At 36.8% G+C, this 144,179-nt stretch overlaps 1 protein-coding gene across 12 annotated transcripts; it reads right to left on the reverse strand.

Moving 5' to 3' along the window:
- Nucleotides 1-22,634: 22,634 nt before the first annotated feature.
- UBE3A (ubiquitin protein ligase E3A) lies at nt 22,635-114,492 on the reverse strand. Of its 12 annotated transcripts, none has more exons than XM_067029464.1 (14): nt 113,800-114,428; nt 87,041-87,104; nt 84,086-84,205; nt 82,535-82,605; nt 80,941-80,985; nt 55,940-56,048; nt 48,788-50,034; nt 40,109-40,253; nt 36,602-36,807; nt 35,819-35,983; nt 34,590-34,745; nt 34,421-34,494; nt 25,632-25,775; nt 22,635-24,592 (listed from the first exon to the last, which is right to left on the reverse strand). In XM_067029464.1, exons 6-14 carry the CDS (start codon nt 55,986-55,988, stop codon nt 24,472-24,474), a joined length of 2,307 nt encoding a protein of 768 aa, XP_066885565.1. In that variant the 5' UTR covers nt 55,989-56,048; nt 80,941-80,985; nt 82,535-82,605; nt 84,086-84,205; nt 87,041-87,104; nt 113,800-114,428; the 3' UTR covers nt 22,635-24,471. The 12 variants fall into 12 exon arrangements, with proteins under 12 accessions (XP_066885565.1, XP_058912139.1, XP_066885562.1 ...); XM_059056156.2 differs by having other exon boundaries at nt 55,940-56,244; nt 113,800-114,427; XM_067029461.1 differs by having other exon boundaries at nt 55,940-56,244; nt 82,522-82,605; nt 113,800-114,427.
- Between the last annotated feature and the right edge of the window lie 29,687 nt (nt 114,493-144,179).

Genomic DNA, 144,179 nt, shown 5'->3' on the forward strand with positions numbered 1-144,179 from the left:
TAGGTGTGTGCCAGGAGAAAAGCAGACAATCCACTTTCATAGCCTTAGCCAGGGGAACGGGGTAGGCTATTTAGGTCTGCTCACTGCCCTGGACATAGTGATTGTTCTAGGGATAGGCACATGACACAAGGTAGAGCATTCAGTGTCTTCGCTGGGACTTTTTTCTGCCCAAAAAAACCATCAGGGAAGAAACTCTCTTTCCCCTGGGGTAAATCTTGAGCTGCTGGCCTTCCTACTCACCACGTGGGAAAAAACCCAGAGGGATAAACTTCTGAAGACCTCATGAAAGCCCTGCATGCAGCTGTGCCAAAGGCCAAGCTATACCTCAACATTTTTCTTTAAATTGAGGCATAATTGACATATCATAAACTACACATATTTAATACTGAACACATCCATCATGCCACTATTTTCACAACTTCTTTTCTTCCACCAAGTTTCCTCTTTCTTCTCCTCCCCAGGAAACCACTGCCACTTTCTGTCACTATATATTAGTGAAGAATTTTATATAATTGGAATCTCACAGTATGTACTTTTTGGTTTGGCTTTTTTCACTCAGCATTTTTATTTTGAGATTCATCCATGTTGTTATGAGAATCAGCAGTTCATTCCTTCTTATGTATAGATACACCACAATTTATTTATTCATTCACCTGTTAATGGACATTTGGATTTTTTCAATTTGGAGTTATACAAGTTAAGTTGCTATGTACATGTACAATTCTTTTTAAGGACATCTGATATCATTTTTCTTAGGTAAATACCTAAGAGTGTGAATGACTGGATTATGTATATGGTAGGTGTATGTGTAAATTTTTTAAGAATCTAGCAAACTGTTTTCTGAAATTATATCATTTTACATTTCCATCAGCAGTGTATGAGAACTAGTTTCTCTACAACCTTGCCAATACTTGATATGGTCAGTCTTTTTATTTTTAGTATTCCAATAAGTGTGTAGTGGTATTCAATTGTGCGTTAATGTGCTTTTCCTGAGTGATTAATAATTTTGAGTATTTTAAATGTGCTTATTTGCCATTCATATATCTTTGGTGAAATGTTTTTCATCTTTTGCCAATTTTTTAATTGGGTTGTTTTCTTATGGTAGAGATTTAATAGTTTTGAAATATGTTCTTCATAGAAGTCCTTTATTAGATATGTGATACACAAATATTCTTCTAGTAAACTAGAAGAAACTAGTGTCTTTTCACTCTCTTGCTGTCTTCAAAGGGCAGAAGTTTTTAATTTTTATTAATTCCAACTTATCAACTTTTTTCTTTTGTGCAATGGAGTTTTGTTTAAGTCTTTGCTTAGCCCCAGGTCATAAATATTTCTTCTAGGAATTTTATGTTTTATATTTAGATCAGTGATCCATTTTTTTCATAATTTTTGTATATGGTACAAGGTACAGATAAAAGTTCTTCTTCTTTCTCCTTCTCCTTCTCCTCCTCTTTCTTCTTCTTCTTCTTTCTTTTGGCATGTAGATATCCAATAGTCCCAGTACAATTTGTTGAAAAGATTAACCTTTCTTCACTGAAGTATCTTTTTTTTTTTTTTTTTTGCTGTACGTGGGCCTCTTAATGTTGTGGCCCCTCCTGTTGAGGAGCACAGGCTCTGGCCGCACAGGCTCAGCGGCCATGGCTCACAGGGCTACCCGCTCCGTGGCATGTGAGATCTTCCCGGACTGGGGCACGAACCCATGTCCCCTGCATCAGCAGGCGGACTCTCAAGAACTGCGCCACCAGGGAAGTCCTGAAGTATACCTTTGATTCCTTGTTTAAAATCAACTGTCCATATTTGTTTGGGTCTATATCTAGATTATCTATTCCATTTTGTTATGTTTATGTCAAAAGCACATTCTTGATTACTGTAGCTTTATAAGTAGTCTCAAAGCCAGTTTTAGTCCACTGACGTTTTTCTTCTTTTTAGTTATTTTGGCTCTTCTAAGTCCATTGTATTTCCATACGAATTTTAGAAACACCTTATTGATATCTATGAAAAACTTCTTACAATTTTGTTTGGGATTTCATTGAATCTCTAGATCAGTTTGGGGAGAAGTGAAACTAAAAATATTGAGTCTTCCAACCCATAAACAAGGCATATCTCCCCATGTATTTAGCTGTTCTTAAATTTCTTTCAGTGATGATTTTAGTTTTTATTATACATACATGTTTTCACACCTTTTGTTCAGATTTACCACTAAGCATTCCAGATTTTTGATGGTATTGTAAATGGTAGCTTGTATTTCAACTTGTGATTGTTCACTGCTGGTATATAAAATATAATTTTTTATTATATTGATCTTTTATCCTGAAACCTTGCTGAACTCATTTGTTAGATCTAATAGCAATTTTGTAGATTCCATCAGATTACCTACAGAGATGATCATATCATCTGTGTATAATGACATTCTTATTTCTTCTTTTCTTACCTAAATGACTTATTTTGATTTCCTTATTTGACTGGCCAGAACCTCTAGTACAAATGTTAAATCAAAATTGAGAGACTGGACTTACTTGCTTTATTCTCAATCTCAGGGGGAAATAATTCAATCTTTCACTAGTAAGTATGATGTTAGCTGTTGATTTTTATAGATAACCTTTATCAGGTTGAGGAGGTTCCATTCTATTCCTAGCTTACAGAGGATTGAAAGTGGATTTTGTTAAAATGCTTTCTCTGTGCTTATTGAAATGAATATGTGGGTTCCTTTATAGTTTATTAATATGGTGAATAACATTGATTGACATTCAAATGGTAAACTAAACTTGCTTTCCTGAGATAAACTTCACTTGGTCTTGACACATTTCCTTTTAAATATATTATTGGGTACGATTTGATGGACTTTTGCTAAGAATTTTTGTATCTATATTCATGAGGGTTATAGTTCTATAATTTTCTCTCCTTTAAAAACTGTCTGGATTTTTTATAAGGGTAACACTGAAACAAAAATTTGAAAAATATTCTACCATCTTCAATTTTCTGGAAGATTTTGTGTAGAATCTGTATGATTCCTTAAATGTTGAGTAGAATTCAGGAAGGAAGACATCTGGGTCTGAAGTTTTCTTTGTGGATAAGTTTCCAACTACATATTCAATTACTTTAATAGACATAGGGCTCTTCACGTTTATCTATTTCTTCTTGGGTGAGTTTGATCATTTAATCTAAGTTGCCAAATTCATTGACAAAATGTTCACAATATTCACTTGTTCTCCTTTCAGCATCAGTAGAATCTGAAGTGAGGTCAACACTTTGTCTTTAAAATGGCAATTTTGTGTCTTCTCCATTTTTTTTGACCTGACCAATCTGGCTTGAAGTTTGTCAATTTTATTGATTTTTATATTGATTTTACTCTATTGTTTTGTTTTACATTTCACTGATTTCTGCTTTGCTCTTTATTATTTCCTTTCTTCTGCTTATTTTGGGTTTAACTTGTTTGTTGAGTTGGAAGCTGATGTCATTCATTTGAGATCTTTCTTCTTGTCTAATATAGATGCTAGTGCTATAAATTTTGCCCTAATTATTACTTTGGTGAAATTCAACAATTTTTTTATTGGAGTATAATTGCTTTAAAATGTTGTGTTAGTTTCTGCTGTAGAACAAATTGAATCAGCTGTATGTATACATATGTCCCCTCCCTCTTGGACCTCCCTTCTGCCCCCTACCCCATCGCACTCATCTAGGTCATCAGAGCACCAAACTGATTTCTCTGCACTATACAACATGTTCTCACTAGCTATCTGTTTTACACACGGTAGTGTGTATATGTCAATCCTAATCTCCCCATTCATCCCACCATCCCCTTCCTCCCCTGTGTCCACATGTCTTGTCTCTACATCTGCATCTCTATTCCTGCCCTGGAAATAGGTTCATCTGTACTATTTTTCTATATTGCACATATATGTGCTAATATACTATATTTGTATTACTCTTTCTGACATACTTCACTCTGTATGACAGACTCTAGGTCCATCCACATCTCTACAAATGACGCAGTTTCCTTTTTATGGCTAATATTCCATTGTATATATGTACCACATCTTTATCCATTCATCTGTCAATGGACATTTAGGTTGTTTCCATGTCCTCTCTATTGTAAATTGTGCTTCAATGAATATCGGGGTACATGTGTCTTTTTGAATTATGGTTTTCTCAAGGTATGTGCCCAGTAGTGGCATTGCTGGGTCATATGGTAGTTCTGTTTTTAGTTTTTTGAGGAACTTCCATAATGTTCCCCACAGTGGCTGTATCAATTGACATTCCTACCAACAGTGTGGGAGGATTCCCTTTTCTCCACACCCCCTCCAGCACTTATTTTTTGTAGATTTTTTTGACGATGGGCCATTCTGACCGGTGTGAGGTGATACCTCATTGTAGTTCTGATTAGCACTTCTCTAATAATTAGTGTTGCTGAGCATTGTTTCATGTGCCTCTTGGCCAGCTCTATGTCTTCTTAGGAGAAATGTCTATTTAGGTCTTCTGCTCATTGTTTGATTGGGTTGTTCGTTTTTTTTGATATTGAGTTTTGTGAGCTGTTTGTATATTTTGGATATTAACCCATTGTCAGCCACATCATTTGCAAAGCACTGAGCTGAGCTCCCTGTGCTATATAGCAGCTTCCCGCTAGCTATCTATTTTACACATGGTAGTGTATATATGGTCAATGCATTCATTGTCCACACCTCATTGTGGTTCTGATTTGCATTTCTCTAATAATTAGTGATGTTGAGCATCTTTTCATCTGTTTGTTGGCCATCTGTATGTCTTCTTTGGAGAAATGTCTATTTAGGTTTTCCATCCATTTTGATAGAAAGCCCAGAGTTAAACCCACACACCTACAGTCAGCTTATCTTTGACAAAGGAGGTAAGAATATACAATGGAGAAGAGACAGCCTCTTCAATAAGTGGTGCTGGGAAAACTGGACAGCTACATGTAAAAGAATGAAATTAGAACTCTTCCTAACACCATACACCAAAATAAACTCAAAATGGATTAAAGATCTAAATGTAAGCCAGACACTATAAAACTCTTAGAAGAAACATAGGCAGAACACTCTTTGACATAAATCGCAGCAAGATCTTTTTTGACTCACCTCCTAGAGTAATGAAAATAAAAACAAAAATAAATAAATGGGACCTAATTAAACTTAAAAGCTTTTGCACAGCAAAGGAAACCAAAAGCAAGACAAAAAGAGAACTCTCAGAATGGGAGAAAAATATTTGCAAACAGAAGATTAATCTCCAAAATATACAAGCAGCTCATGCAGCTCAATATCAAAAAACAGATACATTTTTACATGTTGTGTTTTCATTCTTCTCTAGTTCAAAATATTTCTTAATTTCACTTTGGATTTTTGTGTATTTGGTAACTAATTTCAAATATCCATGATTTTCCAGAGATTTTTCTGTTATTGATTTCTAATTTAATTCCATTGTGGCCTGGAAACATGCTTTGTATGCCTTCAGAATGAATTTTTATTACTGTGGTAAAAAGTCACATACATAAAATGAACTTTAAAAATTTTGGGGGGCACACTGCGTGGCTTGTGGGATCTTAGCTCCCCAACCAGGGATTGAACCGGCACCCTTGGCAGTGAGAGTGCAGAGTCTTTACCACTGAACCGCCAGGGAATTACCAAAATGGACCATTTTAAAGTGTACAATTCACAATGCAGTGGCATTTAATACATTTACAACTTTTTACAACTATTACTTTTATCTAGTTCCCAAATATTTTTATTAATGTAAAAGGAAACCCCATACTTATTAAGCAGTCAATCTTCATTTCTCTTTCTCACAGCCCCTGACAACCAGTAATCTGCTTTCTGTCTCCATAGAGTTACCAATTCATATAAATGGGATCATATAAAATGTGGCCTTTTGCATATGGCTTCTTTCAGTTAGTATAATGTTTTTGAGGTTCTTCCATGTTGTAGCACGTATCAGTACTTCATTCCTTTTTATGATTGAATACTATTACATTGTATGGATATACCACATATTGTTTAACCACTCATTAATTGATTTGGATTTTTCCCACATTTTTACTATTATGAATAGTGGTGCTATGAACATTAGTGTACAAGTTTTTGTTTAAAACTTCAATTAGATTGGGCATATACCTTTTAGAGGAATTGTTGGGTCATATGGTAATTCTATATTTAGTTTATTTTGGAACTACCAAACTGTTTTCCACAGTAGTTGCATCATTTTATATTCCCACTCATAATGGATGAGGGTTGTAATTTCTCCACATTCTCACGAACGTTTGTTAACTTCTTTTTTAAAATTATAACCATCTTGTGGGTGTGAAGTGTTATCTCATGGTTTCTATTTGTATTTCCCTAATGAATAATGATGGTGAGCATTTATTCAGGCATTTGGTGGCCACTGTACACATTAATTGGAGAAATGTCTATTTATGTACTTTTCCCATTATTTAACTGAGTTGTGTTTATTGTAGTATTGTTAACAGTTCTTTAGATATTCTGAATAGACATTTTTATATTTGTTCATGTATCTACTCTTACCAGAGATTTTTATATCTTTATATGGCTTTGAATTATTTGCATCCTTTCATTTCAACCTGATGGACTGCCTTTAGCATTTCTTATAGAGCAGGTGTCATGATAATTAACTCTTTCAGCTTTTATTTGCAAATGTCTTAATTTGTCCTTCAGTTTTTTGATGGACAGTTTTGCTGGATATAGAAATCTTGGTTGACAGGTTTTTGTTTTTTGTTTTCCCCTTCAACCTTTTAAATATATAATTCCACTGCTTTCTGGCCACCAAAATTTGTTGAAATAAGTCAACTGATAATTTTATTGAAGATCCCTTGTTTTTGTCTTTTGACAGATTATAATGTGTCTTGGCATAAGTCTCTTTGAACTTATCCTACAGAGTTTGTTAGGAGTCTTAGATTTATGGAGTCATGTCGTTCAACAGATTTGGGTAGTTTTCAGCCTTATTTCTTTAAATCTTCCTCTCTTTTCCATAGGGGACTCCCATAATGCCTATATTAATTTATTTTATGATGGCTCACAAGTATTTAAGGCTCTGTTCACTTTTCTTTAATCTTTCTTCTTTCTGCTTGACAGACTTGACTCATTTCAATTGTCCTGCCTTCAAGTTTGCTAATTTTTCTTTTGCCATATTAAATCTGCTGTTGAACCCCTCTGGTAAATTTTTCAATTCAGATATTGTATTTTTCAGATCCAGAATTTCTTTTTGGTCTCTCTTTGTAATTCTCTCTGTAGGTATTCTCACTTTGTTCATATATAATTTCCTGATATCCTTTAGTTTGTGTGTGTGTGTTTTCCTTTAGCTATGTGAGCATATTTAAGACAGTTCCTTTAATGAGTTTACCTACTAAGTCCAATGTCTGTGCTTCTTCAGAGGCGGCTTCTGCCAATTTCTTTTCTTTTTTTTAATTGGCCATGTTTCTTTGTATGCCTTGTAAGTTCTCTTTGTTGAAAATTTGCATTTGTAAAAACAGCCAGCTTTCCCAGTCTTTGTAGACTGTTTCTGTGCCAGAGCATCCTTCACTGATTAGTTGGGCATGTTCTGAACCTAGGGATCAGCTGAGATAAAAGCTTAAGGTCTTCTTAGAGCATGCACCTTGCTCATGCCTGTTTATGACTTTGTCAATTCTCATGTCTTAATATCTCAAAGAGTCTCACCTCGGCTTCTCCCTAGGACTTTAAATGGTCTGTTGTATGTCTCCATCCATAATCTCTTGCTCTGGATGTCTGCACAGCTGCATTATCATTGCAACTTTCACGACCAGTGGCTGCCACTTTTCCCCATCTGAGATTTCAGTTAGTTGAGACAGACAGCAGTGCTTCAGGAAGCCCCCAGGCAGGTTAGAAAGCTGCAAAGAGGTCTGTTCTGCTCCCTCTGGTTTAAAGGAGGGAATTTGGAACTGAACTTTTACCTTATCAAAGCAAGACCACACCACACGAGGGAGTCAGTGGCGCACGTGGGAGTAAAACAGCAATGAAACTTTCTACCGTTTTGAATGTGATTTTTTCCTTGATTGAGCATTTGCATGTTTGCTATAGACTTTTTTGTCTGCTTTTCAGTGCTCGTACAAAGTTATTTTAGCCAGTTTCTGGTTCTTTTCTTACATTTCCATGGGAGAAAAACAGTTTAGAGCTTCCTTGTTCACCATTTTGCTGAAATCACTATTCTGAATTCAACTTTAAATATACTGATACTTATTTTATGGCCCAGAATATGATCTATCTTGGTGAGCATACCATTCACTTGAAAATTATGTGTATTCCGCTGCTATTGTGTGGAGTGTTCTAGAAATGTCACTTAAGTCAAGGTGGTTAATATTAGTGTTCTATTCTTCTATAACCTTGCTGATTTTCTGTTCATTTATTTTATCAATAATAGAAAGAGATGTATTAAAATTTCTGACTTTAATTGTGGATTTATCTGTTGTTTTTTTTAACATCTTTATTGGAACATAATTGCTTTACAATGGTGTGTTAGTTTCTGCTGTATATCAAAGTGAATCAGCTATATGTACACATATATCCCCATATCCCCTCTCTCTGGTGTCTCCTTCCCACCCCTCTAGGTGGTCACAAAGCATGGAGCTGATCTGTTTTTATTTGTATTTCTATCAATTTTTACTTCAAGCATTTTGAAGGCCTGTTAGGTACATAAATACTTCAGATTGTTATGTCCTCTTATTAAATTAACTCCTTTATGATTATGAAGTAAAACTTTATTATCCCTTCCTGTATATATATATATATATATATATATATATATATATATATATATATATCTTTTTAAAAAATCCAATCTGATATTCTCTGCAGTTTTTACTGCAGTTTTTATGATTTACACTTAATATGATTATTGTTATGGCTAATATTAAGTCTATCATCTTGTTATCTGGTTTGTATTTTTTCTCATCAGTTTTTTTCTTTCCCTTTTCTGCCTTCTTTTGGATTGAGTATTGTATTCATTTCCTAGAGCTACTGTAAAAAAGTAGTACAAGCCAGGTTACTTAAAATAATAGAAATGTTTTGTCTCACAGTTTTGGAGGCTAGTCATCTGAAATCAAGGTGTCAGCAGGGTCATGTTCTCTCTGAAACCTGTAGGAGAGAATCCTTCTTGCCTCTTCTACCTTCTGATATTTTTCAGCAATGCTTGGTATTCTTTAGCTTTTAGATCCATTTCTTCAATCTCTGCCTCCATCATCACATGGCCATCTTCTCCTGTGTGTGCTGTTCTCATCCTCTAATAAGGACACCAGTCATATTGAATTAGGTCTCATCCTAATGATCTCACCTTCAGTTGATTACATCTGCAAAGATCTTATTTCCTAATAAGGTCACATTCACAGATATCAGGGGTTAGGACTTCAACATACCTTTTTGGGGGACACAATTCAACCCATAACAAGTGTTTTATATGACTCTATTTTATCTCCTTTGTTGGCTTACTAATTACAATTTTGTTTTATTAATTTAGTGGTTGCCTTAGGGTTTATTATATACCTCTTTATTACAGTCTACCTACAAGTGATATTATACCTAACACAGTGTATAGTTTAAAAGCCTTATAATACTTGATAATACTTTTAAAATTAAAAGTTATATACTTTTATAAAACATGTAAAATTAAAGGTAGTAGCATTTCAGGTACAGAAGTGTTCTCAGCTTCAATCATTGTTTACAGCTGGCATCTGTTCCAATTGGTTGGTGCCACACTGTTAAATATTTGAAGATTATCCCTGGATGGGCTCTGCTGACTATAAAACAAACTAACACTTCTAATTTGTAGGGGTTCAAGCTAGGGGAAACAACCCTGATGGAGAAGGGAAAGACAGTCAATAAAAAAGTAACTGGGTTAATTCAGCTCCTTCACCAGTTGCAATAAAACAACCAAACCACCCAAATGATTGTGATGGTTGTCCTGGTATTTAAAGTTAGTGATGAAAGAGGGACCTTCTTGTACAGTGTGCAATGGGTCAGCATCATTCTCCCACAGCCACTTATCCCTACAAAGGAGTTCTGATACTTTGCTAAGAAGTAAAATTTTCTTATGTCAGTTAAAATCCCGTTAGCTGAAAACTTCCAGGATGATTTGATGAAATGGCTCAGCCATGTGATTTAAAATCTGGGTTTTGTCCCACCACAGAACCAGCCATGGGCCAGCATCATCTCAAGGCTGGGTGTGTGTGTTGGTAGGAAGGCATGACAGCACCTGGTATTACTAGCAACTGGAACAACATGCTTCCTTGTTCAGGCAGCTTGTTGCTTCTTAAAACCCACGAAAGAGAAGCATGCCCTTTTCCTCAAGCCATAGTAAACATTCTATCATAGTGGTTTTGGTCAGACCCAATCCAAGCCAATCACTGTGGTGAGGCAGGTGGCATTATTCTGATTGGCTTAGATGGATCTATCTACCCCTGTGGCTGGGCCTGCCCTCCAAACTGCATGATAGCCATTCAGTTGGAGAAACATGGCCTGGATATTTGGGAGGCAACCTGAATTCATGAAAACTCATTTAGATTTACATAATATTTTCTAATTTAGAAATCACTTTTATAGAATTTAATTTTACTAATAAAAATACCACTTTTACCCTAAACCTAAGTAAAGGATAAGGTCCAGGTAGGTGTGTGAGCTATCAAAGCTTTGTGATTTTACACGGCAGGGTTTGGCAAAGCAGTAACTCTTAAGGGGAACAAACACAGAGGAAGTCTAAGATTTAGAGAAGGTTTGGTATGCTGAAGGAAGGCTCAGCACTGTTTCAGGAATACAATGTTTACATAAAAGAGGTTGGGGTCTGCTGCTCTTGAGGAGAGTTGAGGATAGACTGGGAAACAGGAGTAAAAGGGATAGGAGGAAGAGGAAGAGGACAGATGATTTACATACTACATGGGCAACAATCAATGGACCCCTAAGGAAAGGAAGATAATAGTTGTTAAAAGGTCGTTTGTTAAAAAAAAAAAAAAAGAAACCATAACAAGTAACATTCTGAGTTGCAAAGTGGCTGGGTCACTAACACACTAAATTCCTGGTAGAACAAACGCAGCAGTTTATTTGAAGGTGCTTAGGTAAATAGATCTATGGTTTGAGGAATACGGAGGCAGGATTAGGAATTTGGGACTTCTGCAGGCTGGCACCAGCACCTTCTAGCAGGCTCTGTGAGCCACCCTGTTGTCGCCCTCTCTGAGTCTATCTAGAGAAGGTCTACAATTAGGGCCACATTTCTTGAGCTCAGGATCCAGGGATAGTCTGTCAACAGCTGATGCGCCCTCAGCAAAGGTATCTTCATTTATTATCTTCTCTTCTTCCTCCTCCTCTACCTCCCTCCCCCCACCGCCCCCACTTTTTAACTTTTGGGAGGTCTCATCTTTGAATAAAATTCTTATATAACACAATTAAAGAAAGGGCCCAAATTTAACCAATTGACCAACTCTATCCTTGAGATATTCATCCAATAAAACTATGAAAAGTATCTTTCTTCAACCACCTACATAAAAGTTCTATTAGATTATACCTCTAAATCTCATATCTCTGTTGTTAATCTTATTAAAAACTTCCCCATTACCACCTGCCAGGAGATATTGCCAATTCAGGTCCTATCACTCAGAGACGGTAGATGGCATTTAAGTCTCCTTCCCCTTGGAATGGGGATAGTTCTCAGGTAGAAGCTGGGCCTGTTCTAAACAGGTCAGTGAAGAAGCCTCCCAGGACCTGTGTCCTTGGGAGAAGAACTTGCACTTGATGATCCACAGTTCTTAACAACAAACACTGGAGCCTGGAATAGAACTCTCTGGTCATAGTGCCCACATGTCACTAAGCTCCTTCACAGGTCTGCTGACAGAACACTGGCTGCCAGGTCTCCAAGTGGTGGGCAGAGAAATGTCAGATCCCCAGACCCAACTGGGCATCTCCTGGAAAAGCCACCAACAGAGTGACCATCAGAGCTTGTTACCACCAAAAATCAGGGACATAGGTGCTATTCCATATTAGGAGAGAACATAAAGCTTATGGAAACAGAGAAGTCCTACTCATTTCTGTCCTTCAACTGGAAAGAAGAGAATTTGCTGAAAAAGAAACTCAATTTTCTGGACTCCATGAAGAAATACGAAGTTAATGCCTGACTAATAGAGCAGAAAGCCTTTTATAAATGATGCCACTTGAAGCTCTGAAAGTCAGAGCTGGCACATGCTTGGTTGCTAGGCAACAAGGACCTGGTCAAACAGCTCACCTGCAAGAATATGTTGTGTAACTACACCACAACCTTGGTGGATGAGAGTGAGGCAGCAGTGAAGGCAATAATCCAGAACAGGAGAGAGGGGGAGAAGAACTAGATGCTCTTTCAGACTTAGGCTGGACAAGGACAGATTCTACCCACCCACAGCTTCCAGAGCAACCTTAAAGGCAAACTTTAAAGATAAGAATGGGAGGGCAACTGTAAATAAGGGGGTCTCCCTCCAGAGGGGAGGGCAAACCAGCTCTGGTTTTATCTTTAGAGTCTTTGGATAATCCAGAGCAGGGAGAAAAACAAAGAAAGCTTCCTGTGGACAGCAGGCCACCATTCAGGGGAGAAGTGATCCTTAGAGACTCCCCTAGCAGGCCCTTGAGCACTGTGCAGAGTCATTTCCAAGATCCAGCCATTGACAGGAAATCGAAAGGCAAGCTTCTTAAATACATAGTCTATGGCAACAGGAGTGGGGAGCACCCCAAGAAGAAAAGGTCAAGACCCCAGAACAGCCCACATGGCCCAGAGGATGTGCAAATGGACTGGGCACTGCTAACCCAGATCCAAGTCAGCCTAAGGCAGGAGTTTCTCATGAGTGAAAGAGCCAAGTATCTGGAGGACAGAATCCAAAGTCTACCATAGCCCACATGTTTTTTCTTTAAAGGTTACTCTTCTAACAGCCCCCGGGAGAAAGGAAGTAAAGGAGTACTGCATGCTCCAGGAATCAGCACACAGGGTGCAGGAAGAGGGCAGAAAATCATTCCTGAAGAGATTGGAAAACAGACTGGAAGCAATCCCATCACCAAGAAGAACACCTTTTTTCCTAAGGCACCCTTCCCCTTTTCCACCCCTTTATCATTCAGCAACTACTTCTTAATACTTACCAAGAAAAATCTTACCCCTGACCTCAAGACTGCTCCGGAACTCAGGGAGAAAATGCTTTTCCTCTTCTATAAAAACATGACAACCAAGGCAGGATTTAACAGTAAGAAAGTGGACCTGGGTCACGACTCGCCCTGCAGCCCTTCAAATGGAGACACGGAGACAAGCAGCGAGCACGAGCAGCAGAGGCAGAGCAGGCTGGGCTGGGCCCGCATCTGGAGCTTCTCACGCAAGCCTTCACATCCACATCAAGGAGGAATATCTAAGAGGAACATGATTCTGGGAAACTTTTTGCCAGTAATGCTCTTACTGTAAAAAGAGAGAGTAAAAGACAATAATTTGGGGAATGTTAGCAAATTTGTTTCTTCAGTGGCTTGGGGAGGGAACAGGAATAGGAACCTGGCTCTAATTTTTGATCTTTTTCAATAAAATCAAACCAATGAAAACTAGTCGACTTGAAAACTAGGAGAGAGCTCTCTCTTTTACTCTCCCTCTGCACCACATCCTCAGCAGGCAAGCCCTATGGGGAGCTTCCTTACATTTAGTTAAGCAAAGAAATGCTGACTGAAGCAAGCAAGTGGCCTGATGATGTGATAAGAGCACCAAACGGGAGGCAGAGGTTCTACTTTCTAGCTTCATATAAATTCATATAAATGTAATGACCAGAGTAATCTTGGGCAAAGTGCTTCAAAGCTTGAGACCTAAGTTTCCTCATCTATAAAATAAGGGTTGGAGAAGATGATTTTTTAGAAGGTCATTTTTACTCTTACACCTCTACAATACAATTACTTTAACTTGTCACAAAAGTAGATGTTGGATGACTGCCCTTGAGCAAAATAAAACATCTTCAGTCTTTTTTCCTTCCAGTGGTCAGTCCAGTGGTTGGGTAACATGTCAGACTTTTTTCTGAGGTAATATAAGGAAGTTAGTCTTCGTTATCAATTAGATGGTCATGAGGTAAACATAGAGAAGTGGCAATTTTACATTAAAATGAATAATGGTAGGGCTCTCTTTAAATGTTATTTCTCTGTATTTCCTAAATACTTAAGTCCCATGATGACAGCAACCTAAGTAAGTGGAATTCATGTTATAAAGCACATGGCTAAATAATTGCAAGCTAATGTCACCTGAAATCAGATCTGCAGGCAGAGGCTGCTCCTGTCCACTGCAGTGGTCTGCACTGTCCCAAATGACTGCATAAACTTCACGTGGATTCAGTGTGAATTTTAATAATTTCCTCTATGGGTTACTTGCATAGAAGTATTGAAAGCACACAGGTGGTTGTGATGAGAAACAAAAAGTCACCCTTATATAAATAATGGGATTGCAAGCATGATTTTAGAGTGGGGAGTGGGTGGGGACCTGCAATAGAGAGAAAGCAGCTCATAAAACTAAAGTTACTTAGGAAAACATGATTGTTTACTCACCATCTTAGGAATATATGGAAAACTGGTTTCCCTCTTATTGCTTTCCAAAACCAACTACATTTAAAAAAGCAGTATAAGGTTGTGCTATCCCTGAACAGTGGAACATGTGAGGAGCACCTGAATGCCAGAAAAGCTCCATCCAGGATCCCCTCTTCACATGCAGGAACAGCTCTTACACTACTTTTACTGGTAGCTTCTGTGGAGATCTGGAAGTCCAGTTGACAAATCAAGCCCTTTGGTTTTACAAGCATAATTTCATTCATACAAGCAAAATTTCATTCACTCAACAAATACGTTCTGAACATTGGGGTGAAGAAAACAGACACATTCCTTCTCTCATGGAGTAGAAGTAAGCAAAATAATACACTGTGAAAGGCACTTTGGAATTATGAATATTTTAGGGACTATAATTTAAATTTGAAAAATATTTCAGTCCTTTTAACAATACATATTGAAGGCAAATGGCATTTTCTTTGGGTCTGGGTACAGGATGCAAGCACATGGGAGCAATTCTGAAATGCATTTTTAGGTAATAGGCTAACTTCCATTTGACAGGCCCATGTATACACTGTAGTTGTGGTGAGCTGGAATTCTCCTGCTCAATCTCAGCTTGAAGCATTGGAGGTTATTTTCCTGCCCTTGGTGATTATCTCCAGAGCAAGGCTACCTTCTTAGTTGTCTCAAGAAACCGATTTGATCTCACTACTGTGAACTTTTTGACCCACTGGTAAGCGGGCTGAACCCAGCAGTGTTAGGCAGTGATCAGTCCTGAAAGGTGGACATTTGCTGTAATTTATTATTTTCAAGTTAATATATATCACATTTCAAAAGTTTTGAAATATTTTCACATAGCTGATATTATTTCCTGGGATGACCTTCTTAAAAACTGCAGTAGAATTGAGGTGGGGGAGGGTATCAGCCAGAAGTGTGCGAGGGACAGAAGGGAAGAGGATGGGAAGGAGTTTTCTGAGGCAACCTGGTTGCTCTGTAGCTCTACAAAGCTTGTTTACCTTCTGCTCTAGGCACTGGGGGCACAGCCATGATTAAGACAAGGTCCCTGCCCTCATCAGGCTTGGTTTCTACTGGAGCACAGATAAAAATGAGCAAATAAGTGAACTGCTTTTCATTTTCCTTTCCTTGTGTAACCCTCAAATGCTAGCATTTTCCAGGGATTCTGTCCATGTTCTTTCTTCCTCCCTTTATTCCCTTTCCCTGGTGATTACCTAAGGGTTCATCTATACTGAAGAACCATACATTTTAATCTTGTGTAGGCTTTTCTTTAAACCCTTATTTTTTTTTTAACTGCCTCTGAACAGCTCCACTTGTGTATCTCTCAGACACTTCAACTGAAACATGACCCAAGAGTATTAATGTTCCCTCCAAAACCTGCTTCTCTTCCCTGTAGACCCCACACCACCACTACCAGCCCATTAACCCAAACCAGAAATGTGGGAGTTATCTTTGGCTACTCTCTCCCAGGAATATCTAATCAGTCACCCAGTCCCAGTTCCTAATATATCTTAGACTGTCCCCTCCCTTCTATCCTCAGGCTCTTATATATCATTCTAGAATTATGGCAATGGTCTCCTAACTACAAAGACCGCGTGGCACTTATGCTCCTCCAGTCCATGTTATAAAATAATACATATAAAATGCAAAATGAATTCTTTGTATTACAGTATCTGAAAAATAAAAGTACAAAGTCCTTGGTACAGTCTACAAGGGTTTTCATGATCTGACCTGTCTTCCTTTCCAATCCTGTCTTGATCCCTTTGAGCCCTACACTCAGGCATACTGAACACCCTCCGCTTGTCTGCCTAGTATACACCCACCCATCCATTAAGTTTCAGCTAATCCTCCACCTCCTAACTGAAAATTTTTTGGATCTGAATTCTCTGTCTGAACTGTATTTCTACATACTTCTATTACGCTTAGTGGTTTATATGTATGTCTGGCCCACTAGATTCTGTCTCCCCATAAAAGATTCTTTGATTGAACAAAGCGGCTCTGAAATCAATCTGAAACCTCAGGAAACCTGTAACATGATTAGCATTCAACTGGTACTTGCCAGGTAAGTATTAGTGAACAGAAAAAACTTCAAACTTCATTTGGAATAGGACTAGAGGTAGGTTTGAAATCTCCCTTAGAGATCTTTCCTTAGCACCATCCTAAGTGTGCTTAAGTCCTTTCTATAGGTCTGGTTTACTAAATAATGAGGAACATGTGTCAGAAAGGAAGAAAGTAAGGGGGATGGTGCAGCAGAACACAACTTTTTTCTTTTTGCAAGTCTGCTCTGTGGCTCTGGACTTGTTTTTCTAGGAATGAAATCTCAGGTCATGTAGTTTTTCTGGTCATTTTCAGGTAATAAACAAAGCATCTACTTTTCTGCGTATGAAGTCCACACTAGTGAAACATCAAAAGGCCACCCTCTCTCCTAAATGAAAACATAACTCTTGCTAAGGCCTTCTTCTGGGTGGGAAACCTGAAGATAGGCTCTTCCTCACTTTACCTTCGTTCTCACTCAAAAGCTATTTCTGGCCCTTCTGGAAGGGAGGGAATTAGAGAAAAGAATCCTGCCTTATCCAGTTGGTGCAATTATAATAGGATACTGAGCCTTCAGGCAGGGGTGGCGGGGGGGTTAATGTCTTTCTTTCATGAAGGAGACTCTACAGGGAACGCCAACTGAGAACCTCTGGCTTGGCTGGTAGCCTCCAATTTCTTCTCCTTGCACAGCTTCTACATTTGATGGTACTCAGATGTTGGATGCCTCGCTCCAGAGCATGAAGCCCACTTGTGCAGGGTAATTTTCAAGACGGCTCGTGACCAGTCTCTTACAACGACCCCATGTGGCCTATAGGAAACATACACTTCAGCCTCATCATTGGTAAATGTGCCCTTTATTCGGCAATATTCTAAACAAAATACAAACAAACCAAACCCAGCAGCATATTAGAAGGTTTGTGTACCATGGACCTGTAGGATAACCCCACGAATGCAGGGTTGGTACAACATACCAAAATCCATCAATGTGATAAAGGACAAAACCCACATGACCATCTTAGAAGCAGAAGAAGCATCTGACAAAATCTAACATCCTTTCTTGAGAAAACTCAACAAACCAGAAAGGGAAGGAAAATTTCCTCAACCTGTAGCAGCTATGAAAAACCTACTGTTAGCATCACACTCAATGGTGAAAGATTAAATGCTTTCCTCATAAAATCAGGAGTAATATAAAGATATCTGTTCTTGCCACTTCTATTCAATATTGTACTAGAGGTGCTAGCCAGGGCACTTAGAAAAGAAAAAGAAATAAAAAGAACCCAGAGTGAAAGGGAAGAAGTCAAACTATTTCTATTTGGCAGATGCATAATCTTGTATATAGAAAATCCAAAAGAACAAAAAGAATACTTAGGAAAATATTTAACCAAAGAAACCAAGACTTGTACACTGAAATCTATGAAACATCAATGAAAACATTAAAGACCTAAATAAATGCAAAGACATCCATGTTCATGAATACCTTTATATTGTCAAATTAGCAATATTCCCCATATTTATTTACAGATTCAACACAATCCCTATCAAAATCCTAGCTGCCTGTTTTGTAGAAACTGATAAGCTGACCCTAAAATTCACATGGAACTGCAAGGCACCCAGAAGAGCCAAAATGACCTTGAAAAAGAACAAAGATGATTCACACATCCCAAATTCAAAACATACTACAAAACTACAGTAAACAAGACAATGTAGTACTGGCATAAGGAATGACATATAGGTCAATGGAATGAAATTGAGAGTCCAGAAATAAAGTCTTATATTTACGGTCAATTATTTCTCCATAAGGGTGCCAACACTATTCACAGGGAAGTAAGTCTTTCAACAACTGGTGCCTGGACAATTGGATATCCACATGCCAAAAAATGAAGCTGGACTCCTACAAGGCACCATATGCAAAAATGTATTAAAGATCTAAATATAGGAGCTAAAACTACAAGACACATATGATTTTTTAAGATATGACACAAAAAGCACAAGCAACAAAAGAAAAAATAGATAATTTGGACATCACCAAAACTGAAGTCTTTTGTACTTCAAAGAACACCATCAATAAAGTGAAAATACCATCCAAAGGATGGGATAAAATATTTGCAAATAACTTATCTGGTAAGGGACTTGCATCAGAATTAAACAACTCAATAATAAAAAGACAAGTCAATCAAAAAATGGGGAAATGTTCTGAATAAACATGTCTCTAAAGATGATAAAACGGCCAAAAGCACGTGAAAAGATGCTAAATATCATTAGTCATTAGGAAAATGCAAATCAAAATTGAGATACTGCTTCACTCCCACTAGGATGGCTGGAATCAAAGTCAGATAATAAGTGTTGGCCAGGATGTGGAGGAATAAGAACTCACATGTTGCTGGTGGGAATATAAAATAGTGCAGCCACGTTGGAAAACAGTTGGCAGTTCCTCGAAAGGATTGGGCATATGACCCAGGAATTCACTCCTGTGTACATAGCCAAAAGAAATGAAAGCTTATGTCCACATAAAAACTTGTACACAATGTTCATGGTTGTAGTACTTATAATAGCCAAACAGTGAAAACTACACAAATATCTACCAAATGAACAAAAATATGGTATAGCAATACAATATTATTGAGCTATAAAAAGAAATGAAGTACTGATACATGCTGCAACATAGATGCACCTTGAAAACATTGTTCTAGGTGAAAAAAGCTAGACACAAAAGGCCACATGTTGTATGATTCTATTGATATGGAATGTCCAAAATTGGCAAATCTATAGACAAAAAGTAGATTAGATTAGTGGTTAGCCCTTGGAGGGCGGGGAGACAGTCACTTTTAATGGGTACAAGATTTTTTTTCTTTTTTGGCAGTGATGAATATGCTCTGGAATTATATAATGTGCTTGCACAATTTTGTGAATATTCTAAGAGCCACTAATTATATACCTTAAAGGGATGAATTTTATTATGTGAACTATCTTAATGTAAAAAAGATGAGGGAAAACACCCCTCCTCCATTTTGAGGTAGATGAGAGTCAACTCCTGCAAAAGAAATCACAAGCTTCTCCAGCCTCTCAATGGATTCCTTCTTCTGTCTTGCAACAGGTTCCCTAGCATCTGTATCTCAACCACTGAGTCTTGGATATGATAACCCAAGCTGAAGGAAGGGCAGGGCCAGGACTGAGACCCAGTTATCCAACTCTGAATGTTGTGCCCTCAATCTGTGCACTATTTACTAGACACATGCTCATCACATTTTCTATGGTTTCCTGGAGACTGGAAGATAGGATAATTATTCCAGATCCTGTTCAGCTGAACGTAAGAATCCCAATATAAGGGTCAATTTGTAGCAATGGTTATAAGGTTCTGGCAAAACAGGTATTCATCATGGTGAGTGCTTCATTTAGTATAAAAAACACAGTATTTAGCAAAGAATAGCTCCTTGATGTGAGGGTTTGGCAACTGCAAGATGGTGTAAGACACCCGCTTCCCATCTCCATTGGGAGAGTGTAGCCACACAGGCTGGCTGCACAGAGGGCTCCTGGTTGCCAGAGCACATCCATAAAGCAGGAAAATCTTGCCTTCAAGGACTTGTTCTTTCCATCCTTCCCCTCTTAGTAATCTACCTTTTCACAGATTGAAATGACAGAGCCGGTTATTCTGGGGAGCCACTTCCTCCAAAAGCAAGTTCTTTAGCCACTAAATATTCAAATATTTAAAAATAAAAACCTTTTTGGGGGAGGAGGGAAAGGAGATAGGAGACTGAAGCCATCTTTAATGGAAAAAAGAGAAGCTTCATTGAACATTCTACAGCACGCTGAGCCATTTTCAATCATTCATCAGGTAGCGATTGACAAGCTAGTGGAAAAATAGAGCTAATCCCTTAACAAAGTTATTATGCAACTACTACATGGCAGAGGCACAAAGATAAACAATCTTCCCCATGAATCTGCCCACATCATGTAATGATTATGGGAAAAAAAGAAAAATCCCAGTGATTCCTCACTGTTCGATGTACCCAACCATGCATGTACTACCATGGAAGTTTGGGTTGCTGTTAGGTTACAGAGGCACTCTGGGGGTTGATGAAGTCTTTAAGGGTGAGGGGCTTTTAAAATTTTGGCCTTCAAGGTTACTTGAGAAATATGAAATAATTAAGCACAGCATGTTAAGATGTGGGTGAGGACGCAGGGAGACATGCCTGTAACTGATGGTAAAATTGGAAAAGGAGGTGGGGCTGAGCCTATGGAGGGTTTTGAATGCAGGCTTGTAGATTTATTCAAAGGGGAACAAGTTTTGAAGCTAAGGATATTTAAATTAGCAAAATTGTGTTTTGGCAGTACAAAAAAGAATCCAAGAGGACGTTAGTCAGGCAGATGAGTTAGGAAGCTACTAACAGCATACAGGTGAGTCAGAGGATCAGGGGCTGAAAGGAAGTATGTTGAAGGATGGAAGGGGAAAGAAATGATACAAGCTGTGATAACTGAGGGATGAGGGATTCTGAGTTGAAAATGCTTTTAAGGAAGAAACAATAAATGGTAGGTAAGGTACAGACCTAAGAGTTTCATTTTTAAGTGCATTGATTTTGAGGTACCAGAAAGATATTCTGGGGATAGAGACTGAGCAGAAGACATGGATTTGAGGAAGAATTTTTTTGAGTGGTGGAGTAATACCAGACAGAATTGGGCAGGTACAGACCAGAACTTTACAATTATAGTAGTATCCATCCAACTGAAAAAAGGACAGTAGCAGCTGAACCAAGTTCAGCATGCTGCCAAGGTTAGATTTCTCACTGGCAAGTAGGAGGCTATGAGTATCTTTCAGGAGAGCATTTTTAGTGGCACAGCAATAGTTTACCAGCATTTCTCACAGGGACAAATCTGCACCAAAATCTTCCTACAGTGGTTAACAAAAGTCAACAACTGGATTTGAAGAGGGGAAAAGAAAACGTCTTGGGACTCTGCACTAGTAACACTCTCTAGCCTCCCCAGGAAATTATACGTTAACATTGTGGGTAAAAGAAGACAAGAGAGGGAAGCAGAGGAAGCTGTGCTTTGAACTCTCTGATAGCTCAGGGAAGGGGTAGGGGAGGGTAAAGATGGTCCTTAGAAGCCAGTGGAAGGTCAAAAAAGAAATTTAACGTAAATAGGTAAGGGGAGCATGACTACAGATAGAGCAGCCATGGGAAGACACTACTTCCAATGACAGTTTGCATGAAATTCTTGAGAAAACCCCTTAAAGGGGCCTGAAATCCCAGCAGTCATGGTATTCTGGGAACAGGGAGTCGTGTTACCAGGTTACAATCATGTCTTTTCTAATAAGATGGACCTGTGCCAATGGGGAAATGAATACCATCAGTAAGTTCTGTTTGAAGCCTCATTTCGTGTATCTCCCTGCTTAGGTACGTATCCCAAAATAAAGCCAGGGAAGTTGTCATTGGATTCTATCACACAACTAAACACAGCCCAGGAAAGTATATAGGGGAAGAAATCGAACTCAATTTGCTGAAGCTGCCAGACTCCAGAAAAGTTTGGCTACAGGCTGTGTTTTTATTGTATGTTTGAAATATTCAGTAACAATGATATGTAAGGGAAAGTTTGTATTTTATTTGGAAAACCAATTACTTTAGTTTATGGTTCTTTATTTCCTCCAGAGCTTCCTGCTGATCCAGGCAAAAGAGTACTTTATAACACTTCTGGGGTAGATACCTACTATAGTCAAAATTTCTATTTTTTTTCTTCTTCCTAAAGATTTTGTTCCATGACAGTTTTGTAGACAGTACTGAAAAGAAGGCAATGATAAAAAGAAGTGGTAACATGCCCAGGATAATTAGTTACTAAGCAAGTGAGAGCAATTAGTCTAGACAACCAATGAATTTTTCTCTTAAAGTATTTTCAAGGGTAGGTTTATTTTCAACTGTTTGTTAAAAGTCTATTTGATGTGAATTCTATGTCTGATAACCTAAACTCAATTACTATTCAAAAACTTCACACAGATATTATTACAACTGTAGAACTTCAATACTGTAGTGATAATAAAACTTGAGAAGCAAAGAACACAAATTTCTTCATGAATTTATTATACAAAACGCCCCCAGAGTATTTGATTTCTCTTATTCTCACTTTCATTATACACAAGAAGCACAGGAATGAGAGGCCTTTTAAGATGACTGTAGTAGCATGAGGGTCCCTTGCATCAAGGTAGTGTACATACCTTAACAGTGTTCTAAAGGCTGGCCCAGAAAAACCCCATGTTACTTTATCACAATATGGAAAGCAATGTCTTCTTTTTCCACTAAATTATGGTGAAAAATGTCACTTTTATTTAGCATTATGGTACATAACAGTTAAGTCTCAATTACTAAAAGAATTAAAATAATTCTTAAAGACATCCTCTTTCCCCCTCCAATGATTTGAAAGCTGTATTCTTCCTGCCAATTTCAAACAAATCATCAAATTGATCTGTCATAGTCAGTTAAAACAATCATCGAGGCACAAGCTCAGCACATTAGCTGTAACTTGTAGTAAAAGGATATATCAATATGTCTCTTCTCAGTTAAAAATACATAATCCTTTTATTTTATATTGCAATAAAAGAAATTAACAACACAGACACAGAAGACTAGAAAGGGGAAGAAACTACTTACTTCTGAATGTCCAATAATTTAAACCAACTTGTACTTTTCCACAGTACATGAAAGTATTATTTAACACTTACTTTTTGAAATTAACTTTAATCTTTGGGGATAGACAATGTAAATAGGACTTAAGAGTAATAGTTCCATTCACTTCCAGGTCTCTGCTTACTGTATGATTAGGTAAAACAAGGCACAGTAGCCATCCTTTCCATTATGTTCCAACACTGATCATGTGCCTTGATAAAATGGCTGATTAGATAAGATGATGGCAACATGAAGGGAAGACTTTGGATTGTCTATTTAAAATGCGGGTAATAAGCAATTAATAAAAAATTTATTTTAAGTGCACTTTCACATGCTTTATGTTTATAATAAACAACAAACTTCCTACCTTTCTTGCAAAGGGTTTGACTACCATTTCTTTTGGCCAAATGCACTTTTCCCCAGTAAACTTAAAACAACAACAACAACAACAACAACAGTGACGACAACAACAAATCCCTGTCCTTCCATATACTAAGAAAGAGGATTGGCTACTGAAACAGTTCATTGCAAGACACATGAAGACGACATACTGTGGCATGAGTTGTTTTTAATTTGTTGTGCTGTTACTAAAGTAAAGTTCTGAGGGCTGCAGTTAAACATTCCAAGTTCTCCCTTCCATCTTTATTGATTTTAAGATTTTGCACAGAAAACTCTTTGGGGACTAGAACAGCAGCAACTGCATCACACTGTTTTCAAGACTTCAAGTTTCAAAAGCAAATTGTTTAAAAAAAAAATACAGCTCCTGATTTGAGTTAGATACAGGGACAAAAAATAGCACATACTTGAAGGTTACATGGTCTACAAATGGTGGCAATATTTTCCTTGGGAGAGTAGTTTGTTGGTATATATTTTTTAAATATGCAAAAAGGCTCAACCTCAAGCAGTAATAAACACAAGCAAAAGTGATTTAACCCTTAAAATAAATATTCAGAAAAACCTCTCTGTACATACAAGTGAAAGAAAAAGTAACACTTTCACGCAAAAAAAATAATAAAATAATAATAATAATAAAGGATTTGTTCATATAAGTAGCTGAAATCTGCTGTTCCAGCCCACATATTCCCAATAAAGAAGGGAGGCACAGACATAGGTGACTACTGTGGTTCACTATTTTACAGCCTTTTTGTACTGGGTCACTATCACCACCAATTTTATCCCTCTTGTTATATTTATTAAAATTTTAAATTTTTTTCTCCCACCCCCCCTTTTTTTGTTTTTTACAGCATGCCAAATCCTTTGGCATAAGTGATGGCCTTCAACAATCTCTCTTTAAGTTTTTCTTTGCTTGAATATTCCGGAAGTAAAAGGACATTAAAGCAAGTATGAGATGTAGGTAACCTATATAGAGAGAAAGGGGAAAAATAGGAAAATAAGTCATGGGAAATATGCTCAGTATTAAATGATCCTACTTTAGATGGTATATATGTTGAGATGGTTTGCAATGCAGACTATACATTAATACAAGTCATGGATAAACTTTCTGCTCTTGTCATACAACTACCAAACAGCAGTTTGTCTCTATCTCATAAATTACTCAATGCTAATAATGATGATGGTTGATGATAACATATTGCACCCACAAAATTATTACTACATACCAGATATTGTTTTAGGTACTTAACCCTGAGAGCTCATTTAACTAAATTTTCTCACAATAAACCTACAGACTAGGTGTCAGTTTCCCCACTGTAGAGTTGAAGTCACTGAGAAGTTAAGTAACTTACTCAAAGGTGGAGGTAATATATTCAAACCTCATTTCCAAAATTTCAAAGTCTGGGCTCTTTAATGCTTATCAGAAATATTCCTGTATGGCTATGTAATTGATTTAATAACCAATAAATTTACATTAATACCAAATAATACAGACAATACCAAATAATATCAAATAATGTAGAAAACTAATAGAAATGTTTCTATACATTCAAGCTATTAAATATACTACTGCTCACATACGGTTGCTATGCACCAAATGTTAACTTACACGATGGAGAGGAAACACAATTAATGTAAGGACTATGAAATTGGTGATTCTAGCATAATCTAAGGCTGAACAGACAACTTCCTGAGCCTCAACTTTACCATTCTAAATAGATGACATAATATGGCTTTCAATTAAAAAATTCTCAACCCAAAACTAAACGAATCACACAAATTTGTAAAATTTCAAATCAAGTGAACTCCATAATAATTTTTAACCTGGCCAGTGTTTAAAAATTTTCTCAAACATTAACAGCAAAATATTCTCTGAACTAATGTTTCATGTGATTTGGAGATTTCTCTATAAAATTGCAAAAGTGCTCAGAAGCTTCTGGATAGATCACACATGTGTAATGTGGAATGCAAGGTTTTCAGTATACAGTCACAATTTAATAATTACCTTTCTGTGTCTGGGCCATTTTTGGCTATAATCATCTTTAATTTTCCTAGTCCGCCCACAGGTGCCCTGTCTGTGCCCGTTGTAAACTGCAAGAAGAGTCTTTTCTGCTCATCTGTAAATGAATGAACGATTTCCCAGAACTCCCTAATGAGAAAAGAGAAAATACTGATTTTAGTTTGGCATTCATTATAACGAGCACTAATGTAAGTTTATGATTTGCATTAAAACCATAAGAGGAGATAACCTGGAAGTTAATATAAAGTACCCTGACGATTCTATTCTCATCATCTAGGACCTAGGAATTCCACTACACAAATTTATCTTAAGGAAACAGTTTTTAAAAATATAAAAGCTTTCGTTCATCACTACATTATCTACAACAGTAACAGCTGGTAAACCTAAGAGTCCAACAAAAGGAAATAATTATGTAAACTGCAAATGTATAATCAGTAACAGACAAAAGACAAAATGTGTGTACTGTGGGGCTTCCCTGGTGGCACAGTGGTTGGGATTCACCTGCCAACGCAGGGGACGCGGGTTCGTGCCCTGGTCTGGGAGGATCCCACATGCCGCGGAGTGGCTGGGCCTGTGAGCCATGGCCGCTGAGCCTGCGCATCCGGAGCCTGTGCCCCACAATGGGAGAGGCCACAGCGGTGAGAGGCCCGTGTACCGCGAAAAAAAAAAAAAAAATGTGTGTACTGTGAAAACTTAACTCCGATGTCACTGGGTGTGTTTGCGTGCATTTATTTGCCCCTCCTTTTTTATTTTCTTCGTCTACCTGTGTTCATGTGTGTATACATTTTATTTACCCCTCCTTTATTTTCTTTGTGCATACCTTACACAACTTTGGGGGAGAAGGTGATACAGATTAGAGACAAAAGAAAAGGAAAAGAAAAACATAAAAACAACCCACACACCTAAAAGTACTAATAAAAAAGTATACAATTATTATATAATCAATATCAATAGTGTGTGCTGTAGAAGGGGACATGGGGGATTATTCTGATATATCTGTCATCTGCAGTTATTTTAAGAGAATAATTTAACCCCTGGCATTCCTAAAACCTATGTGATAAAAGTCATGTTATAATGATCCTTGTTAAACTTACTCTAAAAACAAAATTTAAGCACATTAAGAGCAATCCTGGCATGCTTGGTTGAATAATAATCCATAAATTTAACATACAAACTACTTCTCAGATAAAACTTTTTAAGATTTTAGAAAACAATTAAAAACATTTTTAATTGGTGAAAGAATGCATTTTTTAAATTTAATTTTTATTTTATATTGGAGTATAGTTGATTTACAATGTTGTGTTAGTTTCAGGTGTACAGCAAAGTGATTTATTTATACATATACATATATCTACTCTTTTTCAGATTCTTTTCCCATATAGGTTATTACAAAATACTGAGTTCCCTGTGTTATAGAGTAGGTCCTTGTTGATTACCTATTTTACATACAGTAGTGTGTATATGTTAATCCCAAACTTCTAATTTATCCCTCCTCCCACCTGTCCCCTTTGGTAACCATTAAGTTGGTTTTAGAAGTCTTTGAATCTGTTTCTGTTTTGTAAATAAGTGCACTTGTATCATTTTTTTTAGATTCCACATATAAATGATATCATATGGTATTTGTCTTTATCTGATTTACTTCACTTAGTATGATCATCTACAGGTCTATCCATGTTGCTGCAAATGGCATTATTTCATCCTTTCTTATGGCTAAGTAACATCCACTGTACATATGTACCACATCTTCTTTATCCATTCCTTTGCTGATGAACATTTAGGTTGCTTCCATGTCTTGGCTATTGTAAATAGTGCTGCAATGAACACTGGGGTGCATGTATCCTTTCGAATTATCCTTTTTTCCAGATATATGCCCAGGAGTGGGATTACTGGATCATATGGTACCTCTGTTTTTAATTTTTAAGGAACTTCCATACTATTCTCCATAGTGGCTGTATCAATTTACATTCCTACCAACCGTGTGGGAGGATTCCCTTTTCTCCACACGCTCTCCAGCACTTACTTTTTGTAGATTTTTTGATGATGGCCATCTGATCGGTGTGAGGTGATACCTCATTGCAGTTTCTATTTGCATTTCTCTAATAATTAGTGGATGTTGAGCATTTTTTCATGTGCTTTTTGGTCATCTGTATGTCTTCTTCAAAGAAATGTCTATTTAGATCTAGATCTTCTGCCCATTTTCTGATTAGCTTGTTTTTTGATATTCAGCTGCATGAGCTGTTTGCATATTTTGGAGATTAATCCCTTGTTGGTCACTTCGTTTGCAAATATATTCTTCCATTCTGTGGGTTGTCTTTTTGTTTTGTTTATGGTTTCATTCGCTGTGCAAAAGCTTTTAAGTTTCATTAGGTCCCATTTGTTTATTTTTGTTTTTATTTTCATTATTTCAGAAAGATATTGCTGCAATTTATGTCACAGAGTGTTCTGCCTATGTTTTCCTCTAAGAGTTTTATAGTATAGTCTTACATTTAGGTCTTTAATCCATTTTGAATTTACTTTTGTGTATAGTGTTAGAGAATGTTCTAATTTCGTTCTTTTCCATATAGCTGTCCAGTTTTCCCAGCACCACTTACTGAAGAGACTGTCTTTTCTCCACTGTATATTCTTGCATCCTCTGTCATAGATTAATTGACCATAGGTGTATGAGTTTGTATCTGAGCTTTCTATCCTGTTCCATTGATCTATATTTCTATTTTTGTGCCAATACCAAACTGTTTTGATTACTGTAGCTTTGTAGTATAGTCTGAAGTCAGGGAACCTGATTCCTCCAGCTCCATTTTTCTTTCTCAGGATTGCTTTGGCTATTTGGGGTCTTTTCTGTTTCCGTACAAATTTTAAAAATTTTGTTCTAGAAAATGCCATTGATAATTTGATAGGAATTGGATTATCTGTAGGTTACCTTGGGTAGTATACTCATTCTGATAATATTGAATCTTTCAATCCAAGAACATGGTATATCTTTCCATCTGTTTGTGTCATCTTCGATTTCTTTCATCAGCATCTTACAGTTTTTGGAGCACAGGTCTTTTTTCTCCTTAGGTAGGTTTATTCCTAGGTATTTTATTATTTTTGATGCGATGGTAAATGGGATTGTTTCCTTAATTTCCCTTTCTGATCTTTTATTGTTAGTATACAGAAATGCAAGAGATTTCTGTATATTAATTTTATATTCTGCAACTTTACTGAATTCACTGATAAGCTCTAGTTTTCTGAAGAATGCATTTTAATATTTATTTGAAAGTTCTTTCCAGAAACTTGGCAGAGAATGTCACACTTCCTACATCCATAATTATAATCCTAGTTTTTGATATTCTAGTATTCCAGTATACAATTTCTATTACCAAAATGCTAGTATTTTTGTTGGTGCAATGCCATTATTTCTAGCAGCTTAGCAGCTTTATTAGAATTCTTGGCTCTCTCCACTTCCCTTCCCTGACACTCTAATATCCTCCCCACCCTTCAGTTCTTGCAAACCCCCCATTCACCTAGAGAAAAGAATTTTTAAAAAATTACACAACAGGAAATTGGACATGCAACGTACAGGCACATCTCTCAGGAAGGAGAGAAGTCATACCACAATTTAGGTCATTCCTTTTGGGTGGCTGGCAAGAAAAAGCAAGTCTGCTGTAACCCAGAGAGCCCTTTGTCAGGGCAAAAAAGCTTCCTCACCCTTCAGGAGTGTTCTAAAGCCAAACTGAATCAGCCACACCTGAAGAGGCAGAACAACGGGTGCCCTTGAGTAGAAGAGACAAACCCTGAAGGAAGTAGCAGACCAGCAGTGGTCACTGTGACAAGTTTAGCTGTTTCTTTGGTTCTTTCTAAAAAATTAGAACTTAAAATATTAGGGGGCTTCCCTGGTGGCGCAGTGGTTGAGAGTCCGCCTGCCAATGCAGGGGACACCGGTTTGTGCCCCCGTCCCAGAAGATCCCACATGCCGCGGAGTGGCTTGGCCCGTGAGCCATGGCCGCTGAGCCTGCGCGTCCAGAGCCTGTGCTCCACAACGGGAGAGGCCACAACGGTGAAAGGCCCGCGTACCGCAAAAAAAAAAAAAAAAAAAAAAATTAGGGTTACTATCAGTTTATATAATGAAAACACTGAGCAAAATTCTTCTTTTCCTATAAGTGTTATGTTCTACATTAAAACTGTGAACTAAGAATGCAACTATTTAGAAAACTGAAAATGAAAAAAAGAAGCTTTTGTGTTTCTACATTACAGTGGTAGCTGTATGGACTGCATCCCACTCACATCTTCTAAAACCTATCCAGTACATAAAGGAGACAACTTCCAATAAAAACACCCATAATCTATGCCTAAGTTAACTAGTAAAACAGAGTGGAAAACTCAAACTGACATGTAAACTGGAGTTTATACACACCTGAGTCCACACTAGCAGAGTCCAGCAGGAGCTATATGGAAGAATGGGGTGTGCAGAATAACATGGGCTAGGGTTCACCCCAAAAGAGCAGAGCCCCATCCCAAGAGTGACCTACTAAGGGGCAGGTAAGAGCACTGGCAACAGGAAAGTATCTTGGACCAAATATGGCAGTCTTAGGAAGACATCATGCCTGAAAGGGATAGGGGGCACCCTGGAAAGCAGAGGTGTCCCTTGAAAGTATCTTCTGGTTGTAAAGGGATGAAAGCAGCTGACAAAAATTGGCCCTAGTCAGGTAGAAGGCACCGGGCCACATAAACACACATGGAACTCAGTGAGAGATGGACAAATCTGAAATAGAAATTAGAAGCCTCTAAAATACTCAAGAAATATGCAAAATAAATTTGGAAATAAAGCTAATTTATGTGGTGACTAAAGGAGAAACAATATGACTAAAATTTCTATGCACATAGGTCAGAAACAGAAAAGCAAAAATAAAAAGTATTTTTTAAAAAACTAAAGAAATACAAAGTAGTTAACTGCATAAACATAATAGTTTTCATTTGCAAAAATGAAAGCAAAGTCAAAAGACAAATGACAAACTAGGAAAAAATATCTGCCAATTTATTCAAGTGCTAATGTCCCTAATACAAATATAAAGTTTCTAAAACTCAAAATGACTGAGCAGCAAAATGAGCAGAACCATAAAAATTACTAATAGCTCTTAAGTATAAGAAAAGATGTCCAACCTCCCTCATTCATAATAAGAAAACCAGAAATTATAACTACACTGAACTGCCATTTCTCAACTGACAGACAGGTAAACAGATGAGTTTAACAACACACTGGGGTTTGGGAAAATTGTAAGAAATGATATACTCATATATTACTGGTGCAAAATGTCACAATTTCTGTGAAGGAGAATTTGGCAGTATTTAGCAAAATTACATATGTATCTACCATTTGGTTCAACAATCCCACTTTTAGCACCAATTCCCAATTTAATGATGTCTCTACAAATGTATGGAATAATCCGTATGTAAGATGATTCACTGTGACATTCTCCTAACAGGGTTGGAAATAACCAACATGTCTGTCTACACAATATGACAGTATTCAGTCATACTTTTTTTTTTTTACTGCTGAAGTAAAAAATGTAATAGGACCCAGGGTCTCCTAACAAAACAGCCAGAATGTCCAGCATACAATCCAAAATCACCCGTCAAACCAAGAACCAGGAAAATCACATGAAAGAAAGAGAATCAACCAATGTCAACACTGGGATGAATAAGACACTGGAATTAACTGACAAAGATTTTAATGAGGTCATCATAAAAATGATTCTACAAGCAATTACAAGTTCTAGTATTTCAAAACTGAAACATCAGAAACTCTCAGCAAAAGTTAGAAGTTATAATAAAAAAGAGCCAAATGGAAATTACAGAAAAATCAGAGTAAGAGAAAAATACGAGATGGGCTCAATAGTAGAGTCAAGATGACCAAGGATAAAAATCTGAACAGGGCTTCCCTGGTGGCGCAGTGGTGAGAGTCCGCCTGCCGATGCAGGGGTTGTGGGTTTGTGCCCCAGTCTGGGAGGACCCCGCATGCCGCGGAGCGGCTGGGCCGGTGAGCCATGGCCACTGGGCCTGTGCGTCTGGAGCCTGCATTCTGCAATGGGAGAGGCCACAGCAGTGAGAGGCCCGCGTACCGCAAAAAAATAAATAAATTTTAAAAATCTGAACAAAAGAGAAAATAGACTGAAAAAAGATAAATAGAGCCTCAGGTACATGTGGAACAATGACAAATGACTGAACGCTGGTATCATTAGAGGCATAGAAAGAAAGGAAAAAGAGGGATTTCTCTGGTAGTCCAGTGGGTAAGACTCTGTACTCTCAATGCAGGGGGCCTGGGTTTGATCCCTGATCATAGAACTAGATCCCGCATGCATGTCGCAACTTAGAGTTCACAAGCCGCAACTAAAGATTCCACATCCACAATGAAGATCCCGTATGCCACAACTACAAGTTGGTGCAGCCAAAATAAATAAATAAAGGAATTTTTTTTTTTTTTTTTTAAAAAGGAAAAACAGAGTGGTACTGAAAAAGTATTTCAAGAAATCATGGCTGAAAACATCCCATGTTTGGAAAAAGACACAAACCCAGACTTAAGAAGCTAAGAAACCCCAAATAGCACAGATAAAACTGTTCTTCAGAAATAAAGGGGAAGTCACCCTCAGGCAAAGGAAAACTGAAAGAATTTGTCATTAGCAGATCTGCCTTTGAAGACTAACTAAAGGAAGTGATAAAAGATGGACTCTGAGGCAAACAGAAGAAAGAATAGAAAAGCAGAAATACAGGTACATACAACAGACTACCATCCTCCTCATGAATTTTATAAATCATATGTGATGAATGCTACAAAATTATAACAGCATTAATATTCAAGACGATATTTAAAAGTGGGGTTTCCATACTTCACAGGAAGAGATTTTGATAGCAATTATCACATATGTATAATGTAATACCAACAGCAACCATGAAGAACACTATACTAAGCAACACACAAAAAAAGAACAACTAAAATCATGAAAAAATCCTTAAAAATGTTCAAGTAATTAAGTACCCCACAGAAGGCAAAAAGGTATCAACAAGGAACCATAAAGAAGAAAGAAACAGAAAACAAATAAAATGGCAGACTTGAGCCCTAACATATCAAAAATTACCTTGAAAACAAATGGCTTAAATGTACCAATTAAAGGCAAAGATTGACAGACATGACTCAGTGCTTTTTAAGAAACTCACTTCAAATTCAGCAACATAGATAGGTTGAAAGTAGAAAGACATAAAAAGATATATCATGTAAACAAAAAGCAAAGCAATACAAAACCAGGAATGGTTACAGTCATATCAGATTCAGAGCAAAGAAAATCAGAAGACATAAAGAGAGACCATACATAATGATGGGGGGTGGGGGTGGGGTGGGGAGTCAAATTAGAAGTATGGGATATTAACAGATACAAACTACTATACATAAAATAGATAAGCAACAAGCATTTACTGTACAGCACAGGGAATTATACCCAATCTTATAATAACCTATAATGAAATATAATCTGCAAAAGAAAAATCACTATGTTGTATACCTGAAACTAACACAACATTGCAATACTGCAAATCAACTATACTTCAAAAAAATTTTTTGAAGCATTCACATATGATCTTAAGATATGTATCAAGTAGAAATTATGCTATAAAAGGTAGAAATAAAATTAAGACCTTACCTTAAAAAGTGATTTCTCCATAAGGAGGAGCACAAGATATCTTCAACTATTCTCAGGGAAACATTAAGATGCTATACAGTCATAACTATCTGTGATCAATAATATCACTAACAGAGATACTGCTGTGATAATACAAGTGAGGTTATCCTTTCTATCTCAACCCTTTTATGGGTCAGTCACCTTTGAACTTGAAGTAAATAGCAGAACCGTGGTTGCTAAAAGTAAAAAAGCTCACAATTGCTGCTAGAAATGAGCAAGGGTGTGCTAAATATAGGAAATATCAGTAACCTCCCACAAACCAGAATGAAGAATAAAATAACAAAAGAAAATAACAGAACATAAAATATTATTTATTTCTAGATACAATTGATATTCATTATGGTTTTCACACACTTGAGTCTTAAGTGTAATAACCTTCAGAGTCAACCTCCAGTAATGCCTTCCCACCTCACTCCACCAGTGACTGCAAAAAGGGCATCTTTGTCCCCTTAAACCCACTTTAGCAGGAAGAAGAAAGCTATGTCTTTCAGGACTGGACAGTAGTAAAGAAAAGAAGACAATAGCATTTGCTTGGAAGCAATTAAGACTGGGAATCTCTGCTGCTTTCTGTGAGAATTTGGAGTCTTTAGATGTACAATAACAATTCTAGTATGTACCTTGCCATGCTGTAAGGATTAAATCAAAGAATGTACCATTTCACACCAAAGATGCTTCATATAGGGTAGGTAAGTAACATTTCACAGAGTTCAAAAGAAAGAAGAAATACTCGGAAGTGATAGTTCTATTTTCCTCATCATGTAACTGGCAGTAAGCACATTCTATCCAGAATTACTAGGAATATGAGATACTTTACACCCCCAATGCAAAAAAAAAAAAACATGCCACTTACATAAAACACATCAGTCAGGAAATAAATCAATTAACAATAAGATTAACAATAAGAACTGGTGATTGATTATATTACAAATATATCTCCAATTTTATAGACTGAGAATTTATGAGTTTGCTTATTTGGGAAGTAAAACCTGGAGACAAAGGTCTAAAGCATAAAGCACACACCCCTTTGGTGAATTAAATGGTCCTTTTAAGAATTAAGCACCTTACCTAATCACAACAGAGTCCCTGGTATAGCCACCATCATATTCTGTAGTTTCTTCTAGAGCTTGGAAATCTAGATTCTGCAAATTCAAGAAAACATGTCTTAACATCTACACCACACCATTACAAACAATTAATCAACAGGAGATATTTTTGCAAACCCTTGCTTTCTTACCCGGCTTCCACATATAAGCAATTCAATTTCCTCTGGTCTGAATAAGTACTTTAAAGGAGACTCATTGGTCACCATATGAAAACCTCTCCGAAAAGCCTTGAACTGTTTTTCTACTGATTTATTGAGAATGTAGTCAGAATAGAGATTGACAAATTCCTGCAGAAAATATTAACCACAAGAGCATCTTATAATAGGCAGTACAACAAAACACAACGAGCTACAGGGCTGCATAAACTTTTTTGTTTTTATTTTCCCAAAGAAAAAACATTCAAGAATATTTTTTAAAATTCAAACTTTACACACACAAAGGAAAATACCTTTAACAATTTCACAGCTCTCTATTATAGTCAATATTGAACTGTAAAAAGGCCATGCACAATAAGTTGATACAATTTTAAAGTTCTCTCAATTAGGTATGCAAACAAAGAGACATTTAAACCAGTTATACATCAATTTATAAAAGCTAACATTTTTAATAAAGTGCAATGTACTGGATATGTATAAGCAAACAAAGAAGTCTCATGTTTTCTATTCTAGAATATTTGGGGAGCTGCCTACTGTATCCAGTTCAACAAAAATACTGGTGTTTTAATTGATGCACAAGCTACTATACCAAATCATAAATGGAAAATATACTTTTGTATCCTAACTTAGTGAATATTTTATCAAAAATTATATTAATATAAACACACTTACTAAAGGTTTTATATATATCTTAATTTCCATGTTATGTTTGGGGTTATTCCCCTGTTTCCAGATGCATACTTTTCTAGTCAACAGAAAACACAAAACTGATTTCTTTAAAGTATTCTTTAATACTTTTCAGATGTATACTTAAGGCACATATATGTGTGAGTACATTAAAGGCAATTATCATCTGTTTGGTTAGAAGGGCCTTAATTACACGGTCCCTGTTTCCCTCCCCTCTACAGCTTAATATGAGAAACACCCCACTTCATGCTTTATACCACAGCCACACTGAGCCATTCACTACCTCCTGCGCATGCCTTCTTTCTCTAAAAGGGGCTTAGTGCCCAACCATGTGCTCTCATACCAGCTTACAGCCAAAATTTAGGAAACTGTGGTTATTTCCTTTATATTAACTTGGTTACTTGATTTCTTGGGTCTCTGTGTGGATGATATTAGATACTCCTTTAAAAACTACAAGCATATATGATTTAAAATTCTGTTAATAAAGAGAAAAGACAAGGATGACATAAAAACATTACCTTCCTGTTTTCATTTGTAATTGGAATTTTATCACCATTTTCCTTTAGATCATACATCATTGGATTACCAAAAAGATCCGTCTGAGATATCTGGAAAGTGATCATCATATCATCTTCCACATTCCCTTCATACTCCAATAAGTCTTTTAAACTCTGATATAGAACCTAACAATCAGAAATGGAAAATTAAGGCTACCACAGAACTACAAAATACAACAATTTGTATCACTCTCCTTGGGAAAGGATTTAAAAAAAAAAAACCTTTATAACAATAAGAATTAAAGCATAGATAGTATTCCTGCCCCAATAGTTTATATGTAGAAACTAAAAACTGTCAGTCATTGGTGATGTCCCATTCTCTGCTGAGAAACCCCACACCAGCTACTTAGCAATGGATCTCACACTGTGCTCTTATGAGAACCTTAGAGGTGTCTCAAGGTTAAAGAGCAGCTGTAGCCATCAGCCCTTTACTCAGCGCAGCTCTGATTTAACTGGGCAATTTCATGATTTCTTTAAAAACAAACAAACAAAAAATTAAGAACACTTTCCTACAGAATCAATCTTTACAAAGCCAGCTTGCTGACAGCAATATGTAAAAAAGGTCCCCTTCGAGTTTTTAAGTGTTTATGGTACTTCAGACAGATTAAAGCGACTTTATCTTACTAGATATAGATATTAACAAAGATTCCAAATGAAAGCTTTAAAATTTTTATATAAATGAAACTTTATATTTGCTTTCAAATAAAATCTAAAAGAGAGAAGAAAAAATGACCAAAGACTTACAGGGTGAGAGTCTCCCAGGTCAAGAAAAGTTCCTTTTTTCCCCATTAGCTTCCTGTAGACAACCATGGGAAAATGTACATCCAGTATACAGTTATTGTAAATAGCCAGACCCAGTACTATGCCAATCAGAGTGAACTGACCCTCAGTTTCAAAAGAGGATGGATTAAACCAAAACAATTTTGTAGATTCATCATATGTGAACATACCTATAAGAAATGATTTTTAACAATACATTATTCACATTTTATTAGACTGATGAACAAATATTTATACATATAAAATATAAAAATATACAATAATTATACATGTAAGCTTATGTGCACTACGTATAGAAATATTTTTTCTCTTATGTTAGCACTTGAGAAAACAAAGTTCAAATACATATGAATGTTATAAATTGTGGCAAATGGTAGCATATATTTTTAAGAAGCCAAAGAAATAAAGTAATAAGGCATTTTGGTGACATTTTCTAAGAAGTTAGGGAAAATGTTCATTAAATTCAAGTTCTCTAATCTTCTACTAACACAAATGAAAAGTTAATCTGCATTCACACTTTATCCACTAAATTGCTGAAAAATAAATGCAAAAGGAAAAAAAGGCTAATCATACTTTGAAAATGTTTCACTTATAAAAACATATTCAACCCATACACAGTTTTAAAAAATAATTTTGAATTTCATTACAGAAAAGTCTGTGTTTTCCCCAAATTGCACAATGGTTCCATGAAGTTTTTCCAGCACCTTTCTAACAAAGATGCCAAGTACTTTAACTCAGGTAAACTTGATAAACTTAGATTATGCCCCAAAACCAAACCCATTTAATACACACATTAACTGTGAGTCAATAAGTAAAACAAAAGTAATTTGTATTTGTAGTCTTCTTTCAGTTTCACATGGTCTTCACTATTTTAAATGCAAGCTTAGAAACCTTTTTGATATCACTCATTTAAAAACAGGAATCTGAATAGCCATTACCAAGGTAGATTTATCTCCTTCCCTTTAAAGAAATATCTAAGATAAAAGTTAAATGATATTTTATTGAATTAACAATTTCATTTTACTAAAATGTTTTTCACCTGCTACTCTGAAACTGAATGAAAATGTTTTAAGAATTAGGTCTGGAAACGAGGGGGAAGTTCCAATAGAACAAACTTTAGAAATCAGTAGAGCATATAAATCAATTTATAAGTTTTTTAAAAGCTTTGAAAACGCTTCTTCATTTTCACATTCAGTTTAAGTTAAATATAAAGGGAAATTTAAAAGGTCCTCTTGATCATAAGAACATGAATTAAACTAAGACATTTTTCTAATGCAATTTAATGTTCATGAAACAACATTTTATAAATTATCCAATTCATACTTGAATTTCAGTTTACATCCAACTTGTTTTACAGGCCTAAGTTACAACATCCACTGAAGTGCTTAAAAACTTCATTTAATTATAAATATGGTATTAACAGGGTCAGAACAGTTAAAAATAATTACAATTAATAACTTTGATGATATATCACAAATGCATGTCCTTGGTCTCAAGGGCAATAAATTACAAATTAATGAGAATGTAAATTACACAGGTCACTACTCTCATCTTTCTGTGTGAAAGATAATAATATTAAAGTTCAAGGAGATACCATTTGGGGCACATTTATTTTCACGTCCCTGGAAGAAAAGCTCCATAAAGGGTGGCTCTTCTAAAGTATTCCTTTTTGATATTTCTATTATCATCATTCTAACTGTTTTACTATCAAGTGGAACTGTTGTTTAATGTATGTTTTTTCTTAAAAGTATTTCTGCATATAATGTACTTTATAGCTAATGTGTAACTTTTTTAGATACATCAGAACCTACAGCTAAAGTTTACCAAATTTATGAAGCTCATAAATTTTTTCTACCTCAAAAAGGGCATGGTTCTATGTGTCTAGGTTTACTCTGAGTGAATTACGTACAAAATGGCATAGCTTTCTGATTAACAAACATTAGCTAAAATACAAAGTCTTAACTTTTTTCTTTTTTTTTTTTTTTTTTTTTTTGCGGTACACGGGCCTCTCACTGTTGCGGCCTCTCCCGTTGCAGAGCACAGGCTCCGGACGCTCAGGCTCACGGGCCCAGCCGCTCTGCAGCATGTGGGATCTTCCCGGACCGGGGCACGAACCCATGTCCCCTGCATCGGCAGGCAGACTCTCAACCACTGCGCCACCAGGGAAGCCCCAAAGTCTTAACTATTATATTTATGTCATGAACTCAAAATGTCTATTTTCATTTGCAAGTAGACTAAGAACAATTACAGAAAAGTCAATTCACTGTACATACTGAGAATCAATAGACTTTAACGGTTCAATTCTCAAAGCTTAAGGGAAATTATCTGTAGTACTCTCGGCCACATTCTTCACAAGTATGATGGAAGCTTTTGATAAATTCTTTTCCTATAACTGTCATGCATTAAATTTTAAAAGTAAGCAAACCCAGTAATCAAGTAGTTATACTGTAGAAATTGAATCAGATCAGAATTATACAATAGTATACTACCTAAGAAGCTGTTGTCTTTTTCCTGTTCTACTTTGCCAAGTTCGTCTATTACTTTGTCTATCAGTGAAACCCAAATTCTTCACTTTTAGACTGATATATTATAGATCAGTTTTTCCCAAACTGTGTTCAATGAAAACTCTCTGGGAAGCAAACACTATTAGATGCAGGATGGAAGAAGGGTTCTGGAGTTCAAAAAGTTTGGGAAAGCATTACAATATTAAGCCCAAGAAATCTTGTAGCAAATAAACCAAATTAATTTGATATCAGCCAGTGTTTCCAAACTTTGAGCATGATACACTTATGAGACATTCTCAACAGTCTTCAGACCATTATTCTATGAAACTCTTGTCTCAGAAATGCTATGCGTCGGACTTCCCCGGTGGTCCAGTGGTTAAAAATCCACCTTCCAGGGGCTTCCCTGGTGGCACAGTGGTTAAAAATCCACCTGTCAATGCAGGGGACATGGGTTCAATCCCTGGTCCGGGAAGATCCCACATGCCGTGGAGCAACTAAGCCCGTGTGCCACAACTACTGAGCCTGTAATCTAGAGCCCGCGAGCCACAACTACTGAGCCTGTGTGCCACAACTACTGAGCCCGCATGCCGCAACTACTGAAGCCCACGCACCTAGAGCCCGTGTTCCGCAACAAGAGAAGCCACTGTAATGAGAAGCCTGCACACTGCAACAAAGAGTAGCCCCTGCTCACTGCAACTAGAGGAAAGCCCACGTGCAGCAACGAAGACCCAGTGTGGCCAAAAAATAAAATATTTGTCTAAGTTATCTAAATAAGTACTTGAATAAATGAGTGATGCAGGGTCAATCCCCAAAGTCCACAAATTGAGTCATTATCTGTGACTCTAGGTAATCCATATCAAAATCTCCTTCTGTTGCTCTTCATACCTGAAAATATTTATAAACCTAGGTAAATAAATTCTTAATTCAGAAAGATATGACACCATGATCACATCACTAAAATATTTACCAATATCTGGATTGAAGATTTCCTCCACAACCAGCTGAAAAAATTCTTTGGAAACACCTCCCTCATCAACTCCTTGTTCTCCTTCAAATTCCACATACAACTGTTTCTTCAAGTCTGCAGGATTTTCCATAGCAATCATCTCTAGCTAGTGAGTGAAAAAAAGTGAAAAGGTGAATGCCAGTATTAGGATGAAAGAAAATAAAAATAAGGTGTAGGGGTAGGGAGCAAATAAAAGATAACGCTTTTGATATATTTTAAATGGAAACAGGAAGCAAACTGGTAAAAAGCCAGTGAAGGCAAAGATTCAGTCTCATAGATAATGGAAAAATAGGACAGAAGAAAAACTGGCATAGAATTCTAAAATGGTTACTTTCTAACTATTGATCTGTTACAAAATTAACATACAGTAGAAAATTAGAATTAGGTTTTCTGTTAATTATGTATATAACAAACCTAAGCAGTAAGATTAGGACACGGAAAAAAGTCAAGATAACAAAAATGCTTTAACTAACTACTCAAATTATTTCAGGAAAAACAACGGCGTAAAGAAGTTTGACTTCAAAACTGTTCACTTGTAGTTCTTTATGTTTATTAGAATAGAAGCTCAATGATTAAGTCTTAATATCTATTAAACCATAAATAAAACAATTTCAATTAAGAAAAAATACATTTAGGGAAGCAGTTTATGGTCTCCTAATAGCACCTTAGGTACAAATTACCATTTTAATGGATTAGAACATATTTTATATCCACTTTTTTTTGAAAGCAGATGAGACATATACTTGCTTATATCCTTACTCTTAACTTCTTACTAACAGTTATCAAACCCGTTTCAACATTTCTTCAACTATAAATCTTTACCAAATACTTTTTGTATCTATAGAATATGATTGCTGTCAGTTATTGAGATTCATCATAAAATCAACATTGTATTCTAATGTGAAACATTTATACTGCAATTTGTTGTCTTACGTGTCTGAAATTTACTAACAGCATGCCTGACTGATCATCCACCTTATTTGCTAACGTGACTTTAAATCTGCCAAAACAGAATATATTTAAGGGTGTTCAGGTTTTTGCAACTATTCCAACTGGAATCTTTAAAATGGTTTTGAGCAATGCAAACATCATCAGAGTAAGTGTACTATAGTCAGTCCTAAAGTAATTACTTTAAGTAACAGCACTATTTTGTACATTCTATAAAATTTTTCTATAAAAAGTAAAATAAAATCTCACAAATTCCATGATTCAGGTCAGTTGCCCTAGATCAATGTTTTTCAAGCTGCCAACTGCAATTCATTAGTGGGTAGTCCAATCCATTTAATGCAAACCAAATAAGGGAAAAAATCAGAATGCATTCCACATAGTACTGGCACCTACTGTTCTGTGAAACTTTTGCTTCAATTTTATGTACAGGCAGATATGCATATGAGTACTGGAATGCTATATAAAATATCTCTTACTAGGGGTTGCAATCAAAAACATTTGAACAAAGGCCAAAATGATCTCCTGGATATCTTCGACTTTTGGATTCTATGATTCTGTGAATTTAGAATCTTTAGCTTTAAGGAATGCCTATCCCATGCAACAGTGGTATCTACCATTTGCAAAATCACTTTTATGCCAAGTTGTATTAAGATAATTTATTTTTAAGACAGTGTTGTGGAAAGATTGAGTCAAATACTCTGTATTAATCCCAACTGTTCACTTAACATAATTTTTAACCTTTAAACTTTAACAAGGAACTCAGCTGAGCCTGTTTCCTCATCTGCAAAGGGGGAAAAAAATAGGATGGTATTCTTCACATGCAAAGTTGTGAAGGCTTAATAAGAAAGAATGTATGAGAAAGAGTTCTAGAGTGTGTGATATTGTTAAGATAACACATCATATTGTTTTACCTTTTAAAACACCTCTGCTCTTTGAACAAAAAATTCTCAATTTGATTTTATAGCCTAGTCTCAAATTTTGAAAATAACTTAGGGGAAAAAAAATAGTTCCAGTTGGAAATCTGTTTCAAGTCACTGGCTATAAAGAATTCCAAGGACTAAGTCAGAATTATCACCTTAGCTCAAATGTGGTTTACCCATTAGGCCAATATCTCGTATTGCCATGAAACGCATTGCTAATTTCCTTCTCCCAGATTCCACCTGCCTAGGTGTTATAGAAATGTACATCAACGTTTATGTACACCCTTACAACACAAAGACAAACCTGCTTCTATCAGGTACAGCTATTCCGAGGTGGAAAAAAATAATTATCTGTTATTTAATTATGTGTCCTGTATCTCTTCCTCACTAACATTCATAACTGAGAGCTGACTCTGTGTCAATGTGACTGATACTTTTTAAAGGATTTGGTGTAGTTTCTAAAGGATTCAGAGGCCCCGTATTCTAGTCTTAGCTCCACACAAGACACTTCATATCACAAGTGAAGCAAATTTATCTTCACTCTTAATAAAATATTACGTCTGTCCATTCCACACCTTGAATGCCAAGAGAATTTAATGCAATATGTTCTATTATGATAATTATAAACAAGTCACTTTATCTCTTTTAGTTTCATCTGTAAAATGAGCATAAAAATATATCAATAAATTAATGTATGTGAAGCACAGATGAATTCCCTGCACAACAATTCTTTTTTTTTTTTGGTGGTGGTACGCGGGCCTCTCACTGTTGTGGCCCCTCCCTTTGAGCACAGGCTCCGGACGCACAGGCCCAGCGGCCATGGCTCACGGGCCAAGCCGCTCTGCGGCATGTGGGATCCTCCCGGACCAGGGCACGAACCCGCGTCCCCTGCATCGGCAGGCGGATTCTCAACCACTGCGCCACCAGGGAAGCCCCCAACAATTCTTTATAAATACTAGCTCTTATTATTATTTTTATTTTATTGGCTCCCAAATTTTTTCAGGCTTGGCTGAAAATTTAACGACTCAGCTGTAACAGAACAAAAATATTCCGGTATTAACAACAAAACAATATATAGCACTTAATGTGCCAGGACACTTTACACGTATCAACTCATTTAATTTTCATAAGAATCTTATCAGGTCGGTAATATTATTAACCCTATTTTACAGATGCATACCCTGAAGTAGTGAGATTCATAAACTTGCTCAAGTCAGTCAGTAAATGGTAGAACAGAAATTCTAGTCCAGGCAGCAAGCTCTTTACTATGCTTTACTGCCTCTCCTCAATGACTAGCAACAATCTTTTTTAAAATAGTGAGTGATTTTCATTGTTATGCTCTTCTGTATGTTTCAATCATTTTTTACAATAAATATATATTATTTTTAGAATCAGGATATATTCAAATGTAAATATTCGTAGAAAGAATGATTTGAAAAACAGACTGCAAATGAATTCCGTGGGTGAAAATTTCCATTATTTATTTTAGATTATCATTCTCAGATATACTACATGGTTCTATAAAATATGATATAATTTATGACATCAGTAGCCTATCTTTTACAAAAATTACTTTTGTGGTAGCAAACACATAACAAAATTTAGCAATAATTATTTTGACAAAGGTCATTACTAACGGACTGCATTTATTTTTTCTTAAAAACAAGCACTTCTAATTCATTGTTTAATTAGAGAAGACTTAAGAATTAAATAGTAAAGGTATATCACTTTATGTAATAGACACATACCATTTAAAATTGAAATTTTTTAATCAAAAGCTATCTTGAAGGCAGGAGAATATTTAGAAATTGGAAGAATATGTCAATGAACAGTCTGAAAAAGGAGAATTTGCAAGCATCCTTTAATTAAATTCATTTAGTACACACGCCTGGATTTTTACATATAGGTTTTCTTTAAGTAGGGTACACTTCGTATTAATTTAATATGGAGACTGGCAAAAGACAGAGGTCAAATGTATCCTGATTCATAGTCGAAAAAAAACATTCCTTAATGGTATGGATATTTAAGTAGAAGTAGTAGTAGTCAGATAAAATAGACCTCTCTAGTACTTAAGAATGCTTAGGATCCATAAGAATGGCTGGCTTAAACTACTTCAGTCAACTTACTAGAATCTACGTTTAAACACTTTGCTAGTGAGTACATTAAAACTACTGACTGGAATGAGATTTTTAGATTACCTGGATATATTTAGTTTTTTCATTTCTCTATAAAGAGATGAGTAAAAAGTTGTTTATCTTAAATATAAAGTTTAGATGTCTGGGTAACAGCCAAATCATATAATCACATCTGCCTGTGAGACCAGGAACCCTGAGTTCTACTTCCAATTCTGTTATTAATTTCTGTAGGTCAGAATCTGAGTTTCATTTTCCTCACATGTAACAACTAAGGAGTTTGACAAGTTTCACTGTTTTAAATTATTTTACGATGAATCTATGTAGATCTACTTCACTCTCTGTTCTACTTAAAGGACATAAATCAGGTATGAAGTTCCTCAATTCAATTAGAATAAATCTTAAGAAACTATAATGGCCATTGCATTAAGCACAATATAGTGAATGTAGACGATACAATTAAATATACCTAAAGGAGCAGAGAATAATCTTACTCCTAAAGCACTGTAGGTCAACTGACAAGTAAAAGAATCAAGTTTTGTTTCAATAATAACTAAGGGTGTCTATCAAGGAAAATGCTGGGGACTGGGTTAGACAGTATTGGTATAGCAGAGCCCAGAAAAAAATGAGTAAGTGATTTTTAGAAGAGACTGAGCATAACCTCTTGGCAGTAGGGTTTGCATTTGTACCTATCACCTTTAATATGTTCTAGTTCTTATTTTTGGACTTTCCTATCCAATTCTACATCTCAGCCATTTCTTTTGGTCTTTAGATCTCTACTAAAAATTCTAGGACTCCCTGACTAATCTGAACCAAGTCTCATGCCACCATCACCCCTTACCCCTATGTCTACAATCCTCATCACTCTCTTAAAGCCTGACAGTTCCTAAACATGTAATTGTATATAAAAATGGCCTCAATAAATATGTATATATAAACTGTACCAACAGCCATCTCCAAAATACTGGTTTCCAGTCTGGCTTTATCAGAATACCTGGGGTTACTAACAGAAATATATATTCCTAGGCTACACACGAGAGCTCCTAATCTGAATCTCTAGAGGGTAGAACTTTGGATTTTTTTTTTTTTAAACAAATCTCTCATTCAGATACAAAGGCACCTCACAGACAGCAATACTGTCTTCCAAAATACTCATACCCTCAACTCAATTTCCTAACATAAAAAAGTAATTAAAAATTTTTTTTTAATATCTTCTTCCCTTGAAGATGCTTTATCTAAGAAAAAAAGACAAATTATCTAAAAGAGCACACAAATAGATAAATGTTATTAGCAAAATACTGTAAAAACCTCATCACATTAGGATCGTTCTCATTCAAGTGAAAGCTGAGTTCTGAGCCCGTTTTATCACTGTACTATTTCCTATGGAACAACAAAAAGTAGTGAAAATAAGTCCTAGGGAGAAATATTCCAGTAATTTAAGGGTGTAGGGGTAGTATTTAAACAATTCTGACATCTATTTGTGGAAAGACAACATATATTACATTTCACTGATTTTTAAAATTTGCTTTTCTGTTTTCATATTTTAGCATCTCTGAAATCAGGATAAAACATAAAAATGACAGCGTCTCAAAACTAAATTGGCAGCATTTGTTCTTTTTAGCTGTAATAAAATAATAGTGTGTTCTACAACCAGTGAAGATATCTTCAGTTTGATAAAATATTGTAAACACTAATACTCTTATTGTCATCAAAAACAGTTCCTCTAAAAACTCCAGGTAGGAAACAATTTGCTACTCTAGTTTGAATTGTATGGTACATGAAAGCAAGGAATATGTTTTTCTTTAAATAAAAGAAATCTATAATCGTTAAGTTACTACCACTCCCTCCAAGCTAGTCAGTCTTACAATAGCTGAAAAATAAGACTCAACAGAAATACTCAAGAGTGCCATATTTTCCAAGAAATAGTCACTATTTTCCAGGCCTCATTTATAAATTAATGAGTACGAGCTCCAAGGCTCCTTTTAGCTCTTAAAGTCTAAGGCCCTATAACCTTGATTATTTAACTATTAATATTGAGCACACCACAAAGTTTCTCATTTCCTCTTCTCTTCCTGACCCTACTCTGTAGTTCAAAATTAGCAGGTCATAAGAAAGCGGTCAATAGGTTTATTTTGTTGGTCAAACTGTGATATAAAAAGATGAGGCTTAAAAAAAGGCAAAGTAGATCTTACTGGGGAATAAGATGTTGAAAATCCATCAGTACTTCTGAGAGTGTACCTGAGAGGATCACCTTAAACTACTTTTTGTTACTAAAACACTATAACTTTATCATGATCATCATCTGCTATGAATGTTTCCAAAAAAAATTGGCAGATTATCAATTTGACTTCCAAGACCTATTTTGATGCATTTTATTTTTAACCTTCTCACACTGTGTTATTAAAGAAGGAAAGAAGGGAAGGGAGGGATGCAAATGGAGGAAGAAAGTTAGCAGTAAAATCTGCTTAATGTGTACCCCTAAGAAGCTCCTCAGTGGCCATGATTCATCTTTACATCTCTATTGCTTAGCAAAGTGCCTCACACAAAGGGTTTCTCAAGTGGTAATATTCAAGTACAGATATTATCTAGTGAATCCTAGTTTATAATAGGTCAATTGATAATATTTAGCTTTGACATAATTAAGCTGAACTCACTAAAAAAACAATTTGTTAGCATAATTTAAAAGCTCACAGTTAACTTTATCCTAACACTTGCTCAAAGGACATCCTTATAAACTAAAATGGTTGTTTCCTCAAAATTCTAGAGGATAATTTTTAAAACAGAATAAAGTAAGTATACAATAAGCACCTAAACTTTTGTAGGTTCTTAGTCTTGCTTCACTGGGGGGGAGGGGGGGGAAATGGGATGGTGTGGGGGAAGACAGTAAGGCGCAGTAGATTTCTGAGAAGGCAGCTAAGTAAGGTAGACAATTTTTTAAAACTCCGGATTGAATGTTACAGAGAGTAATTTCATTGCTTTTAAAGGCCAGGTACAGCTTTTGCTGGAAACAGATGAAAAGATCCTAACCCAAGAAGACAAAGATAAAATGTGTAGTTTGGGGATTTGTATTTCTGCTCTAACAATGGAAATTCATAGATAGACCTCACTGTGCTTTCCATAAAATATGATCACACCCTTATACAATACCCTATCATTCTGCTAAACTATGGAAAATAAGTTGCTGGCTGTGTGATGATTAGTTATTAAGTATATTAAGTCAGTAGTTATTCATATAGCTCAAAACTACTGAAGTAAAATTAAAAGGGCACCAGAAAGCAAGCAAGCAATGATAATTACTCCAAGCAACTACTGCCCCTTTCTGTCTCTGGTGAAAAACTGCCTGAGTTGCTTAAATAATGAAGAATCTTTTTTCAACATTAGAAACCTATTTGGTATTTAAAAAAAAAAAAAAAGGTAACAAAGAAAAGAAGCACAGAACCTCTGCAACTTTTAAATTTCTAAGATGTCAAACAACTTTTTCCACTGGTTTAGTTTTATAAATTCTCAGATTAAGATAAATCCATTCTAAAGCTAAAATATATTCTGAAATAAATTTCATTACTTTCTAGTTATCTGTGTCATGGGTTCTTTTCCTTTATTAGTATAGAAGACTGACTAAACTTAATTTAGTTTTAATTGCCATTTAGTTTTACTTGAAGTTAATGAAAAAGAACTATCAATGCCAGGTACATCTAATATTATAAATACAATAAAATCCTGCAACAAACAACCCTATAACAAATGTAAATGTTGGTACAATGTGATTGGCAACTGGTTTCTGTCTTCTGGCCAGGCTTACATTCTTAAATGGGGGCACTAAAAGTCTTATTTTCTGTGGAGGGAAGGAGTGAACAAAAAGCAACCTATCTGGAGAAACAGGGAGCTAGATGGTTGGGTACCTGTGTTCTCAGTATTCTCCCAGTTCAATCTCCCTGGATTGGGTTGATAATACAGACACCACTAATTACAAGATTCCTGGAATAGTTGCTGTTTTCCCAGAAGTTCCAACCAACTCCAAGATCCCCGGTGTAGTCCATATGTAAATTTAAGTAGGAAGAAACTACCACAGTCAGGCAGTGCCAAACAGGGACCTACCATGTGACCCCGCAGGAACTCCTACCAGCAGCATGTACCACCTGCCCGGGTCACTTCATTAACCTCAAAATAATGCAATACTCAACTTCACATGATGGCATTTTTAGACACCACTTATTATTTCATAGTGTGGTTTTATTCTACCATTTCTCCCCATTAAGACTTGACATTCATACTTATTACTGGGTATCTCCACAACCCCCTTGTTTCTGTGCTCTGAAACATCCACTTCTCTTCTGAATGACAAAACTTTTGGGGTTAGTTGTCAAGATTTAGAAGATTTATTCTTTTTCAAAGAGAGAGTGATCATGACACAAGACAACCAATATTTTGTGGAACATTTATGAACTTGGACAGGAGCAACAAAAATATAGTACTTATATTACAATAAAAAAGTCCATGTGTTCCTATACTATATAATCATATACATACGTTTTTCCCCCCCAAAGAGTCACTTATAAAATGAATTCACTGAACTGTATCACAGTCTCCCCATCATTAGGTATTCAATCTAGTACTAATTTTTAAACAGTAGCCCAACTTACCCGGACGAGTGCATCATCTATGATATGGTCACGTCTGACTTTGAGTCTCAAATATGGATTCAACTGCTGTCCTTGAACTAAGCTGTAGAGAACAGTGATTCTTCGTTCACTGTACATGCGAATTCTATTGTCATAATACAATCCCAAATTCTTTGTGACAGCATTCAATATAAAGGGACATGTCATAAAAGAGAATTTGTTCTCTGTTTCTACTTTGAAAAAAGTATAATCTTTATCCATTTCTAGAACATCATTCAGTGGTTCATTAATAAACTCTTCAAAAGGGATAAGTGGTTTTCGACAATCCAGAGTTTTAACAGCAAGTTCAGTTTCTAGTGGGTCCACTCGAGGACCTTTCTTGTTCCTTCTTTCTTCTCCCAACAGCTCCTGAAGTGTCAATTCACTGGACTCAGGAATGGGCTCTTCATCATCTTCTTCATTATGATTTGTGTCCACTTCCCCTCCCACTACATTTGCATAGTAAACCATTTTCAAGCACTTGGAAGCAGCAACAATAGCATCATCATCGTTCACTAGATTTCGATTGTTAAAGTCAGTGCTTATGACTTTGTATGTAATAAGTTGCTGAAACGTTTCCATCATTCTTCGAATCTGGTCTGCACTGTATTTAGACCACAGTCTGACCAGTTTTCCTTGGGCTGCAAGGGGTAGCTTACTCATTGCTTTGCAAAACAGTGGCAAAGCCATTTCCAGATATTCAGGACTGTGGAGATTTCTATTCTCCATGACAATAATGAATAAATTCAGATAATTAGGATCTCGGGAGTATACATTGTGATACGTCAAGTCACATTCCACATTAGGTGACAAATACACAAGTGCATTGAGGAAGGCAGTTTCTATTTTTTCATTAGAGAGCAATCTGGTGTAGACCCTTCTAATGGCCTCAATATCCACAGACACATCGTCAGGACCTAATTTTTGTAAGTTGTTATCTCCTTGTGAGCTATCACTTATCCTTGAGGAAGATGCTTCTGAATCTTCTTCCATAGCTGCAGCAGAACATGCAGCTTTTTCCTTTTCATCTTCATCTTTGTCTTCATCCTTTCCTTGAAGAGATTTCAGTTCTTCCTTGGTGTGTTGTTTGACTTTCCGAAAGCTTTGTACCAATGCCTCAGCACTAGAAAAAACTCTTCCAATAACACGAATTAAAGGGGAATAATCCTCCCTCTCTCTACATAATTCTAGAATTTCATATACCGTCTCTTCTGTTAGGTAAGTCACATCTAGAAAATTAGGAAAAAAGAGAACATTTATTTTCATAATATATATGTATGTTTGCTTTCTTTTAATAAGTTCTAGTGAAAAATAAAATTGCCAAACATTTTGCAATAAATACCATTTATGATTTACAACTCTTTTAAAAAAGTATCTTAATACTTAGGTTCAACCAACAAAATATGCTTACCTATTTTTTTCAATGTAGTACTAATATTAACAACTTTACTCATTCTTTTATATTCTATATTCTTATATATAGCTTTTAATGAGCTCAAGCTCATTTCACAATGATAGTATATATATTAACATGCAGTTTTAACTGTAAATATGAACCAAGATATCATGTGCCTACTCATCACAATATACCTCTTACAACTTCGCTCTACTTTAGAGCAGAAACACCACTATTTTTCTGAGAGGTTTATTCCTTATTTCACTACTCTGTTTTCAAAAGACTAGGAAGGCAGTTTTAAGAAAAATTTCTTCAGAGTCCTCTTTGGAAACAGCTCTTGTCCTAAAACCAGACTAGTTCCTTTCTGAGTCTTAGTTTTTTAATCAGGGTGGCCATTCTGTGGGTGACAGAGAAGGATTAATATATCATTTCCCATAAGCTCTGAAGTTGACAGACACTGCCACCTGCAGCCAGGTTGGAATAAATCTTACACAGTGACAGGAAATAGTTACAAAGCAGTGAAAACAACAGGGTGAGAAGAAAGCAAAACTTATGACCAGACAAGTGAAACATACTACTATGTAGTCACCAAAATCTGTTTCCTCTCCTTCCTGGGCACAGAGTTGGACACATTCTCCAGCTTTCCCAGCTTTTTGAGGTAAGTGCTACTTTCAGGCTAATGCTTTTCTCCTTCTGGCTAATGGGATGATGCTTCCAGGACGGTTCTGAAAATCGTGTGTTAAAGATAGTGCCATTACAGCTGCAACTCTGAATGACTGCATGAATCAGAACTCTCTGCCATTCTAAAATATTATGGCTGTTAGATGAGCTAGAAACAAATTTCCACTGTTTGTAATAAGCTAGTATTCTTTCTGGGGTCTACTTAATATTGTATTCTAGCTGATCCTTACAAGTAGAGAAGCCTTTCATTTTCCCCATCTTGCCTTTAGAGTCTTTAAAATACAAGTAATGACCATCTCCCCCTAAGCTGCTATATTACCACTGTTTTTGCAGCTTGTAGTATTTAAATCCATGGGAGTTTTATTATGATTTTCTGTTATATCCATTCTTCCCCATAAAGAAATAACATCATAAAAGTCAAAAATGACAGCAGGCCCTGAAAGGCCAGACTGAATATCAATTTATTACACATTTTCAGAGTTACCGTAATGTTAACAAATTAAAATTCTAATGAAATCACAGAAGAAACAAAGAAGAAAATACTTCAAGGACTTTTTGAGATAAAAATCTCTGGAGCCATGGACAGTTGCAGGGGTGAAAGAGTTGTTGCAGTTTGCTGGAATTCATTTTACTTCCTTCTCATATGTCTTTAAGTATAGTGGCTTAGGCCTCCACTGTCAGCTTTTGCCATTAGACTTTTTACATTTGCTATTATTTGCTTTCAGACAAAACCAGATAAACCTATAGCTCCTATTCTCTTTAACAACAAAATTTAAATCTATACATATACTCCCTTGAGAGGACCAGAGTAAGTTTGGAGGTTACAGAATGCGTGAGTGCTTAAGGTGAGTGCCACTGCATGAATACATTAGAAAAAGAAAGAAAAACTCCATGTGTTCCTTCTCTTACACTTTTCTTACTTGAGAAGAAAATAAAAGCACACACACAAAAATGAATTTTAACATGTTGTTTTCTAAAACTCCAAGTTCTCATCTTACTCAAATGTTGATTTATTTTGTGCCATTTAATATGAGCTTTCATAATGTCTGACTTTTTTCAAAGCAGTTACCGAGTACAATGATTGGAGTGAAAAACAATGTAAAACATTCAAACTCAAAGAGTAGTAAATCCCAATGCTTGGGAACATCATACAACAGGCAATGGGTTGATTCAACACCTCATACATTAAACTCCCTGGCATTTACCATGAGTTTCAGCTAAAAAAAAAAAAAAAAGAAGAAGAAAACTAACAATTTAAAAATTAAAATTAGTTAGCTATAATGTACTCACCCTCATGATGTTAACAAAAAAACCAAACCCACCCTACATTCTCTCTTATTTTGAGATAAGCCTATATAATTACAAAATTTCACGTACCAAAGCTGAGAAATATAACCCAATAGCACTATTTTTTGTTATGACTTGTATGAATATTAGATTAGTAGATATAAAATAAAATGTTTTAACAGTCAACGATTTATTGCATACAATAAACAGGAGCATAAACAACTGTATTTTAAATGAAAATACAGAAGTAAAAATATTTCAATCCTGTAGTCAAATAACTTACATTAATAAAAGAAGTGAAACAGCCTTTAAACAGAAGATAACCAAATTTCATTTTATAAATCAATTCTAATAGCAAAGAAAACAATGAATGCTCTGGGCAGAGATAATTCAAAAACCCTGAAAGGGGGTGGCTGGGCTTGTGTGTGTGTGATCGATCCCTAATGACTATAAAACATGTCTGGCATTACTCAAAGTACTCAAATGTTTGACAGGTAAGACTAACCGATTACTAAAAGGATATGAAACCTCTAATGACCAACCACAAGATCTCATTCTCAACTAACAGAAAGTTGAGTAACGCTGGGTAACACCCCAAGACTTTTGTGTCCTGATTAATAGCAGTTTAGTTTACATGGCTATATCAACTTAAATTTTCTATTGCAATTACTTCTAACTCCAAAGCAGGTGCTATCATTGTTCTGTATCTGAAATGTGATCCTCTAAAACTGCTCTCTTACCTCCAGCTCTCTAATATAATCTGGGCAGACACTTTAGGCTGGCTAACTCCAAATCTATTCACCACCTTTACCCTGACATGCCATTGTGATAGAAACTGAAAATTAAACACTAGTATTCCAATCCTCACTTGCACTGGGGACAGTATGTGACACAGGTCTGCCAGTGACCTATGTGGAAGCCTATCTTCTGAGGATTTGTTTTCCTGATAAATGAGACAAATACGACTAACTCATACTCTGAGTAGAAAAAAAATCATTTATTCTTATTAGCAGATGAACAAAATAAGCTAACTAATATCATTTTCAAAGTACCCAAGCAAAGACTATACAGGTCTGCACAAATTATAAAACTGTCCTTCAAATTAAAAAAAAAAAGTGTTTACTAATATTTTGAGACCACTTTTCATACAGGCCAGTAAAAATTATCGAACTGTGGAAGAAATAAAATGTAGCACCCCAAATAAAGAGCATTTGTCATTTTGAATTAACTATTCAGATATGTTATTTTACAGGAAAGAGAACAAATGATATATTTTGTCTGTTAACTCTAAGAAGATGTATTGGTAAAACAATATTACTGACAAAAGTCTTAATCCCTTTAATCAAAAAAGTGACAGCCTTGTCATCAAATACTTAAGCAGAGGATACTTTTAGAGTCATGTAAATAATCCTATCTTCATTGTGTCAAATGGACCCTTATACTTGTAATGAACACATATAAAATTTCTTAATATGATTCCTCCTCTGCTTTGATATTTGCTTCATAGTAAAAGATAATACAAAATGCAAATGGTTAGTGAGTGAGCAGCTTCCAAAAACTGAACCACAAAAATATCAAATTTTATCACACCATGAATCTAATCTTTGGTTCTTGCTACCAGACTGTCAACAACTTCTTTTATGGGCCGTAACTCTTTAACAAATCCTTAAGGTTTGTTCTATTCAGGATATTTAGGCATCTTCTGCTAAACTTCAGTAACCTCTTCCTGAAGAGTGTGAAACTGCTAACTGGGAGCTTATTTCGCACTATTTTAATTGGAAAAAAATTATAATATGTTCTTATGAGACCAGGCCCAAAAAACAAAACCCACCTAATTTCTTAAAATGTAACCAAAACATAGTAACTATCTATTATAAATAACTATCCAGTTAGGACATAGGACACTCTGTTTCCTAATCATCAAATAACGAAGTTGTTAACAAAGAGTTGCCCTGCATGCAGTAAATATGGCTTATCTTATGGATAAGCAGCGTTGTAGACCCACGCACCCTCTGTTAGCATGACATGCTCTTCAGAACATCTTCAAGTGATTCTGACATTCTACTAATTCTACATAAAATGTACCAATACTTTATTCACATGGTGTTTTGTTTAAAATGTTAAACTGAGTTTTTCAGACATAAATGTAAATTAGTTAAAAAAACACTGCATTTTGAAATATAAACATTCATTAACGTTTGGGTATCAATAAAAGGAGGTATTCTACTGAGAAAACAATAAATGAGACATTTTTGTATGACATACCTGTATATTTTATGATATATGTGTATTTGAAAAATAATCTATAAAATTTTAAACTTAAATTCTTATGCAAAAAGAGTTTGGGGCACACTATTCAACACCTGAAACTTTGTAACTAGAATTAACATATATAATTAACATTCAAAATAAAAGTACTAGTGCAGTTACTATATTTATAATTCCTAGTAAAAATATACTATAGTAAATACAGATGTTGTAGGTAAAAGGGGGCAGGGGGAAAGAGTGTAGTATATTAGAAGAAAATACAATGAACTGCTAAATTATATAGACTTGAGCTTAAACAGTATACAAAGACTGGGGATAATCATCCAATAAGTACCTCTAAAATGAACCACATAGCCAAAAAAAAGATGGGTACATCCATCCTGCACTATAACCCCCATATGGCTTGCTGCCTTCAACTGTGGCAGCACATCCTACATTCACAATAACGGTTGTTCTTATGGTGCACACTTGCTGCGGAAATGTGTATAATGCAACTTCCACATTAACTATCGACAACGTTCATTTATTTATCTAGTGTGTGAGCTAATTCATGGAATAGAAATATTCATGCAATAAAGCTGTAATAAAGTTATGAAAACAGCTTTATTATGGAAATAGAGTAGAAGCTATTAACACAATTCCATTTCACTAATTAATTTAAACTTGATTCAAATGACGTTACTGAAAACTTTAGAGGCAGTATCTAACTTCTATATATCCTAAACAAAAAGCTTCCTCTTTTAAAATACAATTACCTCTGGTAGGACTGTCAGTCATTCAAAAATCTGATTAACTTGTTTCTAATACCAATTTGCTTTCACTGGGAGAAAGAAAGCTTGAAGTTTATTAAAAAGAATAAAAGTTTTAGAAGTTTTGGAATACAGGATCATTTAGAAAGAAAAATAAGGCTTGGTTAAGACTACCATTGTTAGGTAATGATTCTTGGCAGTATGAGTGTGCCAAATGCCTGGGAGAAGGTGAGCAGGATACAGGAAGAATATATTAGAAAGAAAAATTGCTTATTTCTCAGATAACTATTAACAACATTTTGTCTTGCCTGCAGAAACAGAAAAAGACCACTGATTCCTCTTTCTGCTACTTTCACTGTATAGTGCTTGGGTTCCAAAATGCAGGCCAGATATTTAGTCCAGCTATTCTAACATCTAAATGACTTTGTGGCCTAGTTTAGGTTATTAACTACTACTTAATACATTTTTCCTAGTAGAAAATATTTAAAATTTCTAATCAATCCATTAGCAAAGGAACTTTTGGGAATATAATCTGCTTCTAATTAGAGATCATCAGAACAGTAAAATAGAGTAAAATCATTAACTCAATTATTAGTTCTGTCCTCTATCACAATAAAAAATCGATTCCACTATACTATCATGTCCTAAGGTCACAAAATGAGAAAAAAAGCAAACAGCAACACCTCACACACTGTGAAAATCTCCGATGTGGTTTTCAGTCCAAAATTCTCAATTAAAGATAGAACGTCTTACCTTTAAAATCATCTCTTGCTCCTTGTCCATCCTTCTTGTTCATTTTCATGTCAGAGCAGTTGTTAGGGGCACCTTTAGAGTTTTCAAGGTAAGCTGAGCTTGCTCCTTTCTTGGAAGGATGAGGATCACAGAGTTTTGCATTAATCTTATAAAGCTCAAGGGCTTTAATAGCTGCTGCATTGTTATCCATACGACGAAAAGTTGGACAGGAAGCACAAAACTCATTCGTGCAGGCCTCATTTCCACAGCCCTCAGTTAACTGGTGGTAGTAGCGTTCTATTAGATGTTTTGCAGCTGCTCGCTTCCTGTACCAAACATTCAAACAATAAGCACAGTGATTAGTAGAGCTCTCAGGTACAAAGCTCAACAGATCATCAAGAAGGCAGAAGTTAGTCAAGCACTGAAGTAATAAACCTGCATATTAAGATGAGGTATAGAAGATGGAGATACACTATTTACACAGACCTTTTAACTGGTGAAATATTTGATACTTATTTCCTAAGACATGTGATAAAGAATATCAATGCTTGTCAAAAATCACTGTTTTAACAGAATATGCTTTCCTTTGGTTTGGGGTGCAGTGGAGGGGCACTTGCTTGATGTGCTTCAACTGTTTAGCACCACAGCTGAAAATCACAAGTTTTATGACTAAGAGTTTTAGTATTTTATCATTTTAAAAATTAACATTAAGAAAATGAGAGTAAAGTATCAATCCAGCTTTCCTTTATATAATCACCATTTTGTTTCAACAGCCTGTAAATATTTGACTTATAGTTAACATAGAACTTCTATGTGGAACAAAGAAGGAACCCCCCATTATCTACTATATGGAAGATTTTTAAAGAAATTTATAAATAAAATATCCAAACCTTGTGTTATATTACAAGAAAGTGGCTCAAAACATAAAATTTTGAACCCAAAAGGTATCATAAAACTTCCTCATTAATACCATGTCATAGGAACATGGAATATTTTAAATTCCTTTTAGAGCAAAATCTTATATTACTCTTACTTTGTGAACATAAAGTATGTGAATTAATGTTCCATTATGGCTGTTCTAGCAGACCTAGCAAGGATATTGAAGAAGGGGTTATTTCATCAAGCAAGAAGCTGGACTAATTTCTATCTCTATGGCTTATTCCAACTCTTAAGATCTATACTTCTACTATTGATGATATGAGATCAACATAACCTGAGTAGTCTACTGGATCCAAAAAACGTAATTCACAGCTATTCCTTTTGTTTCCAAATAGACATACAGGAATAAAAACTACAAATAATCAAAACTATTTAAAAAATAATTTATCTAATTTAATTCTCAAAATGTTCCTACAATGATCTCACAAACATGTAGGACTAAACGGCAAATGGTATTAGAGTTTACGTCTTGTTAATCGTGAGATACATCTTGTTAATCATGAGATACATCTTGTTAATCATGAGAAACTGAACAACTAACAAGACAAATAAGGGACACACTAATAAATCCAATTTTGTCTCAAAAGTAGGACTGTCTCTAAACTATCAAGGTAAGTGACAAACAGTAATAACTCAAACACATTCAATTCATTCTGGTGCTCTGTTTTTCATGTTCCATGCAAATTTACCACTCAATGCATGCGAACAGAGAAAAAAGAAAAGCCCACAAACCACACTTAGATATTTTATTATATGTAGCTATAAACAATTCCACTCCTGAAAATTAAAACATATTATTTCAGATATATCACTGTGCAAAATACTAAAGTGACAACATGTAAAGAAAGAGAAATATAGAATTTATAATGTTTATACCATACACTGCTATTCTTCTTCCAAAATGCAATAGCTTTCCCTAGTGAGAATGTAAATAAGTATGTATTTCCTTTCTGGAAGAAAATTATTAACATTTATCAAAAGTCTTAAAAATGAATCAGAGGATGAACCATATGAATCAAATATCCCATTTTGGGTGAAAATAATAGGCCAATTTCGTTTCTAGAAAACCTGGAAAAAAACTGACACACCCAAAAATAGATTACTAAAATGAACTGATAACCATTCACACAATGGAATAAACAAAAATTATCAAGATCTGAATTTGGCATAGGTCACTAATTGATCTTTTAATTGTGAAAGTCTGTTACAAAGTAGTGTCATATGAAGCCATTTTTATTTCAAAGTGTTAACATTCATTTCCCTGAATAATGTGATTGAATTAGTTTTTTTAATTATTCTATCATTTTGCTTGCAATTTATTTTTTCTATAACGTGCTACTTGTACATTAAAATTAATGAATATGAAAGGGGAAAATGTTAGTGGTTTCAAAACTTCATATACATGATTTGAATGGCCTCAAGGTTTACTAAATTGTCCGTATGAGTTTTTAAAGATTAGTTTCACAAATCAAAATACCAAAACAGTCTAGCTATTTTTCTTATTGTCCTAAAAAAACAAACAAACCAAAAAATACCGGTCATACACATAATGGTTCTGAATTTAATACATAAACAAGTGTGAATATTAAAAACAGAACAAGACTGAGAAATCAGAAAACCGGCTTTAAGAATCAAAGTAGCTGTACTATCTGAACAACTCTGGGCCTCAGTTTCCATCGTTAAGGCTCCTTTCAGTTCTAAAATCTGTTAATAGGGAGTTGAGCAAGGAACTATCATTTGTTGAATGCCTGGTAACATACTGGACACACTGCAAGGGACTTTGACATAGGTTATCTCATCTGAATCCCATGACTTTGAGGATGATCTTCAGTGCACAGCCAAAAAAGGAGACAGAACTGAAAGAGTCAAATCACGTATCCAATGTCGCACAAAGGAAAGTGCAGAACTAGGATGAGAGCAGGAGTCCAGAGGTCTTCCGGCTTCAGAGTCTAAGTCGTTTCTACTACATTGTCTTACGAAGGTGATACATTTCAAAATAATTCTTAACAATAGTAGTACTAAAAACTTTTATGGAAAAAAAATCCCATAAATAATGTGCAATTGAAAAAAGTAAAATGCCTTCTGAAAAACCAGAATTTGAATCTCAAATTTATGCATATCTGGTATCACACAAGAACACACGTTTCTCGAGGAACAGGTAGCACTATATTCTGTAAATTTAATATATCTATAATTTGTTGAAGACCTATGTGTTAGGCTTACAGATGTTCTCACTTTAGATGACAATAAACCCTAGAAATTAAAAGCTCACACTCTGAGGCCAGATTGCCCAAGTTCACATGCTGGCTCTGCCACTTAATAACTATGTGACCTTGAATGAGTTTACTTAAACTTCCTGTGTCTCCGTTTCCTCATCTTAAAAATTATGGCATACAGAAGAATTATTATGGCTGTGAGAGAATTAAATGAGTTAATATATAAAAAGTGCTTAGAACACAGCATGGCACATAGTAAGCACCATTAACTTATGGCACATAGTTAGCCTCCATTATTGTTACAATTTTTATTAGCATCCTTACAAGTCTAAGATTAGCTATATTAACCTGCATTCTGATGCTCAGAGCTGTTACCTAACAAGTTACATATCTAATAAGAGATCTGAACCCAGGTTTGACTCAAAACTTGGGCTTTTAATACCACTAAGGGTAGATTTAATATAAAAGTAGGCCCCTCTATTTGATCTGCTTCACTGCCCCAAGACTTAGAAACGGCAGCTAGACTGATGAAACAGGACTGAAAGGAGGCCAAGACAGAACCTCCGTGTTATTAGTGGAATCAACCACACCAAGCATTTTTCTTCTTTCCTCACTTCAGTGACACCTTGAATTAACTGTATATAATTCAGTATCCCCATCTAATTTAGAACACATAAAAAAGCCTCTACATTGGGAATATGTAAACTAATAATGACATTTTGGTAAATAACCTGTACAAGATCAATCCCTATACATCGAGTTGCCAAATCATAGCTTATGGACCAAATCTAGCATGCCACCTATTTTTTTATAGCTTGTTTGGTTTTTAAATTTCAAATGGTTGAAAAAGTCAGTAAAAGAATAACATTTTGTGACATGTAAAAATTACATGAAATTCAAATTTTAGCATCCACAAAGTCTTACTAGAACACAGTCAAGCTCAAGCTCATTCATTTACATATTGTCTACTGCTGCTTTCACATTAGAACAGCAGAGCTGAGTAGTTTTAACAGAGACTGTACAGACTGCAGAGCCTAAAATAAATACCACCTGGCCTTTACAGAAAAAATTTCCCAACTCTTAATTTAGAGACTGTGCTTTCTGCCCTCCAGTGACACTTCCATCCAATCACATGGCCTCCTACTCTTTGTTTTACCTCAGCAAATCATTTTATGCAGTAAAATGTATAACTCCCTCAAGTATGACTTCAAAAAACAAAGGAGAGAGGGAAAAAGAAAGATAGAGAAGAGACAATGAGAGAAAAAGAGGAAGAAAATGAAATAGAAAAAAGGAAAAAAATGAAGAGATGTCTTTTCCCAAGGGGGTCCCCTTTAGTGAAACCTTATCTGTCATTCAAAACTATCCCAAGAGGGGCTATGGCTAACTTTCTATAATTTCCTCACATCTCACTGCCTTTTCTTCTATGTAAAAAAAAAAACAAGTACTATACTTTATAATATACTGGTTTTTTTATAAAGGTATTTTTTCTTATCAAGTCAAGTGACATTTAGTGATAGCACTCTCAACGCTCAAGATTACTTACACATTGAAAACAGGTAATACTTTCCATTGACTTCTTTTATTTCTATGACTGAATCAGTGAGACAGTCCTACAAATAAATGTTCTGTGGAATAATAATATAGAGAGCCAGAGTTACTCTAGAAAACTTGGTGGAAATCTTTAAAAAATGGTTTCACCTTAGGGGGAAGTGCACTGATGTCAGCAATTAACTTTGAAATGTATGGGGGGGGGGAGATGGATTGATAAATAGAAGGGTAGACATATGATAAAGCACTGTAAATATTAAAGGTAGAATCTAGATGACAGGCATACCACATCAACTGTGCAATTCTTTCAATTTACCTGCATGTTTGAAAGTTTTCAAAGTAAAACACTGGGGGAAAATACTGTTGCCATATCCTAACTTTTTAGACAGCAGATCAAATGGCAGAGGAAATGGTTTCAGCCATCAGGGGAGGAAAAGGAAAACCAATGTCAACATCATCAATGGTACTAATACCACATTTGCCGACTCTGTTTTTGGAACAGTCCGGTACTTAACAAAAACAAACAAACAAACAAAACCCTATAATAATAATGATAAATACAAGAGTTAAACTCTGAACACATTATGCACAGCAACTTAATTTGCCTGTCAAGAAAACAAATACTAGGAAAGTATGTTTAATGTTCCTATATCAATGGCAAACCACTGGAATCAGAACCACTGAAACAGCTGCCAACAATATAAGAGATGGAAGTGGAAAATGATCTTAAGTTGAACTTAGTAGGAAGTTGGAAAATAAACAATGAATACAGAAAGAAGAAAATGAAGAAATAAAAATAGTAACTGCCAGGGGACTTCCCTGGCAGTTAAGTGACTAAGACCCCGAGCTCCCAATGCAGAGGGCACAGGTTTGATCCCTAGTTGGGAACTAAGATCTCACATGTTGCATGGCGTGGCCAAAAAAATAAATAAATAAATAAAGCAACTTTCAGAAAGTGAAGATGTATCAGTGAACAGTGAGCAAACAAGACTGTAATTATAATACAAAACGACAGAACTTAAATAATAACTGTGACGTGCAACATAAGAACTATTGGTGGAGTAAGTACAGAATAATGAAAGGAGATAAAAAGGCAAAGATCAAAAGAACATGTGAACGTTAAGTAGAGGGGCTTTAATTGAAAATGAAGTCAAATGAAGATGTGAGGAATCAAGAAACCAGAGATAAAACAGAAAGGGCCCAAGGCTTATATAATCAGTCTATAAAGCTAATAACCACTGCTTACTAGCCTCAAAGAAAGTAGAACACCTTTGTTCCTTCTAGGATGTTGCCTTTGTAAATCCTCCACCCCCTTCCCCAAAGTTTTATTTAACATAAAAAAATTTTAAGAACGACCAATGTTATCCTAGATAGTATTAGGCCTTACAGAAATAGATCCGACAAAAAAAACATCTGTGACACAGCCACAATCAGGTTTAAGGTTGGGTCTATTACAATGGATTTGAGTGAATTATTAGATTATTTCCATTGTGAACTCATTATTACCATGATCCAAGCAACAAGCCATTAACTACAGAATAAGATACAGTTTTCACAATAAAAATTTTTATTTAAATTGGTATTTTTTTACTGTTAGAAATATGTTTACTGTAATAATAACTCCTGAGTATTCTTTTATTGAAGCTTATAATCTCAATGCCTAGAGAGTTTGTTATACAGTTAACACAACTGTAGAACTATTTATACAAAATTACTCACCTTAAAAAAACTTTTTGTTTTTTAAAACAGTGTGACATTTTAGAGTGAAGAATAAACAAAATACAAACTATATCCATCCACCTCCCTCCCTCCAATTAAGATCCTAAAGGGAAAGGAATACAAAGTATATGTTGGCATTAGTGTAGAGCAACTACTAATTCTCTGTGATGATCATGAAATACGGTCTTTGATTTTTATTTCTGATTCAAAGACAAACAAGACAAAACTTGTACCTTGACTAATTACACACTTGAGTGTCTACCATGGATCAGGCAATATGCTGTAAATTCTGCGATAAAGATCTTGTTGTCTGACTATTTTGCATTCTAGATAGCTGGATCACTCTTATAAAATAATCTTTTCTAGGAGGTTAGGGAGCTGAGAAAACCTTGGAGTTATTTAAAAACTTAATAGCTTTTATATATATTGTTGAGAAACGCCTAGAGTTCTTTCAGTGTTAGGGTGAGAAAATTCTTAAGACTTAACTTTGAATTTATACTAAAGATTATTCAATACACATCAAAGTTAGCTTTGCATAGGTGATACATGAGCCTATAGTTGCATTCCTATCAACTGAACTGTAGAATTACTACATTTGTCTGAACAAAGATAAAAAAATTAACCAGCCAACCAGAAAGGACAGCAGGATGGAGAAAAAAGAAGCACCAGAACTGATTCCCCTACAGAAACTCTGACTTACATGTGATCCAAAAACCTTTTAGGAAACCTCCAAAACCAATTAGAAAGTTGCAGTACCTCAGGCAAGCTCAAAGCCTAAACCAGCCAGAAATGTGTAAGAAAAGTTTCATATCAATTGTCTCAACCCCTCCTCAAACTGGCACAGTTCACAATAGTGATGAAAAGCCCAACTTGCAGCATCACCCTTGGGAACAGAAAAAAGAGAAGAATTATGTCCAACATTCTCAAGGGGGCTGCCCAAAGAACTACTTTCTGTCTTGCCTAACTCAGAAAACTCATGGAATTAGCATACACTGGATGCCTAGGGAAAACAAAAAGTTCTCTGGCTTGCTGTAGCCTCAGAGAACCTTAAGTGCTACAGAAAGACACAAGAGAAGGCAAAATACTATAAGTTCTTGAAAGAAAACCAATAAACCTCTTCAATTGGGAAATTACAAGAACAAGTCCAGAGAAGATGCACTCCCTAAAAGGTTTTAGAGGTACCAAGAATCTCTAGCTAGGCTGAATGATGGTGATTTTCCCCTCTATGAAGCCAGACCATAAAGACTGGGAGAGAAGCTGTTTTCCAAATGCAAAATCCACATCAATAACAACAAAAAAAATAAGGCACATAAAAAAACAGGGAATCATGACCTAGTCAAATGAACAAAATAAAGTTCTAGAAAATGACCTAAAGAAACAGAGCTCTACGAATTAAATGACAAAAAATTCAGCCTAATTGCTTTAAGGAAACTCACAGTACTATAAGAGAACACAAAGAGAAAATTAGATGAAATCATGATGCATGAACAAATGAGAATATCAAAAAATATACATATAAAGAACCAAAGATTCTAGAGTTGAAGAATACAATAAATGAACTGAAAAATTCTCAAGAGGTAATGGCAGATCTGATCAAGCAAAAGAAAAGAATCAATGAACCTGATGGGCAGGTCTTTGAAATTCTTGAGTCAGAAGGAAAAAAGAAAAAAAAAGAAAAAGAAGAAAAATGAAGAAAGCCTAAGGGACCTATGGGACATCAAGATGACCAATATATGCATTAGGGAAATACCAGCAAGAGAAGAGAGAATGAAGCAGACAGCTTACTTGAAAAAATAATGGCCAAATGCCTTCCATATATGAGGAAGAAAAAAATGGTTATCTAATTTTAAGAGGCTCAAAGGACTCCAATTAGGATGAACCCAAAGAGGCCCATACTAAGATGCATTATAATCAAACTGTCCAAAGCCAAAGATAGAGAGAAAATCTTGAAAGCAACAAAACGGAAACTACTGGTCATGTACAAGGAAGCTAGCACTAGATTATCAGCAGATACCTTCCACCATCCCACTTCCAGGAGTGGGATGACATATTCACAGTGCTGGAAAAAAAAATACCTTCCAACCAAAACACTATTATCTGGCAAACTGACTTTAAAAATGAAGGAGACATAAAGACCTCCTAGCATAAACAAAACCTGAGATAGTTCACCACCACTAAACCCACCTTACAAGAAATGCAAAAGGGAGTCCTACAACTTGAAACAAAAGGACACAAAACACAAAAGCATATGAAAATATAAAGTTTTCTGGTAAAGGTAAATTTATAGACAAATACAGAATCCTGTAATGTTGTAATGGTGGTGAGTAAATCACTTTTAATTCAGGTAGAGAGTTAAAATATAAAAACATTTTAACAACTCAACTATATGTTAATGGATATGAAATATAAAAAGGTGTGATTTGTGTCATCAACAAAAAGGGGAGAGATGTAAAGAAGTAAAGTTTTTGTATGTAACTGAAATTGTTATCAGTTTAAAATATTTCATTACAACTGTAAGATTTTATGTAATTGCCATGGTAACCACAAAGAAAATACCTATAGAAGATGCACAAAAGAAAGGAATCAAAGCATGTCACTACAAAAAAAATTAACAAAACACAAATGAAGGCATCTCAGAGAAAAAGAGGGGAAAAAATAACTACAATATATACAAAAAACAATTAACAAAATGGCAATAGTAAGTTGTTCCCTATCAGTACTTACTTTAAATGTTAATGGATTAAACTCCCAATCTAAAGACATAGATTGGCTAAATGGATTTAAAAAAGAAAAGACTCAACTATATGTTGTCTACAAGAGTTACTTTAGATACAAGGACATACACAAGCAGAAAGTGAAAGAACAGAAAAAACATCCTATACAAATATAACCAAAAGAGGGAAGAGATACATATGATCAGAAAATAAAGAAAATATTTATATATAAGAAAATAAAGTCAAAAACTGTCATAAGAAACAAAGGACACATTATATAATAAAAGGGTCAATTCACCAGAAAGACACTACAATTATAAATATATATGCAGAGCACTGAAACAGTAAGCAAACATTAACAGAATCAAAGGGAGAAACAGACAGTAACACAATTACAGTAGGACATTTCAGTACCTCACTTTCAATAGTAGATATATCAACCAGACAGAAAATCACTTGGGAAACAGAGGACTTGAACATCATAATAGACCAAATGGACCTAACAGACAAATAAATGACACTCCACACAACAACAGCAGAATCTACATTTTCTCAGTTGCACATAAAACATTTTCCAGGAAAAAGCACATGTCGTGCCACAAAACGAGTCTTAACAAAATTTAAGAAGACAGAGATCATACCAAGTATCTTTCCCAACCACAATGGAATGAAGTTAAAAATCAAAATCAAAAGGAAAACTTGAATATCCACAAATTTATGGAAATTAAACAACACAGTCTTGAACAACCAATGGGTCAAATAAGAAATCAGAAGAAAAATTAGAAGATATCTTGAGACAAACAACAATGAAACACAACATACCAAAATGTATGGGACGCAGCAGAAGCAGTGCTGGGAAAGTTTATAGTGGTAAATACCCACATTAAAAAAGAAAAAAGACCTCGAATCAACAACCTAACTTTAGACCTCAAGGAACCAGAAAAACAGACTAACTCAGAAGGAAGGAAACAAAGATTACAGAGAAATGAAACAGAGCATAGACAACTGAAAAAATAATCAATGACAGTAAGAGTTGTTTTTGGAGAATTTCAAGACAATCAACAAATCATTTGCTAGACCAAGAAAAACGAAAAATGACTCAACAAAATCAGAAATAAAGAAGATAAATTATAATTGATGCTACAAGAATAAAAAGAATCATAAGAGACTACTAACAAGTATACACCAACAAATTGAATAACCTAGGAAAAAAATGAATATATTTCTAGAAAAGCCCAGGATAAGATAGCTTCACTGGAGAATTCTACCAAAGATTTAAAGAAGAATTAACACCAATCCTTCTCACACTCTTTCCAAAAAATGAAGAGAAGGATACACTTCCAAACTTACCTATGAGGCCAGAATTACCCTGATACTAAAATGAGACAGAGCTATGAGACAAGAAAAATACAGGCCAATATCCCTGATAAATATGGATGCAAAAATCAATAAATTACTAGCAAGTAGAATTTGACAACACCTGAAAAGGATTATACACCATCGCCAGGTGGGATTTATTCCTGGAATGTAAGGATGCTTCATCATATGAAAAATCAATCAACATCATACACCAAATTACCAAAATGAAGGACAAAAAATAACATGATCATCTCAACTGATGCAGAAAAAGCATTTGACAAACACCCTTTCATAACAAAAAGTCAAACTAGACACAAAAGGAAATTACCTCAACATAATAAAGTCCATAGAAGTAAAGCCCACAGTCAATATTATACCCAATGGTGTAAAACTGAAAACCTTCCCTCTAACATCAGGAACAAGGGAAGGATGCACACTCTCACCGTTTCTTTTCACCACAGTACTGGCAATCGTAGTCAGAGCATTCAGGCAAGAAAAACAAACGAATGCATCCAAATAGGAAAGGAAGAAACAAAGAAAATTATCTTTGTTCATAGATGACATCAATATGCAGGAAACCATAAAGATCCCACAAAAAAATGTTAGAATAAATGAATTCAGTACAGTTGCAGGATACAAAAATCAACTTGCAAAAATCAGTTGTGCTTCTATAAACTAAAAATGAACAATCTGAAAAGGAAATTAAGAAAATATTCCCATTTGCAACAGCATCAAAAATAAAATACTTATGAACAGACTTACCCAAGGAGGCAAAAGACTTTTACAGTGAAAATGACAAAGAATTTCTAAAAGAAGCTAAAGAAGACACAAATGGAAAGACAGCCTGTGTTCATGGATTGCAAGACTTAATGTTGTTAAAAGGTCCATACTACCCAAAGCAATCTACAGATTCAATTCAATCCCTACTGAAATCCCAATGGCATTTTCTCAGAAATAGAAAAAAAAAAAAAATCCTAAAATTCATATGGAATCTCAAAGGACCCCAAATAGCAAAACTAATCTTGAGAAAGAAAAACAATGCCAGAGGCCTCACAATTCTTGATTTCAAAACATCTTTACAAAGCTACAGTAATTAAAACAGTATGGTGCTGGTATAAAGTCAAGTCATACAGACCAATGGAACACAACAGAGAATACAGAAATAAACTCTTACACATACAGTCAAATGATCTTCAACAAAGGTACCATGGGTACACAAGGGAAAGAACAGTCTCTTCAACAAATGGAGCTGAGAATACTGAATATCCCCACGCAAAGAATGAAGCTGGACCCTTAACTTACACTATACAATATAAAAGTTAATTCAAGATGGATTAAACACCTAAATATATGACCTGAAATTATGAAACTTCTAGAAGAAAACATAGTGGGATAGTTTCAGGACACTGGATTTGGGTAATGAATTCTTTGATATGACACCAAAAGCATATGCAATGAAAGCAAAAATAGCCAAATGGGACTATATCAAACTTAAAAATAAGAAATATCAAAGGAAACAATCAACAGAGTGAAAAGGCAACCTATGGAATACAATCTATTCAATCTTCTGGGCTCAACAGTCTATGTCAGGAGTACAGGAACCAGAGGGCTGAGGCTGGAAGATAGTAGAGGGGCCAAGGGACAACTCTTAAAGACAAGGAAGGACAGATGGGATGAGAGAAAGCAAGTAAGAAAGCACAAAAAGTCTGCAACCAGAGGTGGGTGTTTAAATTAAAGGTTTCAGGGGTAAAACAGTTCAGACCGACATGCCTATGGGAATGGGAAGGAGCAGGAAGTAGAGGTGAAGGTTTTTGAAGATAAAATGGGTGGGGAACTGAGATGTTGTTAGAGGTTACCCATGTAAACAAAGACAGCAGGGGATCTGCAGCAGAGTACAAAAGTATGAGTTCTTCAAAGACTGAGAAAGGCCTGGGAGATAACTAGATAATGAAGAGAGAAGATGACACAGCCAGGAAGCACAGCCTCAAAGGAACAGGGATTCTTATACTGAGAAAATAACAGAAACAGTCCAGAAGCATTAGTGGAAAAAAAGAGTAACAGTGTGTAGGAAACAAAGTCAAGGCTTACAGCACCCTGTATCCAGTAATGTAGAGACTGTTCTCACCAAGTCACCACTTTTCACTCCTTATTTTAGTTAACCCTGCTGAAAAATGTAGGCCTTTTGGAAATTGTTGACTGTGGGCTTTCAGGACACTATTTCCTGATTTCCTCCTTTCTCTCTGGCTATTCTTCAGATACTTCCCCTTCCTAATCTAGAAATGCTTATTATACTCCCCAGGGACCAACCATTAGACACTTTTTCTTTTGTACTTCTCTTTGGACAGTTTCATCTTTCAAGGCTTTAGAAATACCTGATGACTTCCAAATGTCTCCTTCAGTATAGTTCAAACTCTGCTAGATAAACTAGTACTATTCCAGCTCCTATGGCTATTTTTATATGGGCTCTTTCTTCAAGGAACTTACTGTTTAAAGGGAAAAAAAGCCAGAAGATTTTAACATCATAGGGGCTCAAGAGACAATTTAAAGAGAGGCAATTTATCCAAGATGAATCACAAAGGATGACTAGGAACTGACAACACAAAGGGTGGGAAGACCGGTTCAGATAAGAGGGAAATGAGGTTCAGATAAGAGGGAAATGAGTGAGTGAAGGCAGAAGAGCCTAAGAACATGGTCTTATGACAACTGGAAGCAGTTCAACAGTAAAAAAAAGTTCAAAGAAGGACTCAAAAAATATAAAGAGGCAGGGAGAAGCCAGATTATGGGAGACTTTATAAGATATGATAAGAAATTCAGATTTTAGCCAGCAGAGGAGTAATCTTACAAAGGCTAATAACTTTCTCCACATAAAAATGCAGGCACATATACTCCATCTGGCAGAAAGTTTCAGAATGTTCACACCCTATTCATAAACCACTAGATAAGAACACTTGCAGCAGGAGTCACTAAAGGGTTTTAAGCAGGTCAGTGACTAAGTCAAATCTGCCTTTGTGATAATTCCATTTTCTAAACTGGGACCAGTTGGCAAAACTGCAGGCACGCAATCCATTTAAGTGATGACTACTATTATAGACCAGGCAAAGAATGAAGAAGTAGCAGGAAAGAAGAGGAAACTGATGCAAGAAACATTTAAAAGATGCAGTATGTATGGGCAAATGAGTTGGAAAAGCTGAATACCTAGGTTTCTAAGATGGGCACCTGGATAGAAGGTAGCGCTACAAGCTGAAATGATAACAAAAACAATAAGCATTCAGTGAGTGGTTTTTGTACATTATGTCCTTTAATCCTCACAAAGTATCCTAGGAGCAAGGATTGTAAACTATTCCCACTAACATTTCTTAAAATTTTTTAAAGAACACTAAGATATAATGAATAAAATACAAAATTCACATTGATTCTAAAAACTGCTTCATTGGAGTACTTCAACAAAATAGCAGAAGTGTGCTCATTCTGCCTTCTGAGAAGACTCAGTCAGAGGCAGTTCATCTATTCATCCATCCCTACCAGGAACCAGGAGCATGTTTTCTTGTATTTAAAACAGAATATATAGGTTTATACAATGTTTGTGGTAGAAAAGTGGACAGACTATGACTCATGTCACTTCTATGCCTAACACCTTTCATTTGTTCCTGTGTCTATCAGGAGAAAACCAGGGACTTTTCAGTAGTGTCAAGGCCTTTCACTATATGGTTCTAGCTTTCTAATTCCAACTACATTTTTCACCATTTCTCTCGTCTCTTAACTCTGTATTCCAGCATAACAGTTCAGAGGATTTGTTCTGCTGTCTTCCTTGGCTCCAGGTCTTAAAAAAGTTTTTCGTCCTGCCTAGAATACTATGATCTCTACATTTATAACTAATCATCCTCAAAGATTCAGCTTAGCTATCATTTCCAGGATCACGACTGCTGCTCCCACAGTAACCTGTATACCTTATAATAACTGCCTATTAATTACATGGTAAGCTCCCTGGGACACATAATCTGATAATTTATTTATTAACAAATTAATTTCAGAGCCTCAATGAGGAGTCTTCAATTTCTCTCCTGATATTGTCTAGATAACAGTGTCAATTAACTCTATATTTTTCTAGTACTTAACCATAAAGGGAAACAGATGTCAGGATACCTCCCAGTTTCTTAGGTATATCAGATGCACACAAAAGAATATGCAAAGGCTCAGTCTGAAGAAGAAGAACATGCTATCAGAACCCATAGGAGAGAAACCTGAAAACAGAAGAGCTATCTTTATTTGGTTGAAGAGATTTGTATCTTTTACTTCAGAATATATTTCAAGATGTTACTTATTCCATAAATGTTTTTATACGCATGTAAGTATATTTGAGTTGGAAGTCGTATAGAAATATTTTCTCCCACTCCATATTGAAAACAGCATCCAAGCTATATCTCAACTTCTGATTTCTGGTTCCACAGGTAAGGAGCTAGGAAGTCACTTCTCCAATCCAATAACAAGTAAAAAGCTAAAGAGACTAAAAAATCCACAACTCTTCTTGAATCCCTAAGGGAGGGAGAACATAAACTGCAAACTGTTGTCCCTAATACTGAAGAGACAAATACAGGGAGTCACAGTTTTACTGAAGCAGAGATCCACAAGCAGGAACCTGTGACAGGACAGGAGACTGAGCATAGGTAAGTCTAGAGTTTAAAACTCTAGGGTGGCCCAGTCACAGGGGAGCCCCCACAGTTCTTATGAGACTTACCCCAAGAAGCTCAAGCAGGTTCTCAGAGCAAGAACTGGGGAAAATCCCCTCATGCTTCCAGCAGGGGGAAGAGGAAAGGAACCATTTTGAGACACACCAGAGTCCTCTATTCTTCTTACCAAGGCCTGTCCTCAGGCAAACTAGTTTATCAGAGCCTATGCTGATGGAATATTATCAAATGCTTCCTTTGCCCTTACATCTCACTATCACATTACTAAAGCCCTATTTATAGCAATTCCTTTACTTGGGAACTCATGTCCAGCTATTAAGAAAAAATTACAAAGCATACTAAAAGGCAAAAAACACTATTTGCAACCACAGAGCAAGCATAAGAACTAGAAATGGCAGGGATATTGGAATTAACACACCAGAAATTTAAACCAACTAAGGGCTAGTTAATATATAATTTACTAGCTTTAATGAATAAAGTGGACAGCATGTAGAAACAGATGAACAATGTAAAACAGAGAGGTGGATATCCTAAGAAAGAACTAAAACAAACAAAACTAGAGATCAAAAACATTGAAACAGAATTTTAAAATGTCTTTTATGGGCTTAATAGTAGACTGGAAACAACTTTTCTCAGTAGACTGAGAAAAGACTCGCTGAACTTGAATATATATCAATACAGTCACCGAAAACTGAAAAGCAGAGAGAGCAAAGACTAACAAACACAAAACTGACTATCTAAGGACTGTGGGACAACTATAAAAAGTGTAGCATACACATACAGGGGATAAAGAAGAAAGAAAGAAAGAAAAGAAAAGAAAGAAAAAGAAGAGAAAGGACCATCAGAAATACTTGAAACAATGACTGAGAATGTCCCCAAATTAATATCAGACACCAAACAACAGATCCAGGAAGCTCAGAAAACACCAAGCAGGATAAATGCCCCCCCAAAAACCCTACACTCAGGCATATCATTTTCAGACTATATAGATAATCAAAGGTAAAGAAAAAATTCTCAAAGAAGCCAGAGGAGGAAAATTCCTTACCTACAGAAGATCAAAAATAAGAATTACATCTGACTTCTCCTCAGAAACTATGAAAGGAGAGTGAAATGAAATATTTAGAGTATTAAGGGGAAAAAAAGAAAGAAAAAAACACCAATTTAGAATTCTGTACCCTGTGAAATTCTTCTTCAAAAGTGAGGAAGAAATAAAGACTCAGATAGATAAAAATTCAGGGAATTTGTTGTCAGTAGACCAGCCTTCTCTAGAGAGAAGGAAAATGATACAGATCAGAACCTCAAATTTACATAAAGAAGGAAGAGCACTGAAAAATAAGTGGAAAGTAAAATTAAACCTTTTATTTTTCTTAATCTTAACTGACCTATCAGGTAATAGTTTGTTCAAAATAATACCACTATGTATTTGGTTACGAATACTTATGTGTGTGTACGTATATGTGTATGTACATATACGTGTGTACATATATGCTCATATATGTGTATATATACACTTATATATGTATATATGCTATTATCCAAGTGAAATGTATGACAGCAATGATACAAAGAATAGGAGGGAGGAATTAGGGTTATTTTGTTATTATAAGGTACTCACACTCCCTGTGATGTGATATAGCATTATTTGAAAGTGGACTAAGATTAGATGTAAATGCAAACTCTATGACATCCACTAAAAAAAGTAAAAATGTAGGATAACGGATATGCTAACAAAGGAGAGAAAATGGAATCATATAATATGCTCAAGTAAAAACCACAAAAGGCAGAAAAAGAATAGAAGACAAAAATAGGAACAAAAAACCAGGGCAAGAAATAGAAAATAGTAACAAACATCTTAGATAGTAAACCAACTGTATCAATAATCAGTTTAAACATTAACAGTCTAAATGCACCAATTAAAAGAGATGTCAGAGTGGATCAAAAAATAAGACCCAACTATATGTTGTCTACACTTTAAATATAAAGACACATATAAATTTTAAAAGATAGAAAAAATATATATACCATGCTAACAATAATCAAAAGAAAGCAGGAGTAGCTATATTAACTTCAGCCAGAAGGCTTCCCTGGTGGCACAGTGGTTAAGAATCCACCTGCCAATGCAGGGGACACTGGATTGATCTCTGGTCCGGGAAGATCCCACATGCTGCGGAGCCACTAAGCCCATGTGCCACAACTACTGAGCCTGTGCTCTAGAGCCCACAAGCCACAACTACTGAACCCACATGCTGCAACTACTGAAGCCCGTGTGCCTAGAGCCTGTGCTCTGCAACAAGAGAAGCCACCACTCACTGCAACTAGAGAAAAGACCATGCACAGCAACAAAGACTCAATGCAGCCAAAAATAAAATAAAATAAATAATTTCAGCCAGAGCAGATTTCAAAGCAAAGTAGTTATCAGGGTTAAAAAAAAGGGCATTACATAAGGAGAAATGGGTCAGTTCTCCAAGAAGATATTATAATCCTTCATGTGTATGCACCTAACAACAGAGCATCAAATTACATGAGGCAAAAAGGGATACAACTGCAAGGAAAAACAGATGAATCCACTACCATAGGTGGAGACTTCAATACCTCTCTATCAGGAAGGGGCAGATCTAGCAAGCAGAAAATCATTAAGGACACAGATGAACTCAATAGTGCCATCAATCAACTGGATATAATCAACATCTCTGGACTACTTCATCCAACAACAGATTACACATTCTTCTCAACCTCACATGGAACATTCACCAAGACAGACCACATTCTGGGCCAAAAAAACACACCTTAACACATTTAAAAGAACAGAAATCATACAATGTCTACATTCAGACTACAATGGAATTAAACTAGAAATCAGTAACAGAAATATAACTGGAAAATCTCAAAATACGTGGAGATTAAACAACACATTTCTAAGTAACACAAGTCAAAGAAAAAAATCACAAGAGAAACTAAAAAATATTTTGAATAAACACAATTTATCAAAATTTGTGAGATGCAGTGAAAGTGCTTTAGAGGGAACTCATAACACTGAATGCATTTATTAGGAAAGAAGATCTTAAAAAAAAAAGAATCAATCATCTAAGCTCCCATCTTAGTAAACTAGAAAAAAGAGCAAACTAAATCCAAAGTAAGCAGAAGAAATAATAAAAATTAGAGCAGAAATCAATGAAATTGTAAAAAGGAAATCCACAGAGAAAAATCAAAATCAAAAGCTGGTTCTTTGGGCTTCCCTGGTGGCGCAGTGGTTGAGAATCCGCCTGCCGATACAGGAGACACGGGTTCGTGCCCTGGTCCGGGAAGATCCCACATGCCGCGGAGCAACTAAGCCCGTGAGCCATGGCCGCTAGGCCTGCGTGTCCGGAGCCTGTGCTCCGCAAGGGGAGAGGCCACAACAGTGAGAGGCCCGCATACCGCAAAAAAAAAAAAAAAAAAAGCTGGTTCTTTGAAAAGATCAATAATAAAACTGGTAATTCTCTAACCAGGCTAATTAAGGAAAAGAGAAGGCACACAAATTATTAATATCAGAAATGAAAGAGGGCACATCACTACAAATCACACAGACATTAAAAAAACAATAAAGGAATACTGTGAACAATTATATGCCCACAAATTTGATAACGTAGATGCAATGGACCAATTCCTTGAATGACACAATCTGCCAAAACTCACAAGAAGAAACAGACAACCTGAGTAGGCCTATATCTGTTAAAGATATTAAATCAATTAAAAAATAACCTTCCAAAAACAGCACCACTACCAGAAGGGTTTAACAAAAATTTAAGAAACTATACCAATTTTCTACAATCTCTTTCAGGGGACACAAGTTATATCACCATAGTCTACTCTGATAAAAGGCTTACTTCTCCTATGACATAATGCATGTACAGTACTGTGCACAATGGTTTGTCATATGGTAAGTGCTCAAGAAGATGTTATTACCGAAGTTCTGTAGGCTATGTACATATATGTCAGTTTATTTATATTTAACTGATCCCAGAATATTCTTCCTACATTTCTACAAGGGAATTGAAAAGGTAGAAATAAACATTTTACATAAATGTAGTCATTTCACTCTTTCACATAATAAATATTTACTGACTACCTCTTGTATGCCCGGCACTCTCATTAAGCTTCCATGCTACTGACAGAATTAAACGAGCCAGACAACAAAGAAATCAATATGAAACCAGTCAGATGACATTAAATCCCATGAAGATAAATACAGCACAGGAAGGGGCATAGGGAAGACAGAGCATGACCATTCTTTGAAGAAAGTTGGTCAAGGAAGGCCTCTCTGATAAGGCATCATTTAAAAGCTCTAAAGCAAGTAAGAAAGGAGGCCATGTGGATATCACAGAAAAGGGTCACAGAAAACAGGCACAAGTCTTAAGAACACCAAAACATTAAGGGCAAGAGCATAAAGCCAGTGTAGACAAAAATGGTCAAGAGAAATGGAAAGGTCACAGAAGTGAAAGGAAGTTCATACAGGGCCATGTAGATCCTTTGACTGTACTCTGAGAGAGACGGGAAGCCTTTGAAAGGTTTTGAGTATAAGTAACATGGTTTAACTTCGATCTTAAAAAAGATCACTCTGGCTGCTACATAGAAAATACCTTGGTAAGGGGTAAGTACAGAAGCAGCAAGACTACTGGGAAAGAACTTCATTCTTGTGGCAAATGATGGCTTTAATCAGAGTGGTTGAGGTGGAAATGGTGTTTAAAAAAAGTGTTGTTGGGCTTCCCTGGTGGCGCGGTGGTTGAGAGCCCGCCTGCCGATGCAGGGGACGCAGGCTCGTGCCCCGGTCTGGGAAGATCCCACATGCCATGGAGCAGCTGGGCCCATGAGCCATGGTTGCTGAGCCTGCGCTCCGCAACGGGAGAGGCCACAACAGTGAGAGGCCCGCATACCGCCAAAAAAAAAAAAAAAAAAAAAAAAAAAGTTGTTGAAGTATCAATTTATTTTAAAGGTGGAGTCAATAGGATTTGCTGATGAGCTGAGTGAGACAAAGAGAGAACAAGGATGCTTCCAAAACAAAACTTTGGATGAACTGGAAGAAAAAAAAGAGTTGCCACTGATTAAAATGGCAAAAAGATTACAAGAGAAGCAGATTTGAGAGGATGAAAATCAAGAGCTCTATTTTGTTTTGGACTTAAGTGTGAGAATCAGGCATCCAATTATTGGATATATATGTCTACAATTCAAAAGGTAAGTCAGAGTTGGAGATGAAAATATCCAAGTTGTCATAGTATATATGGTAAAGTTCTTACCTAGAGAGAATGGATAATCATGGCCTGAGAACTAGGTCCTTGGTCATTCCAACATTTAGAAAAAATAGGCCTTCCAAACACTGAACCATAAATCACTTGATACATTTACCCTTGGTTCCATTTACTGTATTAGTTATATACCTGAAAACATAGCCTAAGTGTTAGAGATAGGGTTGGGGAGCAACTACCAAAGATAAGAAATCTGAAGTTACTAGAAACTGCTTTGAAATCATTAAGAAAATTAAAGAGTCTAAATTAATATGTGCAAAAAGACTACTACATGGTATATATAAATTTAAACAAAATCCAAGTACATAATACATATAATTGAATAAAAAGATCTGGGTCATTGTGTTAGTTCTATTTCTAGGCTAAACTATAAATTAGCATGCAGCTCTTAAAAACTTTTACTATGTTTTTATGCACTCTAGGAAATGGGTGACACTAGGAATTCCTAAAAATAGGCATATTCTTTAATTTTATATAAATTACTATTTTAAATGTACTCAAGGTGTTCCCTAAAGGATGTCAAATGCAAATGCATCTCAAAGTGCTAAAAAAAAAAAACATGCTTTAATAAATTTAAGATGTCGCAATTAATAAAACACACTAGCTAATTCTTAGGTAAAAACATGACTCCTTCATCACCTATTTTGTAAATCAAGACCCACAAGATTAAGGTAGAACAAATATTACTAAATTACTGTCTGGTTACAATTTCTACAGGTATAGGAATTTGAGAAACTGTATCAACCTCACATTCTTGCCATCTTTGGTTTTTACTACAAAATGCAAGCCTCCATCTTTCCTTTTCCATTCTTTACTCTTGATTCATCCATCTAACCTCCTCCACCAAGATCTCTAGAAATACATTTATGATATAGGCTGTCACCTGTCTTCAACTGCTTTATATAATAGTTCCTCAATCTCTTAGCTTTCACTAAAACCTGATTTACCCCCAAAGGCTTTTCTTACGTTGCAACCCTTTTAGGTGAGGGTTCCAAAGACAACTCAAAACCCTAAGTGCACTATTATTCTTCTAATTAATTATATTAAAACTAATGCCCATCCCCCCAAACAAAACAAAGCACAGCACAAACACAACTTACTCTTTGAAACTCATGTTATCTACCTGAAATCCTTCTTCCTTCCCTCTCTGGTCTGGTAAATTATACCCATATACTAAAGATTCTATTTTTCCCAAGTTATATTGCTGGCATTGTGACTTCAATGTCTGTGTGCATGATCTATCCCAACACTCTAGCCCCCAAAATATTTGACTTTTTTAACTTGAGGGTCCCTCACCTCCTCTCAATTTCAGCCAATCACTACCTTAGGCTCTGATCATTATCATCTATCTTTGTAAGAATTTCACTTACACTGAACTATCTCTTTGACCCATCAGGCTTTTTGTAACCAACCCAACATCTTCACCTGGCATCACAACCTTTCCAACAGTGGCCATCGCCAATGACATATAAGTTCAACTACTCCAATGTTAATAACACTCTACACACATGCCACTTCCCATATGCTCTAATAGCCAACCCTGAAATACCATGCATTTTCTTCTAGCTATTAAAGAAAAGTCTTTAAACTGCAAGTATGCAGTAAGCTAACCTTAGCTGGCCAGTCAGTAGCACGAGACTCTCAATAATATTTGGTCCACTTCTTCACCCATTTCCCCCGATAACTTTCCAAGTTTTCAGTCTTCTCAAATCCCCTAACCAAACTCCATGTTCCACAAGAACTACTTGAAAATGTTTCTTAAAAAGTTACATAGTCAGAATTTCCCTGGTTGTGCAGTGCTTAAGAATCCTCCTGCCAATGCAGGGGACATGGGTTCAAGCCCTGGTCCAGGAAGATCCCACATGCTGCGAACTAAGCCCGTGTGCCACAACTACTGAGCCTGCCCTCTAGAGCCCACAAGCCACAACTACTGAGCCTGCATGCCAGAACTACTGAAGCCCACATGCCTAGAGCCTGTGCTCTGCAACAAGAGAAGCCACCACAATGCAAAGCCCGCGCACCGCAACGAAGAGTAGCCCCTGCTCGCCGCAACTAGAGAAAGCCCACACGCAGGAACGAAGATCCAATGCAGCCATAAATAGATGAACAGATAGATAGATAGATAAATTTATTACAAAAAAAAAGTTACAGGGTCACAAAACTACCAAGAAATATCAACTTACTCCCATTAGGATGGCTACTATGAAAAAAACAGATAATTACAAATGTTGATGAGAATGTTGAGAAATTATAACCTTTGTGCATTATTAGGTCAGAATGCTAATTTGGTGCAGCCACTGTAGAAAACAGTACAGAGGTTCCTCAGAAAATTAAAAATAGGACTACCATATGATCCAGCAATCCCACTTCTGGGTATATACCCAAAGAAATAAAAGCAAGGTCTCAAAGAGGTATTTGTACATTGCAGCATTATTCACAATAGCTAAAACATAAGCAACCTGTGTCCATCAACAGATGAATGGGTAAACAAAATGTTACATACATACAACAGATTATTCAGCCTTAAAAAGGAAGAAAATTCTGACATATGCTACAACAGGGATGAACCTTGACATCATGCTACGTAAGTAGAATAATAAGCCAATCACAAAAAGACAAATACTGTGGGTGCTCAGAGTATATACGGTAAAGTCGTTAAAATCATAAAGACAGAAAGTAGAATGGTGGTTGCCAGGGGCTAGGGAGAAGGGTGAATGGGGAGTGATTGTTTAACAGGTACAGTTTCAGTTTCGCAAGATGAAAAGAGTTATACAGATGATGGTGCAATGACTGCACAACAATATGGATGTACTTAATACCACTAAATTGTATACTTAAAAATAGTAAAGATGGTAAATTTTGTTATGTGTATTTTACCACAAAAAAAATTTTTTTAAAGGTTACACGGACACATAAATTTGAGAAATACATTTTATAGTCCCTTCTTGGAGATGCACAATGTACATCAGCATTTTAAAGGATTTCCACTATTTTCGGTAGAGAAATCTGCTGTTTAAGTCTGCATGTCCCAAGCTTAATCCACAACCACTTTTTCAAAAGCACATGGTGGTGTAGCTGACCTAATTTACTAAGAAAATTGACAGTTCAGACACAAATGACTTTGACTTCCCCATTCTTACCTACCAACACATTTAACATCACTTATCCATTTTTACCTCCTTCTAGTTTCATAAGATGAGGGGTCTTTGCTCTTATTCAAGAGAAATCCCTACACCTATATTCTTCATTCCAACCCTTACTATCTTAAAAACCTTGCTTCAACAATTCCCACTTCTCATATTATTTTAAACTTCTTATATTCTCACAACTAACCACTGAAGTCTTATCTACTTCACCTTCTATTTTTCTTTCAGCCAGAAAACTTTATCTTGAATTCCTAATATACCACTGCCCTTATTTAGGCCCTCATTGACCGGTGGTCAACGTACCACCACCACGATTTCTCCTCAATCCTGCTTCCCTGTTGGCAAAGTTATTAAAAATATACACCTATCAAGGTTACTACCCCTACTTAGCAAATCCTTTACTGACTCTCAAATACCTATGAGAGACAGGCCAAGGTCCTTTACATAGCATGCAAGCACCTAGTCCTTTCTTTCAAGTCTCATCTCCTTCAATTTCCTACATTTCAGTCAGTCTATGATCTAAAAAATCCTCAATTGCCTACTGTACCCTACATTCACTATGCTGCTTTATAACTCTGCTCCTGCTTCTGCTTAGAATGTGCTACCTAACTCCAAGTCACACTTCAAGACTTAACTTAGCCTTCCCTGATCACCCCTATTTCCCTGCCATCTGGATTAGATTCCTATTGCATCGGGGTACTTGAATACCCTGGTATTTCTTTATATTCATGTTCCATCCTGGGTATCCTTCTACCACAATGATTGAAATGATTTGCTTCTGGGTCTTTCACACTGAGTAGACTACATTTCTGTAGGTTAGGAACAAATTTTATGCATCTCTGTATCCACAACACAGCACCCAATATCTTATACACAGCAGGCACTTAATAAATGATTGTTAAGCAGAACTCTTTCCCCATCTATTTCCCCAAAACTGCTAGGTGAGCAAAAATATATAAGAATCCAGGGGCATGCCATTATCTACCCAGAAGTAGAAATCTAGTAGCATGTTACCAAGATTTAGAGGTATTTACTTGGTAGGGAAAATGTTAGACATGCGTATTCCTATCTTCCAATTTACTTTTTAAAGCATTATGCTCTCTTTAACTGGAAATTATTTTCAAATAATGTGATACCATTTAAAGCAATCTAGCGCAACTTAAAAGACACCACACAGGGGCTTCCCTGGTGGTGCAGTGGTTGAGAATCCGCCTGCCGATGCAGGAGACACGGGTTCGTGCCCTGGTCTGGGAAGATCCCACATGCCGCAGAGCGGCTGGGCCCGTGAGCCATGGCCGCTGAGCCTGCGCGTCCGGAGCCTGTGCTCCGCAATGGGAGAGGCCACAACAGTGAGAGGCCCGCATACCGCAAACAAAAAAAAGACACCACACAGCCTCAACCAAGTTATACTTACATTCGGCTAGCTTCAATGTCGTCAGACTGAGGTTCTCCTGATGATCTGTAAAATGCAATTCAGTAAAGTTAAGCAAAATATTCCGTATTTCAAAAAGGGGTAAACATTTTATTTTGGAAGACAAATTTGAGAACAAGATTTAATGGTTAACAGTTTTAAAAGTTCAACATGAAAAAAAAGTGATCAAATCAGATTGCCATACAACACATTTATTGTAAGGGCTAGACTAATAAAAACTCAGCTTTTTTTTTTTTTTTTTTAAGGAAAGGAAACTGTAACACTATATTTAGATACCAACATACAAACCAGTGTAATAAACCATAATTATTCACAAAGTCAAATATTTATAATAAAAACCCACAACTATAAAACCTTCTACAGCCAAGTATTGGTTATCCACAATATCAAAAGTATTCACTGGTATTAACAGTCTCAAACTTTAGCTGAGGGATCAGCAAACTACTGCCTGGGATGACAAACTAAGGCCTGGGTTGGCCGCCTATTTTTGTAAAGTTGTACTGGCACAGAATCATGCTCATTTATTTACAGCTGCTTTTACATTACAAAAGCAGAGCTGAGAAACTGTCGGGAGACATGTGGCCCACAAAGCCTAAAATATTTATTACCTAGCCCTTTAAGAAAAATTTTGCCAACCTCTGCTGTAGATAATTCAAATTTCAATCCCAAATTTCAATCTAATACCCTTCTGAATTTTGAGACACCTAAGTCTGTTTTACCATTCTGACCATGATTACCTTATTTCAACAATGAAAGTAGCTTTCCCTGAAAATACACTGGCAGGATGTACTACCTGTCAAAATTGTACCATCCTAGGGTATTAAAATTTTGCTGTGGATAACTGTGAATTGACTTCAGTTATAAATAGTTGCCAGTTATTTTCTTTTAAAAAAAAAAATATACTGCTGCTATTTTAAGTAGAAATACTGAAAATTCTAAGACACTAAGAAGTCTTTTATTTTCATTTTGGGGCATGAACCAATTTTGCCTACCCCATCATGCTGTTAAAAATAAATTCCTGTTACCCTATTCACTTTACAACCAGCATCAGTCAATATATATTGTATTAAGGTGAATCAACATAATACTGATTTCTAACACTTTCAATTCACAAAACAGGTAAAATATTTTTTAGAGGTCAAAAGCTAAATTTTCAAACTGACATTACAAGGATTTGATTTGTAAATTTATCACTGACTTAAGACTTCTAATTCTAAACAACATTTAACAAGAGAATCTTAAAATCAGAGCCACCAGAACAGAAAAGAATCTGTTTTCCATATTTCTTAGATTTTAAAAAACTCACTTCTTTATCAGACTTTCAAAATTACCCCTCACTGCAGTGGTCCAAGGACAAGAATGCAAAAAATAAAAAATAAAAAAAAAATCCAGCAGCTCAAATATTTATTTTAGATCTTCTTTGCAGTATATTTACATTTTCAATTTTGCACAAAATGATATTAGAACTAAAAACTGGGGCATGCTGGAGGTGGCAGTGACTTGGCAGTGACACAAATGCAAAAATTTCACTCCACCCTCTCCCCCAGGGAGCAAGCAAATCACCTTTGTGACACACCTGGTCTCCACCAGCCTTGTGGGTAAGTACCCCAAGATTGCTTCCAAACTTGTATCTCTCAGACAGAAGAGCTAAAAAGTGATGATAACCCCATGTACCAGCTGACTCAATTTTGAAAGTGCGACCCTCCAGCATCAGATGTCATACTGTAAGGAGGCAGAGCAGGCTTGCAAAACAAAAAATAAACCTGCTGGCACTAAGGGAAGAGAGGCAGATTAGAAGCTTTCATACATGTAGGCGGCAAAACTTTCAAAATTAACAGGGAAAGAGAGAGAGGGGAAAAAATGAGGACACAATGACAGGGAAATTAAACTGCTACTGCAAAAAGGTAAGATACAAGCAAGAGGAAAAACAAATCCAAGTCTCAGAAGCACAATTTGTAACTGCTGCAAAGTTTTGAGATTCTGAAATGGGATAGAGGTTAAATACATCAAATGGTAATAACTACATTCTATTTTCCAAAGTCTATTCTCTAAACAAGAGGATATGTAAACATTAGCACCAAAATGTCATCAAATTACTGTAAATAAACTAGATCATTTAACATTAACATATATTAACGTGAGCTACCAAAAACCACTTTTAAGTCAAACCAAGTAATTTAAACCAATTCAGTCAACAAGAACAACAAAAGAATAAGGACTGAAGATTATTACCTTAAAACAATCTATCCTAGGTCTCTTAAACAGTTAGCATAATTGTTTTTTACTCAAAATAAAAATTGTTTTTTAATCAGAGAAAGGTGAATATACATTGAACAAACAGAAGCACCTTTTACCTTACAGTGAGCAATAAGTTATAGTACCTGCCTGAATAAACTTCTAGTCATTCTGCTTATTGTATTCTGTTTGTTTTATTCTAAATATTCTAAATATTTTACTAATTTTCTAAATAATTTACTAAAGAATATCCTAAAATTAGGATCCAAACTCTCAAAATTATAAAATACCTAAGATCTAACAATAGTTTCCAAGCTTTAATTTAGCCCCGGAAGAGTCTCTTTATTCTTTACTCTCAAGTTCTTGGAAGTAAGGATCTGGTACATATTGTAATTTTACCAAATTGAGGACATATAACCAAAGGAGAAAAACAACCAAAAAGTACTGACTTAGGTTAACCTAAAGTTCGTCAGAATAACAAATCAGAAAAAAGATTTCTATGAGGTCCAGCTTCTCTAGTCTGCAAGCCCTTCCACTGTAACTCTGGGAGAGACAAGTATACTAGATTTATTAAAACTCTCACCACATAAAAAGCATACTTTAAAATGTATATTAAGACTTTTTTCATAGTTTTTTTAATGTTCATAATAAAATGTTTATTTAAAAACTTGAAATCTTTTAGAAATACTTTCCTGTTTATTCATACAGATAGGTCTGGGGAAAAGGCACAAAATATTTTAGGAAGGAGATTAAATGGAGAAACAGGTCAACTCTTAGGTCCACTATTCTTAGCAGGCAGTATTCCTGCCAATGTACATTTTCTTCATTTTTTTACAGCACGTATTTTACAATGACAGCCTTTTAAAGGCTGTAAAATAACATTCAAAATTACCTTTTACAAGCTGTGGCCATTCGGTGACATCAGGGTGATCACAGCTTTGAGTCACTGATTAAAAACAGGTTGTCACACCAGTCTAGCTGCTAACTTGATCTGAGCGTAGGTTTAATAACTCTAATAAATTAAACAAATCTTTAGTTAGAACACTTTAATATATAAACCCAATTCACTGTTCAAAAATAATCTTCAAAGGTTCAAATTAGGTGCCAATGCAACATTCATCAGAAGAGTAATTATAGAAATGCTTTTAAGGACTATTTTCCAGCATTATTTTTTCCTTAAATGATTTCTTCACTTGAGAAAATATAATAATCTCCTGTACTTTTATGAAGTGTTACAGTTTACAAAGCACTTTGGTCAACGGCATCTTAAATCTGAAGACAATTTGGGCTCTACCTATTCAGAACAGATACTATAGAAAGAATTTTAAAAAAGAAAAAGAAAAAAAAAAAACCAAGCAGCCTCAGAGTGATTAATTGACTTGCCCAAGATTTTAGTATTAGTGTTGAAGCCAGGACTAGGATTAAAAACCCAGATATACTGACTGCCTATCCAGAGTTAGTATTCTGTGATTTCATTTAGTTTTGCTATAGAGTCTCATGATTTAAATATATGAACAAAGATTTAAAATATGGATTGACACCCCACAATTACAACAATTTAAATGGGACTAAGAGTAGTAAAGTTTTCCAGGTAGTCAAATGCTTAATGGAATAGTTATACACCCACATCCACACAGATACACCCCCCCAAGTCTATTCCTTACTTATTCCATATTTAAATAGGATAATCTAACATTAGCCAAAACTCCTTGGGTATTTCATGAAAACATGTTCTCCACATCAGCCATAAATCCACAAATATTCAATTTCATGAGAGAGAATGGCAAAATATGAAAACATTTCCTCCTCCTTCAACCTAGTATCTTTTGATCCTCTTACTTGGCCTTAGCTGAACTTTCCTGATTCCTGATTATCATGGTTCACATTTATCAGGCATCCTAATCACACTGTAGTTTCAGGCAAAGATACACATCGAGAATATCCCAGAATCAAGAGCTCATGTCCTGCAACTAGTTTTTCCCCTGATGATTTCCCTACCAAACTATATATTCAGGCCAAATCTGAAAAGTGAACTAAGATGAGAAAATTAGGAGAAAAAAAAAGATCCTTGATAGTTAACACCTTCCAAGTGACAACAGACAACCACAGAAGGTGGTTTACAGCATGGATCCAGAGCCCTATATAAAATAGCAAGTTATCTGAGAACCCTAAGAGAAGGGATGAAACATCAATGCTTGAGCCCATACCTCTGCAGCCTACGAACTTGGGCTTCAAATTCAGATAAGGGTGAGAGTTTGCCTAAGAATACATTAACTTTAGGGGACTCCAATACAGGCATACTTCATTTTATTGTGCTTCACAGATACTGCGTTTTTCACAAACTGAAGGTTTGTGGCAGCCCTGCCTCAAGCATGTCTATTGGTGCCATCTTTCCAACTGCATTTGCTCTCTTCATGTCTCCGTGTCACATTTCGGTAACTTCTGCAATATTTCAAACTTTATCATCATTATTATATTTGTTATGGTGATCTGTGATCAGTAACTTTTGATGTTACTATAACAACTCGCTGAAAGCTCAGATGATGGTTAGCATATTTTAGCAATAAAGTATTTTGTAATTAAGGTGTATACATTACTTTTTTAGACATAATGCTATGGCACACTTAATAGACTGTAGTATAGTGTAGACATAATTTTTATATGCACTGGAAAAAATTCACGATTAGCTTTATTTGCCTTATTGCGGTGGTCTAGAACTAAACCTGAAATACCTGAGGTATGCCTATAAGTGGGATTTTTAATCCCTGGAAGATATAATTCAAATTTCCCAGATTTTCCTATCATAGTTGCATGTTTTCTAATAAAAACCTAGAATATTCCTGAGGTCATATGGGAAAGAGGTAATGAGCCCCTGAAATGAACAGTGTTTCCTGTGGGGTCCTCATAAGACTAATAGTGTATGTGGATTTAAAAGATGCAAGTCAGGGCTTCCCTGGTGGCGCAGTGGTTGAGAATCCACCTGCAGATGCAGGGGACACGGGTTCGTGCCCCGGTCCGGGAAGATCCCACATGCCGCAGAGCGGCTGGGCCCGTGAGCCACGGCCACTGGGCCTGTGCGTCCGGAGTCTGTGCTCCGCAACGGGAGAGGCCACAGCAGTGAGAGGCCCGTGTACCACCAAAAAAAAAGAAAAAAAAAAAAAAGCAAGTCTAACTTTCCAACCCGTAAACATAAAAATGAGAAAGTCAAAATACCTTTTAACTGATTAATTAATTTAACTAATTAACTGAGATGAATTAATTCATTAACGAGCTACGTGTATTGTGAAAATTACTGAGGCAAGTCCTCTCTTCTAGACCTCCATTTTCATGAGGTCCAGTGCTCCACAGAGCAAACAGGTTCCAGAGTCAGTCTGGATTCAAGTCCCTGTTTGGTCACTTACTAGATGGAAAATCTTGGGCAAGTTACTTAACCTCTCCAAGCCTAAGTATCCTGATATGCAGAACTAAGATAACAGTAGTATCTATTTCAGAGGGCTGTCATGAAGATGAACAAGCATATATATTGTTCACAACAGTGTCTGGCACATAGTAAGAGCCCAACAAATGGAAGCTATTATTAACTCATAGCCTAACCGCCAAACTCACCCTCTCAACCTTCTTATGCAATTATTTTACTTCTCATAGCATACTAACCTCTTCTAAAATTCCTCAGAATCCCATTTGGATTCCACATACAGTATACCTGGTAGCATAGAGATTTAGCACCTAGCACATGCTTTAAAAATGGCAGACACCCAAATTTGCTGAATACATTTGTCACTATTCTAACCATGGCATTAAGATATACATGCAATTTTGAATTCCAAAAAATAAAACGGAAACATACCATATTTCGCCAAACTTCTGAGGAGCTGGTGAATTCTAAAATCAGGCTCTTACAGATTTTTAACCTAAAATATAAAACACCTCACTCAATTCTTTTTACACAGACAACTGGATGGATAACTTTCATAGAAAATATTTTTTCTAAAATTTATTATAAAAGCAAATTCATTTGTAATACTTATGAGTATCCAGAAACATATTAAGAGACAAATGCCCCTAATGCTATTGCCAGGATGCATGGAAAGGTGGTTAGGCAGGCCCTGTAGTCTGCTTTCAGCTGGCAAAACCATGATACCCATTTTCATCCACAGAACTTACTGCTTGCCATTTCTTTACTCTTCCCTCCCTCCAAAAGCACTGAAAATATATGAAAACTGTTTACATGCCTCTCATTCCTTCAGGTACCTACAGCAATTAAGCTTTTAATTAAATTCCATATGCTGAGGACCTGCTATATTAGGTACATATATGGGCATCTGCCCAACTACCTCCTGGAGTAGCAGCCTCTGGCAGGTCCCTTGACATGTAAGTCTTAGGTGTCAGGTTGTTGTAATAGAGAAAATATTTTTAAAGTATGTAGGACAATGCCACCTGGAGCATAATAGGACCTCAGTGTATGGTAGCAAATACTATTTCTTAAATCAAACATTTAATATATCTATCAAAACTTAACTCTTATCAAAAACCAAATTCTGAAGCTTAAAGCATGCATCCAAATAAATCACTGTAAATTCTTAACCCATCTGTATATAATCAGAGCATTCCTCAGTTGAACACGAACTAAAGTCTTTTAATACATTTCCTTTTATTGCATATGAAGAAACCAAGTCCCCCACCAAATCAGGAAACTCACCCAGCATCCTACAGGTTGAGGGCAGAAAATGAATATACTATACTGCATATAGATATTCTTTTTAAATTAACCAAGTGTTAAGAGGACTATCTCAAACTCTGTTCTATAATACAATCACCTAAGGAACCTGTAAAGAATGCAGATACTTACTTGATCTCAACCTCCAGAGACTGTGATTCAGTACATAAAACGGGGGTATGTGAATCTGTATTTTTAACATACATTTCAGATGATATGCATACCCCAATTTGAGAAACTTTGCCTTAGAAGATTAGGAACACATAATCATAGAATTTACCAAATCTACGAAGATATAGGATAAGTAACAAACTGTAAGCACCAGAAATGTTAGCTGCACTCTTTGCAAATTTAACCATTAGCACTCTTACACCAGACCTAGTGCTTTTATTTGTATCCGCATTCCTCTCCAACAGAGGGCTCAGTCTAATAATCTAAGAATAATCTAAGAATAAATGCCTATACCAATCTACATCCACCTGTCCCTGTAACGTTTTCACTTACCCTTAAAATAGTCCATCTGCCTGCTCTCACTCTTCTCTCCCTCTCTACACAGGTGCATACATATTATTATTACATCTGTCATGTCCTTTGTCTCCTCTCCAACGGCCTATTTCCTTCACCTCCTTGTAACCCTAGGTCAAACTTAATTTCAGACTACCTTTTCTATCACTTTTTTATTGTGTCCACTCAGCAATCTTGCTCTCCTTTATGCCATGTTTATGGTGTCTTAAGTTTATGGGAAAGTTACTTGTTGAAACTCATTAAGTTTTGTACATTTGTAAATTTCACAAGACTGTTCCAATAACTTTCTTGTGTAAATTTTCCTGTCTTTAGGCTCTCCTCATTATAGTCCATTCTGCTGTTAGACTAAAATTTTAAAACACTGCTTTCATATAGCACTTTCAACATAATTCCCTCAACTCCATTAACTCTTTACAGTACCATTTCCTTGCTCTCCTTCCTTTAACTGCCAGAAAGGCCTGAAAACTGTTAGCTCAGATGCTAACATACAAAACCTTCCACATACTGAAAGTTTTCTTATAAAAGTCATCATCATTCTTCTATGTCCTAAATGCTATGGCCTCTTAATCCTACTTTTTCTCTGCAGCATTTCACACTGCTAACCATTTCTCACCCCTCCTGGACTTCCATAATGCTGTACCTGCCTGTGTTCTTCTACCTCTGACAGGAACTAAGTCTTCTGCTAGTTCATCTTCCTACCCCTCAATCACAGCCACTCTCCAAGTTTCTATCAATAGCCCCTTTTCGTAGGTTAAGAATTAATTTTTCTGTGCAATGTCATCATCCATTCCTATAGCACCTCTCTATACATAGGATCCCTAACTCTCCATCTTTAAGCCTTCATCTCTTGAATCATAAGCCTGCTACTCTCAATTACCAATAGTACACATACACTTGGATGTTTCATTAGCATCTAAAATCAAGCTCAACTATTCCCAAAAAACTTACTCCACCCTGAATGTGCCTAATCTTGTCCTACTAGTTAATAGAACGAAAAAAATTGGTGCCATTCTTTATTTTCTCCCCCTCATTTTTTAGCCTAACCAATGTATGATTTGATACTAAAGGTCATTCAAAGAATGTCTACTAGCTAAAATACAATGTTATATGTCAATTATAACTCAGTTTAAAAATATGTTTGAGTGTCTACTAAGTGGATGAAGACACAGTGGTAAAGAAACTAGACAATCTTGTATCCCCATGTAATGGGGGAAATGCGCACAATAAAAACCACAATAAACTAGGTAACTGCAATGCATAGTTAAGTGTTGTGAAGAAGAAACCAGGATATGGTAAGTGTGCATATACAGTATTCTGACTTAGCCTGGGGAAAAAGGAAAGACGTTCTTCATGAAGTAACATATAAACTGAGCTTTGAGGCATGAGCAAGGTTTACCTCAGACATCTTAAGAAAAACCGTGGAAGGTAATGGTACCACTACCAGTCCAGTCACCCATTAGAAAATTCTAAGTCATATGCTAAAGAGAAAGCCCCTCTCTTTCCAGTACAACAAACCGTTCACCCAGTGCTATCAATTCTACCTCAGAAATTCCCCCACACTCCAGCATTGCCCCCAATTATTCCTTTGTTGGCTTTGTTCCAGAGTAACATTTCCGATGAAACTGTACATAATTTGGCCAAAACCTGCCAGTCCAGCCTCTTCTCTCAGACTAGACCACACTTTTAGAGAACATATATATCATTCATTTTTACACTTCCAGTGCTTGAAAATGTTCACAAAATATACTTCACAGGATAAACATCTTATGAAGAGGAAAGTTTTCTTTTATGTGACTTGCTTTAGAGGTCATTTAACTAGTGAATACAAGATTAAAAACAAGTTGTCTGATTGTAAAGGCCATGCTCCTTCCCTTGTACACTTCTAATTTATACCCAAATCCTGTAAATTTATTCTTTGAAATATCACTTGCATCCTTTTTTCCCCAGGCATAGTCATGCTATAGATGCTCATTACTTCACCGAGTTTTACTTTTTCCTCTATCCTTGACTCTGCCACTAGAATTAGCTTCCTAAAAACCCAAATTTGGACATATCACTCTCATACTCAAAATCTATACTTTCCCAATGCCCACAGGATAAATTTCAAACTACCATATGAAGTCCCTGCCACCGGCTTCCACTCATACAAGCCTTACTGCCCACTCTATGACATCATTACCAAGTACCTGATCTAGTCCCATCATTGGATTACTGGCTATCACATACTGGCCATCTATATTTCTGATTTCAATGCTTTTGTTTCTCACGACACTTCACTCAGAAATACTTCTCTCTCCTTTGCTAACCTCCATCCCCCACCCACCTATTATGCCCTGTTTAAAAAAATCTCTACTCATTTTAAAGGCTGTATCTCACAGAGTTCTCTAAGTTCTTCTGTAAATAACCACTGTCTTGTCTGGGAACTATATGTTCCTAATACTATAAAAATAATTTCTTAATTTCCACCCTAAATTTATTATTTTATACATTATAACTATCTGAATATGTTTCCCAGTGTCTCTAGCTGTAAGTTGGTGGAGGGTAGGGCTCATCTCATCCATATGTTTATTTTCATAGTTATGGGGACTGTTTTCTTGACACCACACCTCCCTCTACAAGGGAAAAACAAAAAAAAAAGGAATAAGGATCACGGCCTGACAAAGGATTCTAAACTAGCTCCAAATGCAATTCATGGATGCACAAACAAGGGTATCCTTTAATTCCAAATTAACACAAATTTAACCTAATGCCAATCTAACAAAAGTTTATTTTGAAGCTCAAACATGTAAGAATAACCACGAAACTTTCATTTCTCTCAAAGAAGAATAATGCCTCTCTCCCAAGAACTTGTTCTACCAGGGACTAAAGCATAAAATATGTAATAGTATAATTAAAATCAATACAACCCCTTCAAAAAACTTTGACAGTATCTACTAAAACTAAATGTAAATCATTTAGTTTAGTCATTTACCCTATGACTTAAAAATTCCACTAAGTATACATCAAATAGAAATGAGTACATATGTTCACTAGAAAACATTCAGTGGAATATTGAGAGTTAACAATATTCTTAGTAGCCCCAAAGCAAAAATGACTAAAATGTCCATCAACAACAAAATGAAAAACAAAATATAGCTGGCCCTTAAGCAATCCAGGTTTGAACCATGCAGGTCTACTTATACGTGGAATTTTTTTCCCAGTAAATACATTAATACAGTACCACACTATCTGCAATTGGCTGAATTCACAGATACAGAATGTAAAGTTCTCAAGGCCTACTGTAAAGTTATATATGTAGATTTTTGACTATGCAGGGGATGGGTGCCCCAGCCCCCTACCTAGTTCAAGGGTCAAGTGTACTATACAGAAATTATAAGCAACCGACTACAACCAACAATGTGGATGAATCTCACAAACATGTGAGAGAAGCCAGACACAACTAAATGTGACTGTTTCTAATTACATAAAATATAAAAACAGGAAAATCTAATCTATGCTAGTAGAAGTCAGGATAGTGGTTACTCTTGGGGAAAGAGAGGTAGTGACAAAGAGAGCACAAGGGGCTTCAGAAGAGGTGATCTTGTTTCTTGATCTGAATGCTGGCTAAACGTGTGTGCTCAGCGTGTGAAAGCTAAACAAGCTACATGCACATTTATACACTTCTTTATGTGTATTAATACTTCAATCAAAAGTTTATTTTAAAAAGCACATATGGTATGAGCATTAGCTAAATGTTTAAGTGGAACAGAAAGTTAAGTCCAGAGAAAGATCCAAAAGTATATAATAGTCGCTTCTAGTCAAAAACAAGAAAACTGGACAACACATGAAACAGCTGTTTTCAGACCCTGGATAACAGGCAGTGTGAGACTGATCCATGAGGACGAACAGAAATGAGGTGAACCCTTCCAATGCTTGAATTTCTTCATGGAGGCAGCTTTCCAACCTGAGTCAATGGAGGGGAAACCCAGTCAGAGGACAGCAGTCTCACTGAGGTAAGAAGCAAGAGGTCAGAGTTGAGGCTGAAGTGGGTGGAATTTTTAATAAGACAGACTGCCACAGATGGGAGCTATGCAGAGGAAAGTCTCCAGAAATCTGTCACTTGGGGGTCCTTTCGAGTCTACCACTATACACAAAACTGCATGAATAAAGGGAAAGACTATATGAAGCTGGGGAAAGAGGAGCTATGAGCTGAAATATCCCCAGTGCTCATACAGGACTAGGAGATCCCTAAGTTCCTCCCAACCAGAGTGAAGAGAATATGCTGACACTGGGGACATTTAGTAGAGAACTACAAAGGGCCATGCATTTGTAGTAGTACCAGCCTTAAAGTAAAGCCTTCTCTAGATACACCCTAATAGAGCCTTGAAGGGATCAAGCTGACCAGTAAGTTACTTAGCTCACTGGCAAAACTAAGTTTAACACTCTAAAAGACAACAAAATTCAGCCACTCAACAACAGACTATAACAATGTTCAGTATCCAATAGGAAAGTACTAAATATGTAAGCAGGAAAAGATGGCCCATAACCAACAGAAAAACTAATCAATAGACCCTGAAATGAAAGAATTGATACAATCAGTAGACAAGAACTTTCAAATAGCTATTATAAATATGCTCAAGGATTCAAAGAAATACATGAAAACAAATCAAATGGAACTTCTAGAAATACAAAAAGTAAATAAATATATACATATTTATATAAATATATAAAATATCTCAAAGTATTTGACCCTGCGGGGGGAAAAAAAAAAGGACAGTGAAATACAAGACAAAGTAAACTAAAGCACAGAAAGACCAAAAGAACTAAAAATGTTAATGACCTGAAGATAATATCAAATAGTCTAACATTATACATGTAACCAGAGTAACCCTGGAAAAAAGAGTGTAGAAGGAAGAGAACTAACTTAAAAAAAATACATGTGAAGAAATAATGACTGACACTTTTCCAAATTTGATGAAAACATAAACACAGACCAAAAAAACAAAACCAAAAACTCAATAAATCCTAAGCAGGATAATCACAAAGAAAACCAGTAATGAAGAGAAAATCTTAAAGAAAAGCCAGAGGTAAATAAAAAGACTTTAAGTATAGGGGAAGAAAGATAAGTATAACCAGACTTCTCATCAGAAACAAATGCTGGAAAAAAAATATGTCAACCTAGACATATTTACCACTTGATATATCACTTATATATCAAGTAATAAATATCCTTCAAAATATGAAGATAAATCTCTATACCTCTACCAGAATGGCTACATCAAAAAGACTGACAGTCCTAAATGCTGACAAGAATGTAGAGCAACTGGAAATTCTCATATAATTGTTGGTAAGAGTATAAAACAAAACAACCAATTTGGGGAAAAGATCTGGCAACTATCCTATAACCCAAACAGCACTCCTAGGTATTTACCCAAGAGCAAAGAAACCATATATATCTACGCAAAGTCTTTCACACAACTGTTCACTGAAGGCTTTTCACAACAGCTAGAAACTGAAAATAGTCCAGGTGTCCCTTAAGAGAAGAATGTAGTTACAAACTACTGACACATGCAGTACCACAGATGAATTTCATAAACATTATGCTAAGGGAAACCTTATACAAATAAATACCATGATTTATATTTATATGAAATTCTAGAGCAAGCTAAACTAATCTATGTTAAAGTGATCAGAACAATGATTGACTTAGGGGTGTGGGTAATGTGGGGGCAGGAAATGGCTAGGAAGGGGTTCAGGTTCCATAACTTGATAGGACTTTGTGTTGCAAAGATGTAAGCATTTGTCAAAACACATGGAATGGTATTATGTGGCAGACTGTATTTTCTAAAGATGGCCAGCCACAACATAATCCATCCCACATGTTCTTCTTACAAGGTTAACATTGGCATTCTCCCATCAGCTGGTGGGGTCTATGTGCCTTCTCCTTGAATTTGAGCAGCCTCAGTGACTTTCAATATAGAAAGTATGGTGGAAGTATGTGCTCTTTTATAAGATAGACTTTTGACGCTAGGTTATAAAAATGCCAGGCACTTCTGCCTTGGTCTCTTGAGATACTCATTCTTGGAATGTAGCCACTCTACAGTGATGAAGCCAGCCACCTGACAATGAAGCCAAGCAACCATATACAAAAGCAACATCTAAGTGTTCTAGACCAGAGCTCCAGTTGAAGTCCTGACAGCCAGCATCAATATCCAGATGTGTGAGCAAGCCTTTAGATGATAAGAGCCTCGACTTATCAGGTTACCTCAGTCATCAAACAACTCCAGCTGACATGCCTGAAGTCAAGACAAGCTATCCTTGCCAGTCTCTGCCGAAAGTACAGATTCATAAGCAAAATAAATGACTGCTGATGTTTGGGGTACACTAAGCTTGGAGTGATCTGTTAGGGAGCAATAGATAACCAGAACAATATACTACATTCAGTTAATAATACTAAATTTCTAAGTTTTAGTTGACCGTACGATGAAGTTAAGGATGAGATATTCTACTATATATGATGAAGTTAAGGATGAGATATTCTAACATCCACAACCTACTTTGAAAAGCATCAAAAAAAAGAAGACAAATTAATAGATGGATAGATATAAGACAGTAAATATAGTAAAATGTTAATTGTGGAATTACATTCTGCAATTATTTCACATCCATGTAAGTCTGAAAATTTTTCTAATAAAATACTGAAGAGTGAAATAAAGGCATTTTCACACAAATAGAAGCTGAAATGTTTTTCTGGCCAATAGACCTGGTGCTTTAGAAATGTTTTAATTCTTCAAGTAGAAGGAAAACAACACCACATAGAAACTTAGGTCCATGAAAAAAAAGTCCACACAAATCTACACAAAGGAAAAGAAATGAAAATGGAAAATATGGGCAAAACATCAAAGAATGCTGCTTTTCATTTTTAAGTTTCTTTATAAAACAACTGACTATTTAAAGAAATAATCAGAAATTCTATTGGGAAATTAATGGAAAACTACAATGGCAAAAAGGTAAACAAATTTATAATGTATTAGAATACATTAGATGTATACATAGATGTACTAGAATACATTTATAATGTATTAGAATTCTTACATTATACTCTAAGAGTATAATTTTGAAGGCAGACTGAGATAAACTAAGGTGCATACTGTAAATACTAGTGCAACCATTGGGAAAAAAAAGAGGTAGGTATAAGCCAATAGTGGATAAAACAGACTTCCGAAAAAATGCTCAATCCAAAAGAAAGCAGGAAAGGAAGGAAGAAAAAAAGAAAGTAGCATAAATGGTACAACTATAAAACAAATAGTAACCTGGTACTGTTACTATTGAAAATTACAATAAATATAAGTGGACTGAACGTTCAAATTAAAAAGCAGAGATTGTAAAAAAATCCAAAAAATGCAACTATACACTACCTAAAAGACTTCTTAAATATAATGGCATATAAGTTGAAAGTAAAGAGATGGCAAAAGGTAATATGCAAACACGAATCGTAAGAAAGGAGAAGTAGCTATGTTAATACCAGACAAAGCAGACTTTAGGACAAGGAATATTACCAGAGAACAGAGACATTTCTTAATGATAAAGAATCAATTCATCAAGGAGATCTTCCAGTCCTAAATGTGAATACATCTAATAACAGAACTTGAGAATACATGAAGCACGGGGACTTCCCTGGTGGCGCAGTGGTTAAGAATCAGCCTGCCAATGCAGGGGACACGGGTTCTTGTCCCGATCCGGGAAGACCCCACATGCCGCGGAGCAACTAAGTCCATGAGCCACAACTACTGAGCCTGAGCTCTAGAGCCCGCAAGCCACAACTACTGAGACTGTGTGCCAAAACTACTGAAGCCTGCATGCCCTAGAGCCCACACACCACAACTACTGCATCCCGCACACTCTAGGGGCCCACATAACGGAGCCCGTGTGCTGCAACTACTGAAGCCCACCTAGAGCCCGTGCTCCGCAACAAGAGAAGCCACCACAATGAGAAGCCCGCATGCCATAACAAAGGGTAGACCCCGCTCGCCTCAACTAGAGAAAGTCCACACGCAGCAACGAAGACCCAACGCAGCCAAAAAATTACAGAATAAATAAAGAAAACACATGGAAGCAAAAATGAAGAGAAGTGAAAGAAAAGATAGCGGGTTCACAATTATAGCTGAAGATTTCAACACTCCTCTCATTAATTAATAAAGTATCTGCCCCCCAAAAGTCAGTAATGATACAGAATACACACCTGTATAAAAAAGGACCTGTATCCTGAAAAGAAAAATAACGTGCAAAATATTTGGATACTCACAAAGGAAGACATACGTGTGACCAATTAATACATGAAAACATCACTAGTCATCACGGAAATGTAAAGTAAAATCACAATGAGGGCTTCCCCGGTGGCACAGTGGTTGAGAGTCCGCCTGCCGATGCAGGGGACACAGGTTCTTGTCCCAATCTGGGAAGATCCCACATGCCGTGGAGCAGCTAGGCCCGTGAGCCATGGCCGCTAAGCCTGCACGTCTGGAGCCTGTGCTCAGCAATGAGAGAGGCTACAACAGTGAGGCCCACGTATCGCAAAAAAAACCAGAAAACAAAACAAAAAACAAAAACCAGAACAAAACAAAACCAAAAAAACAACCACAGTGACACTTCACACCCATCATCTGGCAATTATGTTTTAAAACTAAAAACAACATGTTAGCAAGGTATTAGCATAGATGTGGAGAAACTGGGACCCTTGTGGGAAGGTAAAACAGTACAGCTGCTATGGAAAATGGTATATTGGTTTTCAAAAAAATTAAACATAAAATTACTCTAAGACACAGAAATTACATTCCTAGATATATACCCAAAAGAACTGAAAGCAGGGACTTGAAGAGATCTATTTTTAACACCCATGTTCACAGCAGCACTATTCACAATAGCCAAAGGAAGGAAACAAGTCTCCAACAATGAAAGAATGATTAAACAAAATGTGGTATATACACACAATAGATTATTCAGCTTTAAAAAGGAAATTCTGATATAGGATGTAACATGGGTGAACCCTGAAGACATTGTGCTAAGTGAAATAAGCCAAAAGCAAAAGGACAAACATCATATGATTCCACTTACATGAGCACCTCGAACAGTCAAATTCATAGAGTCAGAAAGTAGAATAGGGGCTGGAGGGAGGAGGAAGAAATTGGGGGGTTACTGTTTAATGGGGATGGAGTTTGGGTTTGGGATGACGAGCAAGTTTCAAAAATGGGTTAAGAATGATGGTTGCACAATGTGAGTATACTTTATGCCACTGAACTGTACAGTTACAATGGTTAAGATGGTAAATTTTATGTTATGCATATTTTACTACAATTAAAGAAAAAGAAACTGCAGTGGGGTACCACTACACACTCATGAAAATGTCTGCAATTTATTTGAGAGTATCAAATGCTGACAAGGATTTGGAAGAAATGGAACTCTCATACACTGTGGTAAGAAAGCAAAACGGTATAACCATTGGGAAAATAGTTCATCAGTTCCTTATAAATTTAAACATAAAACTACCACATGGGGATTTCCCTGGTGGCGTAGTGGTTAAGAATCTACCTGCCAATGCAGGGGACATGGGTTCAATCCCTGGTCCAGGAAGATCCTACATGCTGTGGAGCAAATAAGCCCATGCACCACAACTACTGAGCCTGCGCTCTAGAGCTTGTGAGCCCCAACTACTGAGCTTGCATGGCACAACCACTGAGCTTGCGTGCCACAACCACTGAAGCCCGTGCACCTAGAGCCCGTGCCCTGTAACAAGAGAAGCCACCACAACGAAAAGTGGCCCCCACTCGCCACAGCTAGAGAGAACCCGCACACAGTAATAAAGACCCAACGCAACCAAAAAAATAAATGAATCAATAAATTTTTAAAATAAAAAAAGATAGGTGCACTTTACTGGATAAAAATTCAGTACTTCAATAAACATGATTTTCTTCTTAGTTTATGAAAACAATATATAAAAAGATGGCATTTTAAATCAGTGGGGAAAGGATCCCTTAGGTGGTCTAGAGCAGGGGTCCCCAACCCCAGACCAGTACTTGTCCTCAGCGTTAGGAACCGGGCCACAAAACAGGAGGTGAGCGGCAGGAGAGCAAGCGAAGAAGCTTCATCTGCAGCTCCCCATTGCTCGCGTTACCGCCTAAACCATTCGACCCACCCCCAGTCCATGGAAAAACTGTCTTCCATAAAACCAGTCCCTGGTGCCAAAAACGTTGGGAACCACTGGTCTAGAGAATTAGCTGCCCAAGTGGCGATATTTAGATATCAGAACTTAGAAAAGTTAGAGATTTTCACACAACATCAAAACATATGCCAAATGCAATCCAAATCTAAACCTGAATCATACACTATTCAAAAAAATGCTGAATGTATTCAGATCTAAATCTATACATCTAAACCTATAAAGTAGCCTCATACTAGTGCTAGAAAATATGAGATTTCTGTATCATCTTTGTAAGCATGGTGAAACTCAGAAGTCATAAAGGATAGATTTACCCATATCAAAACATTTTAATTTCATGACTAGATACCATATAATAAGCAATGAGGTAAATCAGCAGCCCTACACAATGTGTTGGGAGTAAAACTTGCTTAAAAAGATTTTTTTGAAGAGTAATTGGCAGTATCTATCAAATCTTTAAGCTGACATAGCCTCATGGTCTAACAGTCATTTTATAGAAATCTACCTTACAGAAGTAATATGTACCATTATCTGTAATATCAAAAATTGAAAACAACTTAAATTCCACAATAAAGAGTTTCAAAATATATTATGAACTCTGAGTTAGTTTCCTAGTTCAGTACTAAAGACTGATAGAAGTCAAAAGATTGATAGTCTTCTATAAAGTTTACTTCAAGACATATGTTCCACATCAACATTCTTTTCCTTTCTTGAGTTTTTTCTTTTTTTTCCCTTTCCACCAAGCTGATACGGTAAAATTACCTGTAGTTATGTGGGCATGTGATACCACACATAGATTTAATGCAGTAATTAAAATATTGTTCAACTCCATACTTTCAGTTGTTCTAGCCAAAACCTCAGTGTCATCTTTTACTCCTCCCTTTATTTCACACTTACATCTGACCTATTACCAAATCCTACAGACTATAATTTCAATACATATCAGTAATTCAGCCACTTCTCACCAACCTGATAGGCCTCACCTTGTCCAACCCACCATCATCACCTCCTATCTGTATTGCTGTAATAGCCTGCCAACTGGTGTCTTGATTCTGCCCTTCTCTTTCAATCTACGATCAACAAGGCAGCCACAGTGATCTTGCTAAAACCTAAGTCAGAACTTTCCACTCTGCTCAAAAACCTTCAATAGCTTCCCATCTCACTCAAAGGTAAATGTCAAACTCTTTATTATGATCAAATGATCTGTATCCTACATTCCCTTTCTGACTCGATTTCCATCATTAACTTTTCTACAGCCCCACAGGCCACCTCACTATTCCTCAAACACATCAGGCACTCTCCCACTTCAGTGTTTCCTTATTCACTACACCCTCTGCCTGAAATGCTCTTCCCCCAGTCATCCACAGGCTAGCTCTCGCATCTCCTTCAGTTCTTTACTCAAGTTATCATCTCAGTGAGGTTTTCTCTGGCCACACTAAAATTTGCACTCATCCCCTGCACTCTCAAATACTTCATATGCCACTTCCTTTATTTTTCTCCTTAGAAGTACTATGCAACATACGATATATTCTACATATCTTGTTTTTGATGTTTATGAGCTCTCCTTCCCTACTAAGTTCCATGAAAACAAGAGTTTTGGTGGATTTTGTATACACTGCTGTCTCCACTAGCACCTAGAAAAATGCCTATGACATAGTAGGTGCTCAATAAATATCTGCTAAATGAATGCAGTAGATGCACATGTAACCACTTACATGGAAAAGATTTCTAAACAAATAAGAGGAGAAAAAACAAGTTGTACAGAATACAAGTTCAGGACAAAAATCTATACACAAGCAATGAATAATGTGAAAGCAAAATTAAGAAAAATTCCATAAGCAATAACATCAAAAAGAATAAATCTTAGGAATATATAAAATACATTTCTTTTGAGCAGAAGAAGTGTAAGACCTGTACAACAAAAACTACAAAACACACAAAATATTAAAGACCTAAATAAACAGAAAGACATCCCATGTTCATGGATCAAAACACATAATACTAAGGCAGCAATACACCTCAAATAGACCTACAGATTCAACACAAACCTTATCAAAATCCCACCTGCCCTTTTTGCAGAAATTGACAAGCTAATCCTAAAATTCACAGAGAAATTCAAGGAACCCCGCCAGCCAAAAAAAGAAGAGCCAAGTTTGAATATTCACATTTTCCAATTTCAAAACTAACTACAAATCTACAGTAACCAAGAATGTGTATTAGTGGCTGAAGAACAGACATACAGATTAATGGAAGAGAACTGAGAGTCCAGAAATAAATTCTTACATTTATGGCCAATTGATTTTCAATAAGGGTACCAAGACAATTCAATGGGAAAGAATAGTCTTTTCAGCAAATGCTTCTGAGACAGTTGGATATCTATATATAAAAATAATAAAGTTGGACCTCTACCTCATATAACACCATATGCAAAAATTAACTCAAAACAGATGACAAACATAAATGTAAGAGCTAAAACTACAATACTCTTAGAAGCAAACAGGTATAAATCTGTATGACTGTCAGACAATGGTTTCTTATTGGGTTGGCCAAAAAGTTCATTTGGGTTTTTCCGTAAGATGTATGGAAAAACCTGAACAAACTTTTTGGCCAACACAATAAATAACACCAAAGACAACAAAAGAAAAACAAACAGGACTTCACCAAAATTTATAACTTGTGTGCCTCAGAGGAAAATCATGAAAGTGAAAAAACAACCTTTTGGGGGGAAAATACTTGGAAATCATATATCTGTAAGGGACTTGTATCCAGCACATATAAAAATGCTTAACAGCCAACAATAAAAAGAAAAATGACCCAATTTTAAAACAGCAAAGGATCGAAATAGATCTCTGAAGATGGACAATCAGGGCATGAAATGATGATCATTAGTCATTTAGCAAATGCAAATCAAAATCACAAAGATACCTTCACGTCCACAAGATGGCTAAAATAAAAGGGACAGACAATTGGTTTGGCAAGGAAGTAATTAGAAAGAACCCTCATATACTGCTGATGTAACTGTAAAATAGTGCAGCCACTTTGGAAAAAAAGTTTGGCAGTTCCTCAAAATGTTAAACACAGTTAGCTAAGACCCAACAGTTTCACTCCTAGGTATTTACCCAAGACAAGGAATATATATGTCCACACAAGAGCTTATATATGAATGTTCATAACATGATTCATAATAACCAAAAAATGGAAACAATCCAAAGTTATCAGCTGATTACTGAATAAACAGTATGTGTATACTCATACAATGTAATATGAACCTCCAAAATATTTAAGTAAAGGAAGACATACACAAAAGGACATATATTTTATGATTCCATTTATATGAAACGTCCAGAATAGGCAACCCATAAAGTAAGGAAGCAGATTAGTGGCTGCCACTCTTCAAGGGCTGAACAAGGAAAGAATGGTGAATGACTGCTAACAGGTACAGGGTTTCTTTTGGGGATGATGAAAATGTTCTAATTAGATAATGGTGATGGTTGCCAATTGAATATACTAAAACCCACTCTAAAGGGTGGATTTTATGGTACGTGAATTATATCTCAATAAAGTTGGAAATTATAAGAAGTGTATGGAATAATTTTTTATAAACACCCCAAAAAAGAAAAAAATTACAAATATCTGTACTTACACCGATGTACTTGTTTGGTATTCACCAGGTGTTTTTATGTTTTTCTACATTTAAACTGAACAACCGTTAAGTTTTGGAATTGGCTAAGAAAGGAAGAGGAAACTTTCACTTCTTTTTAGACTTTAAAAATACCTATTTTTTTCTGTATTTCCTTATTCTCAAAAATAATTAATTCTACACACCAATATTTGAGGGGAGGGGCAACCAACCACGACATATAAAAGGCTCTCTGGAAATATGAAAGTTCCAGGATTTCTGGTTTTATGATTTACAGGAATAACCTAACATTTAAAATAGAGGCTGTGCTGGCAAATCTCGGTGTATGGTCAGTTTATATACAGGAGTAAAATTTTAGGATCACAATCACTGTGCATTGGAAAAGAACAGAACTCTCTAATGTGACCCTTGGACCTCCCCTCTCTCTGGGTTCTGTGAACATTTTCAAAAGTAAACAAACTATGCTTATTTACCTGTCTGAAAAACTATAAAAGGTAAACTCATGATCTGCCAACATTAAAATGCTATCTTTCCCCAGTGTTTACTTAAGTGTTTATTATGTGACTTACTAGCAGTGAGAGAATCTTATCTCAGTGTAGATCCCAAGTGTCATCTATGGAAAGCCTTTAAAAATTCCAAATTACCAGAATTATTTCAATTTCCTGACTTTAATTATAAATCACTTATTGCAATCAACAATTCCATGATCTGAAAAGAGAAGCAATGTGCCACACACACAGTCCCAATGACTTATTATTCTGAAATTTTCCTCTGGGTTCTTTCTGCACAATAGTTAAACTGAGTTCAACCTTACATAGAACTTAACCTAAAATTAAACACAGAATTCATTAGCATTCAGCACACACACACAAAATATTTATAATGCAATATACTAAAATAACTAAAGGTAGGTGAGTTTTCCTAGAAATAATCATGAACACTATTTTATGTTTAGTTTATTACATTTCATCTGTCTATCAAATGTAGCATCTAAAGTCATAAAATCTGAATTAAGGATAAAAGACCATTAGCTTCTAATTTAACTTCAAAATGCTTTTAAAAATTCACAACATATAATTTTAAGTGAACTAGATTGCATCTGTTAAAAGACAGAAAATTGTTTTTCTAAAGACGATCCATACTCGAAGGACATAAATATTAAACATTGAGAACATTTAATTTTCTATTAATGTCTAGTAAAATACTAAAGTGTAGCCTAATTACACATTTTCTTTTGAGCAGTTACCAACTGGAGTAATATTTCTCTAACTGGAAAAAAATGCAATTCTGATCAATCAGTAAATGAACATTCATTCATCCAACACTCACAAATGCCTGAAACTGCACATAAAAAAAAAAAGGAGACCGACATTTATTTTTCTCACTGACTCTTCAATTCAAAAGTAATTATTTAATGTCAGTTGAGCTAAGTACTTATTCAGGAAACACAGAATTCAATAACCATACCATACAAGAAAGCCCTAATACTAGTAAGTACAAAGAGATTCTAAAAGGAAGGCTTCCCTGAGTAATATTTAGGCTGAGCCCTACAGGATGGATAAAATTTGTTGGCTAACTGTGTTCTAGGCAGACTGAAATGCACTGGGCAAAAGGTTTGCAACAAGGAGCCTAGATAGTTCAAAAAACTGAAAAAAGGCCAATATTGTTAGGTGGTTCTGAACAAAGGAGAGTGTGAATTAAATCTGAGGAGGCAGAGAGAATCCAGATCAGATGGGACCTTGTAGACCATTAAGGAGTCTGCATTTTATTCTAAAAGCCACAGAAAGCCAAAGAATAATTTTAAATAGAAAGTAACGAAGTCAGACTTCTATTTTTAAAAGTTCACTGGAAAAGACAGAATTGTTATTTGTTTATAACAATCTAAAAGAATTATAAACTAATAAAACTGATGGAGTTCACCCGTTAATGGATACAAAATTAACACCAATGATCAAATGTAACACAAAAAAGATCCTATTTACAGTGCAAAAAAATATGTATAGATCAAATACCTAAGAATAAATTACGGTATGTATAAAAGGAATTTAGGAAGAAAACTGTAAAATACAGAATAAATGGCAAGATAAACTATGTCAATTCTCAATTTATGTATTCAATGCAATTCCAATTAATATCCCCAAAGAAACTTGATACACTGGTTTTAAATTATTATGGAAGAGTGAAAGGCTAAGAATAAAAGTTCTGAAAATGAATAAAGAAGTAGGCTGACTCAGACTTCAAAGCTTAATATAAAGCTATTTGAAATAAAACAATGTAGTACCAGTATTTAAAAACAAAAAATTAAAATCAAACCCAAGCATTTGGCAGATGATACAGGTAATATTTTAAAAAAATTAATGGGGAAAAGATTCAATACTTAATGTTGGGACAACTCATTTTTCATATAAAAAAAAAATTGATTCCTAATTCTCTCCCAGATGGACCTAAATGCAAAAAAATAAACAACAAAAACCTCTTAACTATTAGCAGACAACACTGAAAGGGGATTTCTTCAATAAAAAACAGAAATCATAAAAGAGAAGACTCATAAGCTTGACTTCAAAAATTGAGATATATCCCAAAAGAGAATATCACAGTGGACAATAAGTAGGGTTTTATATTTTATTCTTATTCTGATAACTTTCCCAGCTGCATTATAAGTAAGAATGTTGGATGAGATGATCTCCAAGATCCTTTACAACATAAATGTTGTATAGCATGGTGTCTCTTATTTTCTCTTAAACCATTTCTTTAATTTATGAAACATTTAAAACATACAGAAAATAATAAAATTCATATCCATATATCCACCACCCAGAATTAACAATCAAGGAAATACTAAAATGAGAGTAATATTTTGCTAAAATTTCACACCCATCAAATTTGCAAAAGTTTTTAAATCTGACAATCTCAAGTATGGGCTAGGATGCTGGAAAAAGAGATGTCCGTACACTGCTGATAAAGTATATACTGACATAACCATTTTAGAGAAGAAGAATATAGCAACATCCAGTAAAGTTATTCACAATCTATTTCCCAGCAGTTTCACTTCCATGAATCTTCCCAAAGAAATATGTGCACAAAGAAATGTGTCAACATGATCACTGCAGCATCGTTTATAATAGCGAAAAAGGAAACAACTCAAAATATCCATTAGTAGTGGGACACATGTATTTGATATATCATACAATGGAGTACTACACAGCAGTTAAACTAAATAAACTGGAGCTACATGCATCAACATACATATCCCAAAAAATAGTTAAAAAAAAAAGCTGATGAAAGATATGTACAGTAACAATACCATTTTGTAAAAATTTTAAAACACAAAATCCAACAACATATATAGCATTTACAGATACAAGTACACATATACAATAAAAGTATAAACAAGGATATGAAATTCAAGAACTTCGGGATAGTTATTACCTTGGGTAAAGAGAGAGGTAATAGGACTTGGGGGTGAGATGGCTACAAGTGCATATGTAAGACTGCATCTGGTTCGCTAAGGATCAAAATTGGCATAATTTATAGTTCTGACTGATGGGTAAATAAGTACCTGCTATATTATTTACTCTGTCTTAAATGTTTTTTAAATTAAAATATATACATATATTTTAAAAAGAAAAAAGTGAGCATATAATATCTAAGCCAAAAATTACTTTGGAGATCATCTAATCCAACCTACTTCCTTTATAAAAGAACTAAAGAAAGATATCAGAATAAGAACACAAAATAAATACTATTGTAGTGATCGCCATTTTAAACACATACTACGTAGCTAAAAAAGCACTTAAGGCGATTAGACCTTGATCACTGGAGAGAAAACCTTGGTAGCCTGAATAGTGATCAGCCCCAATTTCTCAAAATCCGGTGTCAGCTAGTAATATGGAATGGGCAAGTGCACACATGCGCACACACACACACACACTCTCCTAGGAGTGCCTTGTCAAATTCAGCACAGGAATAGGCAGTAAAGTGGGCCTCTGGCCCACTGTCCAGGCTGAACCCTAGTCCATCTTTACTTAAAATTACTTAAGTTCTGAGGCCTAGAGGATTGTTCCTGATCATACTTCATTATATCCTGATCATAGTTCATTAGCCCACAGCAGATATCTAAAAGAAGTCCTGAACTAACTAAAAACTAGCTCATTCATCCAGCACTTACAAATACCTAAAACAGCACACGGTGGGGGGGGGGGGGGGGGAGACAGCAAATATTTAGTGTTCACACAGAATCTTCAATCCAGGAGTAAATAAATTGTTTAATTTCAGCTGAGATAAGTGACCTATCAATAATTTACAACTGGGATCCATCTATTTTTAAGTTCACCCCTCCCTACCCTTCATCTACCCAAAACATGGAAGAGGAATTTTGAGGAGGAGGGAGGAGACTGACTCAGATACTGAGTTAAATGAATCCCTAAGATTTTACTTTTTATTTTGAAGATAATATGAAATATAGTACACTGGGTAGTAATTAAATTTCAAGAAATAGATGATTTTAAATGCAGAAATCTAGTTTTATATATATGAAAGTCTAATGTTTGCTCAGCTTTTCTAATATATTATACTTAAATGTTCTCATGTCAACATTAAAGTCAACTTTTAAGAAGCAGTTCCACCCATTTACAAGGCAGAAATAGAGACAGATGTAGAGAACAAACGTATGGACACCAAGGGGAGAAAGTGGCAGGGGCGGTGGTGGTGGTGGGATGAATTGGGAGATTGGGATTGACATATATACACTAATATGCACAAAATAGATTAATAAGAACCTGCTGTATAAAAAGTAAAAAAAGGCAGTTCCATTTTATCAAGCACAATGTACCCCTACGTTAGCTACCAAACTTTATCCATTTAATTTCCTATTTTCCTTCTCTGTTCTTTAAACATGTTTGATATGTGTCCTAGTCCATTTAGGCTGCTTATATAACAAAATACCATAGACTGGTGGTATATAAACAACAAAAATTTCTCACAGTTCTGGAGCCTAGAAAGTCCAAAATCAAGGCACCCGCAGATGTGATGTCTGGCAAGAATCACCTTCCTGCTTCATAGATGGCCATCCTCTGGCTAGGTCCTCACCGTGGCTGAAGAGAGGGAGGGAACTGTTTGGAGTCTTTTAAAGGGCACTAATTCCATCATGAGGGCTCCATTCTCATGACCTAATCAACTCGCAAAGGCCCTACCATCTAATGCCATCACAATAGGGGGTCAGGATTTCAACATATGAATTTGGGGGTTGGGGGGACATAAACATTCTATAACAATATGTTACAGACATAGCAAAATGTGTAAGAAATTGAATATGAATGAAGCAGCTTAACTAATTAGGGAAGCTTTTCACTTCTTAGGAGCTCTAAATTTGGATTATCTTAAACAGCAGTTTTCTATCACCAACATGGAATATGGCACATTATCAGCTCACTTCAGAAAACTAGAAAAAATGTTACCTAAATATTCTTTATGTGAAATGGGATTTATTAATTAGTATACATGTCACATACAATAGGTGTTTAAAAGACAAGTATTTTTTTAATTCTCAAAACAAAAACTTTATTTAGGTATAAAGATAAACATTTAGTATCCTTATTCATGGCACATTGTAAGGTTATCAATATTGGCAAATACACACACAAGGCACAATAAATAGAATTCCTAAGAAAAAAGTACTAAGGTAATTAATAAGCTGGAAATAACCCAAATTTCTCCCTGTGACCCATTAGCTTTATATAGAAAACACTGCTGGGCATCTCATCCTTTCCCCTCCAAAAAACAGGATTATGCTTTACATATGATAAAAGATAGGAAAGTATTTGTTGTATGAAGAAACTCCTGTAGTGGTACCTGCAGTGCTAGAGCTATCATCTGAGAAGAAAATAAAGAACATCCCTTTTAGAAAGGGTGCTAAAGAGTGCAAGTGACAAAATGTGACATTTGTCCATATACTGAGTGGTACATACACGGTTGTTATATTATTCTTTGTACTATTTGTATAATTTGGAAGGAAAATTCAGAATTTACGCTGCATCACAAAGAATATAAAAATAAATGAGTTAGCATATTGGCTACAGCTCACAAGGACAATTAATCCTAAGACTACTTTCTCACATTAAAGAAGGAGACTGCTGAGGTAGAAGTCTGTTCGAAACTTTAAATGGATAAGCCATTCTTTTTGATACAAGGAGACAAAAGTCAACAAATGAAAAGAATATGTGTAAAGTACTGGTAGCATCTTCATTCAGCCCCTAGCTATGTAATCTGTGTGTAGTACTACCTGTCTCAAATGTGAAAAGGAACATTCTGAATTACTGAAAGTATGAAAAATAGGCACCTATTAAGACCTAAAAAAGAGCTACAAGCCTGCGTACCACAGAGACAGGTCAAAAAAAAAAAGTTTCATGTTTTATTTCTGTAACATAAAGGGATCTGTGCTTGACTAACCTCATCTGTTCCCAAAGTGTACAGAAGATCAACTTCTGGAACACAATGAAAAGTTCAGACACCACAGTAGTCTCCACACTGGCAAGCCAAGAGTTTCATTGAAAGAAGATTTTTATCCTACTTGGGTTAAGTGTTCAGGGCTCGTACACCACCTCCTTCCTTTATTTGCAGCACAGATGTTGACTTTAATTAATGAAGTCTTACTTAGGATTCTCTTCTACTATCCACATATGACATCTTATATGACATTCCAGATAGACTTACTAAAACTGAACTTCAGGAATAATTTTATCTAGTAAGGTTCTAAGTCTCCAAAACCTCTTTTCCTTTCAGGTCAACCTTATGATTCACTTGCCTTTATCACATTAACAGGAGACGTCAAAAGTAAAGCAAATTACAGAAGTGATTCGACTTTGGACAAATAATACTGAATAATGCATCACTAACTATTAAGATCTACTGTTTATTTCAAATGTAGTTACCAAATATAAAATAAATTCACATACTAAGTATTTCCAAAAATAATATTTCTATGGAAAGGTTAAAAACGTTAGTAGAGAAAAGCATGAAAATATACCAAGGTTCTAACCGTCTGTCCACCACTAACCAACCTGTTTTCTTGGGCAAGTCACTAAATCAGTTATAAGGTCACTTTATGGAGTACCATTAATTTACTTTTTCAAGAATGATCTCATTTGAAAATCATTCCTCAGAAACAAAGCAAGTATCACCTTTACTTGACAGAACAGAGCCAAGGCTTAGAAAGCTAAATGGCCTACTCATGCCCAGCTAGGAAGCTAGAGAAGGATGAACCCACAATCTTCTGACACCAAAGTTAGTGCTTCTTCCTCCACATCAATGGTTCTCCTTGGCTTTCATTCACAGAACCTGTTGAGACTCTGAAGCACTTAAAATTTTATATATAATTTTAGGGCATTCACAGTCACAAGGCTTAGAATCAAACAGTAATAACTGTCAGCTAAATCTCATGTGCAAACAGCAGGAAAAAAAAAAGTACTAGCTTTACTTCATTTTTAGATAGACCTTATACTTAATTATCTTCTTTTAAACTTACTATCCATAATGGTATTTATGTGTAAAGATAACAGATAACTCAGATCAAAGCACTGTAAGCAACAATTTTGAGATTAAATGAAAAGTTGGCAAAGAAATTTATCATGTATTTGTAAGTCATCTCATTAAAAAACTATTTATAGGGACTTCCCTGGTGGTCCAGTGGTTAAGACTCCACACTTCCACTGCAGGGGGCGCGAGTTCGATCCCTAGAACTAAGATCTCGCATGCTGCGTGGTACGGCCCCCCCAAAAAAGAAAAAACTATTTATGTAGCATCTTTAAGTATTTCAAACATCTCATGTTTTGGACATAGCATATAGGCTTGTAGATTAACACTATTTCCACTTACTGTAATTTTACTTTATTTTCTTTATTAGAAGAAAAAGCCCCACTTCCTCCTGTAACTGCTATGGTCAGAAAAGGCATCTTGTTGAAGGTTGCCTTCTACTAATATCATAGAAAACATTCACTTAACATCAATAAGGTGGGTGGGCATTCTCAAAGCAAAGTAATACTCCTCCCAAGAGGTAAGACAGAACATGTACCATTGTGTGCAAAGTCCTGACATGGAGTCCAGAGGCTCAAAATGTGCCCTGGCTCTGCCACCTGGTGACTTTAAGAAAACTATCTTAAAGCTCTAAACTGCAATTTCCTCATGTGTAAAACAGGAATAGCCCTACTCAGGCTCACAACTTCTGTGAATTTATAACCAGAAGACAGAATGATGACTGTCCCAGAAAAATACCAGAGTATTTACAGGCAACTTGCCAAAGTAAATTTATTTTTTTATACAAATACATACACAAAAACACTAACACACTATGTGCCAGATACTGGCTGGAGGACTGGGACCAAGATATGAAGTACCTAACATGTGCCAGACAGTGTATAAAGGAAGCAGTAAAACAATATTCTTTAGAACAGGAGCTGGGAGTAGGAGGTGTTGAGTCCATAGAACTCCTGGAGGAGTGGAAGAGCACCAGGAGAATGGGGCTCCATTATTTGACAGGGTTTCACAAAAAGTGTTATATGGAGAAAGTCACTAGACTATACACTTCCAAAAGACAGAGACATGAGTCTTGTCTTTATAGCCCCTACACCAAGCTCAGCTCAGAGTAGCCACAGTAGATACCTAATAAATGTTAGCTGATAACTAAGTCATCCATACTCTGGTAACACACTCTCTGGTAAACACTAGAAGTGCTTGTCCTTAAAAAGTGAGTTCAAAACCAGTAAGCAAAATAACAATGTAAAGGATAATATGTTAAGAGTCCACTGTCTATAAGGTGCTTTGAGAACATTCAGAAAAACTGGGTAGGAAAACTTCAGAGGATAATACTTATTAAGTGCCTATGTGTTAGGCGTTTCACATGCTTTAATCCTCACACCTCTGAGTTAGTCTCACCACCCCATTTTACAGATGACAAGACTTGTAGCTCAGGATTAAGTAACTTGCCAAGGGTCAGACAACCAGGGTAAGCCAGAATTAAAAGCAGGATCTAATTCCAAAGCTATTTCCACTATACATACTTTACCTTTACATTTGCAGTGGGGAGAGAGCAGGGACTGTCAAAATCAGCCAAAACTTTGTTGTCCTGAATCATCATGAAAAGAGCATCTAAAACTTTACCCAAGTATTTTACTTGAAAAATCACTTCTGAAAATTGGTCTTCACTCATAAAAATCATAAAACTAATTTTTTAATAGCTGCATATGTATACTTAATGTCATGTTTTTACATTTTGACCTATACAACTACAGGTCTAAACAAAAGGGTACAACATGACTGAAGAACATGACCAGTAATCATTTAAGAAAACAGACACTTACTTGTAAGTGTTTGGGCTGAAAAATTTAGGTATGATCCATAGTTTTATATTATTCCACTGACTGCATATTGAGAGAAACAGCAAATTATTCCAAATATTTTTTTAAGGGGAGAGAGGATTGTTTTTGGAGGGGAAAGAGGAGGAGTCATTTAGAAATGATCTATGGTTTATGGAATAAAACATTAAATGTTACGTGTCAAAGACACTGTAGGTACGCAACAAATCTTGTTAAATGGCCTGGGCAAGTGGGATGAGAATGTGTCTTCCTCTCGCTTCTGACTACTTATTAAGAAGCTTTTTTTTAAGCCATGAAAAAAAGTGTAAACTTAAGAGATATGAAATACAAGCAGCATATAAAACCTGTGAAAAGGAATCAGAACATTGTAATTTGTGTCTGTGTAAACTCCTCAGTAACCCAGCAATATGGTGTACATGCTACTCAGCACATTAATGCTACTTAGTAAATACTGACACAATAAAACTTTCATAGTTTACATTCTAATTTTTTAAAAACTGTTTTTGGTTTGCTATTTAAAGCATTCCTTTAGTGCCACAGGAGTTTAAGCTGTTGTTGCTTTTAAATATTTATTCATTTGGCTACACCGGGTTACAGCTGCGGCATGCGGGCTCTTAGTTGTGGCATGCGGGATGTAGTGCCCTGACCAGGGGTCAAACCCCGGCCCCCTGCATCGCGAGCTCAGCGTCTTAACCACTGGACCACCAGGTAAGTGCCGAGATCATTATTTCTTCAAGCTACTTCTTGTTTCTGTTTTGTCATGATTAATAATTTCTTTAATGGGCTTCTGGTCATTATTTGGACTTATCAGCCCATCATTAATATTATACTCTTTTCATTAAAAATGTGATAAGTAGTTCAGATTTACAAGCAGGATCTAACTCCAAAGTTATTTCCACTTCTTTTCATCTTCCTAAACTCTAAACTTTCTTACATGGTTTACAAAATAATCTCTTAAGTAAGGGTACTTACTCGTCAGAGGTGTGAGATAAACACTTCTCAGCCCTCTTGTCCAAATCACTTGACAACATTTACTGGGCATCTCAAGTGTCTTTCACAGGTAACTTTTTAACAGTTGTACTTCTGAACTTTAGGTCGTTTCCACTTCAATCCCCCTTCTCCCCCCGGCCCCCAGACAAAATTCTGGGGTAATCTGCTGCTTCTCTCAATATTGCAGATAGTGGAATGATCCGAAATTATGGGTCATACCTGTATTCCTTTCTGATTGATGGAAGGGAACTTCGGACTGTAAATCCCATATGCTATTAACTGACATTTTCGACGGCACCCTAGCCACTTAATAAATATAATAACAGATTTTCTAATGTTTCTTTTTTAACATATCCATAGAACGTCTTAAAAAATTCGGAAACTAAATTATCTTTCAAGGATTCTAAGATTAACCAAACAGCATCCACATTAAAATTATTTTTTAACAATTTTATGGATCAAAATGTCTGTCGCATTAAATTCTGACTTTACCAACAAAATCCTCCACACCATGACGAGTCCTTTTCATTTTCTCAACTGGAAAAAAAGAGGCCAACTGTTTGCAGGTTTGCATTTAATAGTCTCCAGCAAACCCAGTAGCTCACGTTTAATTTCAGAATCGCGATGAGTAATCTGTGAACACAACCCTTGGGCTTGATTTACCACTTCATCCGCCCTCCCTCCCCACCAGTCCACCCCCCAAACCCCAACCCACCAAAGCACACGTCTAAATATTTCTTTACCAAGAAGGCCAAAACCTCGAAAACAGCGAGGAAGAGCTCCCCTTGGAAGGAAAAGGCCAGCCCTTCCCAGCCTGAGGCCCAGGCCGGCCCTGCGAGCCCCACTCCAAGAAGGGCCACCTCTCGACGGCCAGCACGCCCCGCCCCGGGCCCGCTCGTGTCCCCTCGGGCGACAAAACCCTCCCTCCCTGCGGCGCCCAGCCAGGACTGACAGTCACGGAAGGAGCAGCAGCAGCCGCTGCTAGCAGAGGCCTACTTCTGGCACCGGCCCCTCCAGACCGCGCGCGCCCCCAAACACTCGCCCTGGCGGGGGTGGGGGCGTCCCTACCCTCGCCGGAGCCTGCCCCGCAGGGGGACTTGGGTGGCCGAGGAGACGATGGGAGGTGCCACCCGGCCGCCCCGGCCCAGGCCCAGTCCTCAGCCACACTGACCTGTCGTCGCCCCCGCGTCTGGGCTGCGGCCCCCGCAGCAGCAGCCGCCTCACTGGTCGTCGCAGCCCTCGCCCGCCGCCTCCGCCCGCCACCGCCTCGTTCCCTTTCGCTGCCGCCACCGCCGGCGCTCATGCGGGACCCGCGCTTCCTTCTCCGGAGACCGAGACCGGGAAAGGAGGCGCAGGAGCCGCAGAAAACCCCGCGCTCGTCGCCAGCCGCCGCTCCGCCGCTTCCTGTCCGCACCGGGGGGCTACGGGACCCGCCTGGCCGGGGCTAGGTGAGAGGTGGTCTGAGCACAGCCCCGAAGACGAGCCGAGAGAGGCACCGCCGCCCGCGGCCGTAAGCGCCGGGTCGGCAGAGGTGAAGCGCAAGTCGGCGCGGCGGCGGATGGCGGGCGCCCGAGCCGGCGGAAGGCTACGCGGAGACGGGGTGCGCGAGCAAGAGAAGGGCGGTGTGTCGAGGTTCCGGCGAAGGGGAGTCAGGCTCTATCGTCTCCTGCAGTCACCCCGATCCCAGCGCCACCATCTTGGGAAAAACGCGGATCTCGCGGCCGCGGCGCAAGCGGGGAGGACTGGCGGGGCGGGCCGAGTATCCCGACAGGCAGCGCGCGCCACCCGGCCGGGAGAGGGCTCCAGGCCTGGACGCACGGACGCGGGGCGGGGCCGGTGTGCGCGCGGGAGGGCGCCGCGCTCTGCCCCGCCCCCCACCGCCGGCTCCGCTCCCCTCCTGCTTGCCGTCGTCGCCAGCGCAGGGGCTGTTGGGAAGGGGAAGTAGCTAGCGGCTCCCCGGAGTCCCACCAGGTTGGTCGCCATATTGGCGCTGGGAAGAGGGGGCGATGCCTCTTTTGAGCCACCGTGGTCTGTGGCCCGACAGAAAGCAGGCGGTACACTCCGGAAACCCCCTGGAGCCCTCTGGAGTGTTGGCGAGTCCCGTGGTTTACCCAGCCGAGGAACGTACCTGAACTTGGACGCTCCCGATTTTGTTGGGGAATGAATCGGCTCCTAAATTGCGCCAAGGGGGCTTTGATAGCTGCCAGCCCCGCGGTGGGGCAGAACACTCCATATTCTAAGGGTCCGATCCCAAAGCAGCCCTGAGCTGCTTTGTAAACATTACAGAGGTAGCCCAAGAATGCGGACCAGCTTTCAGGGTACCAAGGTCATCTGCTTAGGACTTTTGCCAACACACGATGTCACTAGTTTACATGAAGGTGAAAGCCTGTCTCCTGCAATTTTGACCTTCAGTAGGTTGTCGATAAAGAGAAAGTGGTCCCTTAGTTGACCCCAGCTGGATACAGCCAAATTCTGATCCGTATGACGACTCAATCCATTTAAAGCCGTGCGCCTTCATATTTAGCACCAAGGTCATCATCTTATTTAAAAGGATTTTTTTATGGCTCTGCAACACTTACTAGCAAAGCTGTAATGGGGTCTCTAACAATCCATATCTTTACGGTTTTCAGCTTTTGCTGATAAGTACATAGAATACTGTATGAGATCCCATTCATCTAGTATTCAAACTTTTTATATCAATAATACATAGTGAATTTAGCTGTTATTCTTAGAACATCTTTTCTATATAGTCATATATATGTATATACATATATATACATATATATATACTGCTTCCCAACTAAAAAAAAATAAGCTAGTGGAATTTAAATTATTCTAGGACAACTGATGATAAATGACAGTATTAAAGCATACCCAATTTTAACTCAGTTCCTTATTCTTTTTTCATTTTCTTCCATTACAGATTCTCATTTGGAAACTTTGCAGTTATCTTTTATGGTAGAGATTAGTTAAAATCAGTCTTTTAAGGATTTATCTTTGCATATTATCAAAATAGGCAAGTGTAAATCTTAAAAGACTTTATTAAAGTAAAATATTACTACAATATCTAGCATATGAAGATTCTTTTAGCAATTCTACTTCCTCTTAAGTAAAAATTGTATGAATAATTAAATGTAATTATTTTTTGTAATAACCTGGTATATCAAATGCGGCAGAAAACCATGAGTTCCAAGAATATTAAAGACAAGAGAAATAAACCTCTTAATTAAATGTCAGTTAAATGCCAGTTCTTTACTAAGATCAAAGAGGATCCCAATTCCTCCTTGAAATCTGGAGAAATTACCCATAGCCCTTTTAGCTCGTTAATATTAAATAGGCATTCTTATGTGTGATGCTAGTGTCAGACTTGTTTCAAGAACCCACTGTGCTGTTTGCCTTGTCCATGTTCAAATTTCAAAATGTTTGCTGGTAAAAATTACCAGTATGGAACATTGTCAGGAATCCTTAGAATACTAATAGTGTTCCATCTCCATATATATCAGTTTTTATGAATAATTTTTTTCCCCAAGTCAAACACATATTTTTCTTCAGGTACGTTTTACCAGAACAACTTAGTAGCTACCAAGTTAGGTAGTGAATTTGTTAGATTATTGTAGGCAAAATGAAACCCAGTAGTTTCTAAGTTTCTCATTTCAGGTATAAAGAGAAAGGAGCAGTTTATTTTTTTTAGCATTAATTCCTTTAACAAACTTTGAACTTCTACTATTTACCCAGAACTGTGCCAGGCTTTGGAAAACAATAAAAGATCAACAATCCCTATCCTTGCCCTCAAGAACTCACAGTCCAAGAGGAAATCACCAGTAAAATGAAATTTATTTCAGAGTAACCCAACAGTTTTTATGGAACAGTTAGCCTCAAATTGCTGATGAAGTTGGTTTTTCAACAAGGCTGTTTTGTTGCTCAAGATTTCTTTTTGATGTGAGTCACAACAGATGAATCAAAATGCAAAAACACAATTTTTTATTACCAGCATGCCCCTGGGATCAGGAAGAAGCTGAAAGAATGGAACAAAAAATGGTCAGATATGGTGGGATAAAAGTTACTGTTGCTATATTTAGGTGGCATCAAAATGTTACACACTCAACTATTGAAAAAGACTAGGCTTTCAGTATATAAGTAGCTCTCAGTATTTAAGAAAAACTGTTGTAGCAAAATTAATTCCATGAAAAACATTACCTGGCATATGAAAAGTGCTCAGTAAATGTTAGTGCTTAGTAATAGCTGTAGAGATATTAGCATTATCTGTATCATTGTTTATCATTACGGACTTCAGGCATTAACTCCTTCACACCTTCACCCTTATTCCTACAGATTACCCAAATCTGTACTCTCCCTGATCTCTTGTCCTAAAGTATGAGCCATCTTTCTTCCTTTCTACAGCTAATATATATATATTATATATATGGAGAGAGGTGCTCCTCAAGACTCAATCCCTCAGTCATTCCCTCTCCTGTTCATTAATTCTCCTATTAACTTTGTCCTTTCTGTTTGGAAAAACTATCAGATTGCCATTTCCTTCCAAGTCTCTATTCAACTACTGAAATTTAGCATGTTCCCCCATTTTACTATCAATATATACATTGCTAGTATTAATGTCAGTAATGGCATAATGATCAAATTTAAAAGTTGCTTCTCAATTTTCATGGTATCTGACAACTTTGCAGCTTTCCACACTGCTAACCACTGTCTACTGGAAGCTGCTCCCTTGGTTTCCATCACCCTGAATTCTCCATCTTCTGTGTCTTGGACCAGTCTTTCTCAAGTCTTCTTTACAGAATGCTTGTCCTCTCTGCTTTTGGTTCTCTTCACCCGCCATTATTACAGTTTCTCACAGAACTGTTTATGTATACTCTTTCTCTATCACTTATATAAGTCAGGAATGAAATCTGAATATTGAACACTGACCTCACTCAGAAACTTGAGACATGTATCTTCAGCCCCTTATTGAAAATTTGTATTGAATATCCTACAGGCACGTCAAATTCATCCACATCTGAAATTGAACTGCTGACTCTGCCCCATTTTTCATCATTAACTGAGATGTGGATAATTGTGGAGAGAAGCAGGTTTTGGAAGAATAAGCAGGAATTGGTTTTTGCAAATGTTAAATTTGAGATGTCTATATCTCTGTACTACAGACTGATTGCTAGTTGGCCCCTAATATGCACTCTGCTCTTCATTCATGATAATGGAATATCTAGCCAGATACACAGTTTCCTGTAATAAACTCTCTAAATGTGGCCATGTCACTAAGTTCTGGCTAGTGAGATGTGAGCGGAAATGATGTGAGCAACTTCCAGATCATACTCTAAAAGAAATGAGATGCTCCTTTCCCTTTGTCCCTTTCTGATGATTGGAATGTGGTGGGGTTGTGAGCTAGAGCAATAAGATGTGTCCCTGATGACTTCCTGAGTCACAGTTTGTATACCAGTGAACTTTGGTGTGAGACAGCTACTAACTTCTATAATCTGCCATGGTTACTCTAGATACCTTTCACTGTAGCTGACCTTGTATCCTAATATCCAAATGAAGAAATCAAGGAAGCAGGTGGACGTAGGCATCTGGAGTTAGGGGTGAATGAAACCAAATCATCCTACATTCTTTGACTTGATTGATGACTCTACCATCTGTGGCAGTCCCCAATCATAATGTAAGTAATCCTAGATTTCTTCCTCTTCCTCACTGTCCTGACACTTAGGAGGCAAAGTTACATATTCCTTAAAGAATTGATTTTAGAATTAGGTAGCATAGCAAAGTGGTTAAGAGCATAGGTTCACAATTTATTAACAACTGCAAAAATGCTGGGCAAAATCATAAACTCTGTGATTTGGTTTTCTCATCTGTAAAATTGGGTTGTAAGGATTACATGTTAGTATACATAAAAGCACTTAGAGTAATGCTGGGTATGTAGTACAGGCTCAGTAAAGGTGAGCTTTTTTTTATCCCATGCAAATTCCAGTTCTGCCACTTACCAGATATAGAAACTTCAATTAAATATTCAATTAATCTCTCTGTTTCCTCATCAGTGAAGCAGGAAAAATAATAGTACTGACCTCATCCGGCTACTGTGGAGAGTGAACAGGGACAGTACATGTGAAGTGTTTAGTGCCTGGCATATGGGAAGTGTCCAATAAATGGGAATAGGCACTATTATTACTATTAATAGCTGTTATTTTCATTATTATTATAACATCCATTTCCTTCTATATAATCCCACTGCTGCTACCATAATTTAGACCCTTAGTGTTTCTTACTTGAACCAGAATATAAGCTCCAGAAGGGCAGGGCCATTTTATCTTACTCATTATTGTATCCCCAACACCCAACACAATGCTGGTCCAATACTTTCCTACTGAAGCATCTCATCATGGAATGTTTTTTAAAGAAACAAATGTGAATCTTATTGCTCTCTTGCTTGAATATAGCAGTAGCTCTTCATAGCTTTCTGGAAAATGTTCAAACTCCAAGAACAAGGCCCACTGGAGGTGGGCCCTGCCTCCCAATCCCATTTCCTTCCACTCCCCTTATGGATCCCTTCCTGGAGGGGTACTTTCCAGTCATTTGGAGCCCTTTTGCCTACAATTCATTCTGTCTTTTAAACAATTTCAAGCACCTCCTCTGAGAAGCCTCTCTAATCTTTCCAGGCAGGGTTGTTGCTCATGCCACTTCTTCCTATCATGTCACTTTTCACATACTCTTGGTTTATGTGCTGTGCTTACAATTCTGTCTCCCCTTAAGTTCCTTGAGAGAGGAGAGTGCCTTTATTTTGCTTTTTGTTCCCAGTATCTATCTCCGTAGCTAAAACCTGGCAAGTCCTCAAAAAGTGTTTGAATGAATGAGCTAATATATGGTAAAGTAGAGTATCTTTGGATATTTCACTTTTCAACTGTGCCAAGCAGAGATACAAGGTGCAGAAGTGCCTGCCTATACAATTTAGTGGGGACAGAAAAATCAGGCAAATAAATTTGTTTTGATAAATTATCAAAGTAAGATATTTTAACTTGTTGTGAACTCCAGCAACTAAGTAAGCAACCATATATGTCTTTTAATCTTTTGGGACTTTAGTATTATTATGTATAAAAGTAAGATAGTGAGCAAGATAACCTACAAAATTCTCTTAAATCTACAACTTATTCAACCACTAAATTTCACTAATTGCACATATATCCAAGACTACTTAAGAAGTCATTCAAGCAAAAACCTGCAAGTCATTAAATCATGCTTTGACTATAGTCATTTCAGTCTTTGTGCCTGCCTTACCCAACTGGAGAGTAGATGGAAAAGAGAAGTTTTATTGAACAGTGGTTGCTGCATTCACACTGAATTCATGCGTCCAATACTATTTTTAAGACATATCATACTGATCCTAACAGGAACTCTAACAATTTTTGAAATCTAAGGAAGTATGTTGTTTAAATAAAATTTTGGTTAGTAAAAATAGTGTAGACAACTATACTTACTGTTTTGCTTTGGGATACCTCAACTAAAGAAAATATCTAGCAAGGGAAGAATCGTGAATATAGTTTGCAATTGATAAGCAATATTTTTTTATTCTTGCTCGACACAAGAGAATAAAAATTTATCAAAATGATAAAATTTACTATTGGAAATATTTGTATTCCTTGAAACAAATCTTGCCTTCTTTTTGTTGTTTTTATTTTTTCTTTGTGAAAGTAAACCATCATTATAATATAAAAAGACAAAGGTTTTTAAAAATTCTAATGTTGATATTATTCTTGACATAATATTTTATATTGCTTCTTTTTTTAGTTCCTGCTAAGCATGATAGTGATTGCATCTATATTTCAGTACTTAATGCAAAGTTCCTGAAAATGAATTCATTTCCACAAATTGCGTTTCTGAACCTATTAAGTGCTAGTTGCTTAAATAAATTGTACTAATTCTGACAACAGTCTTCGCTATTATGCATTTCATGGATTAGGAAATTCAACTTAAAATAAGTAACTTGCCCATGTCCCACACCTAAAACCTAGTAGAGCTAGGGTGTAAATCCGTGGGTGGGGGGTGGTGGTGGTGGTGTGTGTGTGTTGCTGCTTTCCCAGAAGACAAAGATAAGTTTTTTGAATTTCAAAAATATGTTTCATTGAAATGTTTTCTCAGTTTTCCAGTCATCACTTTTATTCATTGCTTCCTAAAAGTATCATAAGAACAATATTCTCAAATTGTTACCTGAACAGAAAGCTCCTTTTCCATAATCTTCAGTTCAAAACTGGGCTTCTGAGAGCCTCAGCCAGCCAGCACTGCCACCACTCCCTTCCAGTACTCAGTCCTAATTGTGTGATTTGGGGCCAGCTGCTTATCTTCTTTAAGCCTCAATTTCTTCATCTATAAAGGGGATGATATTGTGATGATTAAAGAGACAATGTGCTGCTAATGACTTGGCTCAGTGCCTAGCACAATATAAATGCTCAATAAATGTTTATGAATAAATGGGTGAATGGATTGAAATTGTCTCAATTTGGGATTGCCCCAGAAACAGATCTTGAGAAAATGATTTGGGTACAAGTAGTTTATTTGGGAACTGATCCAAAAAAAACAGTAGGGAAGTAAGGAAGTAAGGAAGTAAGATAGGGAAGGAAGACAACCAATAAAGGGTAGATTATGAATCAAGCATCCAGTATGGGCAACTAGTATGTATATGTTATAATTAATAAGTTATCTGAGTGGTGATACTTTGAGAATTGAGTAAATATTTCAGTATTTTACCCACTAGTTTTAGCATCCATGGGTGATCATTGCCTAAATCAACTTTACACTGGTGATTGTACAATGATAAATTTTCCTCTATTCCTTCTAGGTTTATCAGTCGTGTTCTTCAGAAAAGAAGAAATTTTCCGCCTAACCGCCACTTGTCTTTAGTATTAATATGGATTCATAGCTTCCCTTTTTATCCATATGGCATAATACATTACATCATTATTCTTTTTGGTGCTCAAATTGTCCCAGATTTGTCCAATTGGGGCCCCTCAAGCCAACTGTGTATCCTTTTGACATGTCCCTATCTGCCTGAGCATTTCTTTGATTTTGGCACAATATAATGTTCAGACTTATTCTGCACCATTTCAGTCATTTCTCAGAAACCTGGTTCCTTTTAGTAAATCTGGGCACTAGTTATTGCATCTAACTTGTCATTTCTTCAATGGCCATACTTATGGAGTGTATATATATATATATATATATATATATATATATATATATATTCATAATGATATTTCATATCCAACAATGCTAGATTCTTTTGCATTTCCTCTCATTCCATATTTATTTCTCTTCTCCCAGAGTGAGAACCCAATATATTTATCACATGCTCTATCTTACAATACACACAAATTACCAATACCACTATCAACAACAAATCTACCAAGTTCAAGATTTCTTTGTAATTCTTTTAGTCCTTAAACTAAATTCCCATAAAGATGTTCATAGTATTATGTTCAGAAGTTTCTTGAATTAATTCTTATTAGTTTGATACATAATTAGATTTTTTTGTTTCTGTCTGTAGGAATTTTAGGGCTTGATTCTTTCATCTACATTAGTTTAATTTTAGTTTTTGAATATATAAAATATTTTGATGTTTCAAATATGAAAACTACATAAAAGATATACCTGGAGATGTTTCACTCTAATTCCCACCCCTTCGACCCCATTCCCACCCACTCTCTATAAGTAGCCACTTTTATTTTTTTAAGGTTATCTTTCCTGAGTTTCCTTTTACAGAAATAAACCTACACACACATTTTTATATGTATATGTAATATATATGTATATATCCTTATAATTATTGTCCCTTTTTCCATTTATCTCTTTTGGTATTTAAAAAACATAAACTATGACAGAGAAAACTTTACATTCATACTTTATATAATCCCCTTAGGATCCTTTATTGAGATTTCTACTATTTGATTCAACAGCTATGCAGTATCCTTTGAATTCTACCTATTGTCTATGTAACAATAAATGAGCATATTCTTCTTTCCCTGTTCTCACTCCCTTCTCTTCTTATTTAAAAAATGGTGTTAGTTCTACTTTGTAACAACATATTTTTACATATTATTCTTACACCTAATCAACAGTTTATTTTAGGGTTAGAGCTATAATTGAATACATTTAAATTTTATAATCAGTCCTTTTAACTGATGTTTCCTCAGTCATATCTTGGTTTAATAAAGGCTGTCTTTTAGTAAATTCCTCGGGAAGAGATCAGGCATACAGTATTCCCTGAGTTTGTTTATGTTTAAAACTGTTTTCCTACAGCTTTGATATTCAAAGCACAGCTTGGTTGGCTCTAAAAAATTCCTTGGTTCACATTTTATCTTTTATCTTCATGTATATGTTGCTCCACTCCTTCTTAGCTTTTGTTGCTTTTAAGAAATCTGATGGCAACTGGATTTTCTGTCCTTTGTCTGGTCTTTTAGTGTGGAGTCCAGATTTTTCTTTAGTTTTAATGTCTAAAAGTTTTACTAAGATATGATTTGGAGATGACCAGTTTTCCAAGTTCACAGTGAGGCCCTTTTCAACATACAGATTCAGATCTTTTATTTCCATAATATTTTTTTGAAATGTAGTCATAGGATCAGATAGGACTAGCATCAATTCATCGCAACAGTGGATGAATTGATGATCCAAGATCAGTCTTAAGCAGATCCAAACATCACAAATAAGCTGAAAGAATATCTGTCTCTCACCCCCATGTTATTCACCACTGTTGCACTGTTCCCACTCCCTGAGCTCACACCTTTGACCCAGTAAAGTATTCCCTATAGCCAGCTAACAAAGAAGAAAAACAACTGAGCTTGATTCACTATGGGTCAACTTGTGATGTTGGTTTGATCAGAAAATGAAAAACAGTGGTGTAGGGTAGTGGAAAGCCTCTCAATGGGTAGAGCTTTGGGTGGTACGTCATCCATTTTGGGGGAGAGAGATACACCTGGACTCGTGGGCAATATTGCAAATGACTTAGATGATTGCAGGGGCTATAGACAAAATTGTTCTAAATAGCAAGAGACTAAGAGCATTCCCTCTAAATTAAGACAAGGATTTTCACTCTCATTATTTCTATTCAATATTTTCCTGGAGGTCCTAGCCAGTGAAATAAGGCAAGATGAAGAATAGAAAGCATACAAATTGGAAAGGAAGAATTATTATTCATAGATGACAAAATTATATACTCTGCCATAATAAAGAGAATCCAAATGAATCTATAAGCCTACCCTTAGAATTAGTAAGGAATTTAGCAAGATTGTTTGAAACAAAGCCAATATATAAAAATCAATTTTTTTTCTATATGTTAGCAACAAGAAACTAGAAAATGAAAAATTTTGAAAACGTTATTGATTATAGCATTGAAAAAGCAACAAATACTTAGTAACAAGTGTACTAAGCGATATACTACTCCTTAACATAGAAAATTACAAAACATTGCTGGGAGAAATTAAAGACCTAAATAAATAGAAATTTATTCCATCTTTATAGATTAATTGACTATTTTTAAGACGTCAATTATCTTTAAATCAATGTACAGATTCAATACAAGTGTGATTTTAAAATCTCAGCATTATTTTGTGGAAATTAGCAAGCTGATTTTAAAATTCACATAGAATAAAATATTTAGGATAAATTTAACAAAAGGAGTGCACGACATGTACACTGAAAACTACAAAGCATTGCTAAAAGAAATTTTAAAAGAACTAAATAAAGGGAGCAATACATCATGTTCATGGATTGGAAGATTCAATCTTCTTAAGATGTCAAGTCTCTCTCAAATTAATCTATGGATGCAATGAAACTTATTTTGTAGAATTAACAAGATTATTCAAAAATTTATATGGAACTAATAGCCAAAATAATTTCTTGAAAAATGGTTCTTCTGTTTGTTTTTTTTTGTATACTACCTGATTATGAATTTTATGATAAAGCAAACAAGACAGTTGGTATTAATATAAGGATAGATGAATCAGAATAGAGAGTTCAGAAATAAATTCACTTTTATGGTCAACTGATTTTCAACAAAAGTGCCTGAGCAATTCAGTGGGGAAAGCATAGTCTTTTAAACTAATGGGATTCTGGGGCAATTGGATATTCATCGGCAAAATATGAACTTATACTCTTACCTTATACCATATACAAAAAATATCTCAAAATGAATCATAGACCTAAATGTAAAAATTAAAGCTATAAAACTTCTAGAAGAAAACATAGGAGAAAAATTTTTGTCCCCAGCATGGGTAAAGATTTCTTTGATATGACAACACCAGACGCACAATCCATAAAAGAACACAACAAATTGAACATCATCAAAATTTTAAGTTTTTTATCGGGCTTCCCTGGTGGTGCAGTGGTTGAGAGTCCACCTGCTGATGCAGGGGATGCGGGTTTGTGCCCCAGTCTGGGAAGATCCCACATGCCGCGGAGTGTCTAGGCCCGTGAGCCATGGCCGCTGAGCCTGTGCATCCGGAGCCTGTGCTCCGCAATGGGAGAGGCCACAACAGTGAGAGGCCTGCGTACCGCAAAAAAAAAAAAAAAAAAAAAAAAAAAAATTAAAAAAAAGGTATCAAAATACACTCTTAGTAAAGTGAAAAGCCACAGACTGGAGACAATATTTGAAAATTATCTGTCTAATAGAGGATATATTCATAACATATAAAGAACTCTTACAAATCAATAATAAGAGGACAGAGAGACTTCCCTGGTGGTTCAGTGGTTAAGACTCTGCGCTTCTAGTGTAGGGGGCATGGGTTTGATCCCTGGTCAGGGAACTAAGATCCCACATGCTGTGGTGCAGCCAAAAAATAATAATAATAATAATAAGAGGAGAATCCAATTTGAAATTGGCCAAATATTTGAATAGCCCTTTCACCAAATATAATATTCAAATTGCTAATTAACACAAGATATTCAACATCATTAGTTACTAGGGAAATTCAAATTAAAACCACAAAGAGGTACCACTTCATGCCCACTAGGATGACTACTATCACAAAGGCTGATAATATAAGGCTGTTGTCCAGGATGTGGAAAAATTTCTGGTGGATATATAAAATGGTGCAATCACTTTGGAAAGCAGTTTGGAACTTCCTTGAAAAGTTAATCATGTGCTTGTCATATAACCCAGCAATTCTTCTCCTAGGTTTCTATCCACAAGGTATCCACAAGGAATGAAAATATACATACCCACCAAGACTTGTATAGCATTATTCATAATAGCAAAAACTGGAAGCAGTGCAAATCTCCCCCAATTGGTATATCTGTACAACAGAATGCTAATCAACAATAAAAAGGATCAAACTACTGATACATACAACATGGATGAATGTCAAAACTTTATGCTAAAGTGGAAGAAGCCAGACAGAAAACACTGTATGTTCCATTTATATAAATTATATAGAATTCCATTTATGTAAAATTTCTAGAAAAGGCAAAACTGAAGAGACAGAAAGATGATCAAAGGCTGCCTAGGGCTGGGAGTGAGAGCAGGGATTGGTTGCAAATGGACATGAGAGAACCTCATGGAGTGATGGAATTATTTTAAAATTATACTGTGGTGATGTTTGCAGAACTGTATACATTTACTAAAAATTGTTTAACTGTACACTTATGAGTGAATTTCACGTATGTAAATTATACTTCAGTAAAGAGACATGAAAACAAAATATTTGACAATCATTAGATTATTTTTACTAGTAGGCAAGGCCCTTGTATTTTTTTAAAAGATTTTTTTTGATGTAGACCATTTTAAAGTCTTTATTAAATTTGTTACCGTATTGCTTCTGTTTTATGTTTTGTTTTTTTGGCCACGAGGCACGTGGGATCTTAGCTCCCCAATCAGGGATTGAACCCGCATCCCCTGAATTGGAAGGTGAAGTCTTAACAACTGGACTGCCAGGGAAGTCCCAGGGTCATTGTATGTTAAAAGTTGCTTCTATCTCTCTTTTTCTCTCTCTCTCTCTGTGTCTCATTCCATGTGCCAGGGTATATACGTTCACTTGGGGATCCTCTGGGGTCCCAGCCATCGTACTCTGTATATATGCTTGCTTTTATACTTGCTTGCTTATAGCCTGACCAAACTGGTCACAGGAGTTTAAATATAAAGGACAATGGGTAGTCTAAGCTTCATGCCTTAATATAGCATTTGTTGGAATCTATACTGAGAGTTATTAGGAATATGTTGGTGTGTTAATAAAGACACACTATGATTCTATTTTAGTTAGGATTCCATTGTTGATTACCACAGTAGGAAAATAGTATTCAGACAAGGGAGACTGGTAAGGCAGGATTTGGGTATGCCTGGGTTCCTAAGAGATATAGTATGAGAAAACACCATAATATCTTTCTTAGCCACAATGTTGGGCTGAGAAGATACATGCATAGGGACTGGCATTTGGAAATAAGTACCAGGAGGAGAAGTTGAGACTGCTAGTGGCACCAGCAGGTACATAATTAGGGTTCGATTAGTAAGAAAGAGCCTTCATTTTGAGAGTAGAGTGAGATTGTAACTCAATGGTTCATGGGCTCAAGCCTAGAGCTATCTTTATTTGGAAATTTTGTATATATATGTGTATATATGTGTATGTATATATATATATATATATATATATACATATATATATACATATACATGCATATATATCACATTTTCTTAATCCAGTCATCGGTTGATGGACGCTTGGGTTGCTCATTGTTTTACATGTGGCTGTCCAGTTTTCCCAGCACCATTGAAGAGACTGTCTTTGCTCCATTGTATATTCTTGCTTCCTTTGTCATAGATTAATTGACAATAGGTGTGTGAGTTTATTTCTGGGCTCTCTGTTCTGTTCCATTGTGTCTTTTTTTGTGCCAATACCATACTGTTTTGATTACTGTAGCTTTGTACTATAGTCCAAAGTCTGGGAAGGTTTCTTCTGTTTTTCTCAAGGTCGCTTTGGCAGGCAGAGCCCCATCACCTGCCTTCTTTTATCCCTCACTAGTGTCCTATGTTAATATACCTACTTCTTGCCTTCACTTTGCCTCTTGCTGAATTCCTTCTGCTCAAAAAAAAAAAAAAAAAAAAAAAAAAAAAAAAAAAAAAAAAAAAGATTGCTTTGACAAATCAAAGTCTTTTGTGGTTCAAAATAAATTTTAGAATTATTTGTTCTAGTTCTGTGAAAAATGTCATTTTGATAGGGATTGCATTAAATCTGTAGATTGCTTTGGGTAGTATGTTCATTTTAACAATATTAATTCTTCCAATCCAAGAGCACCAGATATCTTTACATTTCTGTTAAACCTTTTTAAATTGCCCTTCATCTCTTTGAAACTCTATCCATTTGTTTTTCAATCTCTTTCATCTCTCTTCTTCATATTAGATGATTTCTACTGATTTATCTTCGGGTTCACTGATTCTTTACTCTGTCATCTCCATTCTGCTATTAAACCCATGTAGTTAATTTATTTCAGATACCATACTTTTTCAGTTCTAAAGTTTTCTTTTTTAAAGAAAAATTAAATTTTTTTTTATTCATTGCAAGTGTATTTTCCTTTACTTCACTGAGCAAAGGTACAACAGCTGTTTTTAAATTCTTGTTTGATAATATCTGGGTTATCTCTGGTTGGCATCTGTCAACTTCTTTACCCCTGAGGCTGTCATATTTTCCTGGTACTTCAAGTATCAAGTAGTTTTGTATTATATCCTGGACATCAGGAAGACATGTTATGGAGACTCTGGTTCGTGTTATATTGTTCTGAATAGCGCAGGCATTTAACTTGTTTATACTCAAACTGAAAGCTGTCATAGCTGATGTGGGGAGCATGTACACACTGTTTTCAATTTGCTTCATCCATTCATGTTTCAGTGATCAGCAAGAAAGTTTGGCTGAGTTTAAACATAGAATTTTCATTTCACCTTCTCTCTCTTCTTTATGGGGTTCCCCGTTATTCTCTGATGACCCTGATTACTTTGGTCTCCTTTCATTGGTTCCTCTCTCCAGAAGATAACAACCTTTCTATCAAATGTTACCTGCCCCACATTTCCATCTCCCTAACTGTGGCTGCCCTCGGGGCAAAGCTGGAAAACGTGGGAACTCTCTCCCTTCAGGTCACTTGTTCCCAATTTCAGCTCTTTCCCCCAATCTATTTGTTCAGTCTCTAGAGCCCTCAGGCATTTTGGTATTGTTGCTGTTATTGTTCAGAGTTCATAGCTATTATTTGCAGGAAGATTAATTTATCAGGTTTTTGATCTTATATAAATTGCTTCCAATTTCTGATGGAGTGCAGCTGGGCACGGCCAACTTTTTGGCTTGGTAGATTAAATAATAGTCCACCATGGAAATTTCAGTTCATGAAGTCACTTGATGTCCCCTTATCAGGCATTTAGTCTCTTTGAGAACCAAGTAGCAAGCTAATTGGAAAATTTCAGAATAGGATAAATATCATTTGCTGTCTACTCGAGAGTCACCATGGCTTACAGTTCCTGACTGAGAACATGCATCTTCCCAAGGTGATAAATGTTGGGAAAGGCCTTCCTTTTTAAATGAAATCTCACTTATCTACTCTATTATCTCTATGTCTTACCCAGGCATCTTTGGTATCTGCCACTCCCAGGTTTCCAGTGTCTCTCAGTAAAATGTCATCAATGTAGCAGACAAGGGTGATTTCCTGTAGAACGACAAGATAAGCAAATCCTCTGCAGGTTGTTCTGGCACCAAGTTGTAGAGGTTACTCCTGCCAGACACAGTGAATTCATTCAGATGTTTTCTGGTCATTGAGACACAGAAATTATCATCTTGCAGATTCATCACTATGTACCAGTAACCAAGAACTGTATTTATTTGCTCTGGTAAAGAAAATATACCTGGGATAGCAACTGTAATTGTAATCACTATTTTATTGACATTATAGTAATCTGCTGTCATTCTTCAAGACCTATTTTGTTGCAGGAAGGGGGAGCCCTTCCAGAGCCTGAGAGTGGGCACTTGTCTAACACTTGGAAATGAATTGTCCAAGGAGACACATGTGCTGACAGAGCAAGAGACTTTGTTGGGAAGGGTCACCCAGGTGGAGAGCAGCAGGGTAAGGGAACCCAGGAGGACTGCTCTGCCACATGGCTTGCAGTCTCAGGTTTTATGGTGATGGGATTAGTTTCCGGGTTGTCTCTGGGCAATCATTCTGACTCAGGGTCCTTCCTGGTGGCCCACACATCACTCAGCCAAGATGGATTCCAGCAAGAAGGATTCTGTGAGGTTGGTAGGACATATGGACTGGCCTCTTCTCTCTCCTTTTTACCTTTCCTGAATTCTTACGGTTGGTGGTGGCTTCTTAGTTCCACGTTCCTTACCAGGACCTCCTGTTACAAGATAACTCATGCAAATGGTTACTGTGGCCCTGGCCACGGTAAGCAGTTTCAGTCAGTGGTTCCCCTAACAATTTGATCTCCGGAGATGTGATAGGAATCAAATCACCAACTACTATATATTTCAAGCCTTTGAATGTGGTATGATCTTTGAAATTTTCACAGGCATGTGTTTTTCTGTTTTTTTAGAGAGGTAGCTCCATAGTTTCCTTTGGTCTTTCATCCAATAATATGCTTTGCTTCACTGACTGGGGAGCCAGTTGAGGATTCTGTCAATTGCTAAGGTTAGTCCAATCACACTCTCAAGATCTAGGAAAATAATTTTAGCTTGTTTTCATGATCCTCTGAGACTTAGACACAGGCTCAAAGTCTTTTTTTTCTTTTTTGACCCTTAGTGTTCCCTATCTGTTTAGTGAACCACAGAATTAATTCCAAGTGTCCACAGAAGACCTGGGTTTTTCTTTCTTCAGCACACAGTTGGCCTTGTAATTGTCTGCTACTCAGACTGGGAAATGTTAGGAGGGATATTTACCATTTGTACTCATGATATTATCAGAAATTACTTCCTCAAGCAATTCAAGGGGCTCTGGGTCTGTGAAATAACTACAACTTGGGACTTGGTGAAGGATTTTTGAATCCTTGTGGTATTTGTTCCCCAACTAAGAATTCCTTTTGCAATATGGATTAAGTTAAATTGATTTATGGATTGCTCCTATATTTTTCTTTTATGTACCTTGTGATTGATTGCCCAACACCAAAGACCCCCTGTAGGGCAAGCCTTGCTAATTATCATTCTGGCCTTGTTGCGTATTGTAGCTCCACACTCACCTTGTCTCTGGCAGTGAGTTGCTGCTACTCTGCCTCTGCTTTATCATTTTACTATAATAAGTATCTGAGTGAAAGCAGAGAATTAATGAAGTCAGAATGTTCTCAGAAACCTAACCTAGAGGCAGTCCCTTCTGATTGTACTGTGATCTTTGCAATATTTCTTTATAAATCTTTAACTTCTGGGCAGGAATGGGTTAACTCAATAAGTCTGGGTAGTTCAAACACTGCACATTCTAAAGAAGGGCCTGCCTTCAAGACTAATCCTTGACTGGAATCCTGGGAAATAATCTTTGAGCCCTTGTAACACTCTGCCTTGTAAGGCATTACATGTCTACATGACTGACCCTGAATAAAAACTCTGAACACCAAGGCTTGGGTGAGCTCTGGTTGGCAATATTTCATATGTGTTGTCGCACATCGTTGCTGGGAGAATTAAGCACATCCCCATGTGAATACATGGGAGAGGACACCTGGAAGTTTGTGCCTGGTTTCTCCTGGACTTTGTCCCATCTCCTTTTTTCTTTGCTGATTTTAATCTGCATTCTTTTGCTACAATAAACTGTAGCCATGAATATAACAGCTTTTCTGAGTCCTGTGAGTCCTTGTAGCAAATCATAGAGGCTGAGGGTAGTCTAGGGAAGCTCTGACACACCTGCCTAAACTGGTTACCGTGGATTCTGTTGTCTACAATCAATAACTATTACTGACACAGAATTGATCCAGAAAGATCCTCAAAGAAATAGAAATCTGGTACTAGTGTCTGAAATGGTTGGCTGAAGGCAGTAAGAACACTAGGTAGTGTTAGAGAATGGGACAGTAGTCCACAGCAGCTAGTAACCACGTAGTTACTTAAATGATAGCCTGTAGTCAACTGGACTAAAGTGGGTATTGAAAAAAGACTTTGATGAACCAATAGATTCTTTGTCCATATCATTAAGAAGGCTCCTAGATGACATTTACAAAGTCCAACTTAAGAGAAGAAGTCTTACATAAAACAGCTAGAATAGAGATCTGAATGGTTTGGCCTACATGGATATTTAACAGAGGCTAGTTGGTCAGGAAGTACCAAGGACTGAAGTAGTTGTGAAGTCCACTATGCCTTTTTTGATAAGTACAATGCTAGTTCTGGTTAACCAAAGCTTGACTGATGCCATCTCAATAGAGACAACATACTTCCTAGAAAGACACCATGGTCCCTCAATCAGAATGGGGACTTGTGAGTACCAGCTGCATCATTTCTCAGTGGTTCCAGTAGGTCCACAAGCCATCCTGAGATTAATTCTCCAGGGTCTGAATGTCAGTTGTAATAAGCATGCTTGTCATCTGGCAGGATTCTCACATCAGCTCCCTGACCCATGGAGTGAGGGGCTATTGTGGTATAAACATATGCACCTACCCTGTATTCAAAAAAAAAAAAAAAAAAAACCCAAAATAGTGCCATTTTACAATGGGAATGTTGGTGGTTAGTGTTACCACCCAAAATTTGAAGGATACAGAAGTGTTGATTTCTACCACCTCTCCCATTTAACTTGCCTGTATGTCCTGTGCGAAAGTCAGATGGATATTGGGGAGTCACATTGTGATTATAATAGGTCTAACCAGATGGTGATTTCAATTGCAGTTGCCATTCCTAAAATGATTATCTGCCTCCCTCCCTTCTCTCTCTCCTACCTCATTTTTTCCTCCATTCCTTCTCTCGCGTTTTAAAATTTTACATTGTAAAATATATCATACCTACAGAGAATTGTATAAACTCTATAAGCACTATTTCATCAGTGATAATAAAGTGTATCCCCATGTAAACACTACCCAAGATAGTATATGAACTAGTGCTAGAAACTTAGAAGTTTCCCACATGCCCTCCTCTAATGGTAAACCCTCCCTCTAACCTAGAGAGAATCATTATGCTGACTTAAGTGATAATCATGCCTTTGCTTTTCTTTATAGGTTTTTTATCCATATATGTACCTCCAGGGAACATAGTATTTTGAATACTACATAAATAAAATCATACTATATATTTTGCTTTGTGATTTCTTTCTTTACCTTAATATATTAGTGTTCTATTGCATTGTAACTAATTACCACAAACTTAGTGACTTAAAAATACACATTTATTATCTCATAGTTTCCATGGGTCAGATCATCTGAGTTAGTTGAGTCATCTGCTCCAGTTTTCACCAGGCTGAAATGTAGGTGTCAACCAGGGCTGCAGTCTCATCTGAAATTCAGAAGCCTCTTTCAAGCTCACTGGTTATTGGCAGAATCCAGTTTATAGCAGTTATAGGACTGAGGTTCCCGTTTTTTACTAGCTGCCAACTGGAAACAACTCTCAGTTTTTACATCCCTGCCATGTGGGTCCCTCCTTTCACAACATGACAACTCATTTCTTCAAGGCCAGCAGGAGAATTTCTCATCAGTCTGCTACAGTGGAGTCATATTACATACCATAATAAAGATAGTGACTCTCCCATCATATTCACAAGTCCCATCAACACTCAAGTGGAGAGGACTATTGTGTGTATACTAGAGGTTTGGAATCTTGGGGCTATCTTAGAATTCTGCCTACTGCACTAAACATGATATTTATACTTCATTTATTTTAATTACTGTGTTATTCCATTATATCTATATTATTCATTTACCATTCTACTGTTGATTTACAATTGTGTTATTGTCTAGATTTTTATTATGACAAACAAGTTACCATGAACATTCTTATTTACAGGTCTTGTTACAAACTTCTTGTGCAAGAGTTTCTCTATGATAAGTAACCAGGAGTAGAATTGCTTGTTCCTAGGTTATGTATGTGTCCAACATCACTAGGTGATGACATAATGTTTTCAAAGTCATTTACCAATTTATACTCCCTCCAGCAAAGCATGAAAATACTCACTAGTCTACAGCCTTTCCAATTCTTGTTTTTTTCAGACTTTAAATTTTTTGCCAAGTTGGCAGGGTAGTAATTTTATATCATTATGACTTTGCTTTGCATTCCTGTGATTGCTAATGAAATTGAGCATCTTTTTGTATGTTTATTGACTATCTGCTTTTTCTGAAAATAATCTCCTAACTGGAAGGGCTATGATGAAAGAGTGGTTGTTGGGCTTCTTTGAGTTTTGGAGGCAACATATGCCACATTTGAGCATGCTGCTCCAAAAACTATTTACTGAGGAATCCATTAGGCTGCGAGCTCTTAGTGATCTTGAGCAAGAGAAGGCTTTCCAGGTGGAGGCTTCAAGAAAGCATCTCTGCCATTTAGCCGTTAAGAGGCAATGGATCCAGTTAAACTTGAAGTGCCTGCGATTGACTAGATACTACATGGAGTCTGTGGCAAGTCACAATTAGAGAATCACTGCAAAGAACCCAGGGTTTTGAAACAAAGCTAAGTTTTCTTTGGTAAATATTCTCCCTTTCAGAAAGAGCTCTTCTCTTGTAATTGAGCTTAGGTAGATGGGATATCATACGTCCATGCATTCTGAGTGGTCTTCCTGTACTGCATGTTATCTGGCCCACTAAACAATAAAGTTCCACCAAATCGGTGGTCTACAGGACAATGAATTCAAGCAGCCCATGAGAGTTTGGTAAGTTGCTTGAGCAGCTGGCTCACATTCCCAGTAGGCCAATTCTTGACCCATTGCCACCTCTCATTCAACTCTCACCTATGGACTTATGGAGGTTTTACCATTACCAGTTGATCTGAACCTAGTACACAGTTGGTCTGCATGAGATGCTCTCACCAGCCAGAAATGATTGATCATTGCATTGTTTTATCTCTACTTCAGAGAATCTCTGAAGATTAGTGGGAAATAAATCTTTCAGATGGGAAGAAGCTTGAGTGGCTCACTGAGTTGTTCCTCTACTTACAGAGTCAACTGAAGTGTCTAAAGGATAGCTAGATGGCCAGGGACTTGTAAGGAACAACATGGATATATCAGTGACAAGATGGTTTGGTTTGAGGGTGGAACTCTAAGAATGTGCCTACATTGTGAGCATATCAGTGTCCCCTGTGAACGCCACCAAAGAGACCCCTTGTGCAGTGTGTCAGTCAGGGTCCAATCAGGAGAGAATCCACTTAATAATTGGAACAGGGTAAGTTTAGTGTAAAGAATTATTAACTATATAGGGGATTGGAGTACTGAGGAATTGGCTAATTATAAATAAAAAGAACACTAAAGTATACAGGGATAGTGGATAAAGAGAAGATCTGCTGACCCTGGGCTGATGAAGAGCCCAGGGCCTGAGGATACAGACCTTGTTGGAGATGGCATGGCCATGGCTCACTGGAGAGCAGAGAAGCTGCTGTGGTGCTGTGCTGATGGTACCTTGTCTCACCAGAGGCACCACCTAATGGAGAGTGATGCTGATGAAAGTTGCTGGGCTGCTGACCACAAAGCACTGCAGAAACGGCAATGGAAAAGTTGCCCACATTGCAGGAGCCCACTGAGTCAGCACTAGAACCCTGTCCTCCTGAAACATCTCTTCAGTACCCTTTACTGACAAAGCTTAACATGTACCAGCTGGCAAAAAATATATAAATAAATAAAAGGAAGAGAAAAGAAAGAAAATTTAAAGGGTCCAGATCCATTTTCACAGAGCAGGCAGAAAAGAGTAAATTTGGAGTTGAGAGCCAATAAATTATAGGCCTAGGAGAAGTTGTCAACGACCTGGTTAACACAGCGAACTATTCTGTAGAAGTCAGTCTTCTCTCCTCAGCCACCTCAAGTGCTTCCTCAATGGACTCATGAACAATCAGCCAATGTGGCAAGTGGGGATGTTATGCATGGACCCAACAACATGAAATTATCCTCACCAGGGCTATCTGGCTATAATTAGTAATGAGTGCCTAATCTGTCAACAGCAAAGAACAACTTTGAGCCCCGCAAAAAGGCAAAAGCCACCTGATGGCAATAAAATATATTTGTCCTATTCCATCATGGAGAGGAAAATGAATAGTGGATTAGATACCCACTTTTGAAAGGAAGCTGGAAATCCTTTATCCCAGCTCCAGTTTGAAAAATTACAGAAAATGTCCCTGATTGTCCTAATTTGGATCACAAACCCATATTCTGGTTTAATCACTGGGGCCTATGAAGTACCATGATTGGCCTACATCATGTCTTCTGTATGTGACTAAGAGAATAAGATCTTTATGAAAATGAAAGCTGCCATTCAGTCCACATGGATAGAATCAAGGAAGTTGTGTTAGTTTGCTCAGGCTGCCATAACAAAGTACCAAAGACTGGTTGGCTTAAACAACAGAAATTTATTGTCTCATAGTTCTGGAGACTCTAAGTTCCAGATCAAGTTGTCATCAGGTTTCGTTTCTGCCAAGACCTCTCTCTGTGGTTTGCCAATGGTCATCCTTTTGCTGTGTGTTCACAAGGTCTTTCATTCATGCACATGCATCCCTGGTGTCTCTCTGCCCAAATTTCCTCTTCTTATGAGGACAGCAGTCATAATGGATTAGTGCCTCATTTTAACTTAATCACCTCTTTAAAGGTTCTATCACCATGTAAATTTACATTCTGAGGTCCAGGTTGTTAGGGCTTCAACATATGAATGGCGGGTGGGGGGTGGGGGGTAGGAGGCAAACAATTCAGCCCATAACAGGAAAGGAGTGATTTCCCAAAGAGGAAAATTATTATAGATTATTTGTGACCAATTGAACAATTATCTTGCACCAAGGTGGGAGGGGCACAACTTAGAATCAGGGACAACCAGAAGCTGAAATTCAAATGTCACTGGACTCTGTCTCTTGCCTACTTCTCTCAGTAGGCTGACTCCAAAATTTTCCACTTGCTTCATGTAGGTGTTACATTCAAGAAGAAGGCAAATTTACTTTTATTTTTATCTCTCTCTCTCCTTGCATTTTTTTTTGTTTTTTTGGGTTTTTTTTTGCGGTACACGGGTCTCTCACCGTTGTGGCCTCTCCCGTTGCAGAGCACAGGCTCCAGATGCGCAGGCTCAGAGGCCATGGCTCACGGGCCTAGCTGCCCCGCGGCATGTGGGATCTTCCCGGACCAGGGCACGAACCCGTGTCCCCTGCATCGGCAGGCAGACTCTCAACCACTGCGCCACCAGGGAAGCCCTCTCCTTGCATTTTTTAATGTAGGGTTGTTTCTTCCCTGTCCCTGGATGAAATTTATGGAAGATTCAATGACTTCTTTGGTCCTTCTTGGGTAAGAAAATATTCCTTGATCACTCCAGTTCCTCCAAAGTCTAAGTTTAATAATTAAAATGTCTAATCCAAGGTAGTAATCAGAAATGCCAAACTTTATTGTTGTGGCATATTCTCCTCCTCTTCCAACTTAGGTTTATTGTAGACTGACCAACTGCATTGTTAAAGGGGGTGTGATTTCCATCTTCTGTCTTCATCTCCTTGAACTTCTACTGATCCTTCTTCTACTGTTCCTCCTTCCATCTCTCAAATCTGTTTTTACTTCACTCAGACAAAAGGAGCAGGGCATTCTTACCTGACTAGTTATGAGATGGCATGAGTGCTTCCTGAGATATGTGGATTTTTTAAGTGACTATCTCAGGGATGTTTCAGTGGGTTGCCTTGAGACCGTTGATCCACATCATTGAGGATCTCTCCCCTGTAGGTCCCTTGATATAGGAAAATAGATCTTCTGTGACTGATTGTTTTTTAGCTTCTGATATTTTTGAATTTTGCTCTGATGTTGAGTTCCTAACATATTGGTTGCTGTCTTGGACAGGATCTAAGATAACTCCATAACGGCTCTTTCTCAGTAATGATCCATCTCTAATCTCTGGGAAATGTTTATCCATTCATTTCCCTGAGAAATATAAGCCTGAAGGTTGTCCAACCCAGTCACATTTTCTTGCCATACAGAGTGGCTAGCCAACCATTTTCCCTTTTAAGATTTTTAGGTATGAATCAGTGTATTAGTTTCCTAGGGCTATCATGACAAAGTACCATAAGCTGAGTGGCTAAAAACAACAAAAATTTATTTTCTCATGGTTCTGGAGGTTAGAAGTCTGAAATCAAGGTGTTGATTGGGCTGTGCTCTCTCTGAAGTCTCCAAGGGGAGACCTTTCCTTGAGTCTTTGAGCTTCTGGTAGCCCCAGGTGTTCCTTGGCTGGTGACAGCATATTTCAGTCTCTGCCTCTGTCTTCACATGGCCTCCTCCTATGTGTCTCTGTCTTCAGTTGGTCATCTTCTTATAAGGACAGCAGTCATATTGGACCAAGGGACCACTCTACTCCGGTATCATGTCATCTTAACAATTACATGTGAAATGATCCTATTTTCAAATAAGGTCACACTCCAAGGTTAGGACTTCATCATATCTTTTTGGAGGGGACACAAGTCAATGCATAACAATTAGCTACCAGGTCATTCTGTGAGACTGTGAGGAGACGCATTAAGCTCATCTCTTGACTTATGATGAAGTGGAATGCAATACTCTGCAGCCTACCAACAGCCTCCCAAAATTCCTCTAGTAATCTCCAATCTTTTTCACAGTCTCCCCAAATTCTTTTATAGTGGAAGAGTGTAGTTTTGAAGGCATCAGAGGGCTGAGAAGTATCTGGGAATAAACAGAAATCTAGAGAGGTAAAATTGGCATTTGGAACTTCTTACCAGGGAGCCTTTTATACCAGAAGAAGTGGCTGAAAATAAGCATCACTGTTTAGAAACTTGTAAGCCTGGGAGACAAAAGTTAGAATCCAGGGCCTATCATGGATGGAGTCACCATGCTTTGAGATGAGACCCTGAAGAATGGAATGGAACCTTACATGTAAGGGCAAACATACATAAACCAAGATATTCCATAAATTTGCAAGCCTGAAATTTAATTAAGTTGACCAAGGATTACTAGTATCCACAGGAAGGATTTAAATATAATACAAGTGGCAAATCTAAATGGATGATGAATTAATAAAGAAATAATAAAATCTAGTGGGGTTTAAAAATATGTATAGAATTAAAATGCATGACAACAATACCTATAGGTTTGGAGAGGGTTAATGGAGTTAAAATGTTCCACAATCCCTGTAGAGTCCAGAAAGATGACCAAAAAAGAAAAAAAAAATAAGTTACAAGGCAAGGATTCAGGATTATTTCCAGCATGACTACTTATAGAATAGTAGAAAAAAAAAAAAAACTTCAAAATTTAGAGTGAAAAATGCAATATAAAACCAATCAATTAAATATTAAAAAAAAGGAGAAAACAGAAGCAGAAAAGATGGGAAAAAAAGATGGGAGAACAAAAATAATTTTGTTGGTAAATACATTAAATGAAAATAGACCAAATGTTTCAGAAAAGGGGAAAAATGGTCACACTGAATAAAATAAAACCCAACTTATGCTATTATCTTAAATATAAGGATACAGATAAAAAGAAATAAGAGAAAGTTAAAAGAAGGAAAACTCATACGTACTAATGAAAAGAAAGCTAATATTACCATATTGATATTAATACCAGATAAAATAAACTTTAAAGCAAAATCCTAAATAGAGATAAACAGGGATACATCATGACAATAAAATTTCTAGTTACCCAGAGGGTAGAATTGATCTAAATATTTATGTATCTAATAATAGAGCTTCAAAATATGTAAAGAACAAATCTGCAATCAGAGTGGAATATGTTAATATACGCCTCTCAGTAACTCATGAAACAAGTACACCCAAAATTGATAAGCATATAGAAGATTTGAATAACACAATTAGCAAATCCAACCTAATTGACATATATATCAATTTTCCTCACAGGACAGTTGCTGATTTATGAGGCAATGTATGTGACTGGAAACTTGAGCCTGAAAGGCAGAATGAAGTCTCCCATCGTCTCATGGTTCTAAATCCCATTAGAGAGAGAGGCCTGCAATAAACAGATCATTGGTCTAGATTTTGAACCTCATGACATTGGCCAGATTTTGACCCTGTGCAGGGTAAAATAATAGCTAAGTTCAAAACCTACAAAGGGCAAAATTTCCAGGTTTGAGGAGAGGGAAAGTTTTAGTCTCTTAATCAAAGGGCTGGGAGGACCATCTATTATTAATAGATTTTTTTTTTTTAAGTAAGAGATGAAAAGACCAAAAAATTAGAGATTTTCAACAGAATTGAAATTATAGAAGGAATACTTTCAACAGAGACCTGAAACTCTAAAATATATATACATTTCTAGAAATGAATATTCTAGAAATGAAACGTATATTCTAGAAATGAAAAATACCACATCTAAAATTAAGAACTCATTGGATGGATTTAACAGCAAACCAGACATAGCAGAAGACAGGAACAATGCAGTTGAAAGTAAGTTGATAAAATGTATCCAAACTAAAGTGCACAGAGAAAAGAAGAATAAATAAAGATAAGAGCATAAAATATATGTGAAATAAGTAATCAAATAATCTAAGCAGTCAACTAATTACTGTATGTTTAATGTGAATTCCAGCAGAAAAGAAGAGAAAAAAAATGAAGCAGAATGAATATTTGAAAATAGACTAGCGGGGAGATTGCGAGAAGATGGCAGAAGAGTAAGACGCGGGGATCACCTTCCTCCTCACAGATACATCAGAAATACATCTACACGTGGAACTTCTCCTATAGAACACCCACCGAACGCTGGCAGAAGACCTCAGACCTCCCAAAAGGCAAGAAACTCCCCACGTACCTGGGTAGGGCAAAAGAGAAAAGAATAAACAGAGACAAAAGAATAGGGACAGGACCTGCACCAGTGGGAGGGAGCCGTGAAGGAGGAAAGATTCCCACACACTAGAAGCCCCTGTTCACGGGCGGAGACTGCGGGTGGCGGAGGGGGAAGCTCCGAAGCCGCGGAGGAGAGCGCAGTTAACAGGGTGCGGAGGGCAAAGCGGAGAGATTCCCGCACGGAGGATCGGTGCGGATCAGCACTCACCAGCCCGAGAGGCTTGTCTGCTCACCCGCCGCGGTGGGCGGGGCTGGGAACTGAGCCTCAGGCGGATCCCAGGGAAAGGTCTGGAGTTGGCAGAGTGAAAACAGCCTGAAGGGGTTAGCGCACCCCGGCTGGCCGGGAGGGAATTCGGGAGAAGTCTGGAGCTGCCGAAGAGGCAAGAGACCTTTTCTTCCCTCTTTACCTCCTGCTGCGCGAGGAGAGGGGTTTAAGTGCGCCACTTAAAGGAGCTCCAGAAACGGGCGCGGAGCTGCCGAAGAGATAAGAGACTTTTTCTTGACTCTTCGCTTCCTGGGGCGCGAGGAGAGGGGATTAAGAGCACCGCGTTAAGGAGCTCCAGAAACGGGCGCGAGCTGCGGCTGTCGGCACGGACAACAGAGACGGGTGTGGGACGCTAGGGTTGCTACTGCCTTCACCAAAAGGCCTGTGTGCGAGCGCAGGTCACTCTCCACACCGCCCCTCCCGGGAGCCTGTGCAGCCCGCCAGTGCCGGGGTCCCGGGATCCTGGGACTGCTTCCCCGGGAAAACTCGCGGCGCGCCTCGGGCCGGTGCAGCGTCACGCCGGCCTCTGCCGCCGCGGACTCGCCCCACATCCGTGCCCCCCGCCCCCCGAGTGAGCCAGAGACCACGAATCAGCTGCTCCGTTAACGCTGCTCCTTTGACCCTGCCCTCTCTGAGCGAAGGGCAGACGCCCTCGGACGACCTGCGCGCAGAAGCGGGGCCAGGTCCAGGGCTGAGCCCCAGGAGCTGTGCGAACAAAGAGAGGGGGAGGTCCCAGCAGCCTCAGAAACAGCGGGTTAAAGCTCACAGTCAGCTTGAAGTGCCCTGCATCTGTGGAAAACCTGAATAGACAGCGAAATATCCCAGGTTGAGGAAGTGGACTTTGGGAGCAAGATATACTATTATTTTCCCCTTTTTTCTTTTTGTGAGTGTGTATGTGGGTGCTGCTGTGTGAGATTTTGTCTGTGTAGCTTTGTTTTCACCATTTGTCCTGGGGTTAGACCGACCATTTTTTTTTTTGGTCTTTTTTTTTTCTTTAATAGAAATTTTTCTTCTTAATAATTATATTGTTATTTTAATAATTGTATTTTACCCTACTTTATTTTGTCTTCTCCCCTTTCTTTCTTCCTTTCTTCCCTCCTTTATTTACTATTTCCCTCCTTCCTTCCTTCCTCCCTTCCTTCCTTTATCCCCTCCTTCCTTCCTCCCTTCCTTTCTTCCTCCCTCCCTTCCTTTCTTTATTCCCTCCTTCCTTCCTCCCTTCCTTTCTTCCTCCCTCCCTTCCTTTCTTCTTCTCTCCCTTCCTTTCTTCCTTCCTTCCCTCCCTTCCTCCTTTCTTCCTTCCTTTCTTGACTTTCTATTTTTTTCTAACTTTTGTTTTGAGCCGTGTGGATTAAAGGCTCTTGGCACTCCAGCCAGGTGTCAAGGCTGTGTCTCTGAGGTGGGAGAACTAACCTCAGGACACTGGCCCACAAGAGAACTCTCAGCTCCACGTAATATCAAATGGCGAAAATCTCCCAGAGATCTCCATCTCAACACCAAGACCCAGCTACACTCAAGGACCAGGAATGAACAGTGCTGGACACCCTATACCCAACAAAGAGCGAGACAGGTCTACAGCCCCATCCATTAGCAGAGAGGCTGCCTAGAATCACAGTAAGGCTACCAACATCCCCATACACGCCCCCAGACGTGGACCTGCCCACCAGGGAGACGGGTCTAGCCTCATCCACCAGAACAGGGGCACTGGTCCCCCCAACCAGGAAACCTGCTCAACCCACTGAACCAACCTCAGCCACTGGGGACAGCCACCAAAAATAGATAGAAATACGAACCTGCAGCCTGCAAAAGGGAGACCCCAGAAACAGTAAGATAAGCAAAATGAGAAGACAGAAAAACACACAGCAGATGAAGGAACAAGATAAAAACACACCAGACCTAACAAATGAAGAGGTAATAGCCAATCTACCTGAAAGAGAATTTAGAATAATGATGGTGAAGATGATGCAAAATCTTGGAAATAGAATAGACAAATTGCAAGAAACAGTTAACAAGGACCTAGAAGAAATAAAGAGGAAGCAAGTAACGATGAGCAACATAATAAATGAAATGAAAAATACTCTAGACGGGATCAGTAGCAGAATAACTGAGGCAGAAGGACGGATAAGTGACCTGGAAGATAAAATAGTGGAAATAACTACTGCAGAGCAGAAGAAAGAAAAAAGAATGAAAAGAACTGAGGACAGTCTCAGAGATCTCTGGGACAACATTAAAGGCACCAACATTCAAATCATAGGGGTCCCAGAAGAAGAAGAGAAAAAGAAAGGGACTGAGAAAATATTTGAAGAGATTATAGTTGAAAACTTCCCTAATATAGGAAAGGAAATAGTCAACCAAGTCCAGGAAGCACAGAGAGTCCCATACAGGATAAATCCAAGGATAAACACGCCAAGACACATAATAATCAAACTGTCAAAAATTAAATACAAAGAAAACATATTAAAAGCAGCAAGGGAAAAACAACAAATAACACACAAGGGAATCCCCATAAGGCTAACATCTTATCTTTCAGCAGAAACTCTGCAAGCCAGAAGGGAGTGGCAGGACATATTTAAAGTGATGAAGGAAAAAAACCTACAACCAAGATTACTCTACCCAGCAAGGATCTCATTCAGATTTGATGGATAAATTAAAACCTTTACAGACAAGCAAAAGCTGAGAGAGTTCAGCACCACCAAACCAGCTTTGCAACAAATGCTAAAGGAACTTCTCTAAGCAAGAAACATAAGAGAAGGAAAAGACCTACAAGAACAACCTGAAACAATTAAGTAAATGGTAACAGGAACGCACATATCAATAATTACCTTAAATGTAAATGGATTAAATGCTCCCACCAAAAGACACAGACTGGCTGAATGGATATAAAAACAGGACCCATATATATGCTGTCTACAAGAGACCCACTTCAGACCTAGGGACACTTACAGGCTGAAAGTGAGGGGATGGAAAAAGATATTCCATGCAAATGGAAATCAGAAGAAAGCTGGAGTAGCAATTCTCATATCAGACAAAATAGACTTTAAAATAAAAACTATTACAAGAGACAAAGAAGGACACTACATAATGATCAAGGGATCGATCCATGAAGAAGATATAACAATTGTAAATATTTATGCACCCAACATAGGCGCACCTCAATACATAAGGCAAATACTAACAGCCATAAAAGGGGAAATCGACAGTAACACAATCATAGTAGGGGACTATGACACCCCACTGTCACCAATGGACAGATCATCCAAAATGAAAATAAATAAGGAAACACAAGCTTTAAATGATACATTATACAAGATGGATTTACTTGATATTTACAGGACATTCCATCCAAAACCAACAGAATACACATTTTTCTCAAGTGCTCATGGAACATTCTCCAGGATAGATCATATCTTGGGT

The sequence above is a fragment of the Kogia breviceps genome, chromosome 3 (assembly GCF_026419965.1).
Source record: "Kogia breviceps isolate mKogBre1 chromosome 3, mKogBre1 haplotype 1, whole genome shotgun sequence".
Lineage (NCBI taxonomy): Eukaryota > Metazoa > Chordata > Mammalia > Artiodactyla > Physeteridae > Kogia > Kogia breviceps.

Bases quoted from the DNA above. Each gene is read 5' to 3' on its own strand.
- UBE3A (XM_059056151.2), bottom strand. From the start codon at position 84,105: ATGGCCACAGCTTGTAAAAG. The intron at 56,245-80,940 runs GTAAGTATAACT...TGTTTGGTACAG, and splicing joins GACATTGAAGCTAGCCGAAT to GAAGCGAGCAGCTGCAAAAC. The intron at 34,495-34,589 runs GTAAGAAAGCAA...TTGAATTTGCAG, and splicing joins TGCTTATATGTGGAAGCCGG to AATCTAGATTTCCAAGCTCT.